This window comes from Cibotium barometz, chromosome 61, assembly GCF_041138505.1.
Source record: "Cibotium barometz isolate CiBa-2024 chromosome 61, ASM4113850v1, whole genome shotgun sequence".
NCBI lineage: Eukaryota > Viridiplantae > Streptophyta > Polypodiopsida > Cyatheales > Cibotiaceae > Cibotium > Cibotium barometz.
This window is the reverse complement of record NC_141106.1, coordinates 31,148,167-31,284,715: the sequence shown is the minus strand read 5'-3', so window position 1 is coordinate 31,284,715 and position 136,549 is coordinate 31,148,167. Positions and strand designations below refer to the sequence as shown.

The 136,549-nt window shown below is 42.0% G+C and overlaps 2 protein-coding genes across 3 annotated transcripts; one reads left to right on the top strand and one right to left on the bottom strand.

Moving 5' to 3' along the window:
- The first annotated feature begins 23,770 nt into the window (after positions 1-23,770).
- Positions 23,771-64,442, top strand: LOC147604755 (uncharacterized). Its single transcript, XM_086794515.1, has 14 exons — positions 23,771-24,054; positions 24,186-24,260; positions 25,794-25,941; positions 26,083-26,200; positions 28,431-28,517; positions 28,604-28,716; positions 28,828-28,914; positions 60,636-60,800; positions 60,885-60,956; positions 61,055-61,189; positions 61,268-61,699; positions 61,776-62,030; positions 62,099-63,838; positions 64,160-64,442. Exons 3-14 carry the CDS (start codon positions 25,819-25,821, stop codon positions 64,316-64,318), a joined length of 3,486 nt encoding a protein of 1,161 aa, XP_086650641.1. The 5' UTR covers positions 23,771-24,054; positions 24,186-24,260; positions 25,794-25,818; the 3' UTR covers positions 64,319-64,442.
- A 43,241-nt stretch (positions 64,443-107,683) lies between these two features.
- LOC147604754 (uncharacterized) lies at positions 107,684-110,238 on the bottom strand. 2 transcript variants are annotated; one of them, XM_086794674.1, is made up of 2 exons: positions 109,595-110,238; positions 107,684-108,098 (listed from the first exon to the last, which is right to left on the bottom strand). In XM_086794674.1, the coding sequence occupies exons 1-2, from the start codon at positions 110,175-110,177 to the stop codon at positions 108,085-108,087; spliced, it is 597 nt and encodes a 198-aa protein (XP_086650800.1). In that variant the 5' UTR covers positions 110,178-110,238; the 3' UTR covers positions 107,684-108,084. The 2 variants fall into 2 exon arrangements, with proteins under 2 accessions (XP_086650800.1, XP_086650801.1); XM_086794675.1 differs by lacking the exon at positions 107,684-108,098 and adding an exon at positions 108,754-109,167.
- Positions 110,239-136,549: the final 26,311 nt, after the last annotated feature.

Below are 136,549 nucleotides of genomic sequence, written 5' to 3'. Positions count from 1 at the left end.
CTTATCTCGTTAACTAATAGTCAACGCTGTCTCTGGTCTCTACTCGTAGCACCATAGCCAAGCTTTTCGCCATCTTGAAGCAAGGCGCACGAAGCACACCATGCGTGCCTTGGTGTGAGCTCCATACGGCGTCGCATCCCCTCGCGCACACAGCCGTCTTTGGCTCCTCGTGCATGGCAGCCCCTAGCACTGCACCTACGGCAGCTCCTAGCGCTCCCACGACAGCCCATTAGCGCTGCACCCATTGCTATTGGCCGCCTGCCTGGAGCTCATCACCCGACCTTGATAGGCCTTGCCCTAGCCACCACCACTTGGTAACCGCTGGCCGCAGCCCCGCAGCCCTGCAGTGCCGAACGTCGCCGTCGCCGTCGCCGCCCATATGCCCTGTCGGTTGCAGCCCTGCAGCGTCGAAGCTCCTCCGCCTATTCTCTGCCGTGAGCCGCATGCCATCTCCCTCTAGCAAGCTCATATGCCCTGTCGGTTGCAGCCCTGCAGCGTCGAAGCTCCTCCGCCTATTCTCTGCCGTGAGCCGCATGCCATCTCCCTCTAGCAAGCTCACGGCTGTAGGTAGATTTCGGGGTGCCACTATACGTGGCACCCCCTTTGACCGGCGGGCCCGCAGCCGGTAGTCGGCACCCCGCCCGCAAGTGTATAAATACCGGGCTATTTTCATGTGCAGACGTGGGTTGGTCACGGTTGTGCCATAGTGGAGTTGGTAAGGCACATGCATGGGGTGATGGAGGTCCCGGATTCAAATCCCACCTACCACATATCTACACGCGTGATGTCTAGACATGTGTGTACATATGTTCATAACATTTTGCACGGATCAATGTTTGGACATGGCTTTGGGACTTCGAAAAATTTCTAAGTCCAAAAGCCAGATGACCGACTATCGGGGTCAATGGGGTGCCACGTGTACTGGTACCCCGAAAATCTACCTAGAGCCCAAGCTCACCATACCTTGCAAGCTTGCCATAGCTTGAGGCAAAGCCTTGGGTAGTGGTTATTTGGCATTGAAGTCGTCTCCATAACACAAGCATCAAGCTTGTTGGGTTGGTTTATGTGTGAAAGCTATATTAGGCTTTCTATTCGGTAAAGTCAAGTAATGTCATCTAAGGGAAGTGTCCCATCAAATGTCATTGTAATATCCTCTCATAGCTCTCAAAGCTATGTGAACTCACCACCCCCTGCTCCAACCCAAGATCAAGAAGTGACCTCCCAACCAACTCGTCGGAGGGTCAAGAACTGCTAGAAAAAGGTTTTGTCCTATCACTACGCAGTGGTTCGTAGAGAAACTTAAACCACAATAGACTTATGTCTACCATGCAATGAATGTAAAATCCATCTAAAGGATATTTTGTGTTTACTTTTAAGTTTTTGTTCTTTAGCCCAATAAATTTTGTAAAGGGTTTAGATACTGCCCTGGGTCATCTATTCCAGTGGTAAGACTGCCCTAGTACATGGCTTTCCGGCTACCTACCGGGGTCAATGGGGTGCCACGTATACTGGCACCTCGAAATCTACCTAGAGCCCAAGCTCACCATACCTTGCAAGCTTGCCATAGCTTGAGGCAAAGCCTTGGGCAGTGGTTATCTGGCATTGAAGTCGTCTCCATAACACAAGCATCAAGCTTGTTGGGTTTGTTTATGTGTGAAAGCTATATTAGGCTTTCTATTCGGTAAAGTCAAGTAATGTCATCTAAGGGAAGTGTCCCATCAAATGTCATTGTAATATCCTCTCATAGCTCGCAAAGCTCTGTGAACTCACCACCCCCTGCTCCAACCCAAGATCAAGAAGTGACCTCTTAACCAACTCGTCGTCGGAGGGCCAAGATTCATGCGAACTACTAGAAAAAGGTTTTGTCCTATCACTACGCGGTGGTTCGTAGAGAAACCTAAACCACAATAGACTTATGTCTACCATGCAATGAATGTAAAATCCATCTAAATGATATTTTGTGTTTACTTTTAAGTTTTTGTTTTTTAGCCCAATAAATTTTGTAAAGGGTTTAGACACTGCCCTGGGTCATCTATTCCAGTGGTAAGACCGCCCTAGTACATGGCTTCCACTCTAGTTATGGCAACCAATGGAAAGTCTCCCGATAAATTTAACAGCCACCCACGGGTTTCACACGTGGCAAACAAAGGTGAAGGGTCACCTTATGAAGAAAAACCTATGGGGACTAGTAAAGCCTATTGAAGGGGATGAGGGTGTAGCTACAAGGGCAACATTAGCAGCCAACCAAGCAAAGGACAAGCAAGCCCTAGGTATAATAATCACTGCACTTGATGATAATTATATACATCATATAGATGATTATGTCACAATTGCACAAGCTTGGGATGATGCGTTAGAGAAAACCTTTGGGGCTAGGGCTAAACATTCTAAAATTAGCCTAAAAATGTAATTATATGGTCTAATCAAAGAACCCACTGAATCCATTGCCTCCTTTGTTAATAGAATGAAGAGCATAATCACCCATCTCACCTATGTCAAGGCACCATTTGATGATGAGGATGCCATAGCCATCCTTCTCAAGCCTATGCCTATGGAGTACGATAACATAGTGACTGTTCTCAAGGAGAAGGACCTGATTCCTTCATTCGAGAGCGCCATCAATTCACTCCAAGAAGAGGAGAAGAAGCTAAATGGCACCAACATGTTTGTCTCAGAAGGAGCACTAGTAGTTACCCACTACATGTGGAAAGTCCAACCATTCAACGAAGGATTGTTTCCTTACGAAGCCGTGCATCCATTGTGGGAAGACAGATCATCCCTACTTCTACTGCTTCCTCAAAGGCAAGAAGAAGGTGGACAAAGCTAATCTGGCATCCACAGAAGAGCAAGCAAATACTGCAGTTGGTTTGGACACAACTCAAGACTTGTCATATGATGAGTCCTGGGCTTTTTAAATATTTCTACTATGATTTCTCACTTGAACTTTTTAGGGTCTTCTATCAACTTTTGTACCCTAGGAAAAACCGCTTTTTGTAAAGTGTAACTCCTCCTCAAGGTAGGATTATTGATACCCTAGTTTCAAGTGTCATAGTCTTTTGTCCAAGTTAGGCTTAAGGGGGGTGTTGAAATGTAAGCCCTCACTTGGCCATGAGTGTGTGTGTGGGAACCTACTCTAAGCTAGGAGAATTTTCATTTGATTCATCACTTATGTCATCTGAAAGCTCTCTCTATGGCTATATAACTAACCCAAGCCTTGTACTCATTTATAAGCGTGGAAAATGGTGTCTCATTAATATGAATGGCACACTTTCTTTTCCACCCTAGTTACCAACAACACCTTCATCTTGATTAGTTAGTGGTATCTCACGTTCTTCATCTTGTACTCGACTCTCCGCATGTTCATTTCTGATTGCCACTTCATCCATGAGCTCTTCAATGTCCCTATCTTTAAAAATACTCTTTGAACAAGGATCAACTTGTATTACATACCACCATTTCTTATCATTTATATCCGCATGAAACACAACCTTGTAAGAAGAAACACATCAAGTGTAAATTAAACATGCATAAGGATGATATAATAAAAGCTTATGGCTAGAATTCACTTGTTCAAAATAGTGAGGTAGCACAAATGTGTCTCTCTCTGTTTGCCAAAATTTTGTGGAATTGATCGCCATAAATCCATTTGGATGCCTTTTCATGGTTTCTTGAGTGCCTCCACATGCCACATCCACTCTGTTGGATATCACTGCTCCACCCTCAGGTAACTACGCAGGCACCGGCTAACTCTACTTTGTGAGTCCCCCCTATATGAGGAGAAGGCATTTATGAGTAGCACGGGTCACCTGGTAGGTCCTGGTTTAAACACCGCAGATGGTGGCCGATTGTGGCCAGATAGCATGAGACGATTCTGGAGAAGGTTGGCACACTGCCAACCAGGCTACATGCATATGCGGTGAGTTATTATACACCTACTGCATATGCGGTGAGTTATTATACACCTACTGCATATGGGCTGTAAATTTTGGGTCCGTTTTTGCGGCGCGCAGTTTCATACCAGCCTTCTTGGGGGAAGGTACGCAGGGGGGCGTGAGCCCCTCTCTGCAGGGGGTCCGAAGGGCCGTTTACGCTAAACTCCATGCGGACTTTGCGGGCCAACCGGAATATAGATTCGGTAGTCATTTATGATTACATGGTGAAAAATCATGCACGCAAAGCTCTACTTAGCGAGACGGTCTTTTCCACTAAAATCACTCTTCACCCACGCTTTTGCATATAGCCTTCGCTCTCACTTCTTCCAGTCAGCTATCAAAGCTTCTTCACCGAAGCACACAGCTGGGAAGCGGTAGCTATCTATTGTAATTGCATACAGTAATCAGAAAGTTTTGATTCTCCATATCTCTGTGTTTTCTCTTGTCTACAAAGATCTTGGCTTCTGTTGTTTCGTAATTTCTTACAACTCCACATTCAATATAAAAATTTAGAATGTCCTAAATCTAACCTTTAGTATGTTTTGAATCATGCCACAATAATCAAGCATTGCTCCACTCTCTTTCTCAAAGTTTGCCATAATCCCACAATCTTGGGTATTTCTCTTTGTATCTATGCGTTGAGTGTAGAAATGTCTTCCTTCGGACCACATGGCATTGTGTACCTTATACTACCACCAATAACAAATGAAATACATTTATGATATTGAATAACCATATCATGAGATTCTACTTAAATTGAAAAAAAAAAGAGAAAGTAGAGACACACTTACATGAGGCTCACATCCTCTTACATACTCCCATTCTTCTTCTGTATCACCATCTCTCCATGTTCTTTGACCTTTTTCATTTCTTCATAAAGCCAATCAATGGTAAAATATTTTGGAAGTGATGCAAGCTCTGGATGAAATGGAAAGCCTGTTGAATGCATCCTAAATGCTCTTCTCTCCTCATATCGCTTTCTCCTCACCTCTCCATACCTTGCCACCCACCTCTTCATAACTTCCCTATGCGGAGAGAAGAGCATCCTAAATGCTCTTCTTTCCTCATATCGCTTTCTCCGCCTCTTTATACCTTGCCACCCACCTCTTCACAACTTCACTATTGAGAATACAAAATTTATTCACCTTCTTCAACATTGATGTGTCCATTCTCCTTCTTCAACATTGATGTGTCCATTCTCCTTCTTCAACATTGATGTGTCCATTCTCCTTGCTCTTCCTTTGCCTTGTGGTACATGGGACACCATGCGCTCATCATCCTCATTACTCCACAATCATAGCATTGTGGGATTCACTCGAGAGAGATACTTTGAAATGTGGACACATGCTTCTAGCACTAACCAAACCTCTGCCATGCTTCCTTCTGGCCTAGCTCTTTACCTAAACAAAATCCTTCAAGGTCTTCATGAAACGCTTAAGGAAGAACATCCACCAAGCATGCGCAACATTGCACATCGACACTTTATCCATATCAAGTGTACCACAAGACGTAAGTGATTAGTAAAGATAGTTCTTGGGAGGTTTTCCTCAATCATACACACTACCTCCACTGCCATTACTCGGGCTACATCAATAGTGGTGGATGGATGGATATCCTTGGAGCTTATGTACCCAAGATGGAGTTGAGTCCATTTAATTAGCATGACATGTCTTATAAACTAATGTAATAATAAAATAAAGCCATGTTAGGATTTTACTTTTTCATACTTCACCAGTGCCCCCATTTTGTAGATGGCCTTGCGCACTTTTTGATCTCCACACCCGCTAATGCGTATGGGAAGAATGCACTATGTAGCATAAAACAGTGCATTCAATGTTATGTAGTTACAATGCAAGACCATCATGAAGCTTATATAAGTAAATTGAACATACATGCAACATCTTGTGCCAATCATGAATTTTTAGACCATACAATTGAGTTGCTCCATTCTTCTTTGTTTTTGTGAATGCCCCCTTCTTTAAAGAATGCATGACACCCATAAGGGTATCAAATGAGGCAATTTGATCCTTCACTCTCTTCTCCTAGTTCTTTATCAAGATCCAAGGTGCTTTAGGTAAAATTACCTTCCCATTCTCTTGAACTATTGGCCAAGTCATGGGTAGGCATTCAATCCATCTCCCAAACCGCTAAAGAATCTCTCTTGCCAATTATATGGTCCCAAATATTTGATACTACATTTTTAATTATGTGCATATCTAGAAGATGATTGATTCTTAGCTTTGTCCAATATGAGGAGAGACGAAAGAAGATTGAGTACCTTGTCATTCCCAGTGGTGGTGGCAAATGGGATGATCCTCTCTAGAATACTTCCCAATCACCTACTCTTAGAGGATGTGGGGGGACTCCTTTTGTAGATGGAACAAATTCCTCATGATAAAATGGAAAAAATCGATGACTCTTCATACATGACCTTCTTTGAGATGAATAGGCCATGATGTAAGAAACGATGGTCGACAAATTGTACAAGAACAGATGTGAGTCCTAATTAAGCACAATGTATAAATATTTATTTTTTAGATCCAAATTGTATTTAATAATTTAAGAAGGTGATTAAGCATATAAAACATACCAAATCACTCTCCATATCCCAAAAAGTCATGCATTTTTCACATTAAAATTACCCTCACCTCCATGCTACATTGTGTAAGCAGTCAGAACACATCATACACATGCCATGCCATAATGTCTTAAGCTCCTCGATCAAAGATTCAAGGTACACATCCATGTTCTTGAACTTGTGCTTACCGGGCATGAGAAGAGCTAGCATCAGACGACTCTTCTTTATTGCGCTTCCAAGGAGGGAGATTGTAGTTCATTACTACCACTAGCTATGTGGTCCTGAGACCAAGTGAATTGAATCCGTCCATACCCAATCCAAGTTGTAAGTGACATGGCTCGTCCTTAAATTTTGAACACTCCTCTTCTATGTGTTGCCATGCTTATGAATACACAGGGACTCTCATCGTGCCATCAAGTGGAACGATTGTGTGCATGCCATGTCATGAGTTCAGATAGACTTGTTGAACTCATGTGTTGAATGCAGGGTATGATAGGAAAATGCCGGCCATGTCATGAGCTCAACTAGACTTGCCAAACTCATGTATTGAATACAGGATATGATATGAAAATACTTCAACACCTTTTAAGTAATCATCGTACCTTGCAAATCACTTTGTTAAAGAGATTCTCCACATTTTGTACATAAAATAGGTGATGAGATTGCAATGCTAATGATGTTAATCACTTAGATTGAGAAGCATAAACAATCCCTCACATAAACATACACAATGCTAATGAAATAAGTGAATAGATGCACCAAGCATATGAGAGACTAGACAATAGACATCATGAATAGAAATAATAAGCAATGAATACCATGATTACCTTAATGCAAGAGAAAGAAGACTTTTTCCCACAAAGGAACCACCAAGTAAATTGTCAACAAATGGTTGCACAAAGCAAGTACAAAGTCTCCTCTCATGTACTCAATGAGTGTAGAGACCTCAAATATATAGATATCCTAGAGGTAACCACTTAGTCTCCCTAAGATACCTCCACCTTCCCTGATTGTCTCACTAGACCCACCATAAAGTGACTCCTCAATCAAGGGTGCTACCTACCATGCTCACTCTAGTTAACCATGATAATTGGAGACCTTATGGCCTTAGAACTTCTATCCCTAAGGTGCACATACTAAGGACTAATACAAATGGATGCTAAATCACTAAAATCTTAACACCCTCTCTTGATCTACATCCATATCATGCAGGGTGTATAGTCAAGATAGTTACAATGAGTGTCACAGAGAACCTAAAAATATAAGTAGCACAAAGCTTTAAAAAAGTGTATTAGTGGCCACATTTGCCTCATGATGACGACTGCTCCCAGGCTACTTGTCTTCTTTCTTCTTGTTCTCCTCATTCCACTTCTTCTTGAAACAAGCCTTAGCTTCATGTCTCTTTTTCTTGCAGTAGTAGCAAGTCTTGAGAAACTTCTTCTTCTTCTTCTCATCCATGAGATGAGAGCTGATTCCACTTGAACCTGTGAGAGGTGGATTCCTTGGAAGTCTTCTTAGCTTCCATCCTAGTTTCTTCAAGGATCAAAGATGAGGCAACTAATGCCAGGGTCATGTTAGTTTCATTTGCAAGAGCAGACACACATTACTTATAAGCATATTAGGCATACTAGCAAGTAAGATAAAAACTGCTTCCTCTTCATCAATGGTAACCCCAGCTCCATAGATCTGATCTATTAGACTCCTGACATTGTTAACATGGTTCCTTGTCATCCATTTCAAGCTATATAGCTTCTTTCGAAAAAGAAACATCCTTGTTGCTTCATTAACTTGACCAAATATGGATCTAGGAGTCCATGCTTCATGAGAGCTCTTGGAGGATCTCACTTTATGAATTTGGTTATCTGCTAACCCACAAATGATAAATGATAATATTAGCCTTTGAGTCATTGCTCATCCACTTAGTGATAGTATAATTGTCCTTGTTGGAAGGCTTTCTCTCTATGCCATTGGCTATGGCCTATAGTTCTCGATCTACTACTCCCATATGCATCTTGATGCTCCATGTATGGTATTTGGAGCCATCAAACTTCTCAGATTTCTCCAAGAAGTGTCCATAGTGATGACTCGATAAGTTAGACATAATGCAACACTATATCAATTCACACACAGTGATAAGTGAGATCCTTTATCAATAAAAGGATCTTGTACAATGGTATGATAACCACACTGAATGACCCTCACACAGAGAAGTGCAACAATGAAAAACCCTATCCAAGTTCACACAAGGGATAGATACACACTACCAAGTCATAATTTACCTTCCCCAAATAAATGCATTTGAGTACGCATAAGCTCTGAGAAATTAAGTGATTATGCTAGATGGTAGTAGTGGGACAATGTCTTTTCCTTTTTAATTTTATGAGATGCCTTAGATATCTTAAGTTGTGCCTTGGTTTGAGTGTAAATAAACCTAGGCATTTCTTGTGAATTGATTCGCTCTTTATAGCATGAGAGCTTAATACATAATAATTTTGTCACAAGCCTTCAACAACTTTTCACGAATGAGGTGTATAATGCTTTAATTCTAGCCTCCAAACAGGACCTCTTTACCACTGTTTTGACACACAAAAAATAGTAAAGAATGCCTTCCTTTTTTTGTAGCTCTAGCATTAATGTTGCAGTCCAATTGATGTTGTTCAAGAGCTTCTTCTTGTTGGTGATGGCACCTATCTTCAACCTTAGCAAGCTTGTTTGTTGCTCCTTCTCTCTCAATGCTTCAAGAACTTGGCCTTCTCTTACATAGAGATTATCACATGGAATAAATACTTCTCTCCTCTCACTCTCTTGTACCCAAAGATGAGGATAAAACAATGCTCTTCCCTCTCTCAATCTTATACATGCCACTCACACAAGTATGGGGGGAAAGCATATGCACCACACATGATGATGTTCACGAAGATGATGAAAACTCACTAAGAGTGATAAGAATACTCGCATATCAATGGATGTGATTATACTCACAAAGAGTGTGGTTAGAGCTTGATTAGATGCTTCAAATGCCACTCAATGAGTCAAAGAAATCAGCTCAATCTTGCAACTAATGCAATAAAGAAATCTCTCACGAATTGTAAGAGAGAATTATGAACAAATCAATTATAAAAACCTACACACTCTCTCACATAGATAAAGCTCCCAAAGAAGGGAGGCTATGATACCATGTTAGAAAATAGGTGATGAGATTGCAATGGAGCTCTAAGTCTTTGCTTTCTACTTCCTTTTGCAAAGGCATGCTTGCCTAAAGTTAATAACACATCAATTTACACAATGAGAAATATTATATACGTATCATGTAAGAGACCTTCCTTGTTATGGTCCTTTATAAAATGATAAAAGAAATATAGATAATAGAAAAGAGGAATAGAATTAAAAAAATTACACAAATAATTGAATAATATGTATATAATAAAAAATGGAAGGAAATGAAGTTTGTAGGTTTAGTCATGAGTTTATTTGGGTCTGGTGAGACAACCAGGGGAAGGTGGAGGCATATTAGGGAGCCTAAACACTTACCTCTAGGATATCTATATATTTGAGGTCTCTAAACTTATTGAGTACATGAGAGGAGACTTTGTGTTTGGTTTGTACAATATACCTTTTGTTTTCACTATACTTGGGTGTTCCTTTGTGGACAAAAGGCTTATTTCTCTTACATTAAGGTAATCATAGTATTCATTGCTTATCATTTCTATTGATGATGTCTATTGTCTAGTCTCTCAAATGCTTGGTGCATCTATAGTTTATGTGAGGGATTGTTTATGCTTCTCAATATAAGTGATTAACATCATTAATCTGCCTCAACAACACCACCACGGCTACTAACCCCATTCTCACAGGACTAACCCTGTTTTCATAGGATGCCTAGCCTTTGAGAGTTCCCTTTGAGTTGTTTCCAAATTAAAAAATTTAAATAACAAATACTAAATTTAGCATCTTTCCCTAGATTTTTTTTTCTAGAAACATTATAAGATAAGAGAGAAAAGTATATATATATATAAGAGAGAGAAAAGTATATATATATATATATATATATATATATATATATATATATATATATATATTGTTGTTGCTTAATTAAGTCAAAACCATACATTATTAAAGGAAGAAAATTAACAACACAACTATCATGATTGTTATAGGCTCAATAGCTTTGATTATCTAAGATGTTTCCCAAGGCTACCCATCTCATCTTATAGAGCAACATTGTTATTAGTCCATTTTCAAAGCTTCTCCTCTTAATACTTGAGTTTTTCTACCATTTTTTCTTTATCCTTTTTTGTGCCTTCTCTAGATTCTTGTGAATATACTATTAGATTTGGGTTGCCACCGACACTTGAGTTGACAATCTTGGAAGAGGATTTGACCATGTGGCAAGGGGGGTACACATGCATTGTTGGAGAGAAGGTGTTAGAATTGTTTTGCCACCAATGCATTGTGGCGGAGTATGTAAGGAGCCAAGGAACTCATGGAGTAATCCCACATCACTACTACAAGATATGGGGAGCCACATGAAGAGGAAAGAGACTAGAGAGAGGGGACCCAAGTAGGTGTACATGGTGTGCAGAGTTTGAGTGCGTGGCTATGCACACGGTATAAGAATATGGCACAACAAAAAAAGAGAGAGCAAGATAAAGCACAATAGACAATACAACAGATACACAATGGAGAGAATTAAAAATTTGGATTATACCAAAGAGGTGCCAGTGATGGTGCTGTCCACATGTGTGCTCTCAAGTAGAGCTTAGATCACGATCTAGACAGACTCTGGATGGAGGATGTACTAAGTGTAGAAGGGGGTGGATACTCACAAGCATTGGATGCTTTAACTCATGGTAACCATGTCCATATATATTCCTATAGGCGGTGTGATAGCCAGAAAAAGCAACCTACAGTGGAACTTTCTTCCATAGAACCTGAGTATAAGGCAGCTTGCTTTGCTGCATGTGAGGTAGTATGGCTGAGGAGAATCTTGGTTGATATGGGAGTTTAGATCAGGGAGGCTACAGTCTTGCAATGCGACAATCAGAGTTGCATGGCTATCTCCAAGAGCCCTGTGTTTCATGCGCTCGCATGAAGCACATTGAGATTTAGTATCATTATGTGTGGGAGCTGATAGAGGATGAGATAGTGGACTTGGAGGATTTCTCTCTACAGAGAAAAATTGTGCCAACATCTTCAGCAAGGCTCTTAGGAAGAAGGACCAGCTCACTTGGCATCTTTCGACTTGCCGTTGGGCCAAAAACCTAGTTCATCATTGAGGGGGGTGTTAGTATTACTCCAAAAATACTACAACTCCCTTATACAAAGTTTTTCAAAATTCCTTTTGGATCACCCTAAAAAACGTGCTGCGAAACAAGGAAAAAAATCTCAAAAAAAAATTTTCGACTTGAGACAGTGATGGAAAATAGGTTTTAGGACCTCCTCTTCCATCTGGGAAGTTCCTAGCATACGCTTTTTTCAGAAAAATCTCTAAGATCGTTCACGTGCATATAGCGCCTTAGCTAATTAGGATAAACGAACACCCGTTTGATCCAACGAAGAGTACGCCAAGCCTCTTGAGGCTATAACGGGTTGTGGTAAAGTATACAAAGCCAAAAAAAAAGACTGTGATTGCTCATTAAGGAGCATTTAGGCACTCTGACATGGCCACGATAGAGGGATTGCCAGGGATCACACAAGGACTGAATCCAAAGACTGACATCTTCGAGCCATTGAGATCCATGCCGCTAATTCACCTCCCTATGCCATTGACCATGCTTATAACAAGCGTGTCATCGAGTTTTACACCCCTTGTCACTTCGATTCCACCAGGCTTTGGCCCCTTGCCTAACATTTATGCAAATTCTATAAGTACCAACCCTTTCCTGGATGCCCACACCTTGGACATACTGACTAGTCTAAGAAGGGGGGTGGCCCAAGGACTCAGTAAGTCTCTTCCAACAAGAGCACTCACATACGGTCTCAATGACTCATATAAAAATATGGCCGTACAAATTTCCAAAATTATGGGCAAATATGATGGAACAAAAGACCTTGTTTAATTCATTCAAAAGCTTGAACAGATGAAGCCTTTGGAAATCCCAACTGCCCCACTAAGGTACATGCGTTGAACTTATGCTTAGAAGGAAAAGCTAGTTGATGGTTCATCGCATTGATGGCAATGATCAAGACTAACTTCAAAACTTTGAAATCAGCCTTTATACATGGCTTTTCTAGACAAGGTGATCAGTGGAGTGCAACATAACTCTATTCAATTGAACGTCAACCAAATAAATCCATTAGAGATTTTATCCTTCGGATAAAACTCTTGGACTCACGTTATGAGTCATGGAAAAAATTAAACGATGTTCAATTGAGGAGATGTTTCATGATGAGCTTAAAGAATAACAGCGTACATGATCATTGTATCCAATCCGAAAACATTCGATCAATGTTGCAAAGAAGCAATACGTTTAGATGACAACATGCTAGAAGATGATCATGCTACGAGATGTTCCTCATCTAAACCAAGTGAAGCAATGGCAAAAGAAAGATTGATCTCAGAATTGACATTTTTGGAATTTTATGCAGCCTTGCTTAAAACCTTACAGCCAACATCTCAAAGAGAGGATGAAAACCTTCAAAACCAGACATCCTTAATGCCTATAAAAGGGATGAGTGAAATGCCTATAAAAGGGATGAGTGAAATGCCTTGTGTTGAATGCAATCACTATGACCATCCCAATCCTCATTGTGCATACAAGGCACCTGTTTTTCTATACTGCATATATTGTAAAACCTTTGACCATGATGCTAAAGAGTGTCCCACTTCACCCACAATGGACTCAAAACCTCCATCTTTCGTGCACCAAACAGAAACTATCCAAAGGGTAGAAACTGCTCAGGAAGCAGTTAATCGGACACTTCAGTGTTTTTATTGTCGTGGACCTCACAAGGTGGCAGACTACACATTTTGGAATACTTCCATGCCCATAGTCACTGACACCTTGAGACCCATGTGTGAACGATGTGGCATTGATCACATGTTCCAAGATTGCCCAAGACGAGTTGCTTCAATGCAACTTGTCTCACAAAATACAACTCTTAACATCTTAAGTGTACAAAATGGGCAACTGCTGACACCTTGAGACCCATGTGTAAACGATGTGGCATTGATCACATGTTCCAAGATTGCCCAAGATGAGTTGCTTCAATGCAACTTGTCTCACAAAATACAACTCTTAACATCTTAAGTGTACAAAATGGGCAACTGGCCACAGTGCCATTGAATGTGCTTACACGTTTACAAGCCAAGGCACGACAAACAGTCAAAGAAGAGTGTAAAAGAAAATACCTCAACATGGGTAGAAGAACATGCTTTAAAACAGAACCCAAAAGAGAAAACAAAACCTTCTAAACCCAAGAAAAACAAAGGACAAAAAACTTTCGAAACCAAGGTCGAATTAAAAGACAGGGAAAAGGAGTCTATATAGGACATAAACACGAAAGAGCCAAAAGCTATACAAGATGCAAAAGCATCCACATCAAAGACCACCATCCAAACCTCAACACCCATATGTACGACACAGGATACAAAAACCCAAATCCACATCAAAGACCACCATCCAAACCTCAACACCCATATGTATGACACAGGATACAAAAACCCAAAAGAAAATTCGATCTCATCTCATGGGTAAACATAGTGAAAAACTGACAAACCAAAGGAAGTCAGAGAATAAAACAAGTTCTAGTACATCACTAATAAGTGAGGATGAGATAAGTTCTTACTTGTCGCTCAGTGCATCACATAGACCAATCACGAAACTAGAACCCACCCAACCACCCCAAATGGATAATAATGATCACATGACATATACGGAACGCAAAAAACAAGCTCAAGAGTGCATGCTTAGCATGGTTGAATGTCTTACAGGGTCACCGGTTGAGATTGAGCCTCATAATGCCAAACCTACACCAGCAACCAAGATACAAAACCTAGAGGAGTACCGCTTTCCCTTTCAAGAAGAGGAAGACATACTCTCTACAGAAGAGTCATTTGAGATAGATTGTATAAACTATAGGCTTGAGAAAGCACGTATGGAATCGATAATTCCCTTATGAGATTAAAAAAGTATCTCAAAACCTCATACAGAGGAATGCTCTTCTCTCATGATAAAGCCAGAATCATATCAACACTTGCACCTTTAATGGCTCAACCTGAGTTACACAAGGACATAACGAACTACATAAACTATGACTGTCAGGACTCGCAAGTTTCCAAACAGCCCTCGTTAAGAATTGTGAGGGCCAAGTGTGCCACTGTATGCATTGGGTAGTTTTGAAAAAGCTGAGACCCAAACAAAGGATGAAAGCGAATGGGAATATGAAACAGATACAGGATCTGAAGCTGAAACAATAACCGAAACACCCATGGTTCCTTTGGAAGTCTCTATCATGGTATGGTTGGACTTCCCTATCGGCAATGATGTTCAGCGCGCGTTGATTTTGACCCTTGAGCAAGTCATAACATCATGACAATAGACACTTGGGTATCATTAGGACAACCTAACCTCACCCCGACAAGCAATAGTCTTGCAAAAGGAACCAATGAACAAAACATTGAAGTTCCAGGTTACTTTAGATACACTACTCGAACAATCGATATGGAATTTACATTTCATGTCACCCTAGATTCCCTTGAGTATGATGTCATCCTTGGCGGACCTTGGATAAGTGAATCATTGTATTCATTAGATGAATCCATGCAAACAATCACCTTGAACACTCCTACATGCAATGTACAATTGTCGGGAGGAAGAAACCTTATAGGAGCCGGAACTTCCAACATATCTTACTGAAAAGATCCCTAGGATTTTGGTTGGATTGGAAATTGCAAATGAAATCACCACAGCTCAAGCACAGCTTTATCCAACACAAGAACACAATCTCATGACCCTAGAGCTATGGGATTTGTTAGGTCAACCAGCACTCACGGCCCATCCTGAAAGGATTACCTTTACATTTGAACATGCCATGTGGGGTACTTTGAACATACAATGTATATTGAAACTAACCCCCTCACTTGCAAGTTTTTTGTGGTTGAGTATGTGTTGGAAGTAGATTTACTCTTGGGGCATAAATGGACTATTGCTGCCCAAGCACCACTGTGCTTTGCTAGCGATAGAGTCATCATGATGGTCAACGACAAAAAGTTGACAGTACCATATTGCGAGGAAGAAGATCCAACTTTAATGGATATCTATGATGCTGAACGCAAAAGGATACAAGCCTCTTCCACAAAAGCCCCTCTACCTACACAATGACCTACCATCTGCATCAACAACCAACTCCGATAAAGCCTCTACTCCATCAACCCCATCCTCACCTATGAAGTTCGATGCCAAAGCCTTGCAATCAGCAGCTATTCCTGAAGAATTTCCTAGAGCCAACCATCTATCTCTAATAGGGAACTCAAAGGAAAGGCCCCGGATCCTATACATCTTCATCGACAAACCTCATCAAAGGAGACAACCACATGCTCACACGCCTTGTCATATCGATAGCCACTCAACAAGAGACTCTAACCTCATCATCATCAACAATGCCCATGAGTCTCAAACCTGCAGACAGCCTCTGCACCAACCAAAGTCAAGGAGGGCCCCAAACCTTCCACATCACCCCAAAAGAAAACTCCGCCACGACAACCGCAATTAAGAAATCTTAATAGTATCAAAATGTGGGTGGAAAAGCAACTACTTGTAGCTCAAGGCTACTATAAAGGTGCCAATCAAATATTGGCGCCTCGACAGTCAAAACCTCTTTCTCAATGTAGCACTTGAAAGCCAAGGAAGAAGAAAAGTACTCCACAACACCATCCACAAAAGCATATGCGAGTTCCTCAAAGAACTCCACCAATGCAACAAGTGTGGGTACCAAAAATATTACTGCAAGCACAAGGGTACTACCAAAGAAATACCAAAGCTTGGGTCCCCAAGCGCATCACAAAGTCCCCTAAGCTTGCACAAAGAAGAAAGCCTCAACACCAAGCACATCGCAACCAAATTACAGTGTTCATCAAACATGGATGCCTGTGCATGTACTTCAACAACAAGGATACTATGATGGTAATTCCATCATATGGTTGCCAAAATCGAACAATGTGAAGAAAACCTCACCACCGATTTCAACCCCAACAACTTCACCTTTCGATAAGAATGGAGGCCCAAGAAACAATAAGCAAATCCCTCAACCACTCTCGTGCATCCAGCACTAACACAAGAGCTTGTCTGTTCAAGCAAATAATCAGCAGTCTTCCTTACTGCTTCGACATCATTTCAGCAACAAATTCAAGATCAAATATGGAGACTTAAGAGAACATCAAGAACAAAATAATAATGCTCTTGTCACCCCTCTGGAAATGATAAATGATCCATCCTAAGCATGTGCAAACACAGTTGGTTAATCTCTAGAGTTTCACGTCTACACTTTCACGTCATGACTTTCATGTCTGCAGTTTCACGTCATGACTTTCACGTCTGCTCTTTCACATCATGACTTTCACGTCTGTAATTTTAGGTCATGACTATCACGTCTACTATTTTAGGTCATGACTTTCACGTCTGCTATTTTAGGTCATGACTTTCACATCATGACATTCACATCTGGTCTTTCACGCCTCAATGTTTCACGTCTTAACAGTTCACATGGAGAAAAAAAATCGAGGTCAAAATTTACAAATTCAAGGAGTTCCATCTCAAGGCTTAAGAACCTACACTTTCACGATTTAAGTCTCATCATGGATTAAGCCATGTCACACAATAGCCACTATATATTTGTTAAGCTTATTGCTTACTATTCTTTTGGCTAAATTAATGTAGTAGCCATGGGTATGAATCCATACTCATGCACTGGAGAACATTTTCACCAATGCCTCACCATCAACAACTTCCAGGTACATCTTTGGATGGGGAGGCCATGGTGGGCGGAAGCCTAGTCAATGATACAACCCATCGCCTAGAATTTTCCTTCAAATTACAAACCTCTCCAAACGATGCCACCATCTTCTCACAAATCAATGATCTTCAATTCTTAGTTGAAGATATCCATATTAGCCTTGCAAGTCGGCGTAATTCTTAGCCTTGCAAGTCGGCGTAATTCTTTCAATCCTCACCAACAAGAGTCTATATGACTCAATTCTTAGCCTTGCAAGTCGGCGTAATTCTTTCAATCCTCACCAACAAGTGACTACTTCAACACATAGCAGTTCAATAAGAGTCTATATGACTCAATTCTTGGAACTTCATGTAAATCTGCTTCTAAGAGCACTTAAATATACATAAAAACACAAAAAGCACATGGGCACCATCTCATTCTGATGATTGAGTCTACATTCCTCTCCGGATCCTTCTCTCTCTTCTCTCCCATTATTAACATCTCTTATTGTCCCCAACTGACAAAAATCACATGTAACCTTGCCGATGATTGTCAAAAACAAAGTGAGCAAAAAAAAAGGCTCACACAAATATAAAAATGCAATCATTCGCAAAAACCCTCCACCTCGTTAGGAATTCCCAATACACCATTAACCTCTTCATTCATTAACTAGCTTTTCTTATTCCTTTCTGGAAGAACAAAAGACCATTGAACGTCATTCAACATCAAAGCCATTGACAAAGCTTGTTCATTCTCCCCACACAAAGGTCTTTATCAACATGATCACGAGGACGCGATTGTCATCACTCAGGAAAGGGGGAATGTTAATCCCATTCTAGGATTAACAAGAGCCCCATTATCTTACATCAAGGAGTCACGGCGGTAGATACACCAGAGGGTTATACATTCAAGATATGAAGCAATAGTGTCCAAAGCTACAACTTGGACGGGCGCCCATAATGGTGTGACGGAGTATTTATAGTGATTTCTGCTTCAAGAGCGTGTGGTAGCAAGTTAGGATGAAGTCCTAAGTGATGTACTTCATGGATGTATTATGAGAATAGTCATTGTAATAGCATTAGGCCTCTTATGAGCCTAAAGTGCCCGGCCGGCCATAGTATAAGTGAGTGTGAACACATATGGCCATGTATATAAGTGAATTTCTCTCATAACACAATATACTCTCCCATTGTGCAATTGAGTCTTGCTCTTGCTAATCGTCTTGCTAATCTCTCCCTAATGCATGCTAGTGAGTGTGTGTGAGTAAAGTGAGGTGAGAGGAGGGACGAGGACCCATAGTGCAATGCGGTGGTGTGACAATGCTCGTGGGGAGACGTGGTGGAATTGCTTCTGAAGGAGTTATAAAGCTTGGAGACCTCGAGGGTTACAAGCTCGGCCATTGGAAAGATCCTCACACGACAGTTGTGGTTCACCAGGTAATCTTTTTTTGGATGTGTTTCAAGGAGGGTTAGGGTGAGCCTTAACACCCCTTGCAAAGATGCGACCAGGCGGAAGCTTCTCCCCCCCCAACAAGAAGTCCATGCATTCTACGAAGAGCAGTCTACTGGAAGAGGAGGAAGTTGGGCGGCTGTTGACGCTGCTCCATAAAGATCCAGTCCCCGTGGAGGACTACAAACAAGAAGTCCATGCATTCTACGAAGAGCAGTCTACTGGAAGAGGAGGAAGTTGGGCGGCTGTTGACGCTACTCCACAAAGATCTAGTCCCCCGTGGTGGAGGACTACAAATTGGGCCTGCAAATCAGGAAGGAAACAACGATCCAGGTGCTCAGCAAGAAGACCATTGCGGTTCAAAAGGTAAACCATCCTTCTTGTTACCCATTAATTTGGTGCATGACTGGCGTATGGTCTACCAGTCCCGTGCCCTAATAGCAATGTGTCATGGCCCTAGGCCACTTTGCGGATGCCCTAAGAAGCTGGGTTAGGGCAAACTGGATTCCCAGGGGTGTTGAAATTGAACGTATTCAGTTCTTGCCAAATAGCTATTATTGCTTTCTATTCAAAGAGGTAGAGATGTCTCTTAACATATTAGGGGCAGGCTAGTGGATGACTAGGAACACCCCACTGTCCCTCTTTCATTAGCATCCTGATTTCTCTCCTAACGGGCCTAAACCATCTAGATTCCTGGTTTGGGTAGATCTCCCTGACCTCCCCCTGCACTTGCATTCGTTGTGGTTAAAGTTTATAGTTGAACCACTAGGGAAACTCCTAGGTCAGCACCCAATTTTCGACATTAATCCCCGATGGCACCCATAAGTGTTGGTCGAAGTTGATCTCAATGCGAAACTCCCTGAAGAAATCATTATTATTGCTGATCACAATCATAACATAGTCCAGCCAGTCTTGTTCAAGAACCTACCTACTGCTTGTTTTCACTGTAAAACAAACAAGGAAACTTTATTAAGGATTGCCCTCTCAAGAACCCCCCTCCTGACCCAAACAGTAAGAAGGCCCAATCAGATGTCCCCCCCCCCCCAAGCTCTAATGGTTTTCAAACGGTCCTGAAAAAGGGAAAAGGTCAAAGACCTCCAGCTACTAGGCCCCGAACCCACATGAGAAACCAGAATAGATTCACACCACTCTTGGTTGATGTAGCCGACCTTACACAACCAGATGAAGACCTTAAGTCATTAGATGATGAGGAGATGGTGCAAGGTACTCAGTCTCAGTATGTCCGGCAGGTTTCAAAAAGAAATAGATCAAATGGATTTCAGGGGAGGAATCCCTGGAGAAACGCCCTTACTCTGGAAGAAGAGAAGCTTCCAAGTCTGGCACTCAAGGACAGTGGAGGAGGTGGCTTAGTTGACTCCCCAATACCTATTCAAGAAGACCCTAGCCTGTCAATAGGAGGGTAGGATTTCCCTCTTAACTGAGAATTGCCTCTTCAGGAATACTCCTCCTCAAAAAGGATAATCTCCAAAGTTAGCCTGAGTGTAGACTCTCCTATTGTTCAGGAGAAAAAGGCGTTAGGGAGAGCTAGCCATATTTCCAAAACCCAAAGAAAATAATGTTTAAATTGATTTTATCCTTCAATATGTAAAAGGGTTAACGGACCCCCTTAAAGCGTCCAAGCTGAAAAATTGGCTCTATAGGAGAAGCTTCAAGTTGACTACATTGGTCTTCAAGAAGTCAAAGTGCTTGGCCAGCTTCTTAAGGCCAATCTTGAGAAAATTTCTCAGGATTTAATATGGTTCTGTTTTAATCATACCGCTGAGAGTGGAGGCACTGCCTTGGGCATCCATAAAAAATGGACGAGTTGCATCAAAGATGTCTTGGTGGACCAATCCAATAGGTGGATAGCAGTGGAAATGGTCGCTGACACTAAATGGTACATGGTATCGTTGTATGCCTCTGGACCTACCAATACCCGACCATCCCTATGGCATTCCCTCCTCCAACTTCATCTTCCTATTATTCTTATAGGGGACTTTAATATGATGGAGTATAAGCAAGACAGGCTTCTGGGATTGGGGCTCACCCTAAAGGGATCTAAACGTAAACATTGGCTTGCCTGTAAAGGGTTTCATGATCTTATTGATTTTGCCACAAGTGCAGATTTTACGTGGTCCAATGGGAGATCTGACTCCTTTCTAAGAAAGGCAAGGTTGGACAAATGTTATCTAAGTGAGCGTATTGCCAAAGTATTTTGCAATACTTTCATAAGAGTGTTAGATTCTACTCAAATATCAGATCATAAGCCTATTCTGATTTCTCTTGACACCGCTGACTCTCATCCTAAGGTTGGCTAGTTCCATGCGGACCCTACCTTGTTCCACTTACCCTTGATTCAATCAAGAAGGGATTCAAAAGATACTCCATGAGTTGTTCCTTTTGCAACATTCCCGACAAAGGCATGGTCCCAAGCTATTGGGTCCACTCAAAAGTTTCTCAGGGAGGCTAAAATGCGGAGGCATAGTCATAGAGCAACAAGAAAGAAAGAAGCTCTGTAGGAACTCCAAAGGGTGGAGAAGGAAGTAAATAAGGGAAATTTGTCTAGTCAATCCAAATATCTAGAATTGAAAGCAGCTTTAAAAAGGGAAGAGGACATAGAATTGAAAGCAGCTTTAAAAAGGGAAGAGGACATAGAATTCAATGAACTGCAGCTCTTTCTTAGAGAATGGTGGGCAGGGAAAGGTGGGCAGGGAAAGGAGATAGGCCTAACAAGCAAACCTTTAATTACTTAAAGAAAAAGAAGGTTTGCTTGTTAGGCCTATCTCCTTTCCCTGCCCACCATTCTCTTTCTTAGAGAATGGTGGGCAGGGAAAGGAGATAGGCCTAACAAGCAAACCTTTAATTACTTAAAGAAAAAGAAGGAGAAGGATGCGGTCCCAATGCTTAGGGACAAAAATTAAAAATTGATGAATCTACAGTGGAAAACCTTGCTATTGTTCACTCTTACTATGGTGACATATTCAGTTCACAGATTATAAGCTCCCTAGAGAAGCAGAGAGCATGTGTAGAAATTGCCCTATGTAGAAAAAAAAACAGTTCCTTCTTCCTTACCTGCAATGTTGGAAAATGATCTCAGTCTAGGAGAATTAGAAAACACCATTGACTCCTTGAAAAATTGGAAAAGCCATGGTCTCGACGAACTTCCAAATGAGTTTTTAAACAGCCCCTCTCCTTCTACTTTCTGTTGGTCTAGAGAGAATCTCTATCTTTTGGGGCTCTCCTAGGGGTTGTTAATGAAGGAGTCATTAAACTCATTCATAAGCAAGGGAGTAAAGAAACGATTAGTAACTGGAGGCCGATCACTATGCTGTCCTCGCATATTAAATTTTCGTAAAAGCCCTTGCCATTCGGCTGTCAAATAACCTCAACTTATGGATCAAAAATGAACAAAAAGGTTTTGTTAAGGGTAGATACATTCTTGATGCAATCATTGCACTTTGGGAAGGAATTGAACATGCTTAGAACACCAACCAGGATTTTATTTGTTTCAAAAGTGACTTTGACAAAGCCTATGATAGGCTCGAATGGGATTTTATTTTGCAGTCTATGTAGGATATGGGAATTGGCCCAAGGCCTAAGGTTCATTAAGGCTGTTCACACTCTCTTTGGGAATGCCTCAACAAGGGTGTGGCAGTAAATGGAGTATTGTCTCCCTCATTCCCATTGAAGAAATCAAGGTTGCCCTCCTGCCCCCCTTCTTTTTGCAATAGCTGCTGATGCTTTGGCCTGGTTAGTAGAAAAGGAGATGCATGCGGATAGTTTGAGAGGAATTAAAATTCCAAGCATCTCCAATGAATTATGCTTACAGCAATTTGCAGATGACACCAACAACAGTTTGATTCACAATGACCCGATGTCTATTGTAACTTTTTGGAAATGCCTTAACACTTTTTGCATTGCGTCTGGTTCTGTCATTAATCATGCCAAAACTGGAATCAAAACCCTGTTAAAGGACCCTCCCCAATGGTTGATTGATCACGGGTGTCAATGTATTCAGGAAGGAGTAATATTCAGACTCCTGGGGATGCCGATGGGATTTGGAGTTAGTAATACTGTGATGCTGATGGTTAAGATTGAAGAACTAAATATGCTGCTGGTAGACAAAATGGATGATGTGGACAAAGATACGGCGGAGGTCATTAAGGAAACCGAAGTAGAATCGGTTCACAGAAAAAAGAAATTATTGCTACAATCTCCCGGGATGAGGAACTGTCTAGGTATATCCTGGACATCATAGAGCTGCAAGCTACACTCTGAGTTTTAAGAAATGAGTTAACCTTCTCATTGTAAAAAGCTTTTTGGTTCTTTGTAATACTGTTTACTTTTTTACTTTAATATAATTTCTAGCTTTTAAAAAAAATATATTGAATATATGTCTAGTGAATAAGCACCCAAAATGTTTTGGGATTCGTTAATTAATTAGAGAGGTAAATGCTAGAAAATTAAGTTATTCGACCTTACAAATTTGAGTCCCCTCTCACTATTTCCAAATATGCACCCTAGGAAATTAGAAATTTTATAAAAGATTGAAAGGAGTACTTTATTTTTAGAAACTAGTTGGCAAGTGTTTATTTTTAGAAACGAGTTGTCACCTGCCAGGATAATGTTCGATGCCAAATTTGTCCATGACTAGGTTTAAGTAATAATTGCCGGTAGGGGTGGTAGTTGGAAAGGGGAGGCGAAGAAGCGGGCGATGGTGTGGACGAGGGTGAGGAGGCCAGGTGTGACGGAGAACGTCAAGCTTTTCAACCTTAATTATAAGTGTTCCTATTAAATAGGCAGATGAAGTCGGCCTTGGTTATAGACTGAAAATAAAAGTAGTTTTTTTCCAGACATACTGAATATATGTCTAGTGAATATATACAAGTGAGGCTTCACAAATGCTCATGGACGCAGAAGCATTGGGTAGCCAACCATTCCTGTGAAGGGACAATGATCGTGCCATTGGGATGCTACTTCATCGTTGTGACTCTTTCAACAGAGGGAAGCTGGAGGGAAAACGATGCGCATTGCAAGCACCAAAAGCCTGAGGGTGAAGCACGGATTAGGCATCTTAGTAGAGATGGCAGCCTCCGTGTGAAAGGGGGCTTAACCTTGGTCGTGTGCGTCATCTAGACGGCGCACTAAGGGCGCCGTGTGCAGGTATGTGTGCCCACCTCCTCATATTCGTGACTTCACCGCAGCAGCAAAGGATTCTTCGAGTGTCTTCAAAGTTGTGTATGCAAGCCCTCTTTATAAAGGCCTTTTGCCTTCGTTATCATTTCGTTCTGCAGATTGTATCGTTTTAACTCCGAGCTGCTTGCAAGGCGAATTCAGCTCAATACACATTAAATTAGGGTTTCTGGAAGGTAATTGGCTTAATCCTCAGTTAAATTTGGGGTTTTGGATGAATGTAGGGTCTTTGGCAGGCTTGGCTTGGTGCGGAGTGCCTATCTCAAGGGCTTAATTAAAGACTTTATTAATACACACAGAAAAAGTAGGGTTTTTGGAAAGCTCCGATTGATGCATGGAGCCTTGCTCCAGAATTTAGCCTAAAGCTTTGGTTAATACACATATTAATCAGGGTTTATGATCCATTTATAAACCCTCTTAATAAGGTTTCTGCGTTGACCTTTGCTTATGTAAAAGGGCAGGAATGCCACCATTTGGGTCAAACCATTTGCTACATACTTTCATGTACGAGCAAGTCTGTTAGTAAGCTCCAATCTGGCCAGGCCTTTCCTGGCATTTTCTTGACAACAGATAGAGCGGTTTATGCGTGCAAGATCAGTGGGCGTCTGTGTGGCTACCTCTTTGGTGTACCAGTATGTGTACAAGTCTGTTAGTAAGCTCCAATCTGGCCAGGCCTTTCCTGGCATTTTCTTGACAACAGATAGAGCGGTTTATGCGTGCAAGATCAGTGGGCGTCTGTGTGGCTACCTCTTTGGTGTACCAGTATGTGTACATCTTAGATGTCTTGCACAGAGACAAGTAATCATGCATGTATGCCTAAATTCATACTAGAGCTGTAGATGCAAGCTCAGCAGGCATACCTGTATATTATGCATGTGTTTTTTTTTTTATAGTGTGTGTAGATGTATACTCTCTCTCTCTCTCTCTCTCTCTTTATCTCTTTCCCTCCTCTTCCCCACCCCTTTTTCGTGTGCCCAGATGTGTCTCAATACATGTCTACATACCCACTGACATGCACATGGTCGTGTGTGTGTGTGTGTGAGAGAGAGAGAGAGTTCTATTAACTTCTGTAAAAGGCCAAAATGACCTATGAGACTGAAAAGCATACATAAAGATTATCTAGGTTTTACACGAATGTCTCATCCGTAGAAGAAAAAAACATCAAACTAAACCATAAGAGTCCTAGGATTCACAGTAGGAGATGTGTTTCCCATGACTAGAAATGGACAAATTGAGGTTTGGGTTGAAAATCCTTGGATGAGGGCTTTTCCATCATGGAAAACGGCCCATTTGTTTTCTTGACATGCTGACCAAACTTTCGCGAGTTCGGTGCCTTTTTGCTTCAGCTGTGCTGGGGTGAGCTCATCTGTCATCCCCATTTTGGTACGGTTCAAGTGCTTGAACTATTTAAGGATATCCACTTTGCTGGATTAGAAACAACTGCTCCCAGTGACTCTGGTATAAACACATGGCACTGTGAGAGGGAGCCTTGCAACGATCAGCTTATTTTGATACCATCCTTGGCCAGTACAGATCTGATGGCTGAAAGGATGTTTGGCCTTTATGATGGGAGTCTGCCATGGCATCAGAGAGCATCCTGGATCTGCATGTGGCAGAGGGAGGATCCTGATGCTCGGCGAGAGAGAGAGAGAGAGAGAGAGAGAGAGAGAGAGAGAGAGAGAGTTAATCTTATTATTTCTTTTCAACAGTTAAGCATTTGTGAAGGTTTGATTCATGGAGGGGCTAAGCAATGGAGACAATGCTCATGTAGAAACAAGTGACAGCTTGGCTAAAACGATGGAGATAAAGATTAAGACTTTGGACTCTCAAGTGTACACGTGCAACGTGGATCAAAATGTATGTTCATGGTGCCTTACGTAGAGTGAACTATAAGTTGATGCCTCAGCACATGTTTACTGTTATATCTAGCTTAATTTGTTAGATCTATTTTAAAGGTTTTATCTCGCTATATTAATGCTATGCTTTTTTTTTTTTCAGGTATCGGTCCCTGCCTTGAAGGAACTTATTGCAACATTGACAGGTGTACCTGCTGAAAGCCAGTGCCTGATTTGCAGAGGGAAGGTGCTGAAAGATGATCATGATTTGTCGGCCTACAGTATCCTTGACTCCAAAGATACGTCCTGCAGGAATGTAGTGCATGATGCTGAGTGTGTATGCGATAGGGTATTCTTCGAGGTCTATACTCTTCCCTGGCCTCCCTTGTTAGACATCATCCCCTACTTGCTGGCTTCCTATTTTGTGTCCTATTTTAGCCTCTAGGACTGACCATGTTAGTCAGAGGGAGGCACTTTATCTCCAGTCGGCTGCCTTCATGTAGGTGTATATATAGCTGGCATGCCTCCCTCATTACTCACTGCTTGCTTAGCCTTGTTTGCTGTAGTCCCTCACATACGAGGTTTTCTCCCCTTTTGCTCGGGACATGTATTCCTTTTGATGATGATATTGAGAGCAGGTTCTCACCTGTGTTTCCTCTCTCTCTCTCTCTCTCTCTCTCTCTCTCTCTCTCTCTCTCCTGTGTTTCCACTTTCCCTTCTTCCGCTGCACATTCTATCATGGTATCAAAGCGCCGGTGATCATCAGTGTTGGATACTCCCTCCTCTCCCTCTTGCGTTTTTGTGTTTTCAGCAAGGTGGACAGATTTGCGTTTTTTTCTCAGAAGTGTTGCTGGCTGCCTGCCTCTTCCAGGCGTTTCTTCTCAGCAGCCCGTGGTCCTTCTTCATTAGTTTGACCTTTGAGAACACCTTTTTTCTGCACTGTTTTTAGGGCACCAGCACATAGTTTGCTATGTTTTTCTATAGGTGGCTGTCTACAACAGTTCTCTGCATTCATACCCCCCTTGTAGTGCTAGTCGCCTGTTTTGTATAGGCCAGCAGCAGCATATTTGCTGCGTTTTTTCTTCTACAGGTTTTTGATGCTGATTTGCTGATATGAGGCTCGGGTGTACCTATTTCTTCTGCGTTTCCAGATTCTGCCCTTTCTACTGCCCTAAATACGTCTGCGTTTTCAGATTTGCAGCCATGGTTGTTGCGTTTTTCTGAATTGATCTTGCTGGTAGCTCTACCTTCACCTGGGCTTCATCTGTTGGATCCGAAGGTACCTTCTCTTCAGCTTTTTTCCTCATAGGAGGTGTGGACACTGGTTGACCTAAATTTTCAGGTTTGTAGCCCTTGTTTGGCTGCGTTTTCTTCTCCAGTGGACAAAGATCACTTGCAGAGGGGGTTTCTTGTTTGGTTTGTGGCTTTGGAGGCAGTTTGGTACTTGAGGAGGATTCTGAATTTCAGATTTCAGTTAGCGTTTTGCTGATTTTGGAGCATCTATACTTGTGTTTTGTTCTTGGCCTTCACGGTTTCCCGGTTTCTACATGTTCCTTGCCTTCTGTTGGCGGTGGAGTGCTATTTTTTGCTGGATAGTAGTGTTTTGGCTGCGTTTTGCTTCCCACATGAGTTTTCTACACTCAAAGGGGGCCTATCTCCAGCTACTTCACTTGAGGATCAGTTTCGGGAGTTGTTTTGTGGAGCTTTCTTGGATATAGCTTTATGTTTATTAGAATTTATTGTTGGATCAAAATCTCAAGGTTGGAAATTGAGCCAAAATGTTGCACCCAATCATTGGTGAACTTTTGGTGGATTAGCTAAAAATTTGCTGTGGAGTACTGCTAACGGGTTGCTTAGAACTGGGCATGAAGAGGGCTAAGCCAATGCTCCTCTGTTCCACCTTTGAAGAAGCATGATTTGTCATCTTTATCAGGCTTGGTGATTCTAGAAGACTTATGGCAAGGTTACTGATATCAGTTGCCTATCTAGGCTCATCTGATGAGAAGCAGATCCCTTGACTTTGGGCACCCTTTTCTGTAAGGCATCATGACAGAACACCAATCTTAATTATGGCTGACTGTCCAGCAGTAGTAGCACTAATTGCTTTGCTGGGGTAGGTAGCTCTTTGATCTTGTTGCTTAGCATGGATTAAAAAGCTGTTTGCAGAACACAAAGAGGATCGCTGAACTTGTTGTTCCCAAGGCCTTTGGATTTGTCTTGCTGTTGCAGTGTTTGCTTGGATGTATGTCATGCATAGGCCTGGTTTTCTAGGCCAGTGCCATGCTTGGCATGTTGGCACTTAGTTCCACATGTCCCATGTCAGGGGGTTGGTCCGTAGAGATTCTTGCTCTGGACTTGTGGGTCTGTCTGCTGCATCTAGCATAGGAACTGAAAGCATTGATTAAAGAAAAGTACACTTTCTTTATTCAACACACATTAGACATTACGCACGCTCGCATGCACGCACACACCCCCTCTTGTGAAACGGTACCATTCAGTAACTGGAAACAGATGTTGAAGATGGCCACACACTCCACTTGGTTACTCGGCAGGTGCCTCCACCCGGTGCTCCATCTTCTTCAGGTGCAGAAGAACAAGGTTTACAAGGCCTTTTTGCTGGTATCAATTTTATAGAAAAATTGCATTTAGTGTAAATAACGTTCTTTTCTGTTGAATGCTTGAAGATCCGTCTCCAGCTTCATCTCGCAACAGGCCTGCACAGATTTCACATAATGTTGTCATGGGAACTTTTAATGTACCAGATACTGGAGATGGTGGATTACCAGATGTTAACAGGGTGGGCTTGTTGAGAATCTTTAATTAAATTGTTAGAACTTCTACTTTTTGTTGGGTGCAACAATAGTCTTGTTCATATTTATTATTTTCTGTGTGGAATCATGTCACACAGATTATCTCTTTGGTGCTTACCTCTCTGGGAATTGCAAACCTTGCTCCAACAAATGGTGGTGCAAATGTTGGTGGCCCCACTGGTGCAGTAAGGTTCTTGCTTTGAGCTTTACTGACAAATCTAAAAGATACACAATTCATGAAGTGCAACTATGGTTCTTTTCTTCTTGGTTTGGTTTAGGGTAGGGTTAAGGATTGTTTCTTTTTTCTTGTTTTCTTTACATCATTTTATTGATCTCATTGCCACAACGGATAACAATGAACCCAAAACTTGAGCATAGCTTTTGATCCCTCTGTCCATCTCTGGCTTAAAGAAGGGAACACTACTTGAGTGCATCTAATGGAACACAAGCTCTCTCACCCTCAGGGGTACAATTATTATTGTTTTCTGTCTGCTGACGACACTCTTCTTCATGCGAATAATCCAATGCAAGTGGAGAAATTGAGGTTGCGTTCATTGACAAGCATCTCAACAAAGTATATTGTTATGTGTTAGCTAGGTTGAGAATACCATACAGTCCATGGTATACGGTTGTGGGGGTTTGGTTAGGTTGGGAGTGCTTTTTTTTTGGATTTTGTGATGTGCTTTTGTATTTGATTGCTCATGCATGCATCTGCACTCTTTCTGCAAAGAATGGATATGTTATGAATGATATATATGGATTTTTTGGCTTACGAGCACAAGGGTACTTGGCACAGACCGTGAATGCAGCTGCACTGTTGCCTGCTGTGGCTGGGCAAGAGGCAGGAGCTGGTGGTGGTAGACCACAACCAGTTGCTGATGCTGGACATCAACCACTATCTTCAGAGTCTGGTGGTCCAGCTGCACGGCATGCATGTGGCCTTGGTACCTTACCTGTTGTCACCAATTGGCCGACCATTTGGTCCATCTCCAGATTTGTGTCTCGTTCACTTGAGGCTAGGCTGGTGTCTCATGTGAAGAGGCTAGTATTTTTGCTTAACATGGACGGGAGCCAGACTGGTGCCATCCGTGTGTTAGCAGGATGGTGTCGTATGGACGGGAGCCAGACTGGTGCCACCCGTGTATGACCTGGACTGTGTTCTATCCATGGGATTGTCACGCCATGGAAGAGCCAGTATTTGTGCCGTGTCTTGCCTATGGGACTGTGACTCCATAGGGAGGCTCGTGCCTGTAACTGTGTTTTACCTATGGGACTGTCACTCCATAGGAAGACAAGACTTTATGTTTTATGTCGTGCCATTTTTGTGCCCGACAGATATTTTGTACTTGTTCCATGAACGGGAGATATGTCCATGATACTATTTGCACATGCACTCATGTTTTCATGTTTGAAACTGTTTTCGCATGACTTGTATTCTTGTGTTTGCCTGCTTGACGTGTCACTTACTGAGCGGGGACGCCTGCCAGTGAGTCGTGAAGTTTGCTCTGTCTTCTGACAAGTTTTGTTGCATGTGAACATGTGGTAAGTGTATTGCACTTGTTGGTGTAATAGTTTTAATTCTAACCTTTTATTTTTTAAGGTTGTAAGTTCACATTCACTTAAAAGTGGGCACCCACATATGGGCCAAGGTGGGGAGCCACGCTTAACCCTGTGTGTGTGTGGGGGTGGGTGCATGGTCACCTACCCACACCACACCATGAAGCTAGCCGCCCCCATGCAAACGTGGGGAGCGGGCCAGCTGAGGTCGTTTACTCCTCTCCAACCTTTACAAAAGGAAGCACCACCCCAAGAAGAAGACACGACTGACGACCATCTCCTCTAGGTTTCCTCTTGCAGACGGCTGTGTGTCCTCTCATCAGGCTGCGCTTCTGCTCTCAGGCGGCTGCACATCAGGCCGTGCCTATCTACTGCAGGCGATTGGGCGCCTCCATCTCCTCTCCTACAGCCAGGCGGCTGTGCACTGCAGCCAGACGGCTGCTGTACCTACAGCTGGTGGCTGCGCATGCTCCATCTCCAGCAGGCTGCGTTTGTTCACCAGCAGGCTGCAGCCGGGTGTTCCCTTTCCTCTCCAGCAGGCGGCTGCTCTTCCACGCCTCTTTAGGCTGAGCCACCTTCTCCTCTTCAGCTGGCGGCTGTGCTCCTACAGCCAGGCGTTACCTCTCCAAAGGCGGTTGCTCTCCTCATCCCCCACTTGCAGGCGGCTACGCCTCCTCCTCCACAGCAGGCGGATTGTGCCTCCCTTCCATAGGCGGCATCTCCCTTCTTCAGGTGGCTACGCCTCCCACAGCAGGCTGCTCTCCTCAACCTCCTCGACAGGCTGTTGTGTCTTGGTGTCCACTACTAGTAGCTGCATACAAGCACCTCGGGTATTGGTCTTCCATTTGCAAGCTACAAGTGAGTGAATTCAGATTTAAGTAAAGAACTTTGTTGTAAATCTGATAAAGGATTCTCTCTACGGCTAATACCCGTTCGGTGCCGGGTAGTCCAAGCTTTTGGAGAACCATGGTCCAAAGGTGCCGAGATCGGGAGAGCCAGGTGTTAGTACGGGAGCGCCTGTTTGTGCGTGGTCCCGGAACACCAATGGGGCGCTCTCCGCGGAGTCCAGTGAAGGCACAGGACCGTAGAGACTGGACCACTCAAGTGGTCGCTCTCCTTCGAATTTCTACTTCGAGCCTCTTGTTTGGTACTGTATTCATTTGTACATGGACATCATCTGGTTCATTGAACCCATGGAGCATTGTATTTGTTAAATACTCCCAATAATATATCATATATTGAGGGGGGGAGGTCGGCCCGTTCCGGCCCCAGTGCTGGTGTCCATCTATCAACATTTCATTTCGTTTCAATTTTCAGTTGTTATTAAGTTGTCCATTTCAAATTGTGATATTAAGTTGTGCTATTACGCGTGTGGGTGTCCAACGGAGTCTATTCCCACTTGACGGGATCGGTTTCATTGGTATCAGAGTCATGTTGTTTCCCTCTTCTTAGTGGGGAAACGAACCTGTGTATTGGACACCCCGCTTCTAGCACACTTAACACAATGGACAGCCAAGGCAACCCTTTGGAAGTGCCTAATTCGAGGGGCCCATCAAGTGCCTCGCGTGGTTTTGATGCTCTACGAGGAAGGCACAAGCCCCTTGAAAGGGCAAATGATAGTGATTCAAAGGAACAACTGTCTCGAGGAAAGACAGTCATGCAAGAAGAAGAGCTTGATGCAATGAGGGCTGAAATGGAGCATATGAGAAAGCTTTTGCAGGCACAAGAGCAAGAGCTAAAATTTTTGCATGAAGATCCCCATGTGCAAAGTGCCATTGAAGCAAGGAAAGCCGATGCAATGGTAGATGTGACTTTTGAGTCCATGGCACGGGAAGTAGGCAAGAAGCCAAGGGAGTTGGCACTTTCTTATCTCCTCCGCAAAGGTGACATCAAAGAGGAGGAAGACGGAGAGCTGAAATTCAGAAATCCACCTCGCTTGAAGCATGGAGATCCTGCATCTCAAAGGTTGAGGTCGTTTATGCAAAAGGAAGAAGTGACAGTAACCTCTCGTCATGCATCTTCTCCACAAGGCACAAAGCCTGACAGGTATATGTATGCTAGTGCTCATGGAGGGCATTGTTGGGGTAAAGGCATAATGCCCACCCTTATAGTGTGTACAAGCCCATAAGTTATAGTACATAGTACACTTAGTACTTTTAATGTACTAAGTGCACTATGTGTACTAGTGCAATATACATGTGTGATAGGGGAGTCACACACTCATGCCTCATGAGTTGACTTATCCCCACAACTCTCTCTCTCTCTCTCCCTTGTTGTTTTCTCTGTGTATGTCTCCCACATGACCTAACCCTAATTCTTCCTTCTCCCACATCAACTGGTATCAGAGCTTAGTGATTCCTCCCTCTTCCCTCTTCTCCTTGATAGCAGGCACCGGCTCGCAGCAAAGTGTTGGTGGCCACAAGGCGTAACCCCACACAACTGCTCTCAGCTAGCAAGGAGTCAGGCGCAGCTAATCAAGCGAAGGCAACAAAGCTGGCGCTAGGCGAAACTGAAGCGAAAGCAGCGCCAGGCGTTGAGCGAAGGCGAGAAGCGTGGAGCGATGGCATAAAAATACGCAGGCGAAGGCGTAATACAACAAGCTGGCTACGTGAGCGACTCTAATCGTGTAGGCGCTAGGCGAATACGTCAACGAGCGGAAACACATTAGCGAAGGCAGGGCGGACAGCGCTGGTCCACGTCACCCAAGGTGCAGTCCGACAAAGCCCACCTTCCAGTCGTGAGGCGTTGTTGCAGTCCCGCCACTGTTGCCACACCGCACTTCATCACTGCGAGAGAAGCCATAGCTTGTCCGTCTGGTCCTTCGCCTGCCCAAACTGGTCCTTCGCCTGCCCAAAAACAGCCACGTGTCCTCTGCAGCAGCAGCATTATCCACACGAATCAGCCGTCAAATCAGAATTGCCCCTCAAATTCAGCCCAAATTAGAGGTATTTTGCTTCAATTTCGGGAATTTTTATGTCCATTATTTGCAATTGAGCAGGTACAGGTGCCAAATTGCTCAAATTTTGAGCAAAATTGGGTGACATTGGTCACACCCCAGGTCAATTGGCAGGAAATCAATGACATTGGTCACATTTGCAGTCAATTGACAGGACATTGGGCATTATAATTTGGGGCTTTTGATGTAATTGTGCAATTAAGCACTCATACATGCTGTATGATGTGAAAAATCGCACATTTGGGCAAAATTGCAGCAAATTGCAGTGCAAATCAAGGGGCTTTTGTGCCGATTTGGTTGATTTGCATGCAGGCAATCGCATTTGATGCTGTGGATAATGTGCTAATGCCTTACAAGCACTCAATGTGCCTGTAAATCAAGGGGCTTTCATGTATTTGATGTATATGTGGCCAGGGGGAAGCATCGTGAACACTCTGGATGCCTTCATGTGCGTCAATGTACCATGTATGATCAGAAATTGATCTTAAATCAAGGGGCTTTTCAAGTTCGTATGCTTGTTGAGCTTGGCAAAGCAGCAGGCAAGACATTTATGCCTTGAATCCTCAGAAATCAGCTTGCAGTCAAGGGGCTTTTGCCCAATTTCTGTTCGGGACTGTTGTATGCAGTGTACAGGACTGTAAAAGTCTGACTTTCACTCATTTGGACAGCCAGGAGAGCATTTATTGCTATTGTACCTGATGGTACAGATTTGGCACAGCTTTGTGCAAGTTTTGGCATGGCTGTACACTGTTTTGAGTGACCAAAAGGTTCAATTTCAGCTGCTGTACTTGCCGGTACAGGTTTGGTACATCATTGGTGAGCACTTGGTACTGCTGTACAGTACTTTGGAAGGGCAACAGAGCACATTTAAGGTGCTGTCCAAAATCTGCAGCAACCAGATTTTGGTGATTTCATCACATAAAGTGGGACAAAAGTTGCATTTGTGCTTCCGCAGTGGGAGATAAAGCTTGGGAGAATAACTGTGAGCACTTTGTGTGCTTTTGGTGCAGTGTTTGCACATTTTGTAGGGAGTCAGGCATTGACAGGTTGCATATTGCTATGGCAACCACAGGTGAGAGCTCTTCATTGCTTCACATCAAGAAGCTTGAAGGCTCGCATAATTATGATATTTGGCAAACCCAGTGCTACAATGTGTTGCTCCAGAAAAAGCAGCACAAGCCTATCAAAGAAAGGGGTGTAATGCCCGCTTCTCTTACTGCTGAAGAGTGGGAAGATATGGATGAGCTGGCAAGATCTACTATCATGTTGTCTGTGTCAGACTCATTACTTTTCAGCATTCGTGAAGAGAAGACAGCTTGGGGAATGTGGCAGAGATTGCAGGACTTGTATGCCCAACAAAGTGCCTCAAGCAAAGTGTATTGGTTGAAGAAACTCATAGGTCTTCAGATGAAGGAAGGGGCGTCTATGACAGCCCATCTAAATGAGTTTAATGGTATTGTCAGCCAGGTCATTAATCAAAAGTTGGCAATGGACGATGAGTTCAACGCCACTTTTCTGTTATGCACTTTGCCAGAGAGTTGGGACACATTCAGGACAGCCACTAGCAATTCGAATGCTATGCTGTCATATGCAGATGTTGAGGGTGCTCTTCTTCAAGAAGAGATGAACAGGAAAAACAACTCTGTTGGAAAGTCCAATGCAATGAATGCACGTGGGAGATCCCAGCAAAGGGGGAAAAGCCAAGAAAGGGGAAGGAGCAAGTCTCGCTCCAAAAAGGATTTGGAATGCCATTATTGTGGCAAGAAGGGACACATTAAAAAGCAATGCTACAAATGGAAAAATGATCAAAAAGAAAAGGGAAAAGGCAAAGACAAAGAGAAGGATGAAGCCAAAGATGTAAAGCCAAAGGGCAAAAGTGGAGTCAAGATTGAAGAAATCAATGTGTCACATGCAGGTGGCAGTGAGGATGAGGTCCTCTTTACGTCTTCACTTGATGCCCATTCACTTCTTACAGGTGGTCATGGTATGCACTCATGGATCATTGATTCAGGTGCCTCCTTTCATGTCACAGGTTGCAGAGACTTGTTTGTCAGGTATACTGCTGGCAATGAAGGAGTGGTTTATTTGGGTGATAACCATGCATGCAAGATTCTTGGCAGAGGTGATGTGAGGCTTGTGTTTTCAGATGGCTCACAGCTTATGCTCCATGATGTCAGGCATGTGCCTGAGATCAAGAAGAATCTGCTTTCTACTGGACAGCTTGATGATGCTGATTATGTTACCACATTTGGTCGTGGAAAGTGGAAGATTAGTAAGGGCTCACTGGTTGTTGCCAGAGGCTCTAAGGTGGACACTCTTTATTTCATGCATGCAGGTGTTTGTCACCATGCTAATGTAAATGCAACCGAGCTGCCGGAAATTTCTATGTGGCATAGCCGGTTAGGACACATGAGTGTCAAAGGAATGGAGCAATTGTCTCGTTTGGGTTACTTGCCTTCTCTAAAGTTTTCAAGTTTTCAGTTTTGTGAGCAATGTATATATGGTAGGCAACTACAGTGCCCCCACAAGAAAGCTCTTGGACAGAAAGATGCTCAGTTAGAGCTTGTGCATACAGATGTATGTGAGATGCCTCAGCTTTCTTTGGGAGGGGCAAAATATTTTGCGTCTTTTATTGATGATGCCACACACAAGGTGTGGGTTTATCCTCTTCGTTTGAAGAGTGATACATTCTCAGTGTTTGAGAAGTTTGTTGCTCTTGTTGAGAATCAAACTGGCAAAACACTGAAAGCTTTGCGTTCCGACAATGGTGGAGAGTATATGTCCAAACAGTTTCAGGACTTTTGTGATGCTAAAGGCATCAAGAGGGAGCTCTCTACTCCTTATGATCCTCCATAAAACGGGACAGCAGAGAGGATGAACAGGACCATACAGGAGAAGGTCCGTTCTATGTTGTCACATGCTGCATTACCTCATGGTTTTTGGGCTGAAGCTGTTATGACAGCCGTTCACCTTATAAATAGGTCACCTAACACGAGGCTTGGTGGGAAAGTGCCAGAAGAAGTATGGACAGGGAAGCCTCCGTCATACAAGCACTTGAGAGTGTTTGGTTGCGTTGCGTACGTGCACATACGCAGGGAAATGTGCACCAAACTTGATCCTGAGTCTCACAAATGCATATTCCTAGGATATGGTGACAGAGGTGAAATGGGGTATAGACTTTGGGATCCCATGAATAGAAAGATCATACGCAGCAATGATGTCATTTTTGATGAAACATGCATGTATAAGGAGCCTGCAAGGCAACAGGAGCCTGGCAGAGTCATCTTTGATGATGATGGACATCATGGACAACAACAAAGGGCTGTAAATCAGCCATTACAGCAGGAAAACCAGCTCTTAAATGGTGCTGAAAATGGTCCAAATGGACAGCCAGAGATGGCAGAAGATATCCCTATGGATATACCACAGTTAGAGGAGATACCGGGCATGATTTTTCAGCCTTATGGCATGGAACAGGAGCCACCAATGGGTGATATGCAGGCTGGACAGCAACCTGCAAATGATGGTCATTGGGTACGGAGGTCCACTAGACCCTCCAGAGCCCCTGATAGGTTTGTTCCAGGGGTTGACTACTTGATGCTTACTGACTGTGGGGAGCCCTCATGTTATAAGGAGGCTTTACAGAGGGCAGACAAGGCTCTATGGGAGCGTGCCATGAAGTCAGAGATGGATTCTCTGCACAAAAATGGAACTTGGAAGTTGGTGCATTTGCCTGCAGGCAAGAAGGTTTTGCCATGCAAGTGGGTATACAGGCTCAAAGTTGCACCAGATGCAAAGCCAAGATACAAAGCCAGGTTAGTGGCTAAGGGCTTCAAGCAGGAATATGGTGTGGACTTTGATGAGATCTTCTCTCCAGTGGTCAAAATGACCACACTTAGAGCTGTGTTAGCTTTGGTTGCGCATGATGATCTGGACTTGATTCAGATGGATTTGAAGACTGCTTTTCTTCACGGTGATCTCCATGAGGAGATATATATGCAACAGCCAGAGGGTTATGCAGTAAGTGGAAAGGAGAAGCTTGTATGCAAGCTGAAAAAGAGTCTTTATGGGCTCAAACAGGCACCAAGGGAATGGTATCATAAATTTGATACATTCATGAAATCTTAGAAATTCAGGAGAAGTGACATAGATCACTGCTTGTACACCAAGAAAGCTTTGGATGGCAGTCTATTGATCCTCATCTTGTATGTTGATGATATGTTGATTGCCGGGAAATCTCGTAAGGAGATGGATGCCTTGAAGCAGAGGCTGCATCAAACCTTTGATATGAAGGATTTGGGTGATGCAAATCACATCTTGGGTATGCGGATACTTCGGGACAGAAATCAGCATGTGTTGTATTTGTCTCAGAAGGAATACATTGGCAAAGTCTTGCAGAGGTTCAATATGGACGGGGGGAAGAAGACTAGTACTCCTTTGCCTCCATATGTGAAACTCAGTGCTATGGACAGCCCACAGTCGGATAGAGACAGGGCTGATATGGCCAAGATTCCGTATGCTTCAGCTTGTGGCAGTCTCATGTATGCCATGGTTGCTACTAGGCCGGACATTGCATTTGCAGTAGGAGTGGTTTCTAGATACATGGCCAACCCTGGCAAGAAGCATTGGGAAGCAGTGAAAGGTGTCATGAGATACCTGAAGGGCACACAGGATATGTGCATTTGCTTTGGCAAACAGGATGCATTAGTGCATGGTTACACGGATTCGGATTATGCTGGTCATCCAGATAACCGGAAGTCTACTACCGGTTATGTATTTACATTCACAGGAGGTGCTGTGTCATGGATATCCAAGAAGTGCACTGCCTTATGTACTACAGAGGCCGAGTATATTGCAGCCACAGAGGCTTGCAAGGAGGCATTATGGCTATCTCGGTTAGTGGTTGATTTGGGTTATACAGGGGATATTCCATTGTTGCATTGTGACAGTCAGAGTGCCATCCAGTTGGCAAAGAACCCTGTCTTTCATGCAAAGACGAAGCATGTGGATGTGAAGTATCACTTCATCAGAGAGGTGATAGAGAACAAGCAAATTCAGCTTGTTAAGATTCATACGGATGACAACCCGGCTGATCTGTTGACAAAGAGTTTGCCTCCGGAGCGGTTTGCTCATTGCAGACACTTGATGGGCATTGGATGAGGCCAGTTTCAGCCTTGATATGGCCTTGTATATTATCATGTACATGCTGATTTTTCTTTTCCTTTACTTAAGGGCACATTGCCTTTAAGTGGGAGGTTGTTGGGGTAAAGGCATAATGCCCACCCTTATAGTGTGTACAAGCCCATAAGTTATAGTACATAGTACACTTAGTACTTTTAATGTACTAAGAGCACTATGTGTACTAGTGCAATATACATGTGTGATAGGGGAGTCACACACTCATGCCTCATGAGTTGACTTATCCCCACAACTCTCTCTCTCTCTCTCTCCCTTGTTGTTTTCTTTGTGTATGTCTCCCACATGACCTAAACCTAATTCTTCCTTCTCCCACATCAGGCATGATGGTCACATGCATTCAAGACATGTATCCCATGTTAGGGGTGACAAGTCTGCCACTAGAAGAGCTTTGCCTACTGAGTTGTCTCATGGAGAGACATTGCCTTATGCAGGAAAGTCATGCATCTGATTCTCAGGTTCGTGGAGCACATGTCACCGTGCTTCATGAAACTTCCATGATGGCCCATGAAGCCCATACAGATAGGGCTGCCCTGTTGAATAAAGCGAAAAGAAAAAGAGAGGACCATGAGTCTCATGCCAAAAAGCTTAAGGAATTTAAAGCAGGTGACCAAGTCCGTTAAGTTTGATGTTTTTCATGGAGAGCATGATGCTTCCAAAGTGTTAGCATTTGTGGCACAGTTTGACATTGCTTTTAGCGATGAGGATTTCACTGAGAAGTCTAAAGTACGCCATGCTAGCATGTTTTTGAAGGGGACCGCTGCTCATTGGTGGATCACTGAAAAGATCACCAAAGACTCCATTTGCACCTGGAAGGAGTTTAAGGACAGATTCTATGCTCAGTTTCTGCCACCAAATGCGGAGCAAACTCTCACCCAAAAGTGGGATAGACTTGAGCAAAGAGATAATGAAAGTGTGCAACAGTATGTCAACAAGTTTTGGAAAGTGTTGCTGGAGGTAACTCCTTTTATGCAAATCACTGAGGATGAAAGAAAAAGAAAGTTTCGTTCCGGATTGCAACCAGCTTATCGTTTGGGCATTGAATTGCACCCGAAACATACTTTGCAACAGCTCACAGCCTCTGCTCTTGCTACGGAGCAATTGGTGCTCAAAATTAAGCAGGATCAAGGCGGTTCAAAGAGGAAAGACAAGGCTGTCCCAAATCTGCAAAAAGGTGGACAGCCACCTAAAAAGAACTTCCGGGAGACCCACAAGGGAGGTAGAGCTGAAAATATCTCATTAAAAGATCAAGGTCCAAAGAAGAACAAATTCGGCTTGACCCCGGAGCAAAGAGAGCAATATGCCAAGGAGGGAAAATGTTTTTCTTGTGGCAGCAAAGAGCACATGTTTCGACAATGCCCTGACCGCAAACCAAAGCACGAGGACAAGCAGACCAAGGCTAATGTACATGCAGTTTCCAATGTGCAGGGAAACACAAATCATGATGCAAAAGAGCGGATGGTATGCAAGGCTTGGGGTCAAATCAAGGATCAGTCCGCCTTATTCATGTTTGATAATAGTGCAACCGATAACTTCATCTCTATACAAACGGCAGCTCCCTTGGGTATTGAGGTTGAGAGAACATGGGACCTCAGATTGAAGCCGAAGCTGCATTTGTTGGTAAAGAGGTGCAGGTTACCCCACTGATAGGGAAGTTGCGCATACATATCCAGGGCTACCTTGATAATGAACATTTCTTAGTTGCACCACTAAATGGATGTGATGTATTGTTGGGCAAGCCATGGCATCATTGCAAAATTTTGAGAACTGGGTTTAACTGTGCGGAAGCGATAAAACTGATGACTGATTGAATGACTGCTGGAATGAACATGCTCTAAGGCTGGTTACCCTGTAACGCTCTGATACCAATGTGACATGTAAGAGCTTATGACCGTAGTAATCACAACCTTAGTCTACACTTAACTGCACTTAATGATGTTTAAGAGACAAACAGATATGTGTCAATGCAATGCAGCTATATTAGATGAATGAATGATGTTACAATGAGATCCGAATGGATCTGTACTGCTGAATATGCTGCCTATATGCTGTAAATGCGGGCTGAACTGCTGTCCACTCTTTCCCTTGTCTCCTGGAAGGAAACGCTGAAGGGAAGCTTAGGGAACAGATGCTGTATGCTGAAGGGATGATGAAACGCAGACCTGTTGGGCTGAACTGGCTGCGTTTTGCTGATGATGATGGCTGATGATGATGCGTTTGCTGTTGATGCTGCTGAGGATGATGCGTTAACTGATGATGATGCTCCCAAGGCTTCCTGGAGGAGATGTGTTGGAGCACAATGGACTGAATGCTGCTATGCTCAACCTGGATGGCTGAATGGAGATGCTCTTCTATTTATATGCATGAGGGATGCTGGTCGTCCAGCATTAATGCAGTCGGCCAGATGCTGTATGTCCACGATTGAGCATAAATACCATAAATGCCAGTCGGCTGGTCATAAAATACCTGAAAAATGCCTGTAAAATGCTGATTAAATGCCTGATGACCACTGATGATGCTAATGAAGCCGTAATGATGCCATGTCACTGTACACCTGACTGGTGTGCACGTGACAAGCCCCGCAAAGAGTACAAGACCAACATGATTTCTTTTATGCATAAAGGCCGCATGCATTTCATTGATGCTGGCAAAGAAGGGAATTCCATCCCACTTGTATCTCACATCCAAATTAATAAAGCAATGAAAAAGAGTCTTTCTGCGTACTTGGTTTTTGTTCGTGATAGCATTGTACCAAGTCATCAAAATGTGGATGCTATGACTTATGATAGGCTGAATTTTCTTCATGCATTCAACGACCGTTTTGCTGATGCATTGCCAGGTGAATTATCTCCCCAAAGGCCCGAGGATCATCGCATAGATCTTGTGCCGGGTAATTCTCCGCCTAACAAACCCGCATACCGAGTGAGTGCCGCACAACAAGAAGAGATCATAAAGCAGGTAAATGAGCTTTTAGAGAAAGGTTTGGTTCAGCCTAGTTCCTCACCTTATTGCTCTCCCGTACTTCTTGTTCAAAAGAAAGACGGCTTATTCCGCATGTGTGTGGACTATAGAGCTTTAAATAAGCTTACCATCAAGAACAGATTCCCAATTCCGCGTATTGATGACATTTTGGATAAGCTTGATGGTTTGGCTTGTTTCAGCTGACTTGATTTGAAGAGGGGTTATCACCAAATACGAGTGGTGCCACAAGATGTCCATAAAACTGCATTGAGGACAGCCTTTGGATTATATGAATTTTTGGTAATGCCTTTTGGTCTCACCAATGCTCCTGCCACGTTTAATCGTATGATGGATAGGATATTCCGACCCCATCGCAAATTGACAGGAGTATTCTTTGATGATATCTTGGTTTTCTCCAAGAATGAGCAGGAACATAGAACTCATTTGGTCACAGTGTTCGAAGAGTTGCGGAAGCATAAACTTTTCATTAATGCCAAGAAAAGTGAGTTCTTCCTTTCAGAGATACATTATTTGGGTCACATTGTATCCAAGAATGGAGTAACAATGGATCCTGCAAAGATAGAGACCATTCGGAATTGGCCAGAATTGCAAAACGTACATCAAGTACGTAGTTTTCTGGGATTATGTTCATATTATAGACGTTTCATAAGGCATTTTGCTATGATAGCCACCCCTCTACATGATCTCACAAAGAAGAAAACCAATTTCAAATGGACTTCAAAAGAACAGGATGCTTTCTTGTAGCTCAAGCATGCTATCATATGTGGACCCGTATTGATTGTTCCTGACTTGCATAAATTATTCGTAGTCGAATGTGATGCTTGTGGCGATTGTATAGGAGTTGTCCTAAATCAAGAAGGGCATGCAGTTGCATCGGAGAGCCGTCGTTTGCATGATGCTGAGCTTCTATGGATATCTATGAGAAAGAGCTCTTGGCTGAAATTCATGCCTTAAAGATTTGGAAACATTATCTTCTTGGGGCTGAATTTGTAGTCAAGACAGATCATCAAAGCTTGAGATACTTTCTATCTCAAACAAAGCTTTCAGAGAAGCAGATGAGAAGCAGATGAGAATGGCAAAGCTTTCTATCTGAAACAAAGCTTTCAGAGAAGCAGATGAGAATGGCAAAGCTTTCTATCTCAAACAAAGCTTTCAGAGAAGTAGATGAGAATGGCAAACTTTCTTTCCGTTGTTCATTTTCAGATTGTGCATACTCCAGGAAAGAAAAATGTGGTGGCAGATGCATTATCCAGGAGGCCTTATGTGGCTGCAGTCTCAGTGGCCTCTCGTGGGGACTTAACTGCTATGCGAGATTTGTATCATTTTGATGCTGATTTTTGCCATATATGGACTGATTTGATGGCTGGTCATTCACATTTCTCTTATGTTATCAATGAGGGTTATTTTATGAAGGATAATTGCCTATGTGTCGTGAAGGATTTGCGTCCAAAGGTTATGGAGGAATGTCACGCTCCACCTTATGCTGGTCATAGAGGTATCATGCCCACTACACGCATGATTGAGAGATATTTCTTTTGGCCAAGCATGCGTAAAGACATTGAGGCTTATGTACGTGCATATATTACTTGCCAAAAGGTGAAATTTGACAGGCAAAAACCTCCAGGTTTGCTTCAGCCATTGCCTATTCCCTCACAACCTTGGGAAAGTATTACTATGGATTTTATTATGGACTTGCCTCGATCCCAACATGGGAATGATGCTATTTGGACCATTGTGGACAGGTTTAGCAAGCAAGCTCATTTCTTGCCCGTCAAGAAAACCATTAAAGTTGATCATATGGTAAAGCTTTTTCTTGCTAATATCTTTAAGCATCATGGTATGCCTAAATTCATTGTTGGGGATAGAGATCCCAGGACTATGATAACATGGGTACTAAACTTGAGTTTTCATCAGCTTATCATCCCCAAATGGATGGCCAAAGTGAAGCTGCAAATTCAGCCGTGTTGGATTTGTTGAAGTGTTATGTGGCAGATCAAAAGACTGCATGGGAGAAGTATCTTCCACTTGTTGAGTTTGCCTACACAATATGATCCATGCCTCAACGGGAAATGCTCCGTTTGAGATTATTTATGGCAGAGTGGTTTTGCCACCTATCCTTCGTACAAAGGATGAGATTTTTGCAGTTGATGAATATGTTCGTGACTTGGATGTAGCCTTTGCTCAGGTGCGGACAGCCATTGCAAGGTCACAAGATAAGCATAAAATGGCTGCTGACAAGCATAGAAGGGACATGCAAGTCAAAGAAGGTGATTGGGTTTTGTTGAAATTTAAGAAGGCTACGCTTCGGAAGAGGCCAGGACGAGAAGGATCATATCCTAAGCTTTCTCCTCGCTATTATGGACCCTTCAAGGTGATTCAAAAGATCAATGAAGTGTCATACATGCTTGCTTTACCTAGTCATTGGAAGATTCACAATGCATTTCATGTGAGTCTTTTTCGGAAATATGTGGGGCCAGATCCTGACGAGCCTGTCACAGAAGATCCACCAGAGATTGATGAGCTTGAGGAGATCCTCCAGCCAGAACAGATTGTCTTTCACAAGGAGAAAAAGCTACCTGCAGGAAAGCTTTCCAGGAGATACCTTGTGAAGTTCAAAAATTATTTGCCTATTGATGCAAAGTGGGTAAATGAGGATTATTTTATTGACTACCCACAGTTGTTGTAGGCATATCTTGAGGCTTTTCAGTTGAGGACAACTCTTTAGAAGCCTGGGGGGATGTCACCAATTGGCCGACCATTTGGCCCATCTCCAGATTTGTGTCTCGTTCACTTGAGGCCAGGCCGGTGTCTCATGTGAAGAGGCCAGTATTTTTGCTTAACATGGACGGGAGCCAGACTGGTGCCACCCGTGTGTTAGCAGGATTGAACCCATGGAGCATTGTATTTGTTAAGTACTCCCAATAATATATCATATATTGAGGGAGGGGGGGAGTCGGCCCGTTCCGGCCCCAGTGCTGGTGTCCATCTATCAACATTTCATTTCGTTTCAATTTTTAGTTGTTATTAAGTTGTCCATTTCAAATTGTGATATTAAGTTGTGCTATTACGCGTGTGGGTGTCCAACGGAGTCTATTCCCACTTGACGAGATCGGTTTCACCTGCCATGGGGCAACAGTTTCGGATTTTGCAGCAGGTCATGGTGGTTGGTCTTTTTCAGATCTTTGAGAGCAATTCTATTACACTTGTAGTGCACTATTATAATAAACTTCGATAATATAGTTTGACATGAATTATGGAAATACACTGAATCAATTAGCACAAACAAGGTCGGGACAAATATCATTTCTACCATGGAGTGACAGTCCCATGGATAAGATGCAATCCTGGTCATACATAGGTGGCAGCAAACAGGGTCCCGTCCATATGGCACAATACTGGTCACACACGGGTGGCACACAACTGGTTCCCGTCCATGTGACACCAAATGACTGACCCTTTCACATGGGGCACTGGCCTGGCCACATGTGAACATGGTATAAATCTGGCCGCTCTATGGAGTGACAGTCCCATAGAAGTGGCTCTAGAAATGAAGATGGACCAAATGGTGACAAATACTTACCACCTGTCACATGCCACATAACCATGTCAGGAGATAGTTTCACACGAACAGTTCACGGGCGGGCGTCCCCTTACCCGGAACTACACATTGGTCAAGCAAGCATGAAAATAGCACGTAATTTCAATTGCAAGCAAGCACATAAAGATGCTATGCAATGCAGCATTGGTATGGACAATCCCCGTTCATGAGACTATACCAAAATAGATGTGCTTCAGGCAAGTACACGAGGTACCAGACCCAATGGAACACCAATCCACCAGGCATTTCCGGGCATGTACACAAAGGCACAAGTCCCAACGGAAAGCCAATTCCACAGTATCATATGAGTGGCATCAATTCCCGGCATATACAACTGCCATGGACACCAGTGCAAGTACATACATGATGAGAAAGCTCGGGTGGACCAATTGGGTGGCCAAATGGTGACACCAAGAGAGTTCTCAGAAGGAACGATGGTGTATTTGCAAGTTTTGAAAGATTTTGAGACTTTACGGACAGGCCGATCTCCGAAATTATCCCCTAGATACTGCTGACCATTTCAGGTTAAACGCCAGATTGGTTCAGTTGCATATAAATTGGACTTGTCCTCTCATGTGAGTCCCGTATTTCATGTCAATAGACTTAAGGAAGTACTGGGTGGAGTAGACCAGTTAGTTACTCCTCAAGAAATCATAGATGTTGAGGATGACATTTGTGCCACACGGACCGGAAAAGATTCTCGGATTTCGTGAAAGACGTTTGCGACATACGCTACTCACAGAATACAAGATCAAGTGGAAGGATCGTGTTGAGGAGGACACTACATGGGAGACATTGATAACCCTGAGTTTTTACTTAGCTCTCAGGAGTGAGCTCTTAGAGGGAGGGGAGTATGTCATGTGCACAGAGTGTATCTACTGTGTGCAGCACGCACACAAGACTAGCGTCGAGGGCTGGGGTAGCTTGGAGCTAGGCAGGCTGATTGGCGAGCTAGGCTAGGGATGGACTGACGGGCGGGCGCCCAAGTGTGGATGCCCGGTGACCAGCAAAGAGCCTATAAAAGGGTGTCCCGAGTCAGTCCGTTAGTTAGAGTCTCGCGAGTCCTTGCGAGAGCTTTGCGGTCAGGAGCCTGGAATCTGGATCTAGTATAGACGCGCACTTGCTTCATGAAGCTGAGGCCGGCGGCAGTCTGGAGGCCCGCGAGGGTAGCTCCGTGGCGGTATGGGACGTCATGGGGTAGAGATTGGTCGGTGCGTCTTGCTAGTAGCTTAGCTCGTGGCTCGGTGGGGACAGCCAAGTCTTGTGGGTTTTGCCCACGGCTGTGATATGCGGAAGCTTCCGAGAAGAATCGGTAACTTCAATACTCAGAATTCAGCACTCTTTTCGTGACGGAAATTAACACACAAACTGAAAGGAGATGTGCAGAAAATAGAGAGAGAGAGGGAGAGATGGAGAGGACACAGTATGGGGTCCCAATTACCCTCTGTAGGGCCCGCACCATGGATGGTGTATTTGCTTTATTAGAATGATGTGAATCTGAAAGAAAATACAGCAATCTTGGACCTTTCTTGGCTGGGAATTCCCTGCCCTTGACTTGCAGTACTCCACCCCTTTGCTTAGCAACTTCCTTGGCTTGTCTAGCCCTTGTTTTGCTTGAGCTTTTGGTGAATAATGAGATGAATGAAAGGGATTGTGGGCTAGGCTATTTATACTACTCCTCATGAGCAGTCGGCCAGCATAAACCCAGGCGGCCAGCCTTAAATGTCCCACGACTGCTGAAAATACAGCAATAAATGCTGAATTAAATCCATAAAATGCTGCATTTTATTCCTAACTGGCTGGGAGGTGAAGCGCCTGCTTCTAGAGTGCTGGGCATAGCCTTTGCCCACATTCCAAGGGCTGGGCAGCCTGTATGGGCTGCCCCATACTTGCCCTACAGCCATGTAAAAGCTGTAAACTCCTGGAATCTGCCTTATTCTTGCCCTAGGGCTGTCCTACAGCCCCTCCATGGCTGGTGGGTTCAGCCTGGGCCTTCCTGGCCCTCATGGGGGTGGTTCCACACCATTTCCATGCCCACACTAAGATCCGGGGTAGACCTATGGGCTGGCCCCTTGTTCTAAACACTAACTACTCAGTGATCTGGCATCCGGTACCATACCAGATACACAGAATCACTGACATCATTCTAGAGGGAGACTCACAACGCGGACTGGCACTTTTTCATGTGCAGGACAGTGCACACCTGACCTCGTACGACTGAGATGGATCCCTGGCTGACTCGTCCCGAACTGGGCTCACATGGGACCAGTTCACCATCCCAGGTCCTGCACCTTCTGTACAAAAATGTCTACATGGCATCCAAGTGCGGGATGCTCGTGACATCCCCTTCTGCTTAACTTGACGGAAGTTGCATAGCCTCCAAATAATCCGTCAATAATGCCGGATAGTCTTCGAAAAACTCTTTGTCGAGCCATACCGCTTCATGGGTTCCTTGGTCCTGAAACTTTGTGAGGAACTGTCGTAGTCTTCGGCCTAAGCCATGCTTGAAACGGTGCAGAAGGATCTGTTCTGGAACCATAACTTTGGCTTCATCAACAATTTCTAGTTCCGCTTCGTCTTTGACCTTTGAAAAGGGGTTGGACCTGCACACTGCTTTAACCAACTGACATGAAATACATCGTGCATAGTCCAACTCGGAGGTAGCTTTAATTGCATAGACACCTCGTTAATCTTTTTCTTGATGGGAAAAGGTCCGAAGCTCCTGAAAGACACCTTTGGGCATCATTTTTCCACCTGTTTCAATCTTTGCTTCATAATCCGAAGATACACCCAATCCCCTTCCGAAAACTTCATATCCCTTCGGTCTTTATTGGCTTGTCGAGTGTAGGCCTCTTGCGCTTTAGCCAATCTGTCTTTTACTGACTTTAAAATCTCCTGGTAAGACTTCGTCACTTTGTTTGCCTCCGGTAGTGAAGACGAAATCCTGGTCAACAACGACTGGAAAGGTCTTCCAAACGCTGCCTCATATGGAGTCCTGCCAATAGCTGAAGAAAAAGAATCATTCAAAACAGCTTGAACTAAAGGCAAATATGATTCCCACTTAACTTGCTGATCGTGGACATAACACTTCAGCACATCAAAGGCCAACTAGTTGTATATCTCTGTCTGGCCGTCTGTCTGTGGGTGGAATGCATTGGAAAAATTCAGCTTAGTACCAAAATTATCAAACAATGCCCTCCAAAAATGACTGGTAAACTTGGCATCTCGGTCTGACACTATGGTTCTAGGAATCCCGCCAATCGGGTACCAATGCCGAATGAGCAACTGGGCAACATTCTCGGCTATCACATTGGCCCTGCAAGGAATAAGCATAACAAATTTGCTAAACCTATCAACAATAGTTAAGCACTGCATATTACGCTTACTCGGACTAGGAGGCAGAATTGTGACAAAGTCCATCAAAATGTCCTGGAAAGGATCCTCAGGAATTGGCAAGGGCTGTAACAACCCTATCTTCTTTCCACAAGGCGCTTTCACCTTTTGACAAATGTCACAGCATTGTACATATGTAAACACATCACGCCTCATCTTTGGCCAATAGTATTGCCGTTCTAATTTCTCCAGAGTCGAATTCATGCCTCTATGACCACCTGTAATGGCGTCATGGGCATCATGGAGAAGAGCTGCCCTGAACGACTTCATGACACATAGTCGGCCTTTGTAGAAAAGCCAACCATCGCGTATCAGAAAGTGGCATGGTCCTTTGGCATCCAATGCCTGTTTCCACTGAGTTCCGAATTCCTCGAAATCCGCGTACGTGTGCTTCATGTCCTCTAGTCCTGTACCAACAAGGTCAAGTCTAGTGGTCTGAATCGTAGACACTTGTCCCTTCCTGCTCAAAGCGTCGGCCACTGGATTGGCCTTGCCTGGAAGGTACTCAATCATACCACCGAATTGTTGGAATATCTGACTCCAGCGGTGTTGTCGATCACTCCACTGTGCACTTGGCATTGTCTGAATCCAGCGTAATGCCTGATGATCAGTGCGAACCTCGAAGTCACGGCCATACAGAAAATGTTTCCAATGTTTCAAGGCCTGTATAACTGCGAGGAGTTCACGATCATAGACTGAGTAGTGCTTCTCGCCGGGCAGTAACTTACGAGACATGTAAGCTACTGGATGACCATTCTATTGCAATGCACCTCCAATAGCGATGTTACTTGCATTGGTGATCACCTGAAATGGGTCGTCCCACGAGGCAAGTGCTAAACAAGGCGCTTCTGACAAAGCCACCTTGAGGTTCTGGAATGCCTCCAACGCTCGTGGAGTCATTCGAATCTTTTGCCTTCTTGTCTTCACTCCCTTTAGCAGATCGGTGAGATCTGCCGAGAGGTCAGAAAACTTGTCGATGTGAGTGGAGTATGCGTGGCATATACCCACAAAAGATCTAATGTCATAGGCTGTCTGAGGTACTTCCCAGTTGACAATCTCGGCCACTTTAGCTGGATCAAGTCGAATGCCTTCACCACTAATTATATATCCCAAGTAATGCACCTGGAACAGATAAAATTCCTACTTCTTTTCATTGACGTAGAGCTCGTTGCTTTCCAACAACTTAAGGACTTTCTCCACATCATCGTCATGCTACTCAACCGTAGCTGAAAATACTAGTATGTCGTCCAGAAATACGAACACACACTTTCCAATCAAATCTTGGAAAACACGCATCATCATGCGGTTAAATTTAGCTGGGGCGTTCGTCAAGCCAAATGGCATGACCACAAATTCATAGTAGGCCCGTTTTGTACGGAAGGCTGTCTTGGAGATGTCTCCCTCCACAATCCGCACCTGGTGGTACCCACTCTTTAAATCAAGTTTCGAGAACACCTTTGCTCCATTCAGCCTCTCGAGAATGTAGTCAATTCGAGGCATCGGGAATCTGTTCTTGATAGTTAGCTTGTTGAGTGCACGATAATCGACACAAACGGGAAGACCCATCTTTCTTCTTGACAAATAAGATCGGTGCTACAAATGGCGACACGCTGGGGCGGATGAAGCCAGATTGCAACAATTCTTGGAGTTGGCGGTCCAACTCTGATTCCATTGCCTTGGAAAGGCGATACGGAAACTTGCTCGGGGGTTCCGAGCCTGGGAGGAGGTCTATCTTGTGGTCCTCCGGTCTGGACAGGGGGAGCTGGAGAGGGAGGCTGTCCTGAATAAAAATCTTTTGGAACTTTTCATGGAGAACCGAGTACTTCTGGAAAGCACTGGCCACCGTCTGGGCTGTCTGGATGTAAATCATCGCACACTGTGCGCCTTTCCTGACTGCTCGCTTAGCCTGTTAGTGGCTTATGAGCGGAAAGTTCGGAATTCCTGGCTCACACTTAATGGTCATTGGGGCGTTTGACACATTCCGATTGATCTGGAACGTGTGCTTGTCCCACTTGACATCAAGAAGAAACTTGTGAAACCACTGAATACCCAAAATTATGTCTGCTCCTACAAGAGGGGCAACCATAAAATCACGCACAAACTCTATGCCCTGAATCACTAACTTAGCACCTAGAGCTTCATACTTGACGCTTGTTGTCATGCCTGTGCTAAAACACTCAACCTGTTTGTCCACCGAAGTCAGATCGAAATGGGCACGCCTAGCGGCCTCTTCCGTGACCACATCCTCTGTGCTGCCGCTGTCAAACAAGACAACGACTCTCTGGCCACCTATGTAGCCAAAGGACTTGAGCAATTCGTTGTGCTCATACTCCTGGTCATGGGCGCGCTTCTGCTTATCTTCGAGCTCCCGGCTAATAATTGCTCCAACTGAAGCACCGGGGTTTGAAGAACTAGGGGTAGCTGCTGGGGTCTGTGTGGGAGTTGAGCTCACCATGGAAGCTATGGAGGCGGCGGCGGCGGACTTTGGAGGCTTCTTCGGACAATCTCGAGAAGTATGTCCTTTTGTATGACAAAAGAAACATCTACCCCCTTCTTGTACTAAGAAAGCTCCTCAGCACTCAACTTGCCACCTGTCTTGCCTGCCTCCGCTTTTTGGTCTGGAGTAAGCGTAGATGCATTGTTCGAGTTCTTGGAGCCAGAGGCTCCCGGGCTCTGACCTGGGGAAGACCCCATCTGGTTTTGGCTTTTGCCCCCCGAGGCGGTAGCCCTGGGAGAAGCTGGCTGGGAAGTCTTGGGCTTGCCACCATTGTGTTTCATTTCTGCACTCTGCGCAAACGAGAGTGCGTCTTCAAAAGTGGCTGGCCTAAACATATGCACCTCTCATTGGATTTGCGTGTCAAGGCCATACAAAAACTGTGCTTTCTTGTCCGTATCAGATAAGCCTAATTGCAGACATAAAGTCGAAATTCTATTGGCAAACTGAAGGAGTGGTTGCGCATTCTGACGCGCTCCCCTGAACTCGTCTTCGAGTTGCTCAAGGTAGTGGGGCGGTAGAAACCGCTGCTTAAGCTCGCGGACAAACTCGTCCCACACATAAGTTGCCATACCTACTCTGGTGTGGGCATGAGTCCACTGAGTCCACCAAGGAATGGCCTCACCTTCCAAGTACCAACTGGCTAAGATCACTCTGTCAGTATCTGTTTTCCTAACTGCGGCAAAGTAAGCTTCAAATTGATGTAACCATGAATAGAGAGTTGTGGGATCGAGTTTACCATTATACTTACTGAAGTTCATTTTCTCGGGAAAATGATTCGAGGGTGAATGGGAGAAAGAAGAATTAGGGTTTAGAGATTCATGTGTGGGAGACATACACAGAGAAGCAAGGGAGAGAGAGAGAGTTGTGGGGATAAGTCAACTCATGGGAATAGCATGAGTGTGTGACTCCCCTATCACACATGTATATTGCACTAGTACACATAGTGCACTTAGTACATTAAAAGTACTAAGTGTACTATGTACTATAACTAATGGGCTTGTACACACTATAAGGGTGGGCATAGTGCCTTTACCCCAACAACCTCCCACTTAAAGGCAAAGTGCCCTTAAGTAAAGGAAAAAAAAAAATCAGCATGTACATGATAATATACAAGGCCATATCAAGGCTGAAAATGGCCTCATCCAATGCCCATCAAGTGTCTGCAATGAGCAAACCGCTCCGGAGGCAAACTCTTTGTCAACAGATCAGCCGGATTGTCATCCGTATGAATCTTAACAAGCTGAATTTGCTTGTTCTCTATCACCTCTCTGATGAAGTGATACTTCACATCCACATGCTTCGTCTTTGCATGAAAGACAGGGTTCTTTGCCAACTGGATGGCACTCTGACTGTCACAATGCAACAATGGAATATCCCCTGTATAACCCAAATCAACCACTAACCGAGATAGCCATAATGCCTCCTTGCAAGCCTCTGTGGCTGCAATATACTCGGCCTCTGTAGTAGATAAGGCTGTGCACTTCTGCATCCTGGATATCCATGACACAGCACCTCCTGTGAATGTAAATACATAACCGGTAGTAGACTTCCGGTTATCTGGATGACCGGCATAATCCGAATCCGTGTAACCATGCACTAATGCATCCTGTTTGCCAAAGCAAATGCACATATCCTGTGTGCCCTTCAGGTATCTCATGATACCTTTCACTGCTTCCCAATGCTTCTTGCCAGGGTTGGCCATGTATCTAGAAACCACTCCCACTGCAAATGCAATGTCCGGCCTAGTAGCAACCATGGCATACATGAGACTGCCACAAGCTGAAGCATACGGAACCTTGGCCATATCAGCCCTGTCTCTATCCGACTGTGGGCTGTCCATAGCACTGAGTTTCACATATGGAGGCAAAGGAGTACTAGTCTTCTTCCCCCCGTCCATATTGAACCTCTGTAATACTTTGCCAATGTATTCCTTCTGAGACAAATACAACACATGCTGATTTCTGTCCCGAAGTATCCGCATACCCAAAATGTGATTTGCATCACCCAAATCCTTCATATCAAAGGTTTCATGCAGCCTCTTCTTCAAGGCATCCATCTCTTTACGAGATTTCCCGGCAATCAACATATCATCAACATACAAGATGAGGATCAATAGACTGCCATCCAAAGCTTTCTTGGTGTACAAGCAGTGATCTATGTCACTTCTCTTGAATTTCTGAGATTTCATGAATGTATCAAATTTATGATACCATTCTCTTGGTGCCTGTTTGAGCCCATAAAGACTCTTTTTCAGCTTGCATACAAGCTTCTCCTTTCCACTCACTGCATAACCCTCTGGCTGTTGCATATATATCTCCTCATGGAGATCACCGTGAAGAAAAGCAGTCTTCACATCCATCTGAATCAAGTCCAGATCATCATGCGCAACCAAAGCTAACACAGCTCAAAGTGTGGTCATTTTGACCACTGGAGAGAAGATCTCCTCAAAGTCCACACCATAGTCCTGCTTGAAGCCCTTAGCCACTAACCTGGCTTTGTATCTTGGCTTTGCATCAGGTGCAACTTTGAGCCTGTAAACCCACTTGCATGGCAAAACCTTCTTGCTTGCAGGCAAATGCACCAATTTCCATGTTCCATTTTTATGCAGAGAATCCATCTCTGACTTCATGGCACGCTCCCAAAGAGCCTTGTCTGCCCTCTGTAAAGCCTCCTTATAACATGAGGGCTCCCCACAGTCAGTGAGCATCAAGTAGTCAACCCCTGGAACAAACCTGTCAGGGGCTCTGGAGGGTCTAGTGGACCTCCGTACCCAATGACCATCATTTACAGGTTGCTGTCCAGCCTGCATATCACCCATTGGTGGCTCCTGTTCCATGCCATAAGGCTGAAATATCATGCCCGGTATTTCTTCTAACTGTGGTATATCCATAGGGATATCTTCTGCCATCTCTGGCTGTCCATTTGGACCATTTTCAGCACCATTTAAGGGCTGGTTTTCCTGCTGTAATGGCTGATTTACAGCCCTTGGTTGTTGTCCATGATGTCCATCATCATCAAAGATGACTCTGCCAGGCTCCTGTTGCCTTGCAGGCTCCTTATACATGCATGTTTCATCAAAAATGACATCATTGCTGCGTATAATCTTTCTATTCACGGGATCCCAAAGTCTATACCCCATTTCACCTCTGTCACCATATACTAGGAATATGCATTTGTGAGACTTAGGATCAAGTTTGGTGCGCATTTCCCTGCGTATGTGCACGTACGCAACGCAACCAAACACTCTCAAGTGCTTGTATGACGGAGGCTTCCCTGTCCATACTTCTTCTGGCACTTTCCCACCAAGCCTCGTGTTAGGTGACCTGTTTATAAGGTGAACGGCTGTCATAACAGCTTCAGCCCAAAAACCATGAGGTAACGCAGCATGTGACAACATAGAACGGACCTTCTCCTGAATGGTCCTGTTCATCCTCTCTGCTGTCCCGTTTTGTGGAGGATCATAAGGAGTAGAGAGCTCCCTCTTGATGCCTTTAGCATCACAAAAGTCCTGAAACTTTTTGGACATATACTCTCCACCATTGTCGGAACGCAAAGCCTTCAGTGTTTTGCCAGTTTGATTCTCAACAAGAGCAACAAACTTCTGAAACACTGAGAATGTATCACTCTTCAAACGAAGAGGATAAACCCACACCTTGCGTGTGGCATCATCAATAAAAGACACAAAGTATTTTGCCCCTCCCAAAGAAAGCTGAGGCATCTCACATACATCTGTATGCACAAGCTCTAACTGAGCATCTTTCTGTCCAAGAGCTTTCTTGTGGGGGCACTGCAGTTGCCTGCCATATATACAATGCTCACAAAACTGAAAACTTGAAAACTTTAGAGAAGGCAAGTAACCCAAACGAGACAATTGCTCCATTCCTTTGACACTCATGTGTCTCAACCGGCTATGCCACATAGAAATTTCCGGCAGCTCGGTTGCATTTACATTAGCATGGTGACAAACACCTGCATGCATAAAGTAAAGAGTGTCCACCTTAGAGCCTCTGGCAACAACCAGTGAGCCCTTACTAATCTTCCACTTTCCACGACCAAATGTGGTAACATAATCAGCATCATCAAGCTGTCCAGTAGAAAGCAGATTCTTCTTGATCTCAGGCACATGCCTGACATCATGGAGCATAAGCTGTGAGCCATCTGAAAACACAAGCCTCACATCACCTCTGCCAAGAATCTTGCATGCATGGTTATCACCCAAATAAACCACTCCTTCATTCCCAGCAGTATACCTGACAAACAAGTCTCTGCAACCTGTGACATGAAAGGAGGCACCTGAATCAATGATCCATGAGTGCATACCATGATCACCTGTAAGAAGTGAATGTGCATCAAGTGAAGACGTAAATAGGACCTCATCCTCACTGCCACCTGCATGTGACACATTGATTTCTTCAATCTTGACTCCACTTTTGCCCTTTGGCTCTTCATCCTTCTCTTTGTCTTTGCCTTTTCCCTTTTCTTTTTGATCATTTTTCCATTTGTAGCATTGCTTTTTAATGTGTCCCTTCTTGCCACAATAATGGCATTCCAAATCCTTTTTGGAGCGAGACTTGCTCCTTCCCCTTTCTTGGCTTTTTCCCCTTTGCTGGGATCTCCCACGTGCATTCATTGCATTGGACTTTCCAACAGAGTTGTTTTTCCTGTTCATCTCTTCTTGAAGAAGAGCACCCTCAACATCTGCATATGACAGCATAGCATGCGAATTGCTAGTGGCTGTCCTGAATGTGTCCCAACTCTCTGGCAAAGTGCATAACCGAAAAGTGGCTTTGAACTCATCGTCCATTGCCAACTTTTGATTTATAACTTGGCTGACAATACCATTAAACTCATTTAGATGGGCTGTCATAGACGCCCCTTCCTTCATCTGAAGACCTATGAGTTTCTTCAACCAATACACTTTGCTTGAGGCACTTTGTTGGGCATACAAGTCCTGCAATCTCTGCCACATTCCCCAAGCTATCTTCTCTTCACGAATGCTGAAAAGTAAAGAGTCTGACACAGACAACATGATAGTAGATCTTGCCAGCTCATCCATATCTTCCCGCTTTTCAGCAGTAAGAGAAGCGGGCTTTACACCCCTTTCTTTGATGGGCTTATGCTGCTTCTTCTGGAGCAACACATTGTAGCACTGGGTTTGCCAAATATCATAGTTATGTGAGCCTTCAAGCTTCTTGATGTGAAGCAATGAAGAGCTCTCACCTGTGGTTGCCATAGCAAAATGCAACCTGTCAATGCCTGACTCCCTGCAAAATGTGCAAACACTGCACCAAAAGCACACAAAGTGCTCACAGTTGTTCTCCCAAGCTTTATCTCCCACTGCGGAAGCACAAATGCAACTTTTCTCCCACTGTATGTGATGAAAACACCAAAATCTGGTTGCTGCAGATTTAGGACAGCACCTTAAATGTGCTTTGTTGCCCTTCCAAAGTACTGTACAGCAGTACTAAGTGCTCACCAATAATGTACCAAACCTATACCGGCAAGTACAGCAGCTGAAATTGAACCTTTTCCTCACTCAAATCAGTGTACAGCCATGCCAAAACTTGCACAAAGCTGTGCCAAATCTGTACCAACAGGTACAGTAGCAATAAATGCTCTCCTGGCTGTCCAAATGAGTGAAAATCAGACTTTTACAGTCCCGAACACTGCATACAACAGTCCCGAACAGAAATTGGGCAAAAGCCCCTTGACTGCAAGCTGATTTCTGAGGATTCAAGGCATAAAAGTCTTGCCTGCTGCTTTGCCAAGCTCAACAAGCATACGAACTTGAAAAGCCCCTTGATTTAAGATCAATTTCTGATCATACATGGTACATTGACGCACATGAAGGCATCCAGAGTCTTCACGATGCTTCCCCCAGACACATATACATCCAATACATGAAAGCCCCTTGATTTACAGGCACATTGAGTGCTTGTCAGGCATCAACACATTGTCCACAGCATCAAATGCGATTGCCTGCATGCAAATCAATCCAATCGGCACAAAAGCCCCTTGATTTGCACTGCAATTTGCTGCAAATTTTGCCCAAATGTGCGATTTCTCACATCATACAGCATGTATGAGTGCTTAATTGCACAATTACATCAAAAGCCCCAAATTTCGACATCCAATTTCCTGCAAATTGATCCTGATTGTAACCAATGTCACCCAATTTTGCCAATTTTGCCAATTTTGCTCAAAAATTGAGCAATTCGGCACCTGACCTGCTCAATTGATGATTGTACCTGCTCAATTGCAAATTGGACATGCAAATTCCAAAAGATTAAAGCAAATACCTCAGGTAATTTTCTGATTTTTTGTTGCAGGAAAGGGAGGAGGGCTTCGTATTTGCTGCTGTGTAGGTGGGCAATTTTGATCCAGGTGCTTGTCTTCTTCCGAGAAGTCTTATGCAACACTGCCAGGAAAACCCCAGCAAGCTGGGAAATGCCTGTTTTTCCCCATTGAGATACAATAAACGCCTCTGAATCAGAATACTCTAGAGCACATGCAGCTGGAAAGTCGACGCCTTTAAAAAAAAGAGAACACTTTCGCCATGCTGCCTTCGCCGTGTAGAGCTACACGTGTTTTCGCTACACGTTCAAAGAACGTGCGTGCTCTTGGGTGTCCCGCTACCACACTCGCCTGGCTGCTGTAGGCGCCTGGTTGGGTAGCGTGGCTACTGCCTGCTGGGCTGCCTGCGCCAATTCTGTAAACAAGCGAAGCCACCCACCGCAAGGACTGCCACTTCGCCTTCTTCTCCACCTGCGCCTGCCCTTCTACGTGCCCGAGCTGCCACCTCTCGCGACTGCTGCCTTGTGGCTAATGCTACACGTAGCTCTGCCACGTCAACTTAATCGACCTGCTTCAGCTTGTAATGGGAGCCTACAAATACAGCATATAGAGCCGTCAATTTTGCTGCCCTGCACTGAAGGTGTGTGAAGCGAAGGCTACAGAGATGAAACCAGTGGCACTTGCTGCTAGCTCTGATACCAGTTGTGTGGGAGAATTAGGGTTTAGAGATTCATGTGTGGGAGACATACACAGAGAAGCAAGGGAGAGAGAGAGAGTTGTGGGGATAAGTCAACTCATGGGAATAGCATGAGTGTGTGACTCCCCTATCACACATGTATATTGCACTAGTACACATAGTGCACTTAGTACATTAAAAGTACCAAGTGTACTATGTACTATAACTTATGGGCTTGTACACACTATAAGGGTGGGCATAGTGCCTTTACCCCAACAGAGGGCGCCGCCGGTGTCAATTTGGCGTACAATGCTTTGAGGTAACGCTCATGTTCCACGCGTCGCATGGCTTCGTCTTCTCGTTGTCGGATCTCCAATGCACGCATCTGCAACTCAAGCAAAGAGCTTGGCTGCGGTTGTGACCTTGTGAGAGGGTTCCTGAGTCGAGGATCTGGTATCAGGGATACGGAAGGAGAGGGAGGAGGAGATGGAAAACGCGACGCTGGAGAGCGGAACGCGACGCTGGAGCCAAGATCTGCGCCTTCTGCTCATCCAACTTGGCTGTCTGTTCTGCGATTGCTCGCATCATCTGCTAGAACATGTCTGTGACACTCAAGCCTGGTGCCCTAGCTGGGCTGCCTGGTGCACTCTGGTCCCATGGTTCTTGGTCTCTCTCGTCGTCGAAGCTCGCCATAGCAGGAAAAAGCACTTCCTTTCCGGAACGCAATCTAACCATCCACTATCTGTGTGGGAGACGTCCGGAGGCTTCCGGAGGTTGAAAACCAACTGTCCTTCGAGGGACAGGAGTCACTCCGAAAGGGGTAGTCCACCGGCGTCTAAAAACCAACCACACGAGCGAGAAAAAGTTCTGGTTTCTTTGCTGAATCTTTGTACTTGAAGTAGGCTCTGATACCACTGTGATATGCGGAAGCTTCGGAGAAGAATCGGTAACTTCAATACTCAGAATTCAGCACTCTTTTCGCGACGGAAATTTATGCACAAACTGAAAGGAGATGTGCAGAAAATAGAGAGAGAGAGAGGGAGAGATGGAGAGGACACAGTATTGGGTCCCAATTACCCTCTGTAGGGCCCCCACCACGGATGGTGTATTTGCTCCACCCCTTTGCTTAGCAACTTCCTTTGCTTGTCTGGCCCTTGTTTTGCTTGAGCTCTTGGTGAATAATGAGATGAATGAAAGGGATTGTGGGCTAGGCTATTTATACTACTCCTCATGAGCAGTCGGCCAGCATAAACCCAGGCGGCCAGCCTTAAATGTCCCACCACTGCTGAAAATACAGCAATAAATGCTGAATTAAATCCATAAAATGCTGCGTTTTATTCCTAACTGGCTGGGAGGTGAAGCGCCTGCTTCCAGAGTGCTGGGCACAGCCTTTGCCCACATTCCAAGGGCTGGGCAGCCTGTATGGGCTGCCCCATACTTGCCCTACAGCCATGTAAAAGCTGTAAACTCCTGGAATCTGCCTTATTCTTGCCCTAGGGCTGTCCTACAGCCCCTCCATGGCTGGTGGGTTCAGCCTGGGCCTTCCTGGCCCTCATGGGGGTGGTTCCACACCATTCCCATGCCCACACTAAGATCCGGGGTAGACCTATGGGCTGGTCCCTTGTTCTAAACACTAACTACTCAGTGATCTGGCATCCGGTACCATACCAGATACACAGAATCACTGACATCATTCTAGAGGGAGACTCACAACGCGGACTGGCACTTTTTCATGTGCAGGACAGTGCACACCTGACCTCGTACGACTGAGATGGATCCCTGGCTGACTCGTCCCGGACTGGGCTCACATGGGACCAGTTCACCATCCTAGGTCCTGCACCTTCTGTACAGAAATGTCTATGTGGCATCCAAGTGCGGGATGCATGTGACAACGGCTATCATGGTTGGGTGGTGAGTCAGGCTTGCACCCCCTTCACGATTTATGGCTTTGTTTTGCAGGTTTCGGGTCATGTTTCAGGATTGCTCTATGAGGAGACCCTTGGGGATTTGACACCACCAGCGCTCACCACGAAAGCTTTGTTTTACTTTGATAGAGAGTAATTGTGCAGCTCTATTAGAGGAGCACCTATTGAAATCTCATTACCTCCATTGAAAATTATTCTTGGCTCCGATCTCATTTTTTTAAAATTCATCTGATCTTGTATTCTATTGGTAGGATGTAATTATGCATGTCTGACTACAGAACTTCTTCAACAGAACTTCTTTATGGGGATATTCTATCCCACCACATAACTTCTTTAACATTGTACATTGCTTAGTCTTATGGGTCATTTTTGGCTTGTGGATGGTCATTACATCTTTCTCTCTCTCTCTCTCTCTCTCTCTCTCTCTAAAGGACGTTAATATAGTTTTCTTTTCTTTTCTTTTTCTTTCTCTCTCATATATATATTAAGAACTGTGTTTATCACAATCTCACTTTTATGATTTTTTTTTCTTTGTACGATTTTTTTTAAAAAGTCGGTAAAAAACAGTAATTAGCTTTTTTGTGTTCATTTCTCAATTGTAAGCTTGGATATATTCACATTTTAGGAAAGTTAAAAAAGGAATGTTTGCTCGATGTATCTATATGATTGCTCAGGGAGTTGGCACATGTTGCATTGTGCATGCTCAATGCTTGCTCAAAAAGTATTAGTGCTGGTGAGTATGTTGCTCACTCAGTGAATCGTCTCTTCTAGTCAATTTGGGTTATGCATAACATGCTAACAATGTTAATGTCCTTCATGTTGTGAACAACAGAGGTTATCTTCTCAACTTGAGAATGAACCAAATCTAGCTGATACTGTTGTGCGAGAGGAGCTTCAGTCGTTAGCACTGTGGGATGGAGTCCTTTTGCAACACTTGGGTGCTTTGCTTTTAGAGCTTGGTCGAGCAACTTTAACTCTGACGATGGGAACATCTCCTGTACGTATTCTAAGAGTTGAGCTTATGGGTGGGCATTGTGGTAAATTTTTTATTGCAGAACATTGGAAATCTCTTGGGGTGCAGATGGAGTCTGTGGTAAATGCTGGTCCTGCAGTGTTCATCTCCCCAGCGGGACTCAATCCCATGATGGTTCAGGTATGAGAGGGTGTTCTGTCAATACACACTGCTGTTTCAAGATTTCATCTTGCATTTATTCACGAGTGAACCTTTGGCTGGTTGCTCTGCTGGTGCAGCCACTTCCTTTCCAGCCAGGTGCTGGATTTGGTACTTTGAATACTGGGACACACCAAAATGTAGGAGCAATGGGCACTGGTCCCTGCGAGGTGCCCCGCAACATCAGTATTCACATTCATACAAATGATGCAGGCACAATTTCTGGACCTCCGTTCCAAGTTGCAGTACCAGTTGAAGGTGGTGTACCCACCAGTAACTTTCCTTCCCATGTTTCTCCTGCTGTCACTACAACAGGCTTGGGCAGTGGACTAGCATCCACCTCTATTACTGGAAACATTGGCCCCTCAGTGCATGCCATACCAGTGCCAATGCAAGCCAGCAGCCCATCAGCTTTGAGCGAGCAACCTGGAATTCGAGTAGTGCCTATGAGAACTGTAGTTGCACACATGCCATCAACTCTACATAGCAGGCCTCCAGCTGATATTACTGGAGTACCCTCTGGTCTCCTTTATCCGCTTCTTGCAAGATTTCAACAGCTGAATTCACAGCAGGTAGGTGGTTCACCAGCTGCTGTGGTACATGCCTCTGTGGTGCCACCATCTGCCGGCATGCCACAGCAGTCATTTAATTCCATTGCACCAACAGTACGAGCACAAGTCCAGGTGCAGGCTTGCGTGTCGGATGGGCAGGGTGGATCTAGACTTGTAAGTAACGAAGAAGCATTGGAAGTTCAAATCCAAGTGTCGCTTGCTAATTGCATTCTTGACATTATGGTCTCAGGTCGCGAATGATTCTGGTGAGGCATCAATAGACTCAAGTCCAGAGCAGGTACAAGAGATTGAAAGGAAGGTTTCTAATCAAGCAGAGCTAGAAAACAGCAACAGTATTAAGGGCAAAGATCAGGTCACAGATCATGATGGAGAAAACAGTGTAAAGGCAGGAAGCACAAATGATAAAATGCAACCTAAAGACAGGAATATAGCAGACGTCCCTGCTGGCCTTGGTCTCAGAGGCTTGCAGTCATTGCCACCGTGGGTAAGTGGTTTTCTTTTGATTCTATAAATGTCCTTTTTTAAAAATCTTACAGGAAGTCATGATGACAGTTTGTCAACTGTATGCGGACCCCCCAACATCAAAGTCCCCAGGCTGCAAGCACCTCTGGACTGGCTGTTCAGGACCAAAATACCCTTTCAGGATCTTCATTGATTCTGGATTCCAGTGAATCGGTCCGCAATCAAATCTCACCAGTTCTTCAGTTTCTCAATCAAGGTCCCTTGCCAAGGGGTCGTGAAGGCAATCTTGATGTTGGAAGTTCGGTTTCTCGGTTCATGGCGAATTCAGGAGGGAACTCTCTTCAGCTACTCAATCAAGGCCCCTTGCCAAGTGGTGGTGGAAGCAATCTCGACATTGGAAGTTGGGTTTCTCAGTTCATGGCAAATTCAGGAGGGAACTCTCTTTCAACAAGAGCAAGAGATCTCGACCAAGGTTTGGGTCTCCATGCAGGGGAATTGGGTAGCCTTATGGGTCAAGTCATGCAGAATCCTTCCATGAGGAATGCTGTGCGGCAGGTCGTGAAACAGGTGGGTGAAGAAACACTTAAAGACTCAATGGCTCAAGGTCCAAGATCTCAAGGCAGTGTTGATTTTTCAGGACGGTTGCAGCAGATGAATCTTGACGTTGGAAGTTTGGTTTCTCAGCTCATGGCAAATTCAGGAGGGAACTCTCTTTCAGCAAGAACAAAAGATCTCAACCAAGGTTTGGGTCTCCCTGCAGGGGAATTGGGTAGCCTTATGGGTCAAGTGATGCAGAATCCTTCCATGAGGAATGCTGTGCGGCAGGTTGTAGAACAGATGGGTGAAGAAACACTTCATCACAAAGACTCAATGGTTCGGGGTCCAAGGTCTCAAGGCAGTGGTGATTTTTCAGGAGGGCTGCAGAAGATGAATCTTGACGTTGGAAGTTTGGTTTCTCAGTTCATGGCAAATTCAGGAGGGAACTCTCTTTCAGCAAGAGCAAGAGATCTCGACCAAGGTTTGGGTCTCCCTACAGGGGAATTGGGTAGCCTTATGGGTCAAGTCATGCAGAATCCTTCCATGAAGAATGCTGTGCGGCAGGTCATGGAACAGGTGGGTGAAGAAACACTTGATCACAAAGACTCAATGGCTCGAGGTCCAAGATCTCAAGGCAGTGTTAATTTTTCAGGACGGCTGCAGCAGATGAATCTTGACGTTGGAAGTTTGGTTTCTCAGTTCATGGCAAATTCAGGAGGGAACTCTCTTTCAGCAAGAGCAAGAGATCTTGACCAAGGTTTGGGTCTCCCTAAAGGGGAATTGGGTAGCCTTATGGGTCAAGTCATGCAGAATCCTTCCATGAGGAATGCTGTGCGGCAGGTCGTGAAGCAGGTGGGTGAAGAAACACTTGATCACAAAGACTCAATGGCTCAAGGTCCAAGATCTCAAGGCAGTGTTGATTTTTCAGGACTGGTGCAGCAGATGAGGCCCATAGTTAGTCAAGCACTTGGTAGAGTGAGGGCTATGTCTAGCTCAGAGCAAGCTTCCAGTCTATTGCAGGGCATCGGTGGAAGAATTAGGGATAATGGTGTAGTAAGGGGTAGCACAGAGATGAATGGGCTCCATGACATGCCGTCTCATGGCTTGGATCCGTCAAGTGGTTCAAACCTCTCCACTATAATCAAGCAGATGATGCCTGTCGTTGCTCGAGTCTTTGGTGGAGCCCTTGGTGGTAGACCCGAACAGGATTCTTTGAAGGTTCCTTTTAATCTGCATGCAAGATCGGACGTCAATGATGGAGCTAGAGGGACTGCAGATATGAACGCTCGTCAGGTAACGACGCGTAACGTGTCCGGCTTTGCCGAATTTTCCTATTTGCAACTTATTTATTACATCTTGTGGGCTTTTCCCACTAAAAGTGCACCTGTTGCTAACCGTCAAAAGGTAATAAGGCTAGAAAAGCTACCCTATGATGTAGTTTAACAGAAGTTATTAAGTCCATTGACAATTGCATATTACTCTTTGATTTGAATGTCCCATTTCTTTTTTATGAATATATCCTTTGGCCTAACCAGAAACAATGATATTGGTGGGCATCACAATCAAAGATGTGCTAGATGCGAAGGCTGAAATTGTTCTGGTCGTTTGGATCAGATTGATGCAGAAAGGGCTGTTGAGAAGCTCGAGCAGGGTAGCTCACCTGACGAGGTTCTTGGAGTTGTAGTGGAAACGGCGAGCATGCTGATGGCACCCAATGACAATCATGAGACAAACACATCTTTGTTGGCAGATCACTCGTGGCTGTCTTGTTGATGTAAGCTCCTAAGATGCATTGAGAACTTCTGTGTATTTCAAGTACACCATCTCTGTTGCAGGATTATATGGCTCTGTTATCAAAGGATCTTACACCTTGGAATCAGGCAGACTGTTGATTCGTCGTCTTCACTTTAATGGTATCTGAATGGCTTGTTGATAGCTGCAACAAAGTCCAGAGGCATGTCTATGATTAAATAGAAACATAAGCTTTTTGCCATGTATTCGCTTTTATGTTGATAGAAAGGAAAATCAAATTCATTTGTTCAACTTGGAGTCTGAACTTTGTAGAACTGATGATTTCCTGGCAATAGTTTCTCCAAAACTACCTAGATCCTTCGCTTCAATTCTTTGATAAGAATTATACTGGAGGCAAAGGTCGAGTTTAATGCTGTTACACCAATATTTATATGTATGTAAAATAGTTAACTTACACTGCAGTGCAAATGGTTTCCCCTGTGTGTGTGTGTGTGTGTGTGTGTGTGTGTGTGTGTGTGTGTCTCTCCCTGCCCCCCTTGGCTTAGGGTAAGCCCATCAAACCTACCTTCAATTTCAGACCCTGTATGCTGTATCCATTGTATGTCAGTGATCCTAGAGGTCATAATTGTTCTTGTTACTTTCATGCAAATAGAAAGGGCAAGGAGGGTCATCATTTCATTGACTCTTTCAAGCATTAATCATTACATACTAAAATGAAATTTCTCTTATTCTTGAAAAACTCACATTAGAAAAACAATCTTATTTTTGAAAAACTCAGAATATATTTAATAGAATGCAAAACCACATTTTGGTGCCCTATTTTGATTTTTATTTGTAGTATCCATGGTGATGTATTTCATGGACATGATGTAACCTTTTGGTCTCATAGGTCACTTTGGCCTTTTGTAGACATTAATACAACTCTCTCTCTCTCTCTCTCTCTCTCTCTCTCTCTCTCGTGTGGTGCATGTGCACACACACATGCACCTCTTAAGCTTGGATTTTATACATTTATAATGCGCCATTTAAATTAATTTTTACGTCTAGTACACTTGAAATTATTCTCAATTTTAAATTATGCATGTAGACATATTTAAGTTATGTGCTTTTTTAAGCTTGAGCTGGTAGACTCCTATGATGACTTGTGTTCTTTCCTTGCAAAGTTGGTACACTCTTGCAACTTTTGCTCTTCTTTCTGTGCATTGCTTTTGAGGCCTTATGTGGTGTATCCGTTGTATATGATCTTGCAGGTCATAGTTGGCCTCTCTCTCGCGAAAACACACACACACACACACACACACACACACACACACACACACACACGTGCATGCACACATTCACCTCTTTAACTTGTGTGAGACCCCTACCTTCTAATTCTACTTCTGATTAGGTAGCGGAAGGTAGAGAGACTCCCTTACAACGTCTACGATGAGCGGCTATCCTAGAGGCACCGCAAGGAGGAAAGTCTCTCCACCAAAATTGCAACTGGTTTTTCTAAGTTTATCCACTAGCCCTTAATACTACACGCCTAGATTACTACTACCAAGCAAAACTCGCTTCTTCTTTTCTGCACACAATCGCTTGAATCCGTAGATTGAGTCTAACCCATCCGGCCCATGGGTTCACTTACCAGAGTCACTTAATCTTTGGATTCAGTATTCAAGTATTCACTCACCCATCACTTATTCTTTGACAACACCCCTCTTGAAAACAAGTATGAATACACTCCTTTGAAGAAACATTTTTCAAAACAACATTCATACTTTAAAACTTAAAACATAAAAAGTCATAAAAAAGAAGTCATAATTTAAATGTCTGAAATATCATAAAATAATCATCTCTTAGAATATCCACATCTAGGCACCCCTCTTGGGATATCTATGTCTCACTATAACTCAACTAAGTGCATTCAACTTCATGGAAGTAGTTAGCTGGCATATTCCTTAGCATGCACATTGGGATCCTCGGTCTGATCTCACCCAACTCAAGGAATTGATCCTCGTTTGATCGAGAGGGGACCAAGATGCATTACATGGACAGGCGGTCGATCTCACACAATAGCAGATCTCAGCAAACAATTTATAGAAACCAGAAAAAATTATCAAACAATAAAATCACTTAACTTAGCAAGTAAATCATTGCAATATGTATAGGACAACTTAGTTCTTACCGATGATTCTCTACCATGATCATCTTGATCCATCTTATGATCGACTCTTTTCTTTTCGAACTCAAATACTTGTCTTGCAAATCTTCACTTGACAAGGGATAACATCTTAATAACACTTAATAATTTCTCGGCTCTTCCCATGAGTGGGTGGCCCTAGCACCATGGAAAGGGTGCAGGGTGTAATCACATGTCGTGGGGCTTTGCCCTTCTGTACTTGGGAGCACAATAGCTCAACCGAGAAACCAACAACTCCTAGCCTAGCACAAAAATCCACGGTCGAGGTGTGTCACACTCACGTCATGGATGCAGGTTGCCTAGGATTCTCGTAGGTAGTGTCACCACGTAGAAGCAACTGAGAGCTCCACTCCGTCTTGCCACCATCGCACTCCAATAGAAGTTCGACTCTCACTCTCTCTCTCTCTCTCTCTCTCTCTCTCTCTATCACTCACTGGAGCACACAAGAGCTCAACACACACAAGAGATAAGCAAGGGAGGAGAGGAAAAGAACACTCACTTAGATTATATATAAGAGTGAATGGTGAGAGTTACATTTTGCCTTTTATGTGTGGCTTTTAGGGTTTACACTCTTGGGTGAACAAAGTTAAAAATTAGGTCTTAGGACTCATTCAACCACTCTAGCTTGTGCAAACATCTAATCCACAACTAGTACTCTCCACCTAAGATCCCATGGTGCGGCGATCACATGCAAAATAATACAATATTAGCATATTCCAATGAAATTCGGCATTTCTAGTGACTTCGGCTAAAATTGTTGAAGATGGTAAGGTGGCTGGCATCGACGTTGTGGATGTCTCTAGCAACAGTTTAACATGTCCTCCTTCCTGATGCAGATTTCTTCCTTGCAAGATGTCGATGAAGATAAGCTGATGCCGCATGAGTAAAGCAACACGCAGCTTGGCATTATTTGCATAGCAACAAAAATAACAAGGGGTTTAACATGTCCTCCTTCCTGATGCAGATTTCTTCCTTGGAAGATGTCGATGAAGATAAGCCGATGCCGCATGAGGAAAGAAACACGCACCTTGGCATTATTTGCATAGCAACAAAAATAACAAGTAAGGGGCTCTTGAGGAAACAAGCAAGATATAGCTAAAAAGAACATTTATAGATGTAGTCATCATACAATGGAGATTAGATTGGTCAAACTTTCCAAAGATGCTACAAAGATGAAAATTATTGTGGATCTAACTTATAAATGAGTACAAAGTCTTCCATGACTTAGTGCAAGAATATGCCTATGGTTATGAGGCTGCAGTCTCAAAACATAATGATGTGTATGAATCATCTAAAGCAAGATGTCACCACCCCATGGAGAACAAAGTAATGGTCCAAAGACCTCCGCTAAGAGTATCTAAGAATCGCTAAGAACCTCCTACAACGATGGTTTTCTAGGGGAGCAAAACACAAGGTTCCACCCCATGACAAATCAAGGCATCGGTCTGATGTACCATTGTTGGTGTCCCAAAGATCTACCTGGTCCTATATAGCGATGGCTCTCTTCTTGCTCTTTTATTTTATTTTATTTATTTATTTATCTATTTATTGTAACAACTATCCTTTCACTCACAAATTGCCACGAGAGTTAGAATATGGCTAACGAGGGCTGAGTAAAGATAGAGTGAGTACTTGGCATACTATTTCAACATACCTTATTTTAGATGTAGAATAAGAAGACTAGGACTCTTTTTAAGAAAAAATAAGACCATATTAGGGAGTTTGGGAAATCCCAATTTTGCTTGATGTTGAGGCACTTGTAGATGTTTCTTTGGAGCGCTGAAGGTTTGGTTTGACTCCCCCCTTCCTAAGGTGCATTCCATCCTAGGAATCCAAATCTTTTGAGAGACTAGAGAGAAAGGTTTGATTTTGATTTGGTTCTTCCCTTTGTCGATTTTGGCACTGTGAGTTGACAAGATTGAGGGTCGGCCGGTAGATGTTGCTTTGTTGATGAGGTTATGGTCATTTGCTTCCTTTTTGGTACCCAAATCCATGTGTTACCCTCGTGGTAGTTTTAAGCTTGAAGAAGACGACTTGGAATCCATCGAGAGGTAACCTGTGGTTTGGATTGATTTTTGTTGTGGTGCCTCTTGGGTTTCTTCTTGAGAGTAGGTTGGAAAGTGAGAAATGCTGGAGAAGCTTTAGGGACCCACTTAAGGGAAGGTCGTGTGGCTTTCCTTGTTGCTGATGCCCTGTGGTAGCTGATTCTTTATAGAGGTAGATGCTGAGCTTGAAGATGAAGAACCTTGTGGTGGTGAAGTGGATGTCGATGTGGAGGGAACATCATTGGATTGTGTCGATGATGAGGCGTTTTCCATGTGGCATTTAAATGCTTGTTGCTGGTCCAACACATTTGAGTGTTCGTGGAGTGTAAAAGTGTAGAGTTATGATTCTTTTTGGCCACTGAGACGCTCCTTGTGGCCCAGCCGATTATGCATATTTGAGCTTTTTCTTTTCACTACGGACCCCATTTATAAGTAAAAGATCTCCTACCTCAATCTCTTTTAGCTTGACATTTTAGTTGAACCACTTCTTTCTACGGACCTTCTCTGTCAGCATGTTTTGCACTTCTTTCCTCTCCAAGTTGTTCTAAATTAAACAACCAGTTAGCCAATTCATTACCCTCAAGCTTTTCAGTTAGAGTTACCCTTAAGCTGGAAATCATGAACTCCCATACACCATCTTAAAGGGTATGCAACCAATTGCAACTTTGTATGATGTGTGATAGGTCCATAAACTTTACTATGAGCTTAGACTCCCAGTCACTGCATCGTGCCTCAACAATATTTGTCAATATCAAAATAAGAACCTTGCTGGTGCTCTCAGCTTGGTCATTTTTCTCTGGGTAATATGGCATTGACTTGCGGTGTGCAATCATGAATGTGCTAGTGAGATTTTTGATAACACCATTGATGAAATGCTTACTTTGATCACTCATCACTAGCTCAAATGGATATCTAAAGTGAGTAATGATGTTCTCATAGAGAAACTTAGTAGCTGTCTGCCATGGCATCATCTTTTCGTGAAGCTCTTGCAAAATTTGTGGCAACAATGATGAAGTGTGCTTATGTGCCACGCGCAGTAGGACTAATAGGGCTTAGGAAGTCTAAGCCCCATTTTTCAAAAGGTTGGTCAACTCTAATAAGATGTAGTGGCATCATGTCCTTCTTCTATTGCATGACACAACATTGGCACACTCATCACAAACTTTTACAAATAGTTTGCAATCCTTAAAAAGTGTGGGCTACCACAGTACCTTGGTTGGAGTATTTTCTTGGCTGTCATTTCTGTCGCAAAATGTCCCCCCGATGTGCCTATTCTAGGATCATGATATATTCATCCTCCTGATAGCAGCGTCGTCTAAGAATGTCATCCTTACCTCTTCTATAAAGAGTGATGGCAATGAGTTGCTAAGGTTCCCTCTCTTTTAGCAACTTCCTTGCCAGATCCCCTTCCCTTATGGAAAACCATTAGCTAGAAGGTTAACGATGTTCTCGCTCCACTATGGAATAGCCTCTACCTTGAATAGTGTAGCATTTGGTAGATCATCGTCGACTCGTGTTGTGGTGCTTTAGCATTAGGTATGCGAGATAAATGATCAGCCATGACAGGTTTCTTGCCAAGTCTCACAACCAGCATAAAGTAAAATTCAAGAAGAATCAATAAGAATCTTCTTAAATCTTGGTGATTCTTTCTATGGAACATGGTTGGTCACAAGATACAACAAGGCTTGATGATCGACATAGAAAACAAATTTATTAGGAAGAAGGTAATGCCTAAATTTCTTTACCAACTAATCTCAGTGGTAGTATAATTTATTTCAATCTCATCTAGTTGTTGACTTGCAAAACTAGTAGGACAGTCCAACTTGTGTTGGACGTTCTAGGACGCATCCAATTGCAAAATTTATTAGGAAGAAGGTAATGCCTAAATTTCTTTACCAACTAATCCTTCATGCTCAGTGGTAGTATAATTTATTTCAATCTCATCTAGTTGTTGACTTGCAAAACTAGTAGGATAGTCCAACTTTGGACGTTCTAGGACGCATCCAATTGCAAAATTTGAGCATCAATGTGCACATGGAAGATACATTCCTAGTTAGGTGCTTGCAAGATTGGAGCACTAATCAAGGTTTTCTTTAGCATGTCGTAAGCTTGTTGACACTCATCGGTCCATACAAATATAATCAATAGCTTGTACAAAGGATAAGCTATCTCTACATAGAAAAGAACAAATCAACGGTAGTAGCCAACATGATTCAATGTTTGTAAAGGGCGGTAGCCTAGCATTAAGTTCCCCATTAAGAAGAGATTTCAATGTAGCAAAGAGTTCATGGTCTCCACACAAACATGCAATGATTGTGGTCTTAGTTTTTGAAGCCATGAAATCTACCAACTTAGGGATGTTCAATGGAGTACCCGTTGCCACTCTACCATATGAGGGTGCTGTGGTGGTGACATTGGAATCTCCACCTCTTGAATGGGTTCAGGGTTCTCATACTCAAACATTCTCCTAAATACCATGCTTGGTACATGTGAGTTCTCACTGACCTCAAGGATGACACTAGGTATATCCAATGGTTTGTGGGTCGGGCTTTGTTTGGATGAATAGTGTCAAAGATGGTTACTTGTTTTGGTCTTGGTTCTAACTCCTCTTGAGTATGTGTGTCCATATCACTGAGCTCATGAAGTTGTTCCAATGGGTATGAACCAAGTTTCTCTTTGTTTGGTTTCTTGATGGTTTGCAGCCTTTCCTTTTTAGTCTCCTTGGTTTTTGTTTGAGTGTCTCTAGTTTGATTAGAACCAGCTCGTGTGTTCATTGACTCGAAATCCTCATCAATATCATTCATGTAGATTGGTTTGTCAAGTGTTCCCAAGTTCACCCGTTTCGTTTTCTTAGTTTTACCCCCTTTTACGGATTTCTTTCTTCTATGGCTCCTCTTCTTTTTAAATCCTGCTACTACTGAATTAGCATGGTTTTCTATATACTTTTCTACAAACAGGTGTGTTTTGAGCCATGAGTCATGTTATTACATTCATAGGTAGGTTAGGGTTTCTCAAAATTGATCTCTGAGTTTGACCACCCACTCCAATCATGTCGAGAGTTGTGATGGTAGGACCATTTTGCAGATTTGTAGCTACAATTTTCATTGGGCAACCTTTAATCCAATGATCTATGCTACAATGATTACATGTTACAAGTGGCATGCTAGAAGATGCAACGTGGGTGATTGGTTGGATTTTGATGGGACCCTCAGAGACTTGGAAAACGATAGCATTGAAGAGGCAGACAATAGAGTTGTTTATGTCTCACTACCATGACTAGTTGGTATACTTGTTTGACTCCGCCCTCTTGCATTTGAATACATATATATAGAGCTATGTGGAGTCCTTAGTGACATGTGATGCACTATCCAAGTCAACCTTGTATTTTGGACACTCAAAAGATTTCTTAAAACCTATTTGGTTTAATGATGTAACCCTCGAAGGTGGAGGTTGAGGTCCAAAAATTGGTGAAGGTAATGCCATTTGCTCAACATTGGGTTGGGGTGTTGTAGTAGGCATTATGGCTTGTGGTTGTGATGGAGCTGGTCTGTTGATTTGGAAGCATTATAGCATGTCGTTAGGATTGGACACTCACTAGTCAAATGCCCATGTTGGCAAATTGAGCACCATTAAAGCTCTCTCCTTTGGTACATATGTACATTTTTAGGAGATTTATTTGCCCTCATCTCCTCATAGAGTGCTTTCATGAAGTTTAAAAGTGTTACCTTTAGCAATGGGTTTGATGGTATAAGTGCTATTTCAGTGACTCTAAAAGCAACAGATTTAGAATCCGATGTTTTGGCTCCCTTGACCATCATATTATCTTCTAATTGGATGGCATTTGTTGTGACTTCATCCCATGTAGTGATCCCTCTAATGACTAAGCCGTTATAGATCGCTTTATGTTTAAGCCCATGGAGGAATCTATCAAAACCACTTGATTATTGTTGAAATATGCAAGTGAATGGGTGTGTGCGGGAACAAGCTCCTAGCAAGAGACTGTAAAAGGGAGTCTGTAATTAAGTGGGTAGCAATGTGAAAAGGTGAGAGGTATCTATACTGATGAGAGAATAAAGGGTAGCATGAGTGAATATAGGGGTGTGGAAAGATTCTACGAAAAGGCGCCCCCAGATGTAAGGGAGGTGGCATAAATCAAGGAGAAATCAGTGGGATTAAATGCTTGGCATCTTGTGGATGTACAAAAATCTATAAATTGAGGCATTTGAGTATCCATGCCTACATTAAGCTATTAGATTAATTTCTCACAAATCTATAAATTGAGGCATTTGCCTACATTAAGCTATTAGATTAATTTCTCACTAATCTCATCTTAATCATCATCTAATCACTTACTAATTATGTTGATCCTTGCATTTGATCCACCATAGCTCATCACATTGCTGAAAATTTAACATGGTATCAGAGCCAAGCTTAGGATTCATCCAATTTCTGAGCCTAATTATCTTGCTAATCACCCTATTAATCTTAATTAGGAGTTAATCCTTTTTTTTGTCTCTTTTCAACCATTCTCTACACCCCCAGTTGGTGGAGGATCTCCCTCTCCCTCCAGCCTTAACAATAGGCTAAAAGCTCCTAGCCTCATCTAGCTACAAGCCCCACGCTCCAACCCATCTATTCAGCTCGTCGAATCGCTACCTGAAACCGTCGATTTTTGCTGGTGCCGTTTTTCTGAAGGAGATCTCAGATCTACACTCACTCAAAGTGAATCAGCCTAATTCCTCTCATCCCCAGGGGTTTTCAAGGGTGCTCTACATGTTGGTGATCTTAGATTTGTGAAATTCCTCAAGGAGAAGTGGCATCAAGCTCTGCATCAAATCCGCAAAAAGTGACTTTGGTAAAGCAGAGATTAAGCATTCAATGTTTGGTCAAATCTTTTTGTTTCTTGACTTGATCCTCTACTAGACTAACTGCTATTGATGATCTTGTGAAAGGATCTGAGCTCATTTGAACTCTAAGGCACCAGATGTAGCCTCCCCGCACACTCTATTTTCTACACATAAAACATGGGATTATTTCACTAATCAATGATTAATTATCACTAATCACTATATTTTGGTGCAAGTGATGGTTCAAATTTACCATTGGGTATCTGATACAAATCCCTATCACTTCAGATTATAATTCAAAGATGGTTTGATATTCCAACCATTCAGGTACAGATCAGTTACCCTTGGCTTTATGTAATTTTTGGTGAATTCATGCTGATAAACTTGTTGTAATCATCATTAAACATCAGATTGGAGTTGTAAAAGGGTAGAGACTACCCTTGAATCTTGAATTAGATCAAGAGGTAAGACCCCCTTCACATCATCATGAGCAATGCACAAGAAATAGCTAAATTTAACGGGGAGCAGTTCCATACATGGCAAACAAAGACCATGTATTTGCTCATGAGGAAGAATCTGTGGAGGCTAGTTGAGGGAAGAGATGAATGTCCAGAGGATATTGGGGAGAATGAGTGGAAGAGCAAGAACAAGAAAGCATTAGGACTCATTGCACTTAGCTTAAATGATGAAATCATTCACCACACATTGCAGGGATATAGCAAGCTAAAGATGCATGGGATAAACTTAATAAATTATTTGGCACTCAAGCAAAAAATTCAAAGATAAATCTGCTAATGCAATTCTACAAACTTGACATGAAGGAAAGTGAACCTCTAACCACACACTTAAACAAATACAAAAGCATTAAGCAACAGGATGATGAGGCACTAGCAGTGCTTTTGAAGAGTGTAGACAAAGGAGAATATGAGAACATTGTGGCAACCTTAAAAAATGTACCAAATTAAAGCTGCATGAGATAGAAGGAGCTCTACTAGAGCAAGAGAACAAGGTCAAAGAGAAGAAAGGGTTGGACCCAACAACTGGAGAGGAAAGAGCATTCTACACCCGAGGAGGACTCTCACGAGGAAGGGGCAGGGGAGGAGGAAGGACCTTCACTTGCCACAACTGTGGGAAGCCAGGACACATGGCTAGAGACTGCTACAGCAAACCAAATGAAGAAGGATTGACATCGGCAAACTACATGGAGACTCCTAAGGTAGAGGAGTCAGGACATCTTTTCTGAGAGAGGAAGAGAGAGAAACCCCACAACCCAATGTAACCTGCCTCAACAAAGTAAAACCACCTCTGAGCCAGTGATGATGTAGGCTATGTGGTAGATGTATGTGTGAGCACTTTATTCAAGGTCACGGTGGGCACTTGTAGTAGCCTTGGACACATAGAGAGAGAGAGTGTCAAGAACTATGAGTTAGGGACTTGAGGCACTGGTCGCCCGCAGGCTACCAAGTAAGAGGGAAACTTGGTATATAGGGTCCAGGTGTGCTAGAATTATTCACTTGAGGAGAGGTGTTGGGAACAAGACCTTAGCAAGAGACTGTAAAAGGGAGTCTGTAATTAAGTGGGTAGTAGTGAAAGGGTGAGAGGTATCTATTGATGAGAGAATCAAGGGTAGCATGAGTGAATATAGGGGTGTGGAAAGATTCTAAGAAAAGGTGCCCCCAGATGTAGGGGAGGTGGCACAAATCAAGGAGAAATTAGTGGGATTAGATGCTTGGCATCTTGTGGATGTACAACCTATAAATTGAGGCATTGGCCTAATGAGAATTTGCCGGTTTTTGAGTATCCATGCCTATATTAAGCTATTAGATTAATTGCTCACTAATCTCATCTTAATCATCATCTAATCACTTGCTAATTATGTTGATCCTTGCATTTGATCCACCATAGCTCATCACATTGTTGTAAATTTAACAATTATTTGAATAGCATTCATGCAGAAGGCAACGAGAGTTCAAATGCTTGAGTTGGCTAATGAAATCTTGTACCGACTCCTCTTCTTCTTTCTCTGCTTTGTGTAGCTATGAAGCGACACCCCATAAGGCTCCGTCATGCACAAATTGCTTCAAGAACAATCTCCTAAGAGAGTGGTGAAGTTCAAGTGTTCCTCGACCTTGAGAGTTCTCTACCAATCCCTAGCCTTACCGTTTAATGTGAGACTAAAGGCATTGGTCTTGGTGACCTCATTTAATTCTCCTAGGGCCTCACACACTTGATTAAATACTTCCAGATGTCTCCTAGGATCACCATCTCCAATGAATCTTTGTTATCTTGGCTATTTGGGCGGCCTTTCCATAGCTATGTTGACCCTCCATCTCTCATAATAGGTGCTATGCTCTCAGCTCTATCGCTCTTCCTAGGGCTTGTGCAAAAGCAAGTGGATCTGTGGTGGTCGGTGGAGCTGGTGCTTGCATGAGAGGCGTAACAAGTGTAGGCGCAACACGTGGCACTCCATGAGGATACATTGGTCTAAATCTAGGTGGAGTTGGATGTGCAACATAAGGCGTGTGTCCTACTAGTGCCCCAATAGGTGCTACCACCCACAATCATGTAGGCATTAAGTGCAGTCGGTATCACAATAGGAGTTGATAGCACACTCATTTTAGGAAATGGATGTGTCATGGGTGCACTAGAATGAGATATGATGAATGATGGATGTAAAGTTGATGATCCTCTTTGAATGGCTGTAGTAGACGTGCTAGGTAGGGAGGATGGTGTGGAAAGTGGGGGTGGCTTCTATTGTGGTGGTGGGCTTGTGGCTCAAAGGTAATAATGATGTGTCAATTGTTGCCACTCGATCAGGCAATGTGTTAGCAGTGTCTTGGGTAGGGATAGCTATACGATCTAAGAATGTGAAGCTCGTGCTAGTGTGCTCAAGTCCCTATATGGCCTTGGGAGGCAGAAGATGTGGGGTAGGTCCATGGTATAGCCGTGTGATACTACAAAACTAGGATCTGCTTGGCTCACAAGGGGGCGTTGCCATTTCACTCATTCAAGGCACTCTTGCTTTGGATGTCTCCACTTGCATCATAGGGCTTTGGATCCTTTCATGTCCGATGATCCTATATACATTCTGACAGGTTTTCTTTTGCTCCGTACAAATGACATCTCTAAAACTCCAAAACGATAGGAATGCACTTGTGGGAGTCTAAAGGGGTTTGGTATAGGCTTGATTGTGCTTGTTTATGATTTTGTGTGGCTTAGCTTTGTTAGTATGAGACAATGATTTGCACTTGTTGTATATTGTTACATATCATCTCCTTATTGTACAAATAAAGCATGGTTGTCAGTGTGCGTGAGATGGTTTGAGTCTTTTTGTGCAAGCTTGGTAAGTGATGACACTAGCATTATCTCTCTCTTCTTACTTGACTTGGGTTACTATTTACACTTGGAAGTAGCAAATGATGGAGCTATTGTGATAAGGTAACGAGGATGTAGGGATTGGGGATGGTAGTTGGTGCACCCATTGACCATGGGTGGTGGCGACCTCATGTAGGGAAGGACATTAGCACTTAAAGGGGCATGGATTCCTCTTAATGGATGGGTGGAGCATGTGTCTTTCAGTGGGTTGGAGGAGTAGGAGCACTTGTTAATTGGTGAGAACTAGTGCTTGTGTAGGAGAGTGGTGGATCTTGGCATGTGAACTTGGGCTATGATGGGGGAAAAAGTGTGTTTTCAAAGCCAAGCATGGGAACCAAGGTTTGTGTGCAAAAAAATTGAAAAGAAATAAAAGGATTTAAAGCCTGAATGGTTATGGAAATGATGAGTGTCACAACCGACGGCTTGGCAAGCTAACTTAGGTGGCAATCATAGAGGTAAACGGATCGCAAATAGAATGAAGATGTTCACTCTCATGCTGGCAAGGGCATGGCCATCTCTGGAAGTTTCAAAAGACATGACCAGTAAGGCAAGGGTGAGGCAGCTAGGATGTTCTCTGCTACATGCGACTTTGAATTGGAACTCTTTGATTAAGTGGAGGTGAATCTGTCTCAAGGGCTTCTTCAATTGCTATTGCCTATTATTGTGAGTTGGTGTGAGGGAGGAAATACCTCTTTTCCTATCTACATTCCTTCATTTTGAAGTACCCAAAGTCATAGTGAAAAATATGGTGATAAATAGATCCCAAGCTTTGTACCAAATTTTGTGTTGTAAATACTATGTGGTGGTATCTTGTTGTTATCAATTCTTAGGAAAGTCTGTGAATTGTGGAAACCATACATCATATTAATTGTAACACCTTTTTATCACTTTGTAAAAATCATTGTAACCTTGTGTGAGAGTGAGACATGGGGAAGTTGAGTGGGTTTTCTTGGATAGTTGGCATGTGTTGCCCCAAGTTAAAGTGAATTCAAAAGTTGTTCTACTTTGTTTGATGGTATGGTTTGGGTGGGTTTGAGATTAGTGTGAGATCAACATAAGTATTACACACATTTGATCTTGGTCCTGGTGCCGGTTTATTTGGAGATTGAAACAATTACTATGATTTTTTCTTTGGTTCTTGCATCACATCTCCAAAACATTGTTTGTGTTGGGTTCACCTTCGACGTGCTTTACTCCTGGAGGACTGAGCATGAATGGTTCGTGCTACCAAAGCTCCCCGAATGGGTGGATAGCTTTCACTTGTCCTCACATTTGCAAGGGGAGGTCCTGTATGCTGAGCTTTGTGAAGAAGAAGATCTTAATTGAATCAGTTGTAATTGCAATCGTGGCTTGTTAGCCATGGTAACTTCAAAGCATAAATGAAGACAACTTCAGCTTAATTAACTTACTTTCGGTATAGTACCAAATTCAATTGATTACTCTTTTGTTTCCATCCACTATCATAAAGTGTCAACTATATAGTTGTCTTTGAAAGCCAGGGAGAGTTGTTTGCAAATTGAGGAGAGAGAGTGGATTGTGCTAGTGTTGGTGGTTGTTTAGTGTTGCCCCACTAGTGGATTGCAGTGGAACTTGGCAAGCTATAGAGGCATGTCAGATCAAAGGCCAAGTCTCACAATGTAATTGCAAATACCTTGTAAGTGTTCCTCCTATGTTGCGTTCCAGAGATTGATTGAACAATCTCTTCCTAACTAACATTGTAGATTTGAGTTGTGTCAAATCCACAAGGGTTTTTAGCGCCACATCATACGCCCAATATTCTTTAAGAAGATGTTGGTCCAAAACTTGCATGACTTGTTCTTTTCTCGAGGTAGTGGTCCTAGCTTGGGATTAGCTTTGGATATATTGAGCTATTTGGGTTGCTAATCATTGTTGTGCCATTTGCAGAGTCTCTTCTTCTTTGGCTCTAGGTGCCTTGATTAGTACCTCTACTTCTTGCAATTCTGCTAATTTTTTGCCGCTAGGCATAAGTACTTGTGCAGGGGGTGGGTCAATGGGTAGAGTAATAGTAGGTGCAGTAGGAGCTGCTTGGCTAGGGATATCAACGTGAACGCTTCTGTGGAGTTTACCTCAACTCCTCCATCTCGTGGTCGGTATGTACTAAGGTTTGGTTCAGAGGTAGTAAAACTGAGGGCCGAACCTCTAAGGTAGCTAGCTATGCAGTCAAAAAGACTGGTAGCTGGGTGGGTTGGTGAGGCCTGGTTAGGGTTCTCACTTCTTGGGAGTGGGGATCCTTTTATTGACTTGAAGTCGGATGAAGTGTCACTGGCCCCTATGCTAAACAAGGTTCCGACCGAAGGTCCAAAGCCTATTGTAGGCTAGTACGCAACCCTAGTGTAGGCTGGCATGCACCTAGCTCAATAGATGCACCTAGCTCAAAAGATGCACTATCGTCTAAATAGGCCTATTGTAGGCTGGCATGTGGAGAGACGGAAAACTCTCTCACTTGTAGCAAGAGTAGTATGATCCACACTTAGCTCAATCCAATGGGATTTGCATCCCTTTCGGAGCTAGGGATTCAACCCGTACCGGTGCACAAAAGCTTATCCATTTGATGGAGAGAATGCTAGGAATACTACTACTATTGACATAGACTTAACTTAGAGAATGCTAGGAATACTACTACTATTGACATAGACTTAACTTACACACAAGCTCAATCTTGCTATTGCTCACTCAAAAGTGTCCACCCCCAACACCTGCATGTGCATGAGTTAAGATTTTCAAATAGTTAGCTTCACATACACACATGCGTAAGTTGCCATCCTTGCCCCTCTTGTAGAGTTGGCCCTCTATCAGCATATAGTTTGCCGCTTCAACTTTAATAGCACGCTTTCGATTTTTAGGAATTTTTTGATCCGTATGACCATGCTGAAGATAGTCCACAATATACTTACTCCAACTTGGTGTAGTTGAATTTTGGAATAATGTGACATTATGAATTGGCTGTTGAATTTGACATGAAGCACAGTTACGAACAAATTTTTCAGCATCCGCATGCATGGTAGGCCACCATTGCCCATCTTGTGATATACGTCGCACACAAGTAGTAGCTGATGCATGGATTCCACCGATACCCGCATGTGCCCATTCCAAGATCTACTCATATTGGTCAGGGTTAGGTATAAGTTGCAACACTCCATCATTACCCTGACGATATAATCTCCCTGAGATTAACTTGAATGGTCGCCATAGGTCCACATTAGGACCCGCTAGTTGTATCTGCCCACTTGTCAAAATTTCTAAGATGGATTCAGACCATCTAGGAGCTGCCTCTACAAGGAAAAGTGTTGAATCTAACATATCATCATCCACCCCCACAAGAGCTTCGCCTGAGGTGATTCGAGACAAATGATCTGCCCTAAGATGAGTTATTCCTTTTCGAACTGCCACTTCAAAATCAAACTCAAGAAGGATGATAAACCACCTCACAATCCTTCCAGTTGCACAAGGCTTATTTACCAAATATAGCAATGCTTGATGCTCCCCCACAAAAAATATGAATTTGTTTGCCAAAAGGTAATGGCGAAACTTTTTCACTGCATATATCATGGACAAACCTTCTCTTTCTGTTGTGGTATAATTCTTTTCAGCATTGTTCAACTGTCGACTAGCATATGATTGGGAAATCCTTATTATGTTCTCTCGATTGAGCCAAAATACATCCAATTGCAAAGTTTGAAGCATTAATATGGACATGAAAGATTTGGTTCCAATCTGGTGCCCGTAAGATGGGTGCAGTCACTAATGCTTGCTTCAACTTTTCAAAGGATTCCTCACACTCATCAGTCCAATTAAACTTTGCAAGAAGAGCATATAATGGTCTGGCTAGGACAGCGTACATGTAGATGAATCGACGATAATAGCCACAATGTCCTATGAATGTTTGTACCCCTTTAGGGTTGATAGGCCGAGGTAATGAGACAATGACATCAATTTTATCCATATCTGTTGAAATCTGTTGAAATCCCATATCTGTTGAAATCCCATTGCGAGAAACAATATGGCCCAAGATTATCCCTTGTCTTACCATGAATTTGCACTTATCAGGATTCAAGCATATACGATAAAGTTGACACTTTTGAAACACAAGTCTGAGGTGTTCTATGTGATCATCACGCTCTTATGAGTGAACACATAAATCATCCATGAAAATCTCAAGAAATTGCCTAAGGTACTCCTTGAATACATGACTCATTAACCGCTGAAAGGTTGCTGGTGCATTTGTTAGACCAAATGGCATAACACTATAGGCAAAGATGCCATCTTCAGTAGAGCAAAGGCTGTCTTGTGTTGATCCTTTGGATCAATTGACACTTGATTGTAACCGGAGAATCCATCCAAGAAACTATATGCCTTTTTCCCTGCAAGTCGTTCCAGAACATGATCCGTGATTGGAAGTGGGTAATGATCACGTACAGTAGCTGCATTTACCTTCTTGAGGTTTACACATACTCGAAGTTTTCCATTTTTCTTGGGCACCACTACAATAGGGGAGACCCATTCAGTGTGTTCAATCTCATAGATAAATTCTGCCTCTAAGAGCTTGTCTATTTCTTCTTTTATCTTTCGTGCAAAATTCTCATTATAAGTATAAGGACGTTGCTTGGAAGGCTTTGCATCCTCTCGCAATGGAATTGTATGCTGACATATGCTTGGATCAACTCCTTTGAGGTCTTTATAACTCCAAGAAAAAACATCGCGATACTCCTTTATTGTTTGAATTAATAACTTCTCCTCATCTAAGGACAAGTCTGTGGCAATCCACACATAGTGAGGCTCTTCTCCTGGCTTAGCAATATCAATCTTTTTTGCATCTTTTGGACCATCATATGAAACCCCTGGCACGCTTGGCTTTTGTCGCATGGGCTGTTGAAGAACAATTTTCTGATCTTGAAGAGTGTACTGTGTGAAGTTGGGGGGAACATTGAGACCCTGTTCTTGTCCACTTGAGTCGTCACTTATTGAAGACCATGTGGTTTTGAGCTCTCCTTTGCTATCTTGCATCGGATTTTTTTGTTCAACCGTTATCTTTGCACTTCCGACACTCTCTTTTGAATCGGTTTTAGACTTGAGTTTTGGTTTTTGTTTCTTCGTTTTTTTTACGATTTTTGCTAACAGTTTTTAGCTTTTCTCCTGCTTGGAATCTATCTGATCGTTTTACTTGGTCTTTGATACTATCTTGTGCTTGGACATAGTATAGATATCCGTTCTTTCTTGAGAAGTGAGGTGGTGGTCGAGAGTGTTCACTCTTAACCTCCTTTTCTTTTTGTAGTCTCTCACGTCGTTCCCTCTCATCTTGTTTACGGATTCTCTTATGGCTCTTACAGCATTTACGTTTAGGTCAGCTTCGAGGGATCTCTACTTGAATCTCCCTTCCTCTCAAGAGTAGGCGTGCCTTTCCTAACTCTTCCTCAGGGATTATCACATTATTATCAAAATCAGAGTCCCATTCATCTTCCTTATCAGCATCATTAGCAGATTCGAGTGTTAAATCCTCCACTGAGACTTCCTCGACATGCAGAGCTGTTGTGGATGCATTCCTATAGTACAAATCATCTAGAAGGTCATGTGGTTGTACCATTCGTATAGGAATAATGTCATATCCATCTAAGTCACAAAATTGAATTGGCTTAGGTAAAGCACATGTCGATAATGTTGCAAGGACATGACTCCATTCTAGTGGATCAGTTAAATGCTCAGGGAAGGGTTGTGGAATGTATGCCTCATCTGATACACTTCGATTACCCTTAAGTCTCCCAGTGTTGAAATCCCTACATGAGGCTCCACACATCCACAGTTCTTCTCGCCCATCTGACAATGTAACTCTTGAGCCCTCAGATGAAGCAGAATCAAACTCATCTATTGGAGACCTTGTTACATCACGATATGAGTGATTCCTTAGGTTGACCCTTGTGATGACAGAATCATGTCGGAGGTACAAGTAATTGTATCCCCAATCTTGAATCATTTGAAATTGTCGCATGAATGGTCTACCCAATATCACTTCATAGTTTGGATGTTTTCCAAAATCCACTACTGCAAAGGTGTGCTCATATTCAATCCCACATGTGGTGACCAATATGTTCTCAAGCAGCCCAAGGGGATGTTCTAAGCTTCCATCTGCTAGCTGCAAGCGCATCCTGGTACTCCTAATAGCTGGTTTGCCCCACTTTTCCCAAATGGACCTTGTCACAATGCCCACTCCTGCACCACTATCAAGTATTGCAGTTGAAGCTACTTTTCGCACTTCTAATGGGAGGGTAGCATTTTCCTGATCGTCCTCACAAAATTTTCCTACTTTGTTGATAGGAACTGGCATAACATGCTTTGTCTCAGGGTGTATAGTACACTCATGGTGACCCTTTTGTAGCAATACCTGCTCTGACAAACATGTGGCAATATCATTCCACAACTCAGGTCGAAGCTTTATCAAATCAAGCAAAGGTAAGGTACAAGCCACTGGTGCTGACAAAATAGCTTGCACGATACCCATATCCATCTCCTTTGTCAACCTTTTATGCATGGAGGGTATCCTCCATGCACAAAATAGCTTGCACGATACCCATATCCATCTCCTTTGTCAACCTTTTATGCATGGAGGGTATCCTCTAGGTTTGAGAACAGTTCTCATATTCTCCCAAATATGATGGTAAGGTTTTCATTGTATGCTTACTTCTAGGAGAAACAATTGTTTGAACTTCCTCCTGGATGCTTGGTCGTCTAGAGGTGTTTTCTGTGCCCCTGGTAAAATCCACCTCATAGAATGGAGGTGAACTAATAGAGGACATATTCTTATTAACTTTCTCATGAACTGCTGCCTACATCTCATTTGCCATGTCCTTGTTAGCATCAATAACTTCATCATTGCATGGGAAGACAAGGCTAGGTGGTGGCAGAATACCTCCTTTCAATTGGGTGTCAATTGGTGCAGACCTTTCGCTATGAGCTTGTGAAATGAGCTCACTTCTCATTTCCCGACTTGATGACACTTCTGGTATGGTTTCTAATGTTGGCTTAAGAGAGGTTGGGCCCCGAGGAATAGGTGGTGGTGGTCCCTCAAGTATTGACTGAGCTTCCCTAATGAGTTGCTGATGTACAGCTAGATTGATCTTCTCCTCACGAGGGTTTGGGTATTCTTGAAGCTTCTTGGGTAGCTCAGATAAAGCTGCTGCGACTTCTATGAGCATCAATGATGGCATCTAAAGTCTCATTCACTTTATCCACAAAAACAGAACCCCCAGAACTATCCTCAGTCGTACTAGCCTCATCTTGTTTAGCACTAGGTCCCGGTTGAGTTTGATGCTCCTCATGCACTTCTTGGGATGTAAAAGTTTGATCCCTCATGTTTTGTTTAGAGGCTTCTTGAGAACTAGAGGATGCACTTTTAGTTCGCTTGTTGCGGTTCTTTTTCCTCCTAGTGGTCTTTTTTCTATTGGACTGTAGGGTCTTGTCCACTAGATTTATCTTTGCATCCCTAGTTCGAGGTGTCTCATCAGTCTGTATTTCGGCATTTTGTGTCTGTGATCTAGTCATGACTCTAAGTGGCACGACATCCTCATTCTCAGATGAAGGTGGTGATGGAACTACCCCTACAAGGTTGAGTGAGACCTTTGGTTGAGAGGTGCCTTCCTCATGTGGTTTTAGCAAACAATCCTTTACCAAGTCTCTACACATATTTGAATTCTCGTAGTCAACAACCCTCACAGGAGCAGTCCCAGGAGCAGGAGGTTGAGCTCCAAGAATAGGTCGTGCTTGCTCTTGTGCCATCGGTGGCTTACGTTTAAAATTAGTATACTGTTGATACATTTGTGGAGCCACTCCACCCCTTGGCTGCTCACGTTCCTGTCTCATTCTGGCAATGCGAGTACATTCTTGTGTGGTGTGGGTAAAGTTCCAAGCACAGGCCTGGCACCACTTCTTTGTGGGTTGGTTTGTGACTAGAGGAGAAAAGGTATTACATTCTTCAGTTTTATGGTTACCGCCACATGCTCCACAAAGATGAGGACTTGTAGGTAGTACACTCCTCATTCGCTGCTGCTGTTGTTGTGGCTGCATGGGTGGGCGATAGGTTTGTCCCAATCTCCTTAGTACTAGGTTAACTATCTAGTCTGGATTTACTAGCGCGCTAGACCCTGAACTTTGGTCATCACCCCACTGATCTCAAGGTTTCACCTCAGAGCCAGTACCATCTTGGAATTTGAAGTTATCGGTGAAATCCATAGCATCATGGCAACATTTATTGAAATTTGTATGCTTCTTTGCATAGAGATGTGTATGCAGTGTTGAATTTTTGAGTCCTTTTAAGAAGAGAGAAATTAATCGACTCTGGGCGGGCTTCTCATCTTCTGGGCAACGATTAATGTACTGCTTCATCCTATTTACACAATCTCTAACACTCTCATTCTCGCCTTGCTTGAAAGAGTAGATGTTTGCTACCGTGTCATGTTGAATCCCCATCAAGGAAAAAGCAGCAATGAATCTCTCTTCCAAAACTCGTAAAGAAGATTTGTCTGAAGCTTCTAGTGCCTGAAACCAAGCAAGGGCCTTTCCCTCAAGAGTGAGCCCAAATCCTTCAATTTGAGTATGCTTGTCAGCCACTTGCTCAGCTTGAACTGCTTGCCTAAATGCTGCTACATGGTCGTATGGATCTCCCGACCCTTCATACTTCTTTACCAGTTTTTGAAGAGTTGATGACCTTACTTGTCTTGAATACTCATCATAGGGCCTATGGCCTCTCTCTCAGTGGGAATTGTTCCTCTCTTTGGTAAGATGGTCCACATGCATCCCAAATTGGTGTGGGTCCCCTATTACCAGCCTCACCAAACCCCTCCAAAGATCTTGTCACCCGCATTTCAGGAGGTGCATTTATGGGAGTCCGGGTTGGCTCACCTACCCTCCGATTGTCATAGTGAGAGAAATGTTGTTGTGGTGTGACCTGTGGTCGCACTTTTGGTGTAGGACAATATCTTGGTGCTAGAGTTGGGCTACTAGCAGTGGTCCACTTAGATGTTGAGGGTCCCTCTCTAGTGAACTCTCGTAGGGGAGGAGCCACAGTTTCTCCAAGAAAGGCTGTCTCTCCTTGTTTAGCTGTATTTGTTGAGAACACTTCCATGAATAATGGTTTTCCTTTCCACGTGAGCTCCTGAATCTCCTTCCAATCTAAGGTTCGGTATTCATTGCCCATTTATCAACTATTCGGTTCATGTGTCCTGCAAGCTTCTCAACTACCACCACAAGTGCTAGAGGAAGATCTAGCTCTGGCAATTTAGTTGTGGCATAATATCCCTCTAAAGAGTCCTTATAGACCTCTTGGAGTGGGTCATCCTGTAAGACCTTTGTCACTGGAATTTGTTGTACAAACTCCCATTGGTTCTCAGCCCCTTGATCCATTTTGCTCTTGCCTTTCCTATCCCTTTCCAAATTTAGATCTACAAGAAGTAAATCATCTATGAATAGCTTTGAGGACTAGGCATTGGAGGGTCCAGGCATGTCCGGCTCAATGAGCCAATCATCTCTAGACTCCCTTGCTCTGGAAAGCTTTGATAAGTCTAAGAACTCGCTTTTAGAGAGCTCCCCTAATTTGTCTACATTCTCTGGATGGTAGGTGACTTCGTAGCGAACACCATATCCACCCATGTACATGTTACCCTGGTCATTGACTAGAGGTGCTCTATCAAGTTCTGAGAAAATGTCTGCGATCTTAACAAGATACCATTGTTGTGGATCCCTAAAGATCTCTGCCTCTTGAGCATTCGTGTAGACATATTGGAGTCTCACATTGAGTGTTAACCCCATGGTGTCGGCTTCAAATGGATTAATAGATCTTCTGGGTGTCCTATTTGGGGCTAAGGGATGACTATTTGACGGCCCTAGATTGTCCATGGACAATGAGCTAGTTGTTCTGGAAAGGGTATCAGATTGGGATTCGGAAAGGGTTTCAGCAATATCTACCAAATTTCCTACTGATTGGGTCCCACTTTCCTGCGTAGGTACTCTAGAAGGTGCCCTAGGTCCTATGGTGGCAGAATCTATAAGACGTCCCGACCGCAAGTGCATAAGGTCAATTTTTTTGGTTTTTTATGTTTTTTTCTTTTTTGTTTTGTTTTTTATTTTTTTTAATATATATATATATATATATGTATATATATATATATGTATATATTTTACCCTTCCTAACCACTAAATGCAACTAAAATGAATATGTGTATAAATACCTATCCTATTTTTTTTATTTTTTTAATGATTTTATTTTTTTTACTCTTCTTTTTTTTCTTTTTTCCTAATTACACAAAAATATGAATTATGCTAAAAAAATACTAATTATGCACAAAATTATAAAAATTTAAAACAATGAAAATTACTCTAATTATGCAAAAAATTACAAAAATAAAAAAAATAAAAAATTACAGAATATGCAAAGAATATGGACTCCTAAAAAAACACATAATTTATAGAATTTTTTTCTATTTCTCTTTCTCTTTCTTTTCTTTTCTTTTGTTTTCTTCTCCTTTTGTTGTTTTTTTAACTAATAAATTTCGCACTAATTACATAAAAATATGAATTATGCTAAAAAAATACTAATTATGCACAAAATTACAGAAATTCTAAAAAAAATGCAAGTTACTTTAATGATGCAAAATTTTTCAAAAATTTAAAAAATGAAAAATGGACTCAAAATACAAACACAAAAATTGTTTTTTTTGTTTTTTTAATTTTTTTCTCTCCTTTTTTTCTTTTTTTTCTTTTTTTCTTTTCTCTCCTTTTTTTCTTTTTTTTTCAAAATTTATTGTTTTATGGTTTTTTTAATTAACAAAGAAATTAACAAAAAATAAATAAAAAATAAAAAATATCACTAACCTTATCACCTCTGCGCCGTTCCGGATTCCTCGCGGGCACACGCACATTCGTCTTCAATGCCTCCACGCCTCCACCTTCTACGTACTCGCCCGCGTTGGCCACAGCTTCAGTCGCCTCTCCACGCTACCGTTTTGCTGCTGCCGACCGCCTCCACCTTCTACCTCCCACAGCCCGCCTCCAACTGCTACTGCTTCGACCCTTCTACGTCCCACAGTCCGCCTCCAACTGCTACTGCTTCGACGCTACCACACGCCTTCTACTTCCACAGGAAACGTCAGCTGCTTCGACTGCCTTTTGCTTGCGCCCGCCTTCCTCTGAGTCGCCAGCCGCCAGTCAACTTACTACGGCTTTTCCACTCAGCCGCCTTGACTGCTCCTCCACGCCACCACCCGCGCAGACCTCCTCAACGCCCTACGCCACCACCCGTAGGTCTACTGGCTGCAGCCCTCCTTCATGCAGCCTCCACGCCACCTCCTGCCTACACGCAGCCTCCACGCCGACCTTCTACAGGCTGCAGCCCGCCTTCCTCTGTCTTGCTTCTGCCAGCCGTCGCCTGCTTGCACCTACAGCCAGCCGAGCCCTGCAATGCCTGCCCCCACCTCTTCGACGCTACAGCCTCCGCCTCTTCTTGTCTTGCTCTGCTTTTTCCACTCGGTCGGCTTCTGCCAGCCGCCCTTTTGCTGCCGACCGCCTCCACCTTCTACCTCCCACAGTCGCCTCCAACTGCTGGTGCTTGGCCGCCTTCACACTGCCGTCTACTACGCCTTCTACAACGCCTTCTACAATGCCGTCTACTACGCCATCTTTGAACCAGGCCGCCAACAATTTTGTGTGTGTTTATATATATATATATATATATAAACAAAATTTCAAACTCTCCTCTCTTCCTTTCTCCCTTCTCTTTCCCTCTCTCCTCTCATCCTTTCTCCCTTCTCACTTGGGAACCTATTGAGCTTGCATAAGCTATGGAAGAGCTTAGCAACGCACCTCTTTTATTTTTATTTTTATTTTTTTACTAATTACAAGTTAGCGAGAAAAGCATGAAAGCATGAAAGCATGAAATGACATTAAAAAAACAATGAATGTAAGCATAATGACGGTACTTGAAAAGCAATAAAACATAAAAAATAATGTGGGAGAAACCTCAACCGTTCAATGGTTTTTTTTATCCTAACCTTATCCACTCACACCGAGATCGCACACCCAAACTTAACCTAGTCACTCAATGGTTTTGCAACCAAAAGAGGAAATAGTGGTGGTTTCCACACACTCTCAACCGGATTTGAGTCTTCTCCCCAGCAGCGGCGCCAATGGAGAGACAGAAAACTCTCTCACTTGTAGCAAGAGTAGTATGATCCACACTTAGCTCAATCCAATGGGATTTGCATCCCTTTCGGAGCTAGGGATTCAACCCGTACCGGTGCACAAAAGCTTATCCATTTGATGGAGAGAATGCTAGGAATACTACTACTATTGACATAGACTTAACTTACACACAAGCTCAATCTTGCTATTGCTCACTCAACTCGACATTCCACTCATCCATGAATCCAAACAAGAAGAAAGCTTAGCTATTGCATACACAAGATCAAAGCATTCTTCATTCTCAAATACTCATTTCCCTAGCATGCTCACAAACCTTGAAGCTATCAATAAGAAACATACACACTAGAGAATTGACATGAGAAGAGAGACAAATATCAACTCATTGCATTGAATTAACAAAAGAATAGAACTTACAACAATGTAGATGGGGAGAGAGAAAAGCTTGCACCTCTATGGGAAAAGAGGGAGAGCTAGTCTCAAGAGAGCTCAAACATGAGTTTGCCCAGTGTGTCCCTAAGCTCTCAAATGAGCCACTTTTTATACAAAAACTCTAAAACTCCCAAAAGTTCCCATGTGGGATTATTGTCAAGCCCACTCTCACATTCATCTACAACTTGGAACTCTTTATAAGAGCCCTAAGTGTCTTTTTTGTTGCATCCTTGCATTGATCTTCACTCGTCACGCAACAGCATGCACCGAATGTCCAAAGCCTATTATAGAGGCTAGTACGCAACCCTAGTGTAGGCTGGCATGCATCTAGCTCAATAGATGCACTATCATCTAAATAGGCCTCTTATACACGTCAAGACCGAAGTGCATGTGACTTAAGGTTGGTTAGGGACAAAGGAATTGCCAGTCATAAAATTTTAATTAATTTTTAAAATGTTTTTGGGTGCTAGAGAAACCTATCCAAAGTGGGTTTCAGACAGTGCTAAACACTTTGGGAAGGGTTGTGCTTGCACTTTTTTCGGGCCCTGACCAAAGGGCTTCCTATAGAACTATGGAAAATTGTAAAATTTTTGGGTCTTGTATAGGTTGCGCCAAAATGACCGCAATGGACTATAAACCTATTAGGTAAGTTTGTGTCTATTCCCTTTTTCCTTTTACCTTCTCTTTTTTTAAGAACTTTTTTGCTTTTAACCTTTTTTTAACCTTTTTACTTTTTTACTTTTTATGGTTGCAGTTTATGTTTCACCACTACCCGAAAAGGGGTGGTGTCGGGATTTCTAAAATTTTTTCTTTTTCCAATTTGTCTCCTTTGACTTGAGGCATATAAGCCTGCCAAAAAGCTTGCTCACATTAAATGTGGCCAGTTAATCAAGGCTAACTGCCAGTGGCCCAAATTATAGGGGGTTAAGCCTAATTAATTTGCATTATTAGCACTAAGGCTAAAACACAAAAGGAGAAAAAACACATAAATTAATCTAGTTTGTAAATCTGTCCAAAATTGTTGTTTCCCCTCCAAGTTCTTCGTAAAGGAGTCGAAATTGGGATAAATCCTATGTCCGAAACCCAATTTCAAGGTTTGTTAGTTTACTCCAATTGATTCATTTTCTAGCTCGATTTATTGTTTCTTTTCTTTTGTGTGATTGTATGAGATGAATAGAAAAATAGAAATAGGAAGAAATCAAAAGACACCCCATTCATTCCCTAGGCTGAACAGAAATTGCAATAAAAATCACAGAAATTGCAAAAATTAAAATACGCCCCAATTTAAAAGACGCAAAAGCTAAACATTAATTTTGTAAGCTAAACAGAAATTGCAACAGAAATCACAGAAATAGTAAAAATTAAAATACGCCCCAATTTAAAAGAAACAAAAGCTAAACATTAATTCCCTAAGCTAATAAGAAATTGCAACATAAATTAACAAGAAATTGTAGCCGAATTGGGTTTCCTTCCTACTTTATTCTTGAACTGAAAATAGAAATCTCATGAAATTAAACCATTCACAAGCATTCAAAATGCACTGTGGCTATACGGTGGGGTTATTTCCAGTCGTGCCGCCACTTATGGGGGTGCTCCTAGCCACCATGAGAAGGGTGCTGGGTGCAACCACGTGTCATGGGGCTTTGCCCTTTCACACTCGAGAGCACAATAGCTCAAACAAGAAACCAACAAGTCTTGGCCAACACACAAATGCACGACGGTCTTTGTGTGTCACCTCGTGAATGTAGGTCGCCTGGGATTTTCATAGGTAGCGTCGCCATGCAAGAGCACTCGAGAGCTCTAGTTTGTCAATGTCGCCACACTCTAATAGAAGCTCTCTCTCTCTCTCTCTCTCTCTCACACACACACACACACACACACACACACATAATGGAGCATACAAGAGCTCAAGACACACAAGAGATAAGCAAGGGAGGAGAGGAAAAGAGCACTCACTTAGATTATGCATAAGAGAATGAGTGGTGAGAGTTACATTTTGCCTTTTATGTGTGGCTTTTAGGGTTTACACTCTTGGGCAGCCAAAGTTAAAAATTAGGTCCTAGGGCTAATTTTTAACACACCTAATTCACAACTAGTACTTTTCACCTAAGATCCCGTGCTACACCTTTAATAGACAAGTGGCGATTGCACACACAAAATAATACAATATATAAGCACATCTAATGAAATCTGACGTTTCTAGTGACTTCAACCAAAATTGTTGAAGATGGTAAGGTGACCGGCATCGATGTTGTGGATGTCTTTGGCAGTGGTTTAACAATGAGTATACTCCTAGCTCTTACCTCAAGAATATTCATGAATAAAAGTATACTTGAATATACTTTAAAATACTTGAATATCATACTTATTTCTTGTACTTGATAAATCAACTTGAAGAGTTTCCCTTTTATCTTGTGAAATTGGATTTGTAGTGCATTTTAACTTTCTTGTTGAACTTGAATCTTCTTCTCTTGTAATTATTACTTCTATCCTTGATCATGATTCAGTTTACTCCTTTTCATTAAGGAATTTAATCCACAAGATTTTATTCTATGGGATGGTAAGAGTTTCTTTTACTGCTTTGCTAACTAATTCTCTCTCTACAAGGGTAATTTAGAGCTAGACTCTTGATCTATTTCTAAGGTAGCTTAAGTCCATCATATTTGTCTAAGAAGCCACTAAACTTATGTTCATATTGTCTCCATAGAAACATGAGTGATTTGATCACCTAAAGGTGACATAAAAGTTTTCCCCTATGATGAGGGCCTTTGGTCATAGAACTCACAACTTCCTAGGGGCTAAGTAAGTCTAACTTCATCCCAAATAACACCCTCTTGATTTATTTAATTGTGACTACTAAGGAAGGTCAAGTACAATTTCTCACATGGATTCCATCAACTTGGATTTTTACCTCTTTTAGGACATAACTTTATGTCATGGGACTTATTTTACCTCTTAGGACATTACTTTTTGACATAACTTAAAGTTCTAACAAGAATTCTTATCTTTGAGAAAGGAAAATATTGGGTATTTCGGAGCTAGTTGGTGTGAACAACCCTTATTAGCTCTAGGTCAAAAGATAAAAGCATGTACTTATGTGGTTTTTATTATGAATGAGTATCATTTTGAGTTGTGCAATCTTGCTCTTTCTTGGTAGTTATCACCTCTCTCTCTCTCTCTCTCTCTCTCTCTCTCTCTCTCTCTCTCTCTCTCTCTCTCTCTCTCTCTCTCTCTCTCTCTCTCTCGCTCTCTCTCTCTTTCTCTCTCTCTCTCTCTCTCTCTCTCTCTCTCTCTCTCGTCTTGTGTTCAAATCTCACTCTCGTCAGATATATCATATTTGGTCTATTGGGATTATTCTTTACGACAGTAAAAAGGGCTTCTTCGTTGGGGTGTGGGTAAGTAAACAAAATGGGCTAACCTTTCTATCACCCAAGTGTGGCAGATTCGTTAGCTCATGGAGTTCTTACTCAACACGACTTGTGTTCGAATCTCACTCCCGTCGGATAGATCATATTTGGTCTCTTGGGATTGTTCCTATGACCTTAAAAAGGGCTTCTTCTTCTTCTTCTTCTTCTCTCTCTCTCACACCCCTTATCACTTGCGTAGCCCGTGTAATTTGGGTGAGATCCCGATCCCACTTGGGACTTCTCTCTCTCTCTCTTTGAACACGAACTACATCCACACCTAACATGGAAACAGTGCTCCGATATCCAACATGGTATGGTTTTTCTCTCTCATTGTTGCGTTCACACTTCTGGGTGACACCTAGCACCGCCGGACCGCCGCTCTCCTGTGCCGCGCCGCCTGGCGTCCGCCGCTCCGCCCCGCTTTGGCGGGCCTATTGGCTAGATTGTTGCCACCGCCCCTTGCGGTAGGGCACCGTCCATCCCACGAGAGCCGCCGCGGCCCGCCCCCCATCTAACCACGCTCCACCAGACAGCCGCATGCCGCCCATGCTTAGGCATCCGCCTACTGCGCGTCCCGAGCGCTGCTCCTGTGCTTGCTAGCCAGACACCATCGTTTTCCTTAGCAGAACCATACCTCCGTGAGCCATATCACCGTTCAGAGGTGCTCATCTGTCCCCTGTGGTTCTCTATATTAAGAGACTAAGGTTATGTAGAAGAGTAAGAGAAGGGTGTGAGTGTGAATGGACTTGAGGTCCACTTGTTCACCTATTTAAAGGTGAGGCCATGAGGCATTTTGTATGAGAGCAAGGCCTAGTTGTATGTATAAGCAACTTAATAAGCAAGATATTATTCTTGTATTTTGTGAGTCTCTCCTCTCCACACACTTGATCTATCATGAGCACCACGTTTTCTCATCATGGTATCTAGAGCCTAGGTGATTTGAACCACTTGTGGTGTAGAATAGGTCAAATTTCTCCATTTTTCCTTATCTTTTCTTGTGTGGAGCTCAACCCTCTTCCATTGGAGGCTTTCCAGCAGCAGCCGGTAGAGGCAAGATCTTGAGGAGATTACTTCATGGAAGATGGAGATAAGGCCTAGGCGAATGCAAACATACTGTCAATTGCTTGATTTCTCCTCGCGCTGGTGCGGCATTGTCTGTAGAGGGAGCCGGCGCCGTTTTCTGCTACACAGCCAGGTCGTACAGCCATACGACGGCTGTAGTGCATCATTTACCAAAGGGATTGAGGGCTTTTGAAGCCCACTTAGCCCCCTACCTACAGCTCAAGATTGAGCTTCAACAATCCTCTGTAGCGCCGGTTGGAAGCAAAAGACCAGGCGCCTTTTTTTTTTCTTCTTTCTCAAGCTTTCCATTAAAGCTTGATTTTTGGAGGTTTGTCTTGCTCAATCATCTCCTCCCTTGCTTTAATCACTCAAATGGTGGTGTGAATGTTTTGTTGCTGAGTTCTTCTCTTGTCTTTGAAGAGTTCTCATTCACATGAGGTAGCCATAAGCCTCATGCCCGTCAAGCTTCAACATCAACATCAATTTTTAAGCTTTCAAAGTGATTAAGTGTGCTTCTAAGCACTAATTGTGTTGTTTAACACTAATTAAGATGTTAATCCAACAAAGAGAGGTTATTTTTTAAAGTGTTCTTAAACACTAATAGTGTTATTAAACACTAATGGTGAGTTAATCACCAAAATAAGTGTCATTTGACACTAAAAATGTGTTTTTTAGCACTAATTGTGTTTTATACACACTAATGATGATATTAATCATCAACTAAAGTGTTGCTCAACACTAAGGTGGTCTTAACCATCAAAGGAGGAGGTCATTTACATTAAGGAGGCTCTTCTTCATCAACATGGAGGCCGGGCACACACCATAAGTGCCACATTCAAGTCTTCATCCGTCAACCGCTTCTTCCAAAGAGAAATGGTGCAACCATGAACCAATTGTCTTCATCTCATAAGCTAAAGAGGTTGAAGAATTCTGGTTTTTTATCATAAAACTCAGATTTTTGAGTGTTCTTAAAGTTGGGCACATGTACATTAAGTGCTCATCTTCAATGTTTATGTGTATTACCCTTGAGGCTCTTATTTGTAAAAGACATAGGCATGCCATAAGCCATATGTTCTCGTTTCCCAAGCCCAAGGCATTTTATTCCGCTGCATATTCTACATTTTCATCGTATAAGATGAGTTGTGAGGTTGAGTATAGAATCCCTAAATGCTCTACCTTATTGGTTGTCATGATTTTAAGCATCTTTTGGCATTACTTTTGTAAGAGGCATTGGCAATATTATGAGCCATGCCCTCTCCTTCTTGAGCCAAAGATGATAAACCTTACTTGTTTGAGTATTTACCTCAACCAATTACTCATTAAGCTTGTAACTTCAAACCCCAAAGGGTATCATTTAACTAACATGCATAAAAGCTATTGTAATTGTGGAGTAGACATTGCCCTTGACCAATCCATAAGGCAAGTGGTAAGACCCTCCCTTTCCCTTCCCATTTAAATCTACCTCATTACTCATGGAGGAGATATATTATTCAAGGAAGCATAAAGCATGTTGGAGGACCATCTAAAAGCAAACCACTTAAGCAATGGTGGCAGCCTGCTTTTGATCATTGTGTGAGAATGGTCAAGGTGGAAAGCATATGGTGGAAACAATGGCTTATGACTTCTATAAAATAACCTTCTTATCCTAACCTAGAACTCAGGTTTTCACCTTAAAAAATTCCTCATTTGATTTTGTATAGTACCCTTTCTAAGAGCAACATATACACCTCTACTTCTAAGGTTAAGAACCTTAGTATAAAAAAGGTTAAGAACACATTTTTATAAAAAGGTTAAAACATTTTTATAAAAATGAAATTTCCTCCTATGATTCCTATCAGTGGGACCCCTTAAGTCTTTATTAATTTACCTAAGATCCTATTCATTAACTCTCACAAAGACTATAAAGACATAATTAAAAAAGAGAGAAAGATCTACATCAAGCTTTTTATCAAGAAGCTTAAATTTGTATCTCTACTAAACCCAAAATGTGGCAAATAAGTTCTCTGTGTTTTTCCTCTATCTGTTTTCATGTTTCCAAAGCTTCACTTGTGAAAATTGGGAGAGTCAGTGTCCATCTTTTCCATTTGGATGGTTTCTAGATCTACAATCTCTGCCATTAGCTTGGTTCTAGCATCCTTCAACATTAATCTCATTTACACATTCATAACCAACTTCAGTCCTTGCATTAGATTAGTTTGTTTGCCTTGAAAAATAAGTTGATCTCTTCCTACGCACACACTCCATAAGTAGACAGATCTGATAGAGTTCCATAAACATATTATTAGCCTCCCCTAGAAGGATTTCATTCCAGTTAAGACCTGAGGTATGGAAAGGTAGGATGAGGTAATTCAAAAAATCCAGAGTTGCCTTGTTTTTAGGATAGTTAATGAACATGTGGGAAATAGTTTCTATAGCCCCCTTGCATCTTGGCCCCTATACCAATTTTTTGCTCTCTCATTAGTCCAAAGGTGCAAGATCAGCCCACAAGAGACACGAGATCAGCCCACAAGAGATATGAGATTTTTGGAGGATTTACTTTTGATCAGATGTTGGCAAATCTAAAGTACCGCTACCTCCTATCCCTTGATATGTTCCATCTTGAGTTAAGCTTGATGTGAAGAGGAGGGTTCCCTTTTTTCAAATGAGAAACCAAGAGCAAGTAGTCTTTTTCCTTCCCACACAAATGCTCTAATGTTCATTGAGTTGTATCGGATCTGCAAAGTTATTGTCCCCCCACAAGGCAAGCCTAGGCATGAGAAGGTTTAGGTCATCTTCATTGATCCAGAAAGTCTCCCTAAGTTCTTCTCTCGAAAGCCTTGTGCATTCATTCGTCTCATGAAAGGAGCATTTATCATGCTTACGAAAGGTATTTGAACAATGTAGACTTTATTGCACATCTCTAAACCCACTCAAATGCCAATTCTTGGTTAAAAATGGAATTATCTTAGGATATAGTGTCCAAAAATGGGATTTCTATAGATGAGAGTAAAATCAAAATTATCTTGAAATTACCCCCACTTACAAACCACAAGGGAGTCCAAAGGTTTATGGGATATGTAGGCTACTACAGGTGGTTCATCCTCTTCTATGCCAAGATTGCACATCCCTTGTACAAGCTTCTCATTATATTTGAGTGAACATAAGAATGCCAAACAAGCCTATGATACGTTAAAGCAAGCTTTGGCTATCACTCCTATATTACGAGTGCTAAACTAGGATGTTATCTTCCATGTGTATATTGATGCTTCTAACTTTGCAATTGGATGCATCCTAGCTTAGCCAAGTGAACATAAACTGGACTACCCTATAAGTTTTGCTAGTTAACAGTTGTGTGAGGCTGAGATGAATTATATCACCATGGAGTGTGAAGGTTTAGGAATGGTATATGCCATGAAGAAATTCCAACATTACCTTTTAGCTATAAATTTGTTTTCTGTGTTGATCATCAGGCCTTGTTATACCTTGTCAATAAACCTTGCTCTATAGGGATAATCACTAGTAGAGGTGGTTGTTGATTCTTCTTGAATTCGATTTCACAGTGGTTGTTAGACTTGGCAAAAAAACATGTCATGGTGGTTGATCATCTATCTCATGTGCCTAGTAAGGAAAATTTCTTTACTCAAGGCACAATACAACATTAGCCAAAACGGCAACTTCTATGGTTCTGCAAGGGTTGAGTTTACAAAGACACTTATAGACATGTCCCTACCACCCAAAAATATATGCCAATACCCAAAATCTGCAGTTGGAATGAGTACTCAAATAAGCTTCAATATCAGACATGTCCCTACCACACAAAATATATGCCAATACCCAAAATCTACAGTTGGAGTGAGTACTCAGATAAGCTCCAATATAATAAATATCTAGTCAAATGTTTTAAAATGACATCATTGCCACCACATGGATAACAAATGGATGAGGATTGAATGAGGCCAAGCGATGCGATTATTTTTAGAAGAACATTGCAATTCGAAGGATTTTCATGTGAAAATGACCTACAAAATCTTTACCACTCTTTTGATTTTCTTGGAAATTTACTGCATGCGAGTCTGGTACCTTCTAGCCCGCCATATGTGGACCTTCAAGGAGTCCTTCTTGACATAATTTTTCCAAGCAAGGATGTCAAGAATTTTCCAACCATTTTCTATCAACCCACTCCTCCGATTATTCAAAGCTCTCTATATTTTGATGCTAACATGATGGCCTGATAATAATTGCCTCCGAGAACCGAAGATAGCTTAGGCAAGGTAGGTTGTTACTCCTCTTCTCTACCTTTTTGTAATCCATGCCTCCTACCTTAGGTATTTCACGTTATACTTTGCCACAAAGGCATACCATTGTAAAAAAATCTGGTTCATATAAGGCTTGAATTGTAATCGACAGTAACATGTTTTGGGACACCCCATAAGTAGGGGTGATTGAGTAAAGCCCACGTGCATATAAGAGACCTTACATTCGGGAGTGTGTAAAGGCACTTTTGATAACTGAGCCAAACCTTGGGAGCTCCTTCATTCTTGCTTATCTTTTAATTCTTGTTGCTCACTTGGAGCAAGAAGACCTGAGACAGACAAGCTCATGGCCCTAGCCATGGAAGAAGAAGAACATCTCTTTCCAAGAAGAAGATCCACACCGAGAAGAAGATCTAAAGGAAGCATTGAAGGAAGACATGGACACGAGAAGAGAAGCTGCCCACGACAAGAAGACTGAAGACAAGAGAAGATGTGAGGCTCCAAAGAGTGAGGAGCCATGTGAAAATCTCAGAGAGAGAGAGAGAGAGAGAGAGAGAGAGAGAGAGAGAGAGAGAGAGAGAGAGAGAGAGAGACCCCATAACCCAATGTATCCTGCGCCAACAAAGTAAAACCACCTCTGAGCCACCAATGATGTAGGCCACGTGGTAGATAGATGTATGTGTGAGCACTTTAGTCAAGGTCATGTGGGCAACTATAGTAAGCCTTGGACACATAGAGAGAGAGAGTGTGTCAAGGACTATGAGTTTAGGGACTCGAGGCACTGATCGTAGGCTATCAAGTAAGAGAGAAACCTGGTATAGGGTCCAGGTGTGTTAAGATAACTTGAGGGGAGGTGTGCTAGACGCTAGTCAGCAGACTATCAAGTAAGAGACCTTACATTCGGGAGTGTGTAAAGGCACTTTTGATAACTGAGCCAAACCTTGGGAGCTCCTTCATTCTTGCTTATCTTTTAATTCTTGCATGTTTTCATATCTATGTGTCACTAGCTATGAAGTCTCATGGAGTAGCTTGCTTGCATGGATGAGTGCATGAGTGTGTGTATGTGAGGGGGGGTGTGCGTGCACGCGTGTGCTTGGGGTGAGCTTTCTTGATTCTTGCTTGTGATTTAGATGTGGAATATGAGAGAAAGAGGGAGAGAGATATTGAGTGAGAAGAGAGGAAGCTTGGTAGATAAGCTCTTAGATGGCCATAGCCTAGGTCTCTAACATTTCTTTCTACTTCTTTATTTTCATACCAACAACCAGCTTGAAGGCTGTTTTGTAGTCTAGGTGGGTTTGATGTAGCACTTCTTACACCATTGCTTCTCATATCCCTTGGATGTTTTGGAGTCAAGATATTAGATCTTCGGAGAGAGAGAGAGAGAGAGAGAGAGAGAGAGAGAGAGAGAGAGAGAGAGAGAGAGAGAGAGAGAGAGAGAGAGAGAGAGAGAAGAGGAAGCTTGCTAGCTTCTCCCTCATGATGAGTGATTAGGTTATGAAAGTCTCAGCATTGGATTGGTAGAGCTTGAGGGTTTGACACCCCTTGAGGTTTCCATTCCCACATTTAATATGTGCTTTCATGCTCTAGACGGATTGTACTCCTAGGTGAAGATAATGCTTGTTTATGAAGCTATAACTTCAAAGAATGGGAGTGCTAATGTGAGTTGGACGAACAAGAAATACCCTGTAGTTGCCTTGTTGAGTATAGAGGAAGAGCATGGGAGCGTTACTATGGCAGTTTATGAGGTAGCTTGGTTTTATGAGCTACTTAGTGATATGGGTGAGTCTGTGGTGGATAGTGCTGCTATCATTTAATGTGACAATATTGTTGAAAATACAAGTGAATAGGGTGTGTGTGGGAACAAGCCCTTGGTTATAGGCTGTAAAAGAGAATGAGTAAATGTGAAAGATGAAAAGGTGAGAAGAATCTACTGGGAGAGAATAAAGGGTAGCATGAGAAGATTTAGGAAGTGTGGAGATATTTTGGAAAGTGTGGAGATATTCTGGGAAAAGTGAAGAGGTGGAGAGAATCATGGAAAAGAGGCGGAGTGAATCATGGAGAAATCAGTGGGATTTGATGCTTGGATGTAAACTCTATAAATTGAGACATTGCCCTAATGAGAATTTGCTGGTTTTTGAGTATCCATGCCTACATTAATCTATTTGTTAATTACCTACTAATTACGTCTTAATTATTTACTAATCACTTTGTTAATGATGTTGATTCTAGTGTTTGATCCACCATAGCTCATCACATTGCTCTAATTTCAACATGGTATCAGAGCCAGGTTTAGAATCCATCAGGTTTATGAGTCCATTATCTAATTAATCAAGATTAGTAGATAATTAGAAATTAATCAAATTTCTCTCCTTGCACACATAAAATTAGCCCAAACCCTTGTAGCCATAGATAGCCAACTCATTGCTTCTCCAGCCAGTCAAATCAGAAGCGCAAACCGCCAACCGGATGAAGAGAAATCGCGTTTTTATCAAGCTCCGTTTTTCTACAGCAAATCAGTAATTTCCACTTCATCAAATCAAATTGCTCTAATTCCTCCTAGCCCCGGGGGTTTTCAAGCATGCTCTACAAGCTGGTGAAGACAGAATTCAATTTCATCAAGTCTACAGTGAGATCCAAGCTCTTCATCAAATCTGCAGGTGACTTTGGTAAAACAGAGATTAAGCTTTCAATATTTGGTCAAATCTTGTGTTTCTTGGCTTAATCCTCTACTAGACTCATTGCTATTGATGGCTTTAAAAGCATTTGAGCTCATTTGAAGTCTAAGGCACCAAATCTGGACTCCCCGCATACTCTGTTTTTTGCACGCAAAACAATGGATTAATTTGCTAATCAGTGATTAATCAATGCTAATCACTGTATTTTGGTGCAATTGAGGGTTCAAATTAACCATTAGGTATGTGATACAGATCCCTATAACTTCAGATTGCAATTCGGAGTTGGTTTGATACTCCAACCATTCCGTACAAATTGATTACCCTTGATTTAATGTAATTTCTAGGAAAATTGTGCTGATAAATTTTCATTTAACCCTTGGATAATGCCTGTAAATCTCACTCAAATTCAAGATTATTCATAGCCAGAGTTGCATTTGGGAATTTGCATGAGAATGAATGCTATACGCATTATGTATTGGGCACATTACATCAGTGTAAATATGGGATCAAACACTGCCCTTGTCCAGAATAAGGCAAGAGGTAAGACCTCCCGCATAAATTTGGGTTTGCATTGCATAATGACACAAGATAAACATAAAAAGCCCAAAAGAACTGTCAACAAAATGTTTAAACATGTTGCTCACTTGGAGCAAGAAGACCTGAGACAGACAAGCTCATGGCCCTAGCCATGGAAGAAGAAGAATGCACAAGGCATAGGGGTTACCAAACTCCACACAGGTGTCTCTCCCTCTCTACAGCTAGAGGAGTGGAGGTGCAAGAGTGAGGGGGTCTGTAGAGGATGGACATGGAGTTGTTATGGGTTTTCCAAAGTGTTAACCCAATTCTAGGGTTAACAAGATCTACCACCATCATCTGACATCAAGGAGTCACCATAGATACACCAAGGGGTCATACATTCAAGATATGAAGCAATAGTGTCTAAAGCTACAACTTGGAGGAGCACCCGTAATGGTGTGACAGAGTATTTATGGCAATTCCCGCTTCAAGAGCGTGTGGTAGCAAGATAGGATGGAGTCCTAAGTGATGTACTTCATGGATATATTATGAAAGTAGTCATTGTAATAGCATTAGGCCTCTTATGAGCCTAAAGTTCCCGGGTAGCCACAGTTTAAGTGTGTGAACACTTATGGCCATGTATATAAGTGAATAATACAACATACTCTCCCATTGTGCAATTGAGTCTTGCTCTTGCTAATCCTCTTGCTAATATCTCTCCCTAATGCATGCTAGTGTGTGTGTGTGTGAGTGAAGTGAGGTGAGAGGAGGGACGAGTACCCGTAGTGCAACGTGGCGGTGTGACAACGCTTGCGGGAGGTGCGGTGGAATTGCTTCTCAAGGAGTTGTAGATCTTAGAGACCTCAAGGGGTACGAGCTCGGCCATTGGAAAGATACAACAGTTGCAATTCACCAGGTAATCTCTTATTGGATGTGTTTCAAGGAGGGTTAGGATGAGCCATAACACAAAGACTCAAGTCAATGGAGGTGCACAAGGTAGAGGATGGGGGGGTGTTTTTCCTTCACCTGGTTTAGAAAGTCTTACATTTAGTAAGGTTGACATCTTTTTAGGAAATATAATAATTAGTGCACTACATTAGCAACCCATTATTTAGCAAGAGCCATAAATAAAGTGAATAGGAGACACAAATAAAATGAGAACGGTTGTCAAGCTCTTTGAATATATAATAATGTACACAATTACTATGATGGGTTCTTATGAAATTGAAGCCTTAGAATATGTTGTTATTAACAATTCAATTAAAAAATTCCAATTACAATTACTATGATGAGTTCTAATTATTATTCAAACTCCAATTAATAAGTGATTGGCCCCATCACCATCAAGTTATTGTAGTCTATTAGAGCAATCCGAGCAAAGTTCAATATCCCAATGGCCATGAACATAGTAGCACTTGGTCAATTTGTAGCATCAAGAAGAACCTTATAACAGTTGGCATCAATAGCAGTACCTAAGCTACTATGATAAGATACTATGGCAACCCACACTGTCAGTACCCAAGTTATTGATAGGCTACTATGGCAACCCACGCTGTAAGTACCCAAGCTATTGATAGGCTACTATGGCAACCCAACATTATGGCTTCTATCTAAAGGACAATTTTCTCTATCTAAAGGCATCAAACCAAGATAGCTTTTGTGATATGTGTCTTCTCATGAGTAGCTTTGTTCCTACAATGCTAGTGTTCTTTTTGCTTGTTTTAAGTAGTAGTAGGTTCACTCCTTCATGATTACAATAAATTTCATAGGCTATTATCTTCTAACTCAATTCTCTATAGCGAACCTCTCTCCATATCTTGGGAATATACTTGCATGTAGGAAATTATAATTATACGGATTATCTAGATACTTATATGGATTATCTAGATGCTTATGTAGGAAATAACCTTGTATGCAAGGATTTCTTTACCTAGGGAATCACTTTCATGTGTAAGATCAATGTCTTTATTTACGCATACTTATAAACTCAATCTCTATCGTACTTTATATAATGAAGAACTCTCTCTCTCTCTCTCTCTCTCTCTCTCTCTCTCACACACACATTTACCATCCCATTTGCATAGACCTTCCGTTTGGAATTGAATACAAATTGAATTAATTATTTCTAACTTTCTCCAAAGGTCTATTGACAAGGCCACTTGAGAATTTGTGGCAATAAGCTCAAGGAGAAGAGCTTGCAAAACTTAAAATAAATTAAAAATAATTTTTACACAACACACTTCTTTGACTCCCTTATGCCAAGAAATTAAGAGTTGTGTTACAGGTTGTGTTGAGGAAGCACTTGAAAGTTGTGATGAAAAAGCACTTGAAAGTTGTGTTGGAGTAGTAGACCACATGACATCATTAAACCTATAAAGATGAAGGGGAAGAATTCACCATCCTAAAAATATATTAAGTTAGTACTAGAAATATTTGAGGGGTAGGCAGGTAGGTGTCTACAACATTCCCCCCTGTGTTATTGGGGTCACAACTTTATAGAAAGATAGATGACCATGATCAACCAAACGAGAAATCCTAGAAAGTACATGAAAAGACATAAAAATCACCTAAAGGGTGGAATCTAATAGCTCTTTAAAAAAGGCTCTTAAAGCTATCCACCTTTGTCCCCAATTATGGCAAACACCCTCTAGAGTGATAATAAGTGTTATGCAAAAGTGCACATGCATGAACATAAGTCAAAACTACAAAAGGTATGAGAGTTGAAACATAGACAAGGTGAGTGATACACATATCTACAAAGTGTTAGTTGATATCATGTAAGTCACTTCAGCACAATGAAGTATATTGGGGGCTTTTGGATCATAGGAATTAGGATTCATGTACCTCATTCAAGAGGCCTCAACAAGAAAGACCACCTATGTGTTAGCAAAATCCTACTAGTAGACAGCACATTAGGCATGGTATCATATAAGAAATGGGAAAATCTAGCTAAGAGCAAATGGTAGTCATATCCAATTACTTAAAAAAGCATGTTAACCATGTTATGCAATGATAACTAGGATCAATGAAGACATCAAGGAGGTAGGCACCTATGAGTGAATAGTTCCATAGGTGCCTAAACTTGGACCAAAAACGTCCATGGGATCCTCCATAGTGAATAGCGCCATATGTACTTTTTCCATAGGATCAAGGAACCAACGCATAAAAAATGTATGTATCTTCATGTGGGAAGCTCGCTTGCATGGAAGATGCTACTCTTATGGGTTTGAGGTTCCATCTAAACCTACCACACATACTTGAGACTTTCTAGAAGATCATTTTAAAGGCACCAACAAGACACCATAGCAATCATAACTAGGATTTGCTTGACACGAAATCTAACACTTACTCAAAAAGCAACAAAGCTTTTTTACAGATACGCTTTGCACCTTGGGCTCTCTCTCTCTCTCTCTCTCTCTCTCTCTCTCTCTCTCTCTCTCTCTCTCTCTCTCTCTCTCTCTCTCTCTCCACACACACACACACACACACACACAAGTATATAAACATAAATGTATGCATATTATTAACAAATATATTAGCCAGAGAAACACATAGATAAAAGTGAACCTCCTTAGGCTTAACAATACAAACACATATGCTCTCTTGAAATCACGCACACACATCATCATGTGCTCATCAGCATGAGTATACAAGGGACTTTTAAGTCTATCTAGAGAATTTGGATAAATTTGCTAGATCTCAACATGATTTCTATATAGAAAATGGCGATATTTATATAGGAAATTGGCTTTACATCTATTAAAGAAGTGATTTCTGTGTAGAAAATGTGAATATCTAGATAGGAAATTAATCTTAAAACTAGTAAATAAGTTTCTCCTATATAGTAACTAGCATTTCCTATATAGCATTGTGAAGTTTTTATATAGTAAATGATAATAACCATATAGAAAACAAACCTCACAACTAGCAAAGAAATGAAGTCTATATAGAAAATTAGAATATCTATATAGGAAATATAACTTTCATCTACTAAGCCAGTGATCTTTATATAGAAAAATAGGAACATCTATATATATAGCTGAGAACTCGTGGTATATATAATTATATAGTCTTTAACTAAAGATTTCAATCTTCATAAAACAAATCAAGTATATTAGTATTAAGAATTAAGCAATTAATCTACATAAATTGAACATTCATTATATCTTCAAAAAGGGTTTTAAATTTACAATTAACAAGCTCTATGTAAAAACCTTGTATTTTTCTTTCTTGTATCCAAATACAAGAAAGGACATTTGACTTCACAAAATCGATATACATCCACAAAGACCAGTTTTTTTTTTCCAATAACAATAACGATTAGAAAGTACTAAATACTACTTCTCATATTTTTATAGCCAAAAAAAAGCATACATATAAAATTTACTTATGCTATTATAATTTACAAGGTTGGGCATGCCCATCCTCAACTAAAGTAATTATCTCAAAGACCTTTTCTTCATTTAACTATGGTCGAGAGAGAGAGAGAGAGAGAGAGAGAGAGAGAGAGAGAGACTATATGATTTTATCTTAATAAAATTTAGGGAGAGAGTGAGAGGATGGCCAAGAGTGTCGAGAGATAATGATAGGAAGAGACAATGTGTATGTGCATGTCTATGAGAGAGAGTGAGAGAAAGAAAGGCAAAGTGTGACAAACAGAAAGAGAGAGTGAGAAAAAGAAAAGGAGATATGGAGGTATAGATAGGATTCTATGAGTAGATTGCTAAGAAAATCTTTGCATCCCTCATAGATAGGTTCAACTATCAAACTCTCATTAGATGACACATTTGAGTAGGTTGGAGGATTCTATGAGTAGATTGCTAAGAAAATCTTTGCATCCCTCATAGATAGGCTCAACTATCTTTGCATCCCTCATAGATAGGTTCAACTATCAAACTCTCGTTAGATGACACATCTGAGTAGGTTGGAGGAGGATATGTCTCCAGTTCTAGACATAAGACTTGTTGGTACAGCTTCTTCATGTCCCATGCATTCATGCATTGTAGTAGCAAGACGATTTCCTTGTCCTTTTGTTTTAAATCATGCTTAGCAAAACCACACATACCATGCATGGATAGAGATCCTTCCACTGTTGCGCGTCCCTATGTGATGAAATTGTTTATGTTTGCAACCTTAATCTCCCAAAATACTCAATTTATATTTCTTTTCTTTTATGGATAACTACTTGCTCCATTGCTCAATGTTTCTCACAAGAAATTGTCTTTAGTTCATGTGTTAGGACCCTTTTAACCACTACCCCATACACCATCATGCTTTCCCATGTCTTGATCGAAGATCTCCACGTTTATTATCCCAAAGCACCTACGTATAAAGTAGAATGGCCTAGTTGCTTTGAATTGTGAAGCCACACAATTTGACCACACAATCTAACCACATAATGCTTTGTAAAGTAAATATCTTGATCATGCAACCACTCCCAATGAAACAAAAAGTAATGTTGAACAAATAGGGTCATGTGTTTTGTCATCTAAAATGTAAGAATACATCTCCTTGATCACAAAATTCTCTGTGTTTCCATCACGATACCTGATATGGACAAGAATAGTGCATTGATCAATATGCCAATGTGGACTTTGTATTCTATTTTTTCTACTTAAATGAGTAATTTTGTGTGAAATCAACAACCGACAACACAACATCTTCTAGAATGTTTCTTAGACACTCCTTGAACTACTCTGTTTATTACCACTTGAATCTGAATTTGTGAGATAAATTTACTTACATGGTCCTTTATCAACTACATAATAATGCCTATAGGAATTTCCTTATAAGATGAGGCCGTAGGTTGTTCCCTCTTTTCCCTTAACATCTACACTATTGCTAATATCCTTGAATAGCTTTAATGGTGCCTTTTGTCATCTCTACATTTTCTCAAATGCAAACTTTAATTTTCTGCATCATAGTTTTGAATTCCCCCATAAGCCACTTAACTTATGGAAAGTGTAATCTATCATTCTTGCACACAATGGATACCCATAACTGTGTGCCCCCAACAAAGCCATGGTTAAGAGTTGCACATTCACACAACCCTTCACTCAAAGAGAAGATGCCACGACGACAATAGCTAGTAGGCTGGCTGAAGAGAAACTGTCTAGCTAGCAAAGAAAAAACACAAGAAAAACTGTCTAGCTTACTGAAGAAAAACCAACAAGCTAGAGCTGCAAAGAAAACCAAAGAGTTGGCTAAAGAAAACCCAACAATTGTAGAGATAGCTCACAATGCGGCTGGCTGGCTCACTTGCCAACAAGAGCCACTTGGCTAATACTAAAAATCGCACGCTAATACAAATAGCCTTATCAACGAGTCCTTTTGTATCACTAAAATTAAGAAGAAAAGTAAGAGATCACATAGCAAAAATAACAATCAGTATAAAGGGACACCACAATTAAATAAGCAAGTGCTATTAAAAGTATGCAAACAAAAGTGCAGAATTAAATAAGAATATAAAGAGAAGCATTTACAAAATAACTTTTGCTTTTTAATCAAGAAGCATAGCTTCCATATCCAAGCTCCTAAGCCAATTCATTTTTTAGAGGTTGGATTTTGAATATACACAGTCAACTCAGAATCTTGCCCATTCTTTTCCAGCCTTTCTTTCTGATTTCGGCCGATCTTCTCCCCTTGGCCTTCCCCACTTGCAGCATTTGAAGCTCATGTCTCACAAACAAGAAGTCAAATGTTTAAATTTGACCTTGCCCATTTTGTGAAAGTGATGGGCTCCTTTGTAAGTAGGAAAGTGAGATTCATTATCTTGCCCAATCGACTAAGTGTAGTATAAAAAGGAGCCATTTACATAATCGAGCCTTGAGCCAATGCATGAGGGAGTTGTTAGTAAAGTAATAGAACCATTAAAATAATTTAAAGCAACTAAAAATTAAATTTCAAAGTCATGGCTTATTTGAGAGTTTGGACCTCATATTACAAGGAAAAGCACAAGTATCTTCAATTATTAGAAAAGAAAATCCACATGGGTATATCGAAAATTCAGATGTATCCACTTAAACTACTCTTCTAGATTCTAAGTAAACAGAAAATCTTCCCAACAATTGCCTTTTCCAAAAACTAGTCTTGAAAAGACACATAAGTATCCTTTATTGTATGGAACCAGAACATGCCAAGCATTTGCAGAGGCGAAAAATAGTTAAAAGAGCATTAGAAATAAAAAATCCGTAACCTTATAATGCTCGTCAAGCATGCACTTCACATTGCCAGATAAGAACCAGCCTTAGAAATCAAATTTCTAGTGTCCATGGAAGACTCAAGGACTCGCTATGTCTAGCATAATAAAAACGCCCACCATATCTACAAGTAGTGTATGCATTTGTCTCTCATCTTAGAGACATTTTTGAATAAACCACTCACAACCTCCAAAATATGCAATGACCTCGAAGAAGTAAGGATAAGAAAAAGAAAATCAGCACGACTACCTTCTGCCAATCAGACTATTTTCAAAACATATAAAGAAGTAAACCTAGCATACAAACTATGTAGCAACGTGAGTTGTCAAAAATGATAAAGCATTCCCATCAGGCCTCTTGAAAGAAAGGGGAAAAGTATGAAAATGTCCCTTCAAAATAATAAGGAGAAGATAATTTCTACACTTTATATGGCTAACCATCAAATTTAAGGGCTAGATGTGTTTACAAAACACATTATCCAAGACCCAAACATGAGAAGAGCTGATGGACGATCTTGCGCAGCCATGCCCCAGGATAAGACTTTCTGAATATTGTGAGGAGGTTAACAAGGTGTGTACACCCTGATTCAAGAATGGGTTAGGGCAATAATTTGTTATGTGCACATCAGCTAGTAAAATGGCCCTGCAGGGTCCTTTGCACCATGACTCGCCGGCCTTCTAGGCAGTTGCCTAGCCTTCGTACATAACAACACACAAGCCCATTTCAGACTTTCTATGTTTCACCAGCCTTTAATTCATGTGTCAATTATTCAATCTACACAATTGAGACAGGGCCATGAGACCATCTTATGCCCAGGCCCTATCAAAGGACATCAACCATGCCGTGTTAGGTACATCATGCATGGCCCATGTTAAAGTACATCATGCATATACCTACACAGGCCTGGCACAATGTCAGTGAGACCATCACGACGCTCTTCTCGAACTTTGCAGTAGTTTAAAAGGAGAAAGAAACTCTCTTATTATGACTGATGGAAGGAGACAAGTCTTGGGCATGTATTTGGGAAGAGGTAGGGCACTTGCATTCCTTGCACAAGAGCTTAGCACAAGAAATCACAATTCCAATGGACAGAAAGCACAGGAAAGCCAGGAGGGTCATACCATAACATGAGAGGACTCGTCCACGGCATCGATCATTCGACCGCAGGTTGTAGGCGGGCTCCTGGTCAAGGTCAAACCCTGAGCCACTGATTTTGAGCTGCTCGATCATGCTGTACACGGAGTCAGCACGCCCTTTGTTGTGGGAGAGTTCATGCCGCATGTCACTGATGCTGGAGAGCTTGTGGAGTACGGCCATTAAGGTAGAAATGAAAGTGGTGAGGGACAGTGAGATGGGGATGCGGGCATCTGCACAGGTGAGGGTAGAGGACTGTGCCACTGCAGAGAAGATGACCCCTTGGAAGACAGCAAACATGCCCAGAAGCTGGTAAAGCTCGTTCTGGCGTATGCGGTAGATCTCCTCCTGGCTGTCTGCAATCTTCCTGTACATGGCCTCCTCGTCTCTCCAGTGGTCTAGCTGCACCTGGTGGGGTATGCTGTGCTGTATGTCTTCATAGAAAGACGGGCGAGCGGAGGGCAGCCCAGACAAAGGAGACACAGGGGTTAGGGTTTCTGCAGGAGGTGTGCCTGAGTGGCTATGGTGATGAGAGCTCAATGAGGGTAAAGGAGACAGAGTGCTAGCCATATCGGCAGGTTTCACGAGAAAGGAAGGCCCTGGTGCAGATTTGCCGCCCCCGCCCCCTTCCCCCTCCACCCACCCACACACACACACACACACACAGCCCAGGTCAATTGTAGGCCACTTCACACACGGCCTAATTTGAAATAAGACCATTTACCCTCTCCAAATTAGCATAAGAAAATGAAGACCTTGAAAAGCCAAGAGCTTGTTCTCATGCCCATTACCATCACTCTCCACCTCCATCTCTACTGTTGCCTCATCACAACACACCGGGACCAGAGGAGCTCCATGACCGTCTCCACCACCATCTTACCCTTTGCCCTCATAAACCTTTCCGAGCCATGGCTCACATCCCTATCAGCCATTCTCATTGTCTGCTACATTGCTATGTTATAGCATGCCACCAAATCACGTCATCACACACTCCTCATAAAATCGAGCTCTACAAGTTAACATTTACTAGTTGAAAACCGTTGCTAATTGTGCATGGTAGCATAAATTTACAACGAAGTCGAACAAAGTTTTCAAGGGGCATACTCACAGTGTTTATTCACGGCCCTTTAATTTGTGTTTTCATACAATCTCACATGGATGGGTAGACATATGTAGCACAATGTGTTACCCGCTGTCATGAAGGCATGTCTACACACCAAATGTATTTATGGATGTTTACATGCCTTCTTTGCTCATCTATATAGGGATAAGGTGTTTACACACCGTCCTTGCTCATCTATGTGGAAGCTTGATGAAGGTATCCACTTGCACAACAACTAGGGGACTTTTTCATAATTCCCATGAAAAAAAGCACATAATATGAAAACTCTTATATATAGCACAACTTAGGTTCACATGCTAACATATCTTTGAGATAATTGTTACGCATTTTGCTCGTATTTTGAAAGTCCAAAGATGGTAGCAAAATAATTTCTCGATGGGCAATTGTAAGTGTGTGTGTGTGTGTGTGGTGTGTGGTGTAAGAGGATACAATGGGCAATTGTAAGTGTGTGTGTGTGTGTGGTGTAAGAGGATACAATGGGCCATGCAAGTTGTGTACATGTGTGTGTGCATGGAGGGGTGAATGTTATTAGGCAACTATACTCTAGTTTTAAGAACGATAATCAAAAGATAAGAATAATTAGTAGCAATGAATATGTATAATATCAAGTTGGATTTTAACATTCTATGATTTTTCAATTTACATATGAAGTCACCATAGCTACCATCCTCTCTTTTCATAAGAATCTCTTGTCCAAGTTTGATTTTCCTCACTTATATACTCATTGTAGGTCTTTGGGACACATGGATGGGGAATTGAGACATTTTATAATTGAGCCAATCTACCATCGTAGGTCTTTGGGGCACATGGATGGACACATTTTATAATGATGGCACCTATCATAAAATAGTCCATGGACAATAAAGATTGTACTAGAAAAGAAGAAAATCAACATCGAGGAACTTTTATATATTAACTAATTCAATATTCATGTAATAGACTAACACTTAACACTTTATATCACTTAGCATTCCCACTAATATGAGTTTGATTAACTGCTCACTCGTTATAAAGGAGAACTTGTGACAACTCATGAGATCATCGATGATCACCAAAAGAACAGTAAGAAATCTACTTCATAAAGATAAAGTAAATAAATTTGAGATGTGGATGTAGTAAAGCTTTACACGGAGGTAAGAAAAGGTGTTGTACTCCATTATATCATTCCTTAATATGTGGCCCCATGAAAGTTGGGTAGATTCTAATAAATATGTCCCATTCAATTTAAAATTTACTACAATTTACGAAAAGTTAAGGTTCTCAAGTTTAACTAACCTTAGTTTTTTTAATGTGCTAAAAAAGGAAATCCCTAGGTTTTTGAAATTTGTTTTGCCACATATCCATCTCTCCCTCCCTCTCCCTGAAAAAGCAGTGCTCTCTCTCTCTCTCTCTCTCTCTCTCTCTCTCTCTCTCTCTCTCTCTCTCTCTCTCTCCGTATTAAAAAATATATTTCTCACCAGGTGAAAGTATTTGGTTTTCATTTGCCAAGATGGCAACCATGAGAGTTGTTATTGTAGTGGCTATGTCAAAAAAGGTTGAATTTTGCATTAGATGGATGTAAAGAATGTATTCTTCAATGGTGAGTTGTAAGAAGAAGTATATTTGGACCAGCCACTTGGTTATGAGGATTTGAGTCACCCAGATTATATGCATAGGCTACGTAAACCCTTATATGGCTTGAAGTAGGCACCAAGAGCATGACATAATAAGATTACACAACATCTTATCACCATTGACCTTCATATGGCAGATACTGATCATTCACTCTATGTGTGAAAGAGTGATAAGGAGATTACGGTCATCACTATCTATGTTGTTTTAGGTGACAATGAAGAGGAAGTTGAGAATGTAAAGAGTCTTCTCAAGAAGAAGGATTTGGGTGAGCTGAGATACTTTCTTGGCATTGAGGTCATCAGGATGCCTAAGGGCACATGGCTATCTCACAAAGATAGTATGCACTAGACATGTTATCTAAATATGGTATGGCAAGCTAAAAGTAGCTCATAGTTTCCTTGTCAAGTACTGAGGCAAAGTACATGGGTGCTACGATAGACAGCATGTGAGGTAGCTTGGTTACGTAAGCTACTTGGAGATTTGGGGCTGCATGTGGACAAGCATGTTATCAAATATTGTGCGACCTTAATGGCATATAGTTGTGTTTCATGTGCAGACCATAGATCCATTTATCACTTCATCAGAGAGAAGGTCGTGGGTAGGAGATGTTGATATCGTGTACGTCAGCACAGAGGAGCAGGTAGTTGACATTTTCACCAAGGCCTTAGGACTAGAGAAGCTTCCCAGATTCCACACTATGCTTGGAGTCTTAGAGAAAGAGTTGAGCTTAAGGTGGAGTGTTGAGATGTCAAACTCAACACGAGTTGTCACTCATGATATTCCTGGGTGACGGTTTCATCTTTACACCACTGGTGTGTTTGGTAGCTATTGACAGAATCTTTGCCAGTGATTCTCTAGCTGGACTACACCTACCTAGTCCAACTGAGTTATGGCATACTTATCTTACCACCTCACCTATTTAGCATGTTCACATTATGGACCGCTTATACGTATGTAGTACTCTAGTCCTTATTTTGGTTTTCAATAATCTTTTGTAGACCTCTTTTGAGAGCAATAAGAAGAAGAAGATTTCAGTCTTTGTGTGTCTTATCCATTGTTGTGTGAGTGTGTATGTGCTTGTGAGGGCTCAAGCTCTCTCTCTCTCTCTCTCTCTCTCTCTCCTCCCCCAATCTTTGTGTGTGTCTTATCCATTGTTTGTGTAAGTGTGTATGCGCTTGTATAAGGACTCAAGCTCTCTCTCTCCCTCTCTCTCTCTCTCAATCTGTGTCTTATCCATTGTTTGTGTAAGTGTGTATGCGCTTGTAAGGACTCAAGCTCTCTCTCTCTCTCTCTCTCTCTCTCTCTCTCTCTCTCTCTCAATCTTTTCACATGTAGTAGGCAATCTACCTCTATAACTTGCATAAGGAGGAGCATGGTACTCACCCATAACCTTTATCCTCATGTGCTAGACTCATCACGTAGGCAATTATCATTCATGAGAGATCCCTCTTTGATCACATAAGGAGGAGCATGGTACTCACCCATAACCTTTTGCCTCATGTTCCAAACACATCACATAGGCAATTATACTTCATGAGAGAGATCCCTCTTTGATCACATAAGAGACATGTGCATGACCAACCATTAATCCAGCCCATAAATTGCTAAAATCAGCATCCATATCTTACTATACATCACACATGGTAGACAAGTCCTCATGTGAAGCAACCAAAACTACAGCAACAAAATGTTTCCTAGATAATGTATCTTCCACTCGGGGAGTTCAATACATATATAAACCTACTATATCACATGCGTTTAAGGACTATATCTAAAACTCCTTATCTGTAGATTTTTTATATTTAAAACTAACCCTTTTTCAATACAAATCTATATTTTTTTTTTCCAAAATCCTATCAATGGCACCCTTTTGTACCTAAATTTCTCTCAAAAAAGTAAGTAAAAATTGTTCTTCTTTTGAACTCAGGTGATAGGCTACATACTTTATAAGTGAATCCCCCAAGATCTTCCACTACATTCTTCTTCTCTAGAGTGTGCACAATGTGAAAATGAAGCATAGATATGATATTTACCATCCTCATTTACTTCTCAAATAGCTTTGTTTACATGAGAAAATTTTGCCAACTTTGGTGGTGGTTGGACTTGATTATGAAATTAGCCCAAAGAAGGTATTATTTCCATATCTTCAAGGTATGAATTACATCTAAGAGCTCTTTCTCAAAATTCATTGCATGTCCCTCCTAATTTAGGATATCCCCTATGCTTTTTCCAAATGCATCACACTCCATAGCAAAAGCCTTTTGCAAGTCTGAAATTACCAACACCGGTCCATTAATGAGTGCAACCTTAATATTCATCGGATGCTCATTTGGACACTATAGGTCTTCCTCTTAGTTAATTCATGTAATGCCATGGAAATCCATGAAAAATATCTAATGGACTATTGACACAGCATAAGCATAATCCAAGGAGGCTATGGACCTTATGTACATATGTCATAATTCTAGATTGCATCTATCTTTATGGGGTCCATTTGCACATCGTCCTTTGATGCAATGTGCCCCAAGTTATGTACTCGCTCTTTTTAGCATTGATGTAGTGCTTTTCATTATGAATTTCTTGAAAAAAATATGGCCAAATGAGCTCTATGTTCCTCTTCGTTCTTGGAAAAATACTAGTGTGTCGTCAAAGAAAATACTAGGGAATTTCTAATGCTCATGGAATATGCAATTCATCGTACGATTAAAGGTATCCAGGGCATTTATGAGAAAATGGAATCACTAAGTACTTATAGAGTTCAAAAGCTATTTGGAATGTTGTCTTGTGTAGTACATTTTGGGGAACTGCCAAAACCTAGATCAATGTGGCTAAAGAAAGCCAATCCATCTAATTTATCAAGATTGCCATCTATTCCTAGATCAAAATCAATTCTTGATTTTGTTAGCTTGTTTAAAGCCCAGTGAGATCCACGCATGTTCCGAAGGACCATCCTTCTTTTGTACTAGAAGATATGGAGTAGAATGGTGAAGAGCTTGATTGAACCAAACCCTTCTCTAATAGCTCATTTACTTGCTTCATAATATCTTCTTGTCATGTGTTATGTGGGCATGTTAGGAAGTGAGCTACTAATTGGCACCAAGTCTATGCAATCATCCTTTGGTCTTTCAGGATTTCTCTCTCCTAGCAAGACATCTACAACACAATATCTGAAACCATGATTTAGAAAATTGAGCCTATCTTATGTGAGAGTGTCCATGTATACATCACTATGTTCCTACATTGTCAAACAAAAAGCAAGTACGCAAAACACCATTTTTTATTGCTTTATTTATTTGGATGTGTGATACAATTGGGATAGAATTCACCTTTTTCCGCATCAATAACATGCATGTGGCCCTTATGCATACATAAAAGTGATCTTGTTCATCTTGTATTCTTTATGGGGCCCAAGATGATGATGCCATAGCTTTCCAAGCAACACATCACATCCATTTAATGGTGCAACCAAGAAGTTCTCATGGTCTAAATACCCTATATGCACACACAACTTTCCTATAATTGGAGTTACATGAACCTCCTTGCCATAAATGGAGTTACATGCACCTCCTTGCTATAAATGGAGTTACATGCACCTCCTTGCCATAAATGTGGCCTCTGCTTCAATTTGGGGTCCCAAGTTCCCTACATCACCGTCCTTACACAAAGATGAAATTATCTGTAACACGATCATTAAACATGAAGAAACATGAAGAGAGTAGGTTGATCCTTGATTTGTCCCTCTCTTTGCCTTCATGTTTCGTATTATCTTGCACATCGTAAATTGCTTGTACACTCACTTCTGGTGCCTTCTTGTCATCCTTCTTCTTGCCTTGTGGGCACTCTCTAAACATGTGATCTTTGCTCCCAAATTAAGAAGCACTTCCCCTCTCTAGCATATTGGTGTCTTTTCTCCAAAGTCACCCCAAACCTATGCCACTTATTTTGGGGTTGTCATTAGCAAGGATTTTTTTGAACTTTAACCCCACTTATGGCCTCTTTTGGGTCCTATTAGTTGGATGTTGACATTTTTGTAGGTTTAGGAAAACCCCCTCTTTGCCCTTGTAGCCATGCTGATCCTTGTTAGATTAATTTATCTTTTGCTCTTGGTATAGTAAGAGTAGACACTATGAGCTGTAAAGTATGGCTTAAGTGCAATTCTTGCCCTGATGATTGGTGCAACCCAACTCAAACTTTTTCTTCTTCTCTTTGTCACTAACATGTATGGAAGGTGAGAACTCCAAGAGAACCTTCCAAATATTTGTGACATAAACATGCACAATCTCGTTGTTCTTTTGATCTATCTTGTCTCACTTGTTGATGATCATCTTCATGGCATTTGGAGAGGCAAGAATTGTGCATAGAACCGTTCTTAAACTTATCCCCAGTACTAATGGTATGGCTTAAAAGCTTTTCCCAGAGAAAGCTTTTCTAAAATCCACCAATTGTTGCATGTGGTGTAGATGCATGGTGAGAAGTCATCAATGTAACCTCTTCCTTATGCACACAAGACTTGAGCTTCTGAGAGGTTGGAACCCTTATATTCAACCCCATGGAGGGTTCTTGAAACACAATTCACTTGCATCTCCTTCTTCAACATCACCCTTGCATATGAGATAAGAAAGATCCAATTCTCTTAGTTTGAAACCATTCTCCTTTGCCATGGATTAAAAAGTAGTGTCAACCATAGATTTGACCTTCTTGTCCATCTTGGGTTACAAAACTTCCTACAAAAACTTTAGCTCATCTTCCTTGGCTTTAAGAAGCTTTTGCATATGATCAACTTTAGCCTGAATCACATTGGGCTCCCCATCTTGCACTTTCTCCTGCCAAACGAGATGACCACGATTGTCTCACTAATACCAAGTAGCTTTTACATATGATCAACTTCAGCTTGTATCACATTGGGCTCCCCATCTTGCACTTGGTATTAGTGAGATGATTGTCTCACTAATACTAAGTTTGGATCACGTGAAACATAAGCATGCATGTGTACTACTAGAATGCCCTTTGGAAATGGGCATTTCCTCACCCCTTGCTTGGCTGTCTATATAGTAAGGTGCACTATTTACAGAATATCCAAGCCCACAAGATCGTTTCCCCACCCCCACTAAGTAGAAAGAAACAAATATGCTTTGTTCACCTGGATGGGTGTGAATGCTCTTGAACACTCTTTGTAAATAGTTAATGCTATATTCACATTTGGATGGGTGTGAATGATCTTGAACACTCTTTGTAAATAGTTAAACACTTAAACACTTCATTTTAATGGAGCAACACAAGACAAGGTGCAAAGTTGAAAATGAGTTTGTATAACTTGGGCCGGAAACCCTGCCCCCTCAATACTCATTATTGGGGTGTTTAATTTATGCAAAGTTCCATGAGGCATTCATGCTAGATTTTGCATGAACAAACTATGAAAACATGTTACCAAACAAGAATATCAGTGTAGACTTTTGGAGCAAATTTTTTATTGTAGTACATTCTTGTGGAAGAAAGAGCATATTTATTCTAGGACCATGCACATCAGCTATTGGCCTGACAAGTGGACCAAAGTGAGACAAGTGGCGTGACACTTGTTAGAAAGTGGATCAAAGTGAGACAAGTGGCCTCACACTTGTCACTTCACCTATTGTGTGGCTCTCCACTTGTCATTGTAGCCTTCTCTTGCCATTTTAGCTTATGGGAGGCCCAAATGTATAAATTGGAGCCCTCTCTCTTCATTAATAGAGGCTCTCTTGCTGCATACTAGCCTCTACCACCATTATAGGCTGCCCTAATGATGGCTACTCTCTTTCTCTCTCTCTTGAAGGCTGCCCATGAAGAATACCGGCTGTTGGGGACTGTTTTGGAGGCTTCCATCGTGAAGAAATACTGAAGGCAAGGGTATTCAATCATTTATTATGATTTTTAGCCATTATACTTGTTGTACCAACATTTGTACTTGTTGTACCTGCTATACCAGCCACCGTACTGGCTGTACCAACCACCGTATCGATTGTACCAACCATTGTACCAGCTGTACCAACCACTGTACCCACCGTACCGGTTGTACCACCGTACCGGTTGTACCAACCACAGTACCAGCTGTACCAACCATTGTACCTGCTGTACCTACTATACCAACCATTATACCGACTGTACCAGCCATTGTACCTGCTGTACCGGCTGAATGGAGAGTGGTACTTGCTGTACCAACTCTATTACATGAAGACCCGTGGTTTTTGGGGAAGAATCAGTACCCACACGGAGGTATATGGATTATGTTGTTGGCTCGGCATTTCTACAGCCTATCTTCTGGCTTAGTTGCCTCGTGTTGGGCTATGTTGTTATGGCATTTGTATATGGATAATTCGGCATCTCCCATGGGGAGAGTAAGGCCCTCAAAGCTTATACATGATATTGATCTCCTTGGGTAGTAAAATATTCCAAGGGGGGGTCGGCCCATTCTTGCCTCTATGTGGTGTCACATGTGCAAGATCCATTTTTAGCATTTGTGGATGTTTTTGTTACCATATTATAGTAGTGATGTGTGTGAACACACTTAGGACCGCCGGGGCACTTTTTCCCTCACTAGGAGGTTTTTTCCCCCGTGCATTGTATATACGCCCATTATCTTCTAGGGCTTGTGATCTTTCATTTTGGCACTCATAATACACTACTGTGTTGTGCTCAAGCTTCCTCATCTTCTTGAAGTTGTGTGTGCATTCCTGCAACCCTAATTCCAACAATTGGTATCAGAGCAGGCTTCCTCCTCTCGGGCAGCATCACCGGCACCTGCCGCTTCATCTCCTCCGATTGCGACGAGGTTTCACGAGCGTCTGCAGGTTAGTATATGCCGTGGGCTTAGTTTTTTCGCCCTCCGTTTTTGCATTCCAAGTACTGCGCAGGCAAAATCGTCCTACTGTGCAGATTTTCTGTCAAGATTAAAATCTGCAGGACAGGTGCCCATTCGTCTATTTTGGGCTGTGCTACATAGCACAGGTCAATTTTATACAGGTTTGCCTCTTACAGACAGCATTTACATCTAGTAGTACAGTCATTGGCCATGGCTGACAACAATGATGTATTCCGCATGTTGGCTGCTGAGGATAAGTTGGATGGCACCAACTATCCATTGTGGGCATATATGATGCGACATGTATTGGTAGCAAAGGGGTTATGGAACATTGTGCAGGGTATTGATGCACGTCCTATTGTGGCTGGGAATGCTGCAAACACATCAGAAACAGGTACTGTTGATGATGGTGCAGGCACAAGTGCTGTAGCAGCTGTTCGAGAACCACCACTTTCAGCAGAGCAGATTCGTTGGGATGGTAGAGATGCGCAGGCTCATGCCTTGATTGCGCTGTCTGTCAAACGTACCATTATCCCACATATTCGCTCCTGCAGGACTTCTAAGGATGCTTGGGATGTACTTGCCACATTGTATCAGGCAAGAAATGAGGCTCGTGTTGCTTATCTCCGAAAACAGTTGGAGAGTGAGCATATGAACGAAGGTGATTCTATGGATAGCTTTTTGACAAAGATCAAGGATTTCAAAGAGCAGCTCATTTCTGCAGATGAAATCCTGTCAGACAGTTCACTTGTGCAGACTGTTTTGAATGGTCTACCAGATTCTTATCAGGGTTTTGCTTCCACTCTTCGCTTGATGATGAAAGGCAATCCCAATGCCTTATCATTTGAAGAGTTAGTTTCTGTTTTGCTGCAAGAAGACCAGTCAAGGCAAAACAGGAATATTATGCGTGTCGCAGATCAAGCTTTCGTTGCTAGTCAGAGAAGCGGGAAAGGTAAAGCTGGCTTTTCTTCTAGTAAGCAAAAATCTGCAAATGCTGCGCAACCAAAGAAGGAAGACAAAGATGAGAAGAAGGGTGACAAACAGAAGACATTTTGCAAGTACTGTAAGGGAAATGATCATGTCATCAAAGCGTGTCCTAAGCTGGCTGCGAAAGAGGCTAAGAAGAAAGAGGCTGGTATGGCTGTTGCAGATGCCTCTCCTTCTAACAATGAATCTGCTAATGTTGTGCTAGATACAGAATGGGCATTCAATGCGCAGTGCAGTTATGACCCATCTTTGCATGACACATGTATGTCTGCAGTAGATTCAGATGTATGGTACTTTGACAGTGGTGCCACTAAGCATATCACCTCGCAGCGCAGTTTATTCACTTTCCTTGAGTCTGCTCCCACAGGGAATACTGTCACTTGTGCCAATAACTCCTCTTATCCCGTTGAAGGAGTTGGACAGATTGTGCTGAATGTTGCAAATGGCAACACCTTTACACTTTTTGATGCATTGTATGTGCCAGGGATCAAAAAGAATCTGCTGTCAGTCTCCGCATTTGCCAAAACAGGTTTGGTTGTAAAATTTGTGGATGACAGATGTACTGTTCATGATCTCTCTTGTGGTGACATCATTGTAGCATCTGGTTCACTATGTCGAGGGCTGTATAAGCTCAATATGGATGGCAAATGTGTAGAGGATTCAGCATGTGCTATTATGGATACGCAGGCTATTTCAAATGCAAAACTGTGGCATGCACGTTTTGGTCATCTGAATTTTGCAAGTTTGCTGCGCCTGCAGAAATCTGAAATGGTGTCTTCTTTGCCTAAGCTTGAGGCACCTGTCAAGCATGTTTGTGAGGGCTGCATATTGGGTAAAATGCAGCGTGCTTCCTTTCCCAAAGATGGATCAGTGAGAGCTGAACGCAGATTGCAGCTTGTTCACAGTGATGTTTGTGGTCCCATGCAAACTCCATCATTTGGAAACTACCTTTACTTCGTGACTTTCATTGATGATTTTACCAGGCATGCATGGGTATATCCTTTGAAGGCAAAGTCCGAAGTGTTTTTGTGCTTCAAACAGTTTTTGGTTATGGCTGAAAATGTGTCAGAAAGTAAGATGGGCACCCTCCGTTCAGATCGAGGGGGGGAGTATATGTCTTCAGAATTTAATGCATTTCTGGCTGAGCGTGGGATAAAACACCAATGTACAGTGCCGTATACACCACAGCAAAATGGTGTGGCTGAGAGAAAAAACAGGTCTCTCATGGAAATGGCAAGATGTATGGTTAAGAGTCAAAGTCTACCACATGGTTTTTGGCTTGAGGCTGTCATGTGTGCCACTTATGTACTAAACAGGTGTCCCACCAAAGCATTACAGGTTGTCACTCCATATGAGGCTTGGCATAGCCGCAAGCCATCTGTTGACCATTTACGTGTTTTTGGTTGCCTGGCATATGCATTAGTGCCTGTGCAACATCGCAGAAAATTGGATGACAAAGCTGTCAAATGTATTTTTGTTGGATATAGTGCTGAGAGCAAAGGCTATCATTTGTATCATCCACAGACAAAGCGCATTTTGGTTAGCCGTGATGTTGTATTTGTGGAAGATGCAGTTCAGCCCTTGGTTTCATGTACTAAGGAGACAGATATCAGCTCACGTGATGTCTATGATACATTGTTGCCTCTTTTCAGTGGTGCACAGTCAAGTGCAATACCTCATGAGGCAGTTTTTCAGCCTATGCAGGTTTTAAATGATGGCACAGATCAGCCTATATCTGATGCAGATGTGCATGATGCACTTGAGGATGAGAGACAAGAGATTGAGGGCTCTAGGAATATGCCTAGATGGCTGGTGCAGACTTTGCGTGACAGCAAGTTGGATGCCCCTTTGTCTAGTCGCACTCGTTTTGGCTCTCATGGTGCCTCTTATGCGTCAGATTGTTATGCATTGGCTGTTTCTAGTATGTGCGATGAAAGTGAGCCTGTTTCATTTGATGAGGCACAAAGTTCAGAAAATTGGATGGCTGCTATGCAAGCAGAATACGATGCTATTATGAAGAATGGTACATGGTCTTTATGTGACTTGCCCCCTGGCAAGAAGGCCATTGGCACTAAGTGGGTATACAAATTGAAGCGTAAGCCTGATGGCACAGTGGATCGCCATAAGGCTAGGCTTGTTTCAAAAGGTTATGCTCAAGAGAAGGGCATTGATTTTGATGAGACTTTTGCTCCCACATGTCGTATGACCACTGTTCGTAGCATCTGTGCATTAGCAGCTCATAATGGTTGGAATGTACATCAGCTGGACATAAAGACTGCGTTCTTAAATGGAGATTTGCATGAGGAGGTGTATGTATCGCAGCCTCGTGGTTTTGTTCAAAGAGGGCAGGAAAACAAAGTGTGCAGGTTAAAAAAGGCTTTATATGGTTTAAAGCAAGCTCCACGAGCTTGGTATGAAAAAATACATGCATATTTGACTGCACATGGGTTTCAGAATAGTCCAACAGAAAGCACTTTGTATGTTAAACGTGTGGATGGTGTACATCTAATCATTGCTCTCTATGTCGATGACATGCTGCTCACAGGACCAAATGAGAGTCATATTGCTGATTTTAAGGCTGATTTGAATGCCTCTTTTGAGATGTCAGATTTGGGGCATTTGCATCATTATTTGGGGATACAATTTAAGCAGTGTGATGGAGGTATTGCTTTGTGTCAGACAAAGTATATTGAAACATTGTTGCGGAGATTTGGCCTTGAAGACTGCAAGCCTACTGCTACTCCAATGGAGACAGGTTTGAAGTTGAGTCTTCATGATGCTGGAGATCACTTTGATGTCACACTCTATCAGACAGCTGTTGGTTGCCTCATTTATGTATGCATTACGAGGCCAGACATTCAGTTTGCAGTCTCACAGGTGAGCAGATTTATGCATAGCCCAGGCATTAAGCATTGGCAGGCAGTGAAGCGTATCTTTCGCTATTTGAGTGGTACTCGGCATCTTGGGTTGTTTTATCCCAAGGGGGGATCATTGCCGCCAGATTTACATGCTTTTTCAGATTCTGACTGGGCTGGTTGTTATGACACACGCGTGTCCACGAGTGGTTTTTGCTTCATGCTTGGAAGCTCATGCATATCATGGTTGAGCAAGAAGCAGCCTACTGTGGCCACTTCTAGTTGTGAAGCTGAGTACAGGGCAGCTTTCACAGCTACGGTTGAGTGTGTGTGGCTCAGACGCCTTATGGCTGATTTGGGTGTTGGGCAGCCATCTGCCACCACCATCTTCACTGACAGTCAGAGCGCATTGGCAGTTGCGCGGAACCCAGTGTTCCATGCTCGTACGAAGCACATTGAGGTGCACTACCATTATGTCAGGGAGAGACTCTCTGCAGGAGAGATCAGTTTGGCTTATGTGCCAACACAGGATAACCTTGCAGACCTTTTCACAAAGGCTCTGCCTCGTGAGAAGTTCGAAGCTTTTCGCAAAGCTTTGGGCTTACTCCCTTTTGTGGATTCGTCCACATAGCTAGACACTTCCCTATACATGAGTGCTAGCTCTTGTTCACCGCATCACTCCAGGGGGGATTTGTTACCATATTATAGTAGTGATGTGTGTGAACACACTTAGGACCGCCGGGGCACTTTTTCCCTCACTAGGAGGTTTTTTCCCCCGTGCATTGTATATACGCCCATTATCTTCTAGGGCTTGTGATCTTTCATTTTGGCACTCATAATACACTACTGTGTTGTGCTCAAGCTTCCTCATCTTCTTGAAGTTGTGTGTGCATTCCTGCAACCCTAATTCCAACAGTTTTGTCCAGCTTTTATGTTTCATACAAAGTGATGATGGATATATGTTACGGCTGTGGCCATGTTTAAATGTTTTAATATGCATTGATGGTATCAACAAGTGTGTCAAAGGCCCTAGTCCCCCAGGCACCGCCGCGAGTTACATTGGTATCAGAGCATAGGCTTTCTTGGAAGTGGAGGCTTCCTTCTATCAATAAGGAAGAGAAAAGATCTCGAGTGGGGACCACACTTACCATCATTGCTATTAAGCATGGCCAGCCACTTCAGAGCCTATGAAGCAAGAGCATGAGTAATAGACAGCTTGGTCTAAGGATTTATAAATTCACAAAATTTATCTTGGAAGTATGGAGTTGCCTTTATGTGCACACGTTTAGCACTCTTTCCATATGGATATTGTGGATTATATTATCAAGCTTACAGGCAAGCTATATGGAGATATATCTTAGGATATGGTGATGAGATATTTCTTCTGGCTTCATGACCAACCTGGCAAAGAAAAGTTAAGTATATTTTGAGTTTGCAAAGTTGGTGCTTTGGCTATTTACTATGAAGTGTTTTTGATGTTCACTAACCCTTGTTTGCAAAGAGAAAGGTGTTGTTGTTTGCCTTGAGAGATGGTTTCAGGGAAACATTGTTTATGGCTCCCTTTAATGGGATGAATTCTTTTTATGGCTCCCTTTTACTGGGATGGATTATTCTTTTTGGCTCCCTTTATTTGGGATGCATTGGACTTATGGAACTCATGGTTCACTTACCTTGTGTAGTGTTCTCTTGTCCTACGTGCTCTCTTGAAGATTGTTTCTACCATGTGTGGGTGGAACAATAGAGAGCAGATGGAAGGGAACATGGGCACTTAAAAGGGTAGTGACAAGCACAACATACCCTGTGTAGTGTTCTCTTGTCCTACGTGCTCTCTTGAAGATTGTTTCTATCATGTGTGGGTGGAACAATAGAGAGCAGATGGAAGGGAACATGGGCACTTAAAAGGGTAGTGACAAGCACAACATACCCTGTGTAGTGTTCTCTTGTCCTACGTGCTCTCTTGAAGATTGTTTCTATCATGTGTGGGTGGAACAATAGAGAGCATATGGAAGGGAACATGGGCACTTGAGAGGGTAGTGTGAGTTGGTGGCCGAAATGCCTACAAACTATTGGTGGCCGAAATGCCTATAAACTATGTGTAGCAGAAATGCTTATGGAACACCAGGTTATCTATGCCTGTGAGTTACATTTTCTTGATGTCATCAGCCTAGACATTTCATAGTATTTATGAAAGGAGTCTGGTGGACTCCAGGATGTCTAAAATTTTTGAAAGTACAAGCTTTGGGAATGGGGGATTATCCTAGAATTCAAAGGGACCACACTCCTAAAATTTAGGAGAGTTGTTATTTTTGGCCCAACTCCGATGGAAATTTTGTTCGCGTCATTACATCTGGAATTGATCGGATACCAAGAGTTGGCAAAGTGCCTATGACAGAATGTCTACCAGTTGGGATATTTTTAGAGATAAAGTTTATGGAAGGACCCATCTCTTAGATTGGGACATGTGGCAAGAAAGTGGACCAAAGTGAGACAAGTGGCCTGACACTTGTTAGAAAGTGGATCAAAGTGAGACAAGTGGCCTCACACTTGTCACTTCAGCTATTGTGTGGCTCTCCACTTGTCATTGTAGCCTTCTCTTGCCATTTTAGCTCATGGGGGACCCAAATCTATAAATTGGAGCCCTCTCTCTTCATTAATAGAGGCTCTCTTGCTGCACACTAGCCTCTACCACCATTACAGGCTACCCTAATGATGGCTACTCTCTTTCTCTCTCTCTTGAAGGCTGCCCATGAAGAATACCGACTGTTGGGGACTGTTTTGGAGGCTTCCATCGCAAAGAAATACTGAAGGCAAGGGTATTCAATCATTTATTATGATTTTTAGCCATTATACTTGTTGTACCAACATTTGTACTTGTTGTACCTACTATACCAGCCACCGTATTGGCTGTACCAACCACTGTATCGATTGTACCAACCATTGTACCTGTTGTACCTACTGTACCAGCCACTGTACCCGCTATACCAACCATTGTACCTGTTGTACTGGTTGAATGGAGAGTGGTACTTGCTATACCAACTCTATTGCATGAAGACCCGTGGTTTTTGGGGAAGAATCAGTACCCACACGGAGGTATATGGATTATGTTGTTGGCTCAACATTTCTACAGCCTATCTTCTAGCTTGGTTGCCTCATGTTGTTGGGTTGTGTTATGGCATTTGTATATGGATAATCCAGCATCTCCTGTGGGGAGAGTAAGGCCCTCAAAGCTTGTACATGATATTATTCTCCTTGGGTAATAAAATACTCAAAGGGGGGGGGGGGGGGTTGGCCCATTCTGGCCTCTATGTGGTGTCACATGTGCAAGATCCATTTTCAGCATTTGTGGATGTTTTGTCCAGCTTTTATGTTTCATGCAAAGTGATGATGTATATATGTTAAGGCTGTGCCCATGTTTAAATGTTTTAATATATGCATTGATGGTATCAACAAGTGTGTCAAAGGCCCTAGTCCCTCGGGCACCGCCCGCGAGTTACATTGGTATCAAAGCATAGGATTTCTTGGAAGCGGAGGCTTCCTTCTATCAATAAAGGAAGAGAAAAGATCTCGAGTTGGGACCACACTTACCATCATTGCTATTAAGCATGGCCAGCCACTTCAAAGCCTATGAAGCAAGAGCATGAGCAATAGACAGCTTGGTCTAAGGATCTATGAATTCACAAAAATTATCTTGGAAGTATGGAGTTGGCTTTATGTGCACACGTTTAGCACTCTTTCCATATGGATATTGTGGATTATATTATCAAGCTTACAAGCAAGCTATAAGGAGATATATCTTAGGATATGGTGATGAGATATTTCTTTTGGCTTCATGACCAACCTGGCAAAGAAAAGCTAAGTATATTTTGAGTTTGCAAAGTTGGTGCTTTGGCTATTTACTATGAAGTGTTTTTGATGTTCACTAACCCTTGTATATCTATGCAAGGAGAAAGGTGTTGTTGTTTGCCTTGAGATGGTTTCAGGGAAACATTGTTTATGGCTCCCTTTAATGGGATGAATTCTTTTTATGGCTCCCTTTTACTGGGATGGATTATTCTTTTTGGCTCCCTTTATTTGGGATGCATTGGACTTATGGAACTCATGGTTCACTTACCTTGTGTAGTGTTCTCTTGTCCTACGTGCTTTCTTGAAGATTGTTTCTACCATGTGTGGGTGGAACAATAGAGAGCAGATGGAAGGGAAAATAGGCACTTCAAAGGGTAGTGACAAGCACAACATACCCTGTGTAGTGTTCTCTTGTCCTACGTGCTCTCTTGAAGATTGTTTCTACCATGTGTGGGTGGAACAATAGAGAGCAGATGGAAGGGAACATGGGCACTTGAGAGGGTAGTGTGAGTTGGTGGCCGAAATGCCTACAAACTATTGGTGGCCGAAATGCCTATAAACTATGTGTAGCAGAAATGCCTATGGAACACCAGGTTATCTATGCACCTGCGAGACGAGTTACATTTTCTTGATGTCATTAGCCTGGACATTTCATAGTATGAAAGGAGTTTGGTGGACTCCAGGATGTCTAAATATTTGGAAAGTACAAGCTTTGGGAATGGGGGATTATCCTAGAATACAAAGGGACCACACTCCTAAAATTTAGGAGAGTTGCTATTTTTGGCCCAACTCCGATCGAAATTCTGTTCGCATCATTACATCTGGAATTGAGCGGATACTAAGAGTTGGCAAAGTGCCTATGACAGAATGTCTACCAGTTGGGATATTTTTAGAGATAAAGTTTATGGAAGGACCCATCTCTTAGATTGGGACATGTGGCAAGAAAGAATTCCTCTTTTCTTTAATAAAAATATCCATTATTTCAAATATGTCAAGAATTCCACTTTTACCATTTAAATGATTGAATTCCAAATGTCATGGGAATTCCTCTTTTATCATTTAAAAATTTCTCATGCATAAAATAAATTCATCTAAAATTCCTCTTTAAATTCAAATAAAAATATCCATTAATTCAAATATGTCAAGAATTCCACTTTTACCATTTAAATGATTTAATTCCAAATGTCATGGGAATTCCTCTTTTGTCATTTAAAAATTTCTCATACATAAAATAAATTTATCTAAAATTTCTCTTTTCTTTAATTAATTATTTATGCATAAACACTAAAAATTAGTTTCCCATGAATTTGATGAAAATCATTCTTTTAGCATAGGATGTTCAATCCTAGAATATGGTAGGAAGTCCTCTTTTAGCATTATGCATAAAAATGAGTTATGTATTAATTTTTAAAATTTTTGCCATAGCTTCGCTGCTGCTGCTGGTATTACTGATAATTTTTAATATTTCTAGAAAGAATAAGACTTTGTAATACAATTATGATAGAATAACTATCCTTCGACTTAAATCCAATTAATGGAATTAAATCATAAGTTTACCATAATTTTATTGGCATAAAAGCATAAAAAACCAGTTTCTTAACCTCTAGCTTAACAAGCCTAGAGATTGACTTTGAATTAAGAATTTATCAATGAGAAGCATTAATTTGCTAAATAATTTGTCATAGAAATGACTATTCTTTTGGGAGAGAGAGATATACATAAAAAGCATCCTAATTAAGCATAAAGATTAACTTTTTGTGATTAATCATTGGAATTCTTATAGAAAGCTTGATTTGCATTGAAAACAATTAATTTGAAACTTCTCAAGCTTGAGAGGGGTTGAGAAGTGAAATCTTTTGAGAATATTAACGAAAACCAACCATGAAATTTCTTCTTACCTCTAGATTTGGCTTGCTTCTTTATCTTAGAAGGAAGCCCCCAACCAATCAATTGGTTTAGTATGTTGAGAAGAAAGCTCCAAGGACTATTGAAGAGAGAGAGAAGCTCTAATCTCTCCAAAAGTAGAGAATTTTTAAGGGATAATAGAAAATATCATTATTTTAATGTAATACTGGCATGGTATAGTTCACAGATGAGAATACAAAAGAATGAGGGTCTATTTATAGGTGAGGGAGGTCACTAACTGAGTCCAACTAAGTTCTAGAATTTTCCAGCTTCAGTTTGGCTGAATTTGGATAAGATTTAGACCAGTTTAGCTCCCATTTTGATCCAATTTGATCCAGGAGAGAGGAGAGAGGAGAGAGGAGATAAGATTTAGACCAGTTTAGCTCCCAGTTTGATCCAGGAGAGAGGAGAGATAAAAATATCTCAATATTTTTGAATTAAAAACCCTCCCACACATGTGAAGGAGGCGCCTACCGTGGAGTTGAGCTCGAGGGGGAGTGTTGAGATATCGAGCTCAACTAGTGCTACAGTGGACATTGATGACCCGCCTGGGTGATAGCTTCTGCATCTACACCATTGGCATGGTTGGTGACATTATGGGTGATATGCGGCCAGTGGGATGATAGGCTGTGTGACAGCCATTTTGGATTACTAGAGACTGGCATAGTTATAGTGCCAGCTCATTTAGTCGGGTTCACATTATGGACCAACCCTTGTATGTTGTAGTAGTTAAGTACTAACCCATATAGTGTATACTCTTATCTTTATGTTATGTTGGTTGAGTAGAGAAGAAGACGATAGAAGAAAATTTACTTATCCATCTCTCTCTTGTGTCTTTCTCTCTCTTGTGTGTGCGTTTGCTTGCTAGGGTTTGAAGCTCTCCCTCTCCCCCACATTCTCTTTATTTTGAACCCAGGACCTCTTGGTCCTAGGCAAACACCTTCACCACTTGAGCTATCACCTCATTGGCCAGCGAGACGAGAGAGAGTATTGCACGACCCAATGATTCCTTCTATTGATGTGATAACCTTTACCAATTACAATCCTTTTGACCCATTGAAATCACACATACACACTAGATAAGTGACACATAGAAACCTTATATTTATAGGCATTTAGTCTTATCTTTTGACCCATAGAAATCACACATACACACTAGATAAGTGACACATGGCAAACTTATCCTTAGGCTTATCTTTTATAAACACTTAGCCTTATTCTTTTATAGGCACTTACCATTATCTTTTGACCCATAGAACTCACACATACACATAGAAATCACACTTATCTTTTGACCCATAGAAATCACACATACACACTAGATAAGTGGCACATGGTGGCACACTTGTCCTATCAACTCATAAGAGATTGTTCACACCTTGAGGTTCACACATAGCACACTAACCCTTATATGGGCTGTTCACACACATGAGGTTCACACATAGCACACTAACCCTTTTATGGGCTGTTCACACACATGAGACTCTGAATCCCAACATAGGGTTTGAGAGTAGAGATAACAATGGAATCAAACACATAGCATACACAGAAGTCCTAAAAATATTTCTTTGTATTATGTACAAGAACCAAGTGTTATAAGTGGATCGCAACTACAAAATATTGATGAGATTTCCAACAACTCACTGCCCAAATTTTTAAAGATCTCCTTCACCAACCATCAGTTGCACATGTGTCAAAGGATCTTGTAGTAAAAAATTAAACCTTGCACCAAGAATAGACCAAAACATAAAATAATAATAAAGAGACACAACATTGGGTGCAATCCCCTGCTCGACCGGTATGTCTCCTCCTCCCACACGACGATGCGATATTTAGATCTCATAAACCAAAATAGCCCTTGGAGCCATTAATAGAATGTTTTTCCAAGATTGGGCTTTTCTATTTACAAAAGTAAGATTTGTCCAAAGTCTAGATATAAAAAATAAGAAATTATTTTTCCAAGCCTAACCATATTAATTCTAATTAGTGCACATGCACTAAGCTAAAAATAATGCTGGCACCTAGGCAAGAGTTCACGTCGAGTGCCCATCATCATTATTCTCATACTCATAGCCTATACTCATACAATCCACAATGTTAGGACACAATTAAATTCGAATCACTCAAACAAAATAATACTAATATGTGGTAGCAATTAATTGGACTCGCTCACAACCAAATTACTATCACGTGAATGTTGAAATTAGAGCATTGTGATGAGCTATGGTGGATCAAACACTAGAATCAACATCATTAACAAAGTGATTAGTAAATAATTATGACGTAATTAGTGGTTAATTAACAAATAGATTAATGTAGGCATGGATACTCAAAAACCAGCAAATTCTCATTAGGGCAATGCCTCAATTTATAGAGTTTACATCCAAGCATCTAATCCCACTGATTTCTCCTTGATTCACTCCACCTCTTTTCTCTGATTCTCTCCACCTCCTCACTTTTCCCAGAATATCTCCACACTTCCCAGAATATCTCCACACTTCCTAAATCTTCTCATGCTACCCTTTATTCTCTCCCAGTAGATTCTTCTCACCTTTTCACAAGTTCTTTCACATTTACATCTTCTCTTTTACAGCCTCTAACCAAGGGCTTGTTCCCGCACACACCCTATTCACTTGTATATTTCAACACCTCCCCTCAAGTGAATACTCCTAGTACACCTAGACCCTATACCAAGTTTGCCTCCCCTTACTTGATAGTCTATGACCAGTGTCTACACCTCCCCTCAAGTTAACTTAGCACACCTGGACCCTGTATCAAGTTTCTTTCTTACTTGACAGTCCGCGACCAGTGCCTCAAGTCCCTAAACTCCATAGTCCTTGACACTCTCTCTCTCTATGTGTCCAAGGCTACTATAAGTGCCCGCGACCTTGACTAAAGTGCTCACACATACATCTACCATTTTTGTCAGAGTAGTCCTGTTATATGTACATTATGTGTGCTATGTTATATGCACATTATGTGTGCATATACTAGGAGGCTAACCCACATTAGGCTTGTGAGCATGGGAGCATGGGAACAAGCTCTAGTGGAGCATGGGTTAGGACTAACCTTAAGGGTTAAGGTTAGGGTCAGGCATCCAAGGGTCACACATGGGAAATGGAGAGTCAAGAGTCACTTGAGGGCCCTCCTATATATAATAAGGGCATGGGGCACACTCAAGGGAGGCTTGGAGGCTTGGGCTTGTGAGGCCAAGGCTATGTTATGCTCTCTTGTGTAGAGGTTCATATCTACTCACTTACCATTTCACACTATAGCTACATGCTATTGGATTAAAGTTATACCTCTTGATGGTATGGGACATCAAGGTAGAGGTATGATGTATTTCATTTATAATTCATGTGTGCATCCCTTGGGCTCGGGGTTGGGTGGATGAGTTTATGCCTGATTTATGCATGTTTATGCATAACAATTATCTAGAGAGATCTTAGGGTTTTAACAAGTCCCCACAATTTTGAGCTTAAAAAAGAGAAATAAAATATATTGGCATAAAACTCAAAAATAGAAGAATGTCAGGCCTGAATACCACCTACCAAAATGTATATCAGAAGGAATATCAGGAAAAGAGGCCAGACTGATTGAAAGCTAGTCTAATTGAAGTCTTTCTCCATAATTTAAACTTAGTTCTCTTCGTTTCCTGCCTCTCTTACAACGTCACTTATTTCTGGCATATCTGCTTCATCTCTTCTTCTTCTTCTCTCAGCCTCTTTTTTCTTCCATCTTAATAGTCTGGTAAACTTTGTTAAGTTATGTTTGCTAATCGTGATTTCTTTGTGATTTTATTTTGTTTGTTATGTTCGTTAACCTTCCTGACCATGATGTCATTTGTGAAAACTTACAGGGTTATTTGTCAACTCGACCAAAGAAAACAGAGTGCAAGGTTCACAACATTTCTTTAAAGTTTTATTTTCATTATTTAGATTGTTGAGCCCAACAAAATGGTAATAATATTTTGTTTTTCCTTTGTAGGTGAGCTCTAGGAGAAAACACATATGTAGCATTGAAAGTGTGGAGCTTTTCAACAAGAAGGATGCTGATTGGCAACTGGATCCCTTGGCTGTTCAAGAATTCAGACTGGATCATGATGAGACCTAGAGACCCAGCACTCGAGGAACATTCAAGGTAAAACAAAAGACATTGGTGATCCTAAAGAAGAATTGGAAAGGTAGGATCGTGGAGTTCTACAGGTGGCCACATGGTGCAATCGAGGTCCTTGTGTAGCATGTTTATATGCACACGGACATAATGCTACATCACCACGATGAAAGTGCAAGATATAAGAAAAATAGTAAGATTCAATAATAAGTAGTCTTTGTTTTTGTGTTCAATACTTAATTGTTTTGTGCTTTATAGCTAAGCATTAAAATTTTCTTGCAGCTTTATATCCATCGAATGTGGAGGAGTGGTAGAATGTAGAGTGCATCACTTGAAGAATCAATGTCTTCCATATAGAGGCTATATGATAACCCACCCGGCCATATAGCAACACAGGGAATTTTCTTTTATAATTCCATGTATGTTTTGGCTAATTCAAACGATAATGTTGGTAGACTGGAGTCTATCCCACTACCACCATTGTCTAGCTAAGAATGGACTTGTTCTTACACAGACATCATTACAGCATACAAGAATAAGATAAGAACAAATATGCATGCAACAATGAGAGCATCAACAGGTTCTAAATAAGGACGTCCATTTGAGTTGGTTTATACCATTTTAGCGCCTTCGCATAGATGTTTGCATCATGTGAGGATGTTAAGAAAACAAAGTTAACATATCAAGTGACGTCCCTAGGATTGGATGAACCAATTTTTAGGGGAGGGATGGGATGCAAAGAGAACCTCTGTAGAAGATGCCATTAAATGCAAAGTAACAATGCCAGATGTTACATTCAAGTGAAATCAAAACATAAAGTTTGTTTGTGTTTATAGAAAATTCTGATAGGGTGACATCCGTTACTTTATAGCATTGATTGTTTTTATGACCAAGTATTTCATTGGGAGGCAAACATTATGCATGCGATTTCGTTATAGAAGATGGCAACCATGAAGAGGCGACTGGCAAAGCTTGGATCAAGACATGCATGATGGAACTCACTCTTTCATCATAGATGTTGTAATCTAATTACAAGGTCGAGACCTGTTAGTGGTGGTAAATCTAAAAAGCCATTGGCCATTGGCCTTTCTTAGACAAGAGATCCAATTGATGTGTAGTGATGCACCGAGGGATTTCTATTTTAAGTTAGATGCTAGGAAAATCGAAAGCAGGAGTGAAGCTTCCAAAACCTACTCTATTTGTATTGAACCACATATCCTAGAGATTGTGGAATCACCTTGAGATTGTAACCTTTCCATCTATAATAAAATTTTAAGAGTTATCTTTAGTCTATATATTGTTGTATAAATCTTATTTCTTTCTTCTTTTTGAATTTTTTCTTTCTATTTGTACTTGATCTCTATTGCCTCTAAAATCTCCTCCTGTGTAAAGTGTTAAGAAAAAAATCTTACAATGCTTACAATGTTTTTTAATCTTTGTTGCATAAGGTTATTTGATTAAAGTAATTAGATTTTTTCAATGAATTAAATGATTCAGATTGGTTTTATTTCCATTTGAATGCATTCAGAAGGTGGTGCTCTTTCTCTTCAAGGAGCATCTAACCAGAATCAAGTTGTCGATGGACACATCGCAGAGAACATGCATGTTACCTAGGGATGATGATGATGCTAGCCTACTCTATATAGGAAGTTAAACAATTTCTCTTGATAGGAGTCTCTATAACTTCATCCAAAAGTTGCTCCTCAATCTTGAACAGATCCATATACAAGCAAGTATTAATGTCATGATTACACAGGTGTGTAAAAAATAGTCAACAAAACAAGACAACTACCCTTTAAGGACCTCAAGGCTTGAAGAATTCAATACAATGTGATTTGAGGCTAGACTTGTAGTTGCATTGTGCGGATTTCCTAACAAAAGGGCCAATAGTGTATAAATAATCAACATTTAAGAGAAACTAACCTTCAAGAACACTGATAGGACCATGCGGCTTGAGGAATTCAATACAACGTGATGTAGGGTCAAAGTTAAAGAGCAATACCACATATTGTGTTGTGTTGATTTCCTATCAAAAAGGATCAATGATGTACAAATAATCAACAATTACGAGAAACTAGCCTTGAAGAACACTAATACCACAAGACAACGTAAGGAATTTAATACAAGACAATGTGAGGCTAGATTGAGAAAGCACCTATCGTGTTGTGTTGATTTGGACCTAAAATTATTAGTTGTCCTCAAAAAACCAACAACGCACAAGATTTGGATTTGTATGAACACAAGCCTTTTAAGAGTTGTTCAACACGATTTGTGTCCATGGTTCACAAGCACTAATATAAATACGTATGCCAGTGAGACGGGAGTGACATTGATGTCCATTGGTACACAAGCACTAATATAAATACGTATGCCAGTGAGACGGGAGTGACATTGACGTCCATGGTTCACAAGCACTAATATAAATACGTATGCCAGTGAGACGGGAGTGACATTGATGTCCTCCATTGTCTCTCCTTACATCAACCTAGGGGTTAAGAGCTACTTCTAGGAGAAAGGAAAATGGGGGATATGGATGAAAAGAAATGCCTGCAGGAACTCCTCAAGCACAAACCAACTGCATGCTAGAATAGCACAAGGCCACTACTGCATCTACCTAATGCATAAACAAATACTTGCATACCTTGATAAACAACTACTTACATCTAAACTTAGTAGACTTAAACATCTGAACTTAGTAGACGTAAAGAAGTATTACTAAAATATTAGATCATGATTAAAATGAAGAATATATTGAACTAAGATATCCATCTCACGGAATTAGATTAAAAAACAAAATTGAGATGGTCAAGGTGGATATTCCCATTTGGACTGAAAAGAGAGATTAAGGAAGAAATAAATGGTTGTTGAGTTAAATATCTCTAATTTTGGGAGAGGTATCTCCATGGCCAATCGCAACATCATCTATGTCCCCTTCAAGCGCACAACAGAAAATATGAAGTGAGGGGTGGCAGACAGAATGTGATCCCCTTTGAATAAAAGCCTTGGATCCTCTTCAATTCCTGGACTACTGCTCTCATGATGCCTTTCTTTTGGCTGCCTTGCCAACGCCCTCCTACACAGTCTTGTGCTCCTCCTCGGCCTCCTTTTGTAGCCACAATTCACCTCTGTGTCTGCAAATCATTACCTGCTCACAAGGCCTTGTGTGGCCTCCTGTATGCCTTGATCCACCTCGTTCACACGTAGCCAGCAAGTTGCCCCCCCAGAAGCACTTTATGAGTGTGGTGTCACATCAAAGGTACCCCCTCCTCGCGTTATAATGAATCCTGATGTCCTTCATACTGAATCAAAATCAATACAACATGATAAGGATACCCCTAAAAATTGTGTGCTAACCTCCTTGCCGTTGTAGTGATTTCACACTTAAAATAATCTTATATTACGTAACTTGCGACAAATTAGTACAAATTGAGGGGGGGGCTCATGTGCTCAATGCATTACAACATGAGTAGAGGTGGGGTCACATTAAAGGGGTCCCCTCCTCGCGTTATAGTGCATTGAGCACATGAAGTCACCCCCTCCCTTCAGTGTGTACTAATTTGTCGCAAGTTACATAGTAGAAGATTATTTTAAGAGTAAAATCACTACAATAATGCAAGGAGGGTACCCCCAACAACTACGTGCCAACCTCCTCGTGTTATAGTGATTT

What these genes read in the sequence shown, in the direction of transcription:
- LOC147604755 (XM_086794515.1), top strand. Translation starts at nt 25,819, where the DNA reads ATGGAGGGGCTAAGCAATGGAGACAATGCTCATGTAGAAACAAGTGAC. An exon ending in TGACGATGGGAACATCTCCT is followed by an intron (nt 60,801 to 60,884) that starts GTACGTATTCTA and finishes CTTGGGGTGCAG; the next exon opens with ATGGAGTCTGTGGTAAATGC. An exon ending in GGCAGGGTGGATCTAGACTT is followed by an intron (nt 61,700 to 61,775) that starts GTAAGTAACGAA and finishes TTATGGTCTCAG; the next exon opens with GTCGCGAATGATTCTGGTGA.
- LOC147604754 (XM_086794674.1), bottom strand. Translation starts at nt 110,177, where the DNA reads ATGGCTAGCACTCTGTCTCCTTTACCCTCATTGAGCTCTCATCACCAT.